At 53.1% G+C, this 141,068-nt stretch overlaps 1 protein-coding gene and 1 long non-coding RNA gene across 4 annotated transcripts; one reads left to right on the top strand and one right to left on the bottom strand.

Annotated features, from left to right (window-relative positions):
* Positions 1-44,159: 44,159 nt before the first annotated feature.
* Positions 44,160-57,891, bottom strand: LOC142062248 (uncharacterized). Its single transcript, XR_012662411.1, has 4 exons — positions 57,654-57,891; positions 47,408-47,612; positions 46,737-47,009; positions 44,160-45,887 (listed from the first exon to the last, which is right to left on the bottom strand). It is a non-coding gene; the product is annotated as an uncharacterized LOC142062248 (long non-coding RNA).
* Positions 56,022-114,663, top strand: LRFN5 (leucine rich repeat and fibronectin type III domain containing 5). Of its 3 annotated transcripts, XM_075104420.1 has the most exons (4): positions 56,023-56,937; positions 104,708-106,115; positions 106,860-107,572; positions 114,243-114,663. In XM_075104420.1, the coding sequence occupies exons 2-4, from the start codon at positions 104,728-104,730 to the stop codon at positions 114,350-114,352; spliced, it is 2,211 nt and encodes a 736-aa protein (XP_074960521.1). In that variant the 5' UTR covers positions 56,023-56,937; positions 104,708-104,727; the 3' UTR covers positions 114,353-114,663. The 3 variants fall into 3 exon arrangements, with proteins under 3 accessions (XP_074960520.1, XP_074960519.1, XP_074960521.1); XM_075104419.1 differs by lacking the exon at positions 114,243-114,663 and having other exon boundaries at positions 56,022-56,532; positions 106,860-108,067; XM_075104418.1 differs by lacking the exon at positions 114,243-114,663 and having other exon boundaries at positions 56,022-56,937; positions 106,860-108,067.
* The last annotated feature ends 26,405 nt before the right edge of the window (positions 114,664-141,068 follow it).

Genomic DNA, 141,068 nt, shown 5'->3' with positions numbered 1-141,068 from the left:
GCCATATGGCATAGTTCTTATGTAATTTCATTTTGAAATGCATGGTGGTTTTTTTTAAATTATAGTGCTTTAGCTCATGTTTTTGTTCCCCTCTATGTGCACCTCTGTGGAGCACCAGCGCATTCCGGGCATTGGCCTCCACGACGCAGGAGGCCCCTTCCAGCTCTGCGCGCTTTGTGCCAGGGAAGTTAATACTGGTGAAAGGCGTGTGTTGCTGTAGGAAGAAGGCCTGGATAAATCTTTCTTGTGTCACACCCACTCGTTAGGCTAATACCATATCTGAAGATAATGTGTAGTGTTTAAAAACAGAAAAATCCCAGCAGAAAGATAAGGCTGGGTTAGGCTCTTGGTGTGGGAGGCTGCATGTCCAGGGAATCTCCTACAACAGTACTGGAGATGTAGCAAACCCTCACAGGCAAGTTTTGCGTAACAATCATCACTGCAAGGGCAGCAGGAGCCAAGCGAGAGAACAACTCATCTACCCTGCTACTTGGTGTGAAATGAGGAAGCTGACTCGGGGGCAGGTGTCTTAAAGTGCACGAAGAGAGCCCCAGGAGAGCTCAGAGAATTGCTCTGGGGATCTCCATCCCACCAGCCTCCAGAACAAAGCTTGAGTCCAACCCGCGGGGAGCAGCTGGTGTGGCTGGGCAAGGCAAACACATACCGCTTGTCGATGAGAAAAACCACTGAGACCATCTCATACCAGACACAAGTACTGGTGAGCCAAAACCCAGGGTGTTCCTACCTTCAGTGGTAAGAGAGCCAAATAACATGACGCACCAAGGCAGAGCAGGGAACTTACAACCCAAGACCTCCTTTGGAGAACTCAAAGGCTGGTCGTTGCCTCTGGGACCTGCAGAGATTGCTGGGCTTTGTGAAGGACTTTTATTCAGGAGCTACTGACGAGGTAATCAAAAGACAGAAAGGCGTATCATGGCTCTGGGCACACCCCCAAGCTTCCACAATGTTCCTAGGTAAAATGAATTTCCAGACTAAGGGTGCACAAACTCTCTGGCACCCAGTTCTGCACCCCAGAGAAGAGTCCAAAACTTGGAAACAGTGTGGAATTAAAATGCTTCAACAACCGTTACAGAGGTGTGAACACACTGCTGTAATTACACAGCTGTTTGTTCCTTAAAGGAGGAATTTAATGCAATTATAATATTTACAATTCTGCACACTAAAAACCAAAACAAAATTAGAGTTTTTAGGAGTGATACAAACAGTCCTGTCTCCTCTCCAAATTGGCCTTTAGATATCAGAGCTTACGCAAAACTTTTACAAGAGGCAATGTACTTGGGGCATTACCAGAATTTTCCCCATTCAAAAGGTTGAATCCAGAACTGAGAACAGGGCTTGAGACTGAATAGTCCCTAATGACTTTTCCAATGGCAAATTTATCCCAGCAGTGCAGTGCAAAATTCTTGGGATAAGAAATCAGAGGAGAAAGGACTCTGTGAGAGAGTTCTGCGAAATGGACACTCGAGTCTGCATGAGCCTGCTCTGCCTAAATCCTCTCCCAGAGGGGCACAGGGCTGCATGGGATCCAGGATTTGTGCCGCTCAAGCTCTTGTCCTCCTGCCTGAGCCCAGAGAGTAATTTCACTCCCTTCCTCCTGTGACATGAGCAGAACAGTCCCCAAGACCATCTCCCACCAGGAGGTTAGAGCAAGGGTGCCAAGTGCAGGCACAGAACAGGAACGCAGGTTGTGAGCAGCACATTTGGGGTCCAGCTGCAAAGAGAATAGAGGGGCACTTCAGGTGTCATACCCCAAATGCAGCTGAAATTCTGCTGAAGGCATGAGCTGTTTGAAGTAGGTTCTGCTGCCCCCTCTTCTAATTCATGCAAGGTCTCACTTCAGTACCGTCCAGTTTACAGATGACAACACACTTCATTGCCTGAAAATGACAGTGAAGTAGAAGAGCAACGATCCCAAGCAAGTAAATGGGAGAAGGGCATATGATGCAAAAGCTCGCCTGTGCAGAAGGGAGACTGAAGGGCGCCGTTGCCCATCTGGTGGAACGAACGCTTTGGGCAGTCACCAGTCAAGTGTGCGACTGCTTGCAGAGCCCAGACTTGGAGGAGCCCTCTCTGGACTCAGAGCTGCTCACAGTCCATCAGGTACTTAAGGGGCAGCTACAGAGAAGATGGAGGCTCCCTTTTTACATAGAGTCCCATGGAGAGGACAAGGGGGATGGACACAAGTTGTTCTTGGGGAGATTCCGATTGGACACCAGAGGGAAATTTTTCACAGTGAGGACAGTCACCACTGGAATAATCTCCCCAGGGAAGGGGTTGGCTCGGCCACGTTGGACACTTTCAAGGTTTGGCTGGACAGGGTGCTGGGCCATCTTGTCTAGACTGTGCTCTTCCCAGAAAGGTTGGACTATATGATCCCTGAGGTCCCTTCCAGCCTGGGATTCTGTGAATGGCTCTGTTGGGTCTCAGCCTTTCAGCACAGCCACCCTCAGGGCTAACAGGAGATAAAAGTACACTTAATATCCTGAAAGTGCTGGAGCCTGCACCTCAGAAACAAGTGTGTGCTACCGCCATATCGCTGCACACGGGCTGTCGGGAGCAGCGCTCTATCCCCTCAGCCAGCATGGGATTTGGGCAGAAACTTGAGCAAACAGCCTCCGGCCAGAGCCCGGAGAGTAACTACCGCACCAGGGCTAGAGCTGTGGGGTAATGCTTTTCTTCTTTTTCAGCTTGCAGGCCCCAGACTGGGCCCTTTTTCCATCTATAAAACTCAGTCTTAGAACCTTGTCTTTAAGCAAATATTGGACCTTTTTCAACTCCCTAAGGAAATGTATAATGTTTTACACTTTTTGCTATTTTTAGAAGCAAACTCGCTGCTGTACTTCATCTGGATTTACATGCAATTCCACTGCACCTGAATTTGTATTTCTGCAATTAATGAATTATTTCATTTTAAAAATGCAGGTCAGATATTGCCAGGAGGTGTAGGAATGGTTAAAAAAAAAATCACTTTTTATAGAGTGCCATTGATTAAATCTTTGCGCCTGCTGCTGAGTTACAGGATTTTGTGGAGGTGGAGCAGAGAAGTTCTCCACACAGAATGGAAACTATCTGGTGTTCATGCATCATCAGGGTTATTTATTTTGTACCTCAGCTGAGGGTAAGAATCATGACTGTGATCTATCAGCAACACAGATATCAGACACTGCTCAGCATTGTCACTGTAGTGCAAGAGCTAGGCATAGCAGGGAGCTGGTCCTACACCACCAGGTAAGTCCTTCTGACAGAGGGAAGATAATGAAGACTCCAGCAGGGTCAATGGTATTTATTAAAGATGTTCCTGTTTAACATCTAAAACCTTTTTTTGCTTCAGTTGGCTGAACCACTCCATATTTGCCAACCTGGCTTAAAGGCAAGAGAGAGGAAAAGGGGTTTCCTGGACATTTCTAATCCTGCTTGCACAGTGAAAGACATCTAAAACTGCACTCCATCCTTCCCTGTCTTCTAACCTCAGGAATCTTTCAGGAGATGCAAACAATAAGAAGCATTGCTCAGATGGTGAGCTTTATTAAACACAATTGGCAAAGATGAAGGGACGAAGAAATATGAATAAATCATCAGGATTTAACACCAGTATTTTTTTTTTTAAAGGGCATAGCTGGTATAAAATAAACTATTACCTGGAGACTGTATGGTAAACTGAGGAAAAGCTGGAACTATAGCTTGGGGTTGTGGTATTTAACTTTACTCTAATAATAGTTACTAATGAAAAAGTGAAATTAATTGCATGCTAAAGGTTGCACTTGACTTAGATGAAGTGGATGTAGATAAAGTGTCTCAGTACATCACTCAGTCACGAGTACATAGTAACAGGAAACCAATTAATCTCCACCAACATTTGTTCTTTCTAGTGTGAAACAGTTTTAATTAACTTATTGTGAGTGGTCAGCCACAGCTCACTCTAGAAGAGCCTTACAGATTTAATGAAGCACCGTTCTTTCTAAATTTATGCTGGGAAAGTGACAATGACAAATTTTGAAACTGAATTACTTGGCCTGTGTGATCAGTTAATGGAATACCTTCCTCATCCCAGTTATTTAATTCCTGTCCTGTTATTTTTCCCCAGTTAAGCAGTAGTCTTCTGGCTGAGGCCATGAGCCCAGGAGCAAGCACATCATTGTCACTTAGCAATACAACAATTTGTGCACAAGAAAATCACGTTGGTACAGGTCATAGCCATCTAATATTTGTTTGATACTTTCTACAGTCTTTAAAGTGTTTGAAATAAATAAAAGCCATGCACAGTTCCGGCAAGTCCTTCACAGCAGACAAAATAGGGTAACAGAGTGCACCTGGAGTTACCCGACTTGAGCTTAACAGAGAAGCCATGTGACAGGCCTGTGCTGGGGGTCCCTGCCAGCTGCAGGAGACATGCTTATTCTCTTCCAGGAAGCAAAGAGTATAGGGGGCAAAAAACTGAAATGAAATATTTGGACTCCTAATTTTAAAAAGTAATTCATGGGCCCATGTTTGTGGGTCACTGTCTGAGGACTTCATATCAGCCTCAGTAATTGCAGCAGGAGAGGAGTTGAGCAAGGAAGGCAGCTCCCCCGACTGCTCTTGTTTTCTTTTGCGTTTATTTTTCTCAGATCATACCAAACACCAAATTTTGTCATCTCAAACAGACAAGACTTTGGTACATAAGGAGAAGATCAGTCCAATTCCTGCTAGTTGCACTACAGCCCACAAAGAAACAGCTGTAGAAGAGATCTGAGGAGGAGGAGGAAAAGCAAGTAAGCTTGTTTTCTTACCTTTGCAGGTATGAGATGCCAGTGAAGGACCAGTGCTCCACTGGGCAATGGAGCTGCTGAGCATACCAGTGCCAGTAACTGCCTGACAGCCCTCCCCTGGGCTGCAGAGGAATGGCATCACTGGCCAAGGAGCAGAGAGGGTGGGCCTGCTTCGAAACAGGTGTTTATACCTTCCCACCGGTATTCATGATTTTCAAATGCATCACCTGAAGGAGCTGCCTCCTTCCCAACCTGAGCCAAAGTCTCACCACTGTGAAGGTTGGTAGGACTCCAATTAGAAACACATGAACCAAACCCAAAGCTGGTATAATTAGGCGGCATTTTAAGCATGAAGTCAGAAGTTTCATTATTATGGTGATGAAAGTGTGAGTACTGCACTGCTGTTCCAGCTGAGGGAGAGGGAGGCATATCTGAAGCTCCTTTATACCTTTCTAATGGCATTGGGGTTGTTTTTGTTTGTTTGTTTGCTTGTCTTTGTTTGGGGTTTGTGTGGTGGTGGTTGTTGTTGTTGTTGGTTTTTTTTTTAAGTTCCAAGTCTGTATTGAAGAAGTCCTTCAGCTTTATCTCCCATGGGTTATCACTGTTTGGGAGGTCTGTCCTGGAAGACCAACACCATGCTTATGAACAGGAAAGAGACACCCAGCTTCACAGTAGATTAATTTCTACATTTGTGGCAGAAACATTAAACAACATACTAAATAATTCAGCCCCCTACAGTCATGGGCATCCGCTCGCTCCCAGTCTGCCTTCCCCAATGGAAAGCATGTGGTTATTCCTCAGTGTTGCTAGAGAGGAATTGGAGAAATCGATCGGGGTTGCTCATGTGAGAGGAGGCTATCAGAAGAGAGAGGAGAAGCTGCAGCAATACAGGAAAAAACGCATTACCCTTTCCAAGAGAGAGCTTAGCAATGGCAGAAATCACAGATGGTGAAGTGTATTTATGAAGAGTCACCTCCATGGAGATTTCAGCAGCGACTTGTTCTGAAGATGATCTCTGCACATGCTGCAGAGTTAAAGGTTTCATACAAGTGACAGGAGAGAAAGCCAGTAGTTAAACACCTTATAAAGATGGATTAAGATAGGGAGATGAAAGAAGGAATGAATAAACCAAACCTTGTGTAAAGGTTAATTAAAATATTAATATTGCAAGGTTTCAATTATTCATGCATAAATAAAAAGATGTTTAATGATAGACACACACTAAGCATTAGTATGGTGGACATGGCATTGGGATAGAGAAGGAACAAGGGATACCTTTGACTCTCAGCACAGAAGATTACTGCAGAGGGCAGCAAACGCTGGACAAGGCGGTGGGGTGAGAGGGGATCGCAAGTGCTCCGGGAGGGACGGCTGTGAGGCGGGGGCCGCCATCCAGGGGTGCCCCTGCTCTGGTCAGCCTCAGCCCCGGGGGTCTGCGGCAGCTCTCGTGGTCTCCATCCCTCCAACGCCCCCGGGCTCGGAGGCCAAGAGCCGCGCTGGCTCGTGGTCCGGCACAGCCCTGCAAGGGGCGCCGGCAGGGCAGGACCGCACGGGTGCAGGGCCCGCTTCCAGCAGCGTTTCAGAATTGCTTCTAATGTCGTGTCCTGAAGGGCTCAGGACAGCAAATGGAGCCAAACCCCAGCCTCTGCAATGCTGTGGGTCTGCCATGGTGAATGCACACCAAAAATAATGGGGCTTACGCTCCTATTTCATAGAATCATAGATTCTCATTTTCACAGAATCATAGATTTGTCATGTCTCAGGTGTTCTTAATTTCCTGTCATAGACGATTGCATTTGCCAATGTTTATTTGCATGTTGGTTTTAAAAAAGTCAAATTACTAAGAAAAGTGTGCTATAAGGCACCTTAATTTGTTTTGGTAGCCACCACAGTTGATCTTCAAATACAAATTTCTTGCACAGTAACAACTACAAATATCCCATAATATTTTTACATCCTCATTTTCTACAGATCAGACAATTGTAGAATCATGCAGCAGCCCAGGTTGGAAGGGACCTCAAAAGATCATCTTGTCCAGTCTTTCACGGGAAATGCAGCCTAGATGAGATTTTCTAGAACCCTGCCCTGCTGCGTGTTGAAAACCTCCCACACAGGGACTCCACCACGTCCCTGGGGAGGTTGTTCCAGTGACTGATTTTTCCCACTGTAACAAATTTCTTATTTATATTGAGATGAAACCTCTCCCAGTGCGACCCGTACCCACTGTCCCTTGTCTTCTCCATGTGGCTCCTTGTGAAGAGAAGCCTCCGTCCTCTTTGGATCCACCCTTTAAGCTCTGGAATATTGTGATGAGGTCCCCCTGAGCCTTCTCTTCTCCAGGGAGAGGGGACCTAACTCCTTCGGTCTCTCCTCATGGGGCAGTTCTCCAGCCCTTTGGTCATCGTCATGGCCCTCCTTTGGATCCTTCCTGTCTGTCCACTTCTTTCTTGGATTGTTGTGGGGACCAGAACTGCATCTGACAGATGAGGATGGGGGTCAGGCAAGCAATCCTGCTCTCCAACCTGAAGCCCACAATGTCCTTACCACAATGCTGCCAGGTTTGTCATACCGCATCTGTGCTTGCTCTGACCTCCTGGAACATCTGCTCAGAGCGTGACTGATAGCTGGCTGGCCCTGGACCATACCCTGCACTTCTGACATGCCTCTCTCTGTACATGCCCTCACTGCAGCACATCTGTGCAAATACTTTGTTTCTGTGTGGTCATAATTATATTCTCAGTTTCTCTCTTTAAGCTATCTTTGACAAGTCATTTATATTTTGCCTGCTTTCATGAGCTTTTATAGTGAAAGAAAGTTGGCAGGCAATTCTCAACTATCCTACTTGTCTCTTGTCTGTCTGATGATTGATTTCCAGTGGGAGTAAGTTTTGATATTTGAAAAGATTCAGACTATTATTATTGAACATTTGAGTTGTGTAATGGAAGCATCTGTCTGACAAATCCAGAAGGATATCTGAGCAAAAGGCTCAAAGGCTCAAGGAAATTCTGGATCATGTAGAAAAGATTGTCCAGTGCATTGTCTCTAACATCAGACAGAGAATGGAGAGAAGCCACAATACCAGGAGAGTACAGCCAGGTTGTGGAAAAAAGAGGTGCAAACAGAATATTTCAAAAAATCAGAAGAAATATTACGTTCTGTGAAGACTGAAAGATATGACAGACAATGGGATGAAAAGGGCCAATCCTGACCTATATATACGGGCAAAATCCCCACTGACAGAGAGGAAAAAAAGATGCCTCTGATCTGCAATTGATATCAAGACTTTGGGCAGACAGAGTTGGATGAATACTGCTGAAAAGGAAAAAAATCACACAAAAACCAGCAGAGTCTGGGAACTCGCTTCAGACGTATTAGCAGCTCACTTTGTGTTCAGCCTGGGCTCAAACTGCAGTTTGGGGACGGACAAACAAAAACATCCCACCTGGGGACAAGATATTTGTGATTAGCTCAGGGATGGAGCTCTGCGAAGAAAAGCACTGAGTGTGGGAGCTGGTCACGCAGCAGCCGGCGAGGGCTGCAGAAGGCTGATTACAGGAGCACGCCCCGGGGTGCTCTGCCGGAGGGTTCGCCTGCCGCTCTGGAGCTGGGCTCCCAAGTCTTACACGCACAGGCATGTTTTTCCTGAAAATCAAACAAAAGTTGCTGTCTCGGCCATAGAAGCTTCCCTTCATGCCTCATAGCCTAACCCCAGTAAGCAACTGGCCTGATGCACCTCTCACTTTACCGAACATGTATCGTTAACAGTAAAGCACAGGCCCAGTTTTGAGTTGATGCTGTGCGTTCCTGCACACTGAAAGCCAGCTGCAAGTTCTTGAGAGATCCCTCCATTTTAGAGCCAGATGGGCAAAGACATTTCCCCTCTCCCCTGGAGCTGAGGAAAGGACCCCATCCTTGTCTCATGGCAGCAAAAGCATGGGAAAGCACCACCACACATGCAAGGAGACATCGTTGGAGGCAAACTGTGCTCCTGTATGTAAAATTAATCCTGAGGCCTCCATTTCTCCTGCAACACCAGTGCTCTCCGCAATCTTGTCACCGAGCTGGCCAGACAGTATCAGTGGGGATGTGACTGCATGTGAGTGACCTAGAGAGCAGTGCACTAAAAAGAAGATGACAGCAATTCCAGAAACCACCTTGTTTCACAGCTTTGAAGGAGAGAGGGGCGGCATGTGCTTTACCCCTGGAGTGGTGTTCCTAGGCTGTGCCGGGTATGGTTTCCTGCGCTGCAGAGCATTTCTCCCACCTCTTGTAAGGCAACAGGGAACTGTGACAACTTCAGGAGCAGTCTGCACAAGCTCAGTCGGTTCCCGTCCACACTGTACTGTAAAAATAGCATTGCCCCATCGCTGCCTAATGAAGCTGTTCTGTGGTCTGCGTTCATCGCGCCTGCTCCTGCTGGCTTTCACCCAGAAAGGAAAAGGTTGGTCACATCTGCTGTGCTTAATGATGTGTGCAGCGTGTACCACTGAGCCTTACAGGCTGCAGGGTATGGCTTGCTGCCAGGAGAGGGTAATCGGTGTCTACAAGGCTGTGGGGAGGAGGGGAGAGCAGCTCAGGGAAGCACCGCACTCCTTCACTGCCAGGTGAGTCTGCGAAGCACGGCCTCCGTGTCGCAGGTACTGAGTGATGGGGATGGGCACTGGCAGTGCTCCTTGGGAAGGCACAGCCCTGCTGCGCGGCACAGCCCGGCTCTCTCCTCTTGTCACACGTCCAGATAGGAAATCCCATCTCCAGTGCTGGAGGCTGGTGTTTCCCATCTTAGCACTTACAGCTGCTGCCCACACTACCAGGAAAAAAAAACGTTTGATAAAGCCCAAGAAAATCCAGATTGTACCCATTGCTTCTAAAAGGCTGGTCTATAGATTTTTATCCTTGCTGCTTCTGGTCACAACTTTTCCTTCTCCCCCCAGCTGTTAGTTTTAATTCACCCTTCCTAGCAGCAGGGGGGATGCCCCCCACTCTCCTTCCCACCCGGGCTCTGCTGCCAGGGAGGATGTTAGGGCAGAGGCTGCCTTGGGGGGGAGCCTGGGGCATCTCACCCTCACTCCCAGAGGCAGTATGTGCTCTTATGGCTGCAGAGGCAGCCGCCAGCCCTGCCACCCCGCTCACGTGTCTCCCAAAGCACTGAGTGGATGGATCAGCTTCCTGAGACGCTGTGTACATAGTCTTAAATCAGCATCACATGGGAAAGAATCCGTATGTCCGGGATTATATCCACCTTCTCTGCATTAAACGAAGAATAACATCAGTCCATGGCAATGCCTGATATTAATGAGCGGCTGACGTTAATAGCCCTTAGCATGAGCTGGGGACCATTAACTCCTCCAAATGAGGTATTTATTCCACAGGAAACGCACTGTGCTAAGGCTGCTATTACTTAAGCATGGCAACACACTGAAAGCAGGGCTGCTGCTGGCCAGGGGTGCTGCAGGGCACATCTCCGTGCTCCTGTGAGAGGGGCTCCCTGGCAAGGGGTGTCCCAGGTCCTGCAGGGGCAGCGGCTGCCTCTGGCCGTGGGAGCTGACCCTCGGCGTCCAGGGCTGTTGCCAGGGCCCACCGGTTGTAGGGGGTCAGGCCAGGGGCTGGAGGCTCTTTGCAAGGCTTTGCGGGCTGTAAGGCTCTGAACAAGGGACACCTGATTTGTAAGGACATCTGGTTAACAGCTTCCCATCTAAAAACAGAGGGGGCAAAAGAGGCAATAAACCACAGCTGGATACACAATCCCACAGGAGACTGTGGTGGCCAGAGCTGGGGGTCACCAACAGATGGGCTGTGTGGGGACACCCAGTGCCACCCTGGGGAGGGTGGGCCCCACCTTGGTGCCCCACAGGAAGGGGAGCAGGGTGGTCCTGGGGCTCATGGGAGAACACAGACTCATTAGGGCATGCTGGAGGGGGCTGTGGGGCTGTGTGAACTTGCCATGGGCCGCGTGGCCCTCTGATGGGATGCTCAGAGCAGGGCTGAAGCAGGGCGGGGGTCTGCAGGAATTAAGGAGGGGAAGGGCAGGAATTTTCCCCCAATTCTTGCAAGAGTATTTGTCTACCTATAATACCAGTGTGATCTGTTATTCACCTGCAAAGGGAGAGATTAGTTTCTTTTGCAGCAGCCAGCAAGACAGGAAACTGGCAGTCCAACAGGGTGGCAGTGTGACACCTCCCTTCCCAATCGCTCTCCCATTTGAAGGTGCCCTGGTGGTAAGAGGCATGCTTACAGAGACGTCCTGGACCTCATGCATCTCCTGTGCATTTTGTCATTGCCAGGGGAGCACAGGACTGGCTTGCTCATGCCTGCAGGCAGCCCCTCTGCAAAGGCGGTCTCAGAGCTCAGATACCTGATGACATTTATTCCACACCTGTGCCCGACACTTCTGCCACGTGCAGGCACTGCCGGGCTGGTGAGCTGTGCCCTCCTGCGCCTCTGCCCCACGCGCAGCAGCGGCGGGAGGAGGTGCCCACCAGCGAGGACACCCCAGCCCGCTGCCCGCTGCTCCCCTCGCCCTGCCTGTGCCAGGGGCTTCGGGCACTCGTGAGATCACACCCTGCGGCGTGCGAAGCCATGCCATCTGCCGCATTCTCATTTACACATCTCCAGACTGACCCAAATCCACCCTGGTAAAGTACCATAAAGCAGAAGAACCGTTTTTTTCCACTAAGCCAGTCTGCATTTTGATCAAATTCACACAATAGAAGACTTCTGAAGTGTTTGTAAGATCTTTCCACTGTTCTTCGGCCATAAATGAGACTCAGAGTCTATTTTTTCACCTTTTTTTTTTTACATAACAGATTCATTAACATCAGACCTTTCCACTGTTCTCCATTATCTTGCTTTTTCATTTGGAAGAGATTTCAGGAAAGCTCCTTACCACATGGCTGCTCTCTCTTTTTGCTAATAATTAGTCTTAGGGAACTGTCAATCTGTTCTTACTTTGTGCTTGGTCACAAAATCAACTCTGCTGCCCATAGGGTTTCTATTAATTTACTTTTTCCTGCTGCTTTTCATCTCACTGCTTATGCAAGCTTTGAGCCTGCTCAGTCTATCTGTGAATGTTGATACATTTTTAAATGCTAACTTTTCTTTAGCAAGCTGGGCTGTGACCTGACCCATACCCCTGCAGAGGTCCCGGCAGGCTCTGCTCTCCACGGCTGTGGGTCTGCCTTCCTCGCTGCTGTTGGCAGATGCTGGTGACAGGGCTGGAAGGAATGTCCTGTGGGGAGCGGCTGAGGACTTTGGGCTTGTCTAGTTTGGAGAACAGGAGGCTGAGGGGTGACCTCATTGCCCTCCACGGCTTCCTGAGGAGGGGACATGAAGATGGAGGTGCTGATCTCTTCACCCTGGGATCAAGCGACAGGACATGTGGGAACGGTTCAAAGCTGCATCAGGGGAGGTTCAGACTTGGCCTCAGGAAGCATTTCTGTACTGAGAGAGCGGCCAAACCCTGGAACAGGCTTCCTATAGAGGTGGTCGATGGCCCAAGCCTGTCAGTGTTGAAGGACAATGCCCTTAATAATATGCTTTAACTTTTGGTCAGCCCTGAATGGGTCATGGATTTGGACTAGATGATCATTGTAGGTCCCTTCCAACTGAAAACGTCTATTCTATTCTATTCTATTCTATTCTATTCTATTCTATTCTATTCTATTCTATTCTATTATATTATATTATATTATATTCTAAAATACCACACTGAATATATCTCAGTGCTGAGTTTGCCTTCACTGTAGCTACCTCACAGTGATGGCATGCACTGATGCTGATAGATTAATGCATCACTGCTTCAGCAGTGTTGCTGCCCTTTCCCACCACTTTAGAGATCTGTACTGTCCTGCTCGTACAAACTACACTCGCTTGTACAAGGCAGTTTGAAATGCTTGGGTGTATGCTTGTCCTAGAGGTGAGTTAATGTATTTCCACTTAATTTTGATGCACCATCTTCACAAACCTTACCTGGCTTTCCTCTCCCTTGATGAGCTCATGAACAATTATTTTAACTGCTGACATTTAAAATATTTCTCAGATTTTAACAAACTGTTAAATCAAAGCTACCCATCTGGTAGATCACTGTCTAGATGTGCTGTCCATCTGGTAGGTTATTGGTTCTTGGTTCTACTTAAGGACACTAACTTTTTCTCCTTTTTAATCCTGAGCAGAATTTGTGAAATGGTCTCTGCCTCCTCAGGGGCACAGTGCCACTCAGGACCTGGCCACCACCAGGTGCTCCGTGGGAGGTATTTTACCCTCCTGGCAATAGTGCATGTGGTCAAAATAGTTTGTTACTTTCAAACTTGCTGTCTTTGCGCTTGTAGCCTGCACAGTCTTAGTTCAAAAGCCCTCACACCTATTCCTGTTCAGTCACCTCTGACTTCTGGTGGTGTCTGGTGCTGCTGAGTGTGTGCGCTTGTCCACGAGTATGCATGTAGGTACATGCATGCATGAGGGAAGAGAGGCGTAATCTGCCAACATAGCATATTTGTTGCTGTCAGTTACCAGCAACTAAAAAGGAACAAGGGAAAGAGTTATGCTGTAGTATCATAATTGCTCCACAATCTGAAGTAACAGTGTAATTGCTGACTCCGTAATTGCTCCTGACTTGTGAGTGCACGAGGTGAAGCAGGGACTTTGCAAAAGAGGCAGTAGAACAACTGTCAAAACTAAGATGGGAGATCTGGGGAAACCATTATCGCAGCAAACTAGGCATGGAGCTGGCGGACTGTGTTGCAATTGGTCTTTTTAAATATTGCACATTGGGTCCAAAAATGCCATTTTTACTCATAGCAGTACTATTGCTTTTGGAAGAAGATTTGGATTTTAGGTTACAACTTGCACTTGCTGTGGTTCCATGTGCTTAAAACACTCCCAAAGCGTAATCCCACTGTATTTATAATGCCAGGATTTTTGAAGAGCCCTTTGCTCAGAGCATGAGTGGCGGTCAGAGGGAGTGTGCAGAAGGCATGCAGCAAGGGGAGCAGGGCAGTTCCTACAGGGACCTGGGCACAGTCTGTGTGTGGATGCCGTCAGGCAGCGTGGGTAAGGGCTGGGGCAGACAGAGGCACCGGGGCACTTCTCTCCTGCCCAGCCATGCACTGGGCACTGCAGGGAGGAGCCGACACTGCACGCTCCTACCTTCCCCTTCTGACGGAGCAGCTCATTGAATCACATCTCCCCTTCCATAACCAGCAATGCAGAGCATTCCCAGTGCCCTGTGCAGTCCTTCCTCTTTATATCTGTGTACAAAAGAGCAAAATACATCCCCTTCAGAACTTATGTTTCCCCTTGTTTCTAGAAAAGAACAGATTAAGATCCTGACATGGAAATTAAGGTATCACCTCTTGATTGCTCTGATGTCCCCAGCGTCTGGGGCAGAAATGACACCAGGGACGGGGAGTTGATATCCATTAACATGTTGAGTCTATTGACACGTTGCACAGCTAATGCAGGCAGGACAAAGTGACAAAGAAACTGGGGTGGGGGAATTGAGTGCGCCCTCAGCAAGTCTGCAATGACGCCGAGCTGTGTGGTGAGGTCGACACGCTGGAGGGTAGTGATGCCATCCAGAGGGACCTTGACAGGCTTGAGAGGTGGGCCCATGTGAACCTCATGCAGTTCAGCCAGGGCAAGTGCAAGGTCCTGCACGTGGGTCAGGGCAATCCCAAGCGCAACTACAGGCTGGGTAGAGAATGGATTGAGAGGAGCCTGAGGAGAAGCATTTGGGGGTGTTGGTCAATGAGAAGCTCAGCATGACCCCTCAATGTGTTCTCGCAGCCCAAAAGGCCAACCGTGTCATGGGCTGCATCAACTAAAGCGTGACCAGCAGGTCAAGGGAGGTGATTCTCCCTGTCCACCCCACTCTCATGAGACCTTACCTGGAGTACTGAGTTCAGCTCTGGGGCCCCCAGCATAAGAAGGACATGGATGTGTTGGAGCGAGTCCAGAGGAGGCCACAAAGATGATCAGAGGGCTGGAGTGCGTCTCCTATGAAGAAAGGCTGAGCGAGCTGGGGTTGTGCAGCCTGGAGAAGGGAAAGCTCTGGGGAGACCTGACAGCAACCTTCCAGGACCTGAAGAGGGGGCTGCAAGAAAGCTGGAGAGGGACTTTTTACAAGGGCGTGTAGCCATAAGACAAGGGGTGACGGCTTTAAACTGAAAGAGGGTAGATTTAAGTCAGATATAAGGAAGAAATTCTGCACTCTGGGGGCAGTGAGGCACCGGCACAGGTTTCCCAGAGAAGGTGCGGAGGCCCCATTCCTGGAAGTGTTCAAGGCCAGGTTGGACGGGGCTTTGAGCAACCTGGTCTAGTGGAAGGTGTCCCTGCCCAGGGCAGGGGGTTGGACTAGAAAATCTTTAAGGTCCCTTCCAGCTCAAACCGTTCTATGATTCTATGAAAAAAGGAAAACAAAACTGAGGAACAACTGCATTCTACATCTCTAAACCTGCCAGAGGTGAGGCACGTCCTGGCTCAAGTTGCCTGCAAATTATACAGCACATGCTGTTATTTTTGTCTTATTGTCACCCTGAATAATGCAGCACTAAAGCCACAGGGAACTCTTTAGAAGTGTTCATGCTGTGTTTGCGAGGCAGAAAATGCTTTTCTCTCCAGAATGTGTTGAGCTAGACTGTCTATCCCCCTCTTCATCGCAGGTGTCTCTGAGACTGGTGCCCTCACTTCTCTGTTGCCTCCCCCACTCCCTCTCCATCCCCTCCCAGCTCCCACCTCCATAGCACACACAGCTCTATAGCTGCACACATTCACATGCAACTCCAGGCAAATGAATTCCCTGGAAATCTGGAGAAGAGAGCATGGCCGGCTGGAAGGGTGGCTGCTCTCACTGCTGCTAGCACCAGCTTTTCTTGCTTTTGGGGGATTTGATCACGTGCAGTGGAGTCCATTTGTTCTGTAGAGCAGCTTGAGGGCATCCCCTGCCCCGCAGCTGCCTGCGGCAGTAGGCAGACCCAGCTGTGGAGGCCGCCGGTCACAGTCTCCAGGAGCTATTTCCAAACACATCTCGGAATAGCTTATTTAGGGCCGGGTTTCATTGAAGCCAAGCTGTGGCTGGCACTTGTGCCCAGTGCTGCTGGGAGGAGAGGATGGGCATTTCTCCCTGGCTGGAGCTCAGGTGAGAGGCTCAAAGCAAAGCCCTGGGAATGGAGCTGCCAGGGACAGGACTTCCGAGGCAGAGGCTGCAGGTATCCCAAGCAACCCAAACTGCTGCCTTTGGTTAATTATAAATTGCAAATCAATCTCCCACTGGTGCTGGCAAGGTGCAGCCCCAAGCCTGGACACGATCAGAGACCAAACGGTGGGTGGGCGGCCAAGCGGGGCTGCTGTGGGTGACGTATGGCTGCTTGCCAGGGACCTGGCACTGGCTCATCTCCCAGCACCTCCATCACTGCATTTCTGAATGGCTGCTGCGCCACGGGGTGTGGGAGAAGACTTGTTGCCAAACAACCCCTACTGACAGAATTCAAGCCTTTAAATGGGCTGAAAAGAAACCCTGGGGGGAGCTCCAGGGGGTTGCAGGACCCCACGCAGCCCGTTGGCTCTGCAGCCTGTCCTCCTCCAGACAGCCAGGTCTCCTGCCGTGGGAACTCTGCTGGCTACCGTCGCCGCTCCTGTGTCCATTTCAGGTATCTCCGTGGTAGGGACTCAAGACTATAAGAACAGCCACATTTTTATTTTACCAAGGTAACTTCTGTCAAATACCACACCCAACCAGTGACTTTGGCCCCCCCAAGATTAGCCTCTCACAAAGGCCCAGCCTCTTGTGGTGTGTCACTCTAGTTAGTATATAAAATATTAACTACTGTAAAAAACTGAAGTCTCTGCTCAGCAAGACCGTTCTGTTCCCTCTCATCATTTTCCCCTCTGCAATAACTTGTTTTGTTCTTGCTTTTAAGAGGGAGAGTGACAGATCCACTACTATAACCAATATTAATTTTAAAACACAGTGGAAATAGAAGTGCTTTCCTTCCAGGATCCTGCAACCCCAAATTCTCCTTGGTGCATATAAAATGCAAACACAGTGCTGCACATGCACTGGCAACTACGGCTCTAAGGGACCGATAGTCAACTCAGGCAAAAGCAAAGCATCAAAACATGGGATTTATTATTAATTTTATTTATTAGAAAATATCATACCTCTGGAAAAGTAAAACTTGAGGAAAAGTTTTATTAAGAAGGATGTTTCAAACCTGGCCATCTGGGCTATTTCATGTTCTAGCAACTGGCTTACAAGGCAGCTGTGTGCCTCCTTGTATAAATTCAAACGGACAAGCTGACAAAGCAGTGAGAAGAGTGACACTGTATCAGGTTTCTCTTTTAATTAGTCATTTTAATCACTGCCATTTACCATGCAGACTGCAAAGGATTTTCTGATCTCCTGATGACAGGTTTTTAATCCCTGAGGCATTTTGTAGGGATGCTTGAGGAGATAAACCTGGACTGAACACATGGCTGGAGTTGTCCCTTCTTTTGTTCGCGGCTCACGCTGCTGTTGTGGCAACATCTGTTAAGTGTTTACCTGCCTTGTGGTTCAGATAACAGCCCTGATAGCAGCAGTGTTTCCAGCGCACCCAGGGGGGCTTGAGTCCTGTGGGGGGTTTGTGCTTCAAGGGCTGTGTTTCCCTCAGTGTTTCATAGTGACTTGAAATTCCCATTCAATAATTACTTGCATCTCCAGGCGCTGAAAAACCTTTAAAAATCCAGGGGCTTGGCGGCTTATGGGGCCAACTAACACAGACTCATAGAATGGTTTGGGTTGGAAGGGACCTTTAGAGGCCACCCAGTCCAACCCCCTGCAGTGAGCAGGGACATCTTCAGCTAGAGCAGGCTGCTCAGAGCCCCGGCCAACCTGACCTTGGATGTGTCCAGGGTTGGGCATCGACCACCTCTCTGGGCAGCCAGGGCCAGGGTTTCACCACCATCAGTGTAAAAAATTTTTTCCTTATATCCAGTCTAAATCTACCCTCCCTTAGTTTAAAACCATCACCCCTTGTCCTGTCACAACAGGCCATGCTAAAGAGATGGGGGCCTGACCATGGCATTGTTATTTTTCCAGTTACAATTACATATATGCCATCATTAAACACTATGGTATATAGAAGGCATTTTAAAAATGTTGTTATCAGCAAATCCTCAACAAATGAATCTGCTTTTAAGGAAAGCCTATGGGCACACACACTCCTCCAAGGACATTTGACTTTTGCACCAGTTTCTAAGAAAAAAAAGAGGAGGAAGGAGCCGAGAGGATGCTCTGCAAGCACAAGCACGCCTTGGGGCAGGCAGGAGACTGCCAGCTGAGATACACTGTAAGGACTGAAATACACAGCAGGAGTTTCAAAGTGAATTGCAGAATTATGAAGCCAGGGTTTTCAGAGTTAATTTCATAGGAGAGGTGTGGAAAACACCTGCTGTATGGGAAACCACAGGCAAGAAATCTATTGAGAATGAGGGAACACCATGAAGTAACCATTCACTGACGACCGCTGCAGCTACAGGGCCTCTCTCTGTATCACGTTTTGTCTCGTTAAAGTGCTGTCTCCTGACAAAGGAGAAGCGGCGGTGCTGGTGCGGGGCGCCGCTTCGCCCGCGACCGGCTGGCTGCGCACGGCTGGCCACCGCTGCGAAACCGCGGCAGCTGGAGCACGGCCACCAGCGACGGGGCCTTCCCCAGCGGACGCGGGCCATCACCTTCGCGGCAAGACGAAGGGCCAGGGGTTCATTCAAAATGCTCCCTATTGGCTTGGCAAAACCAGCACCATAGACGTCTCCGTGCTTTCTAAACAAGCTGGGCTGCAGGTCCAATTCCTTTTATCGGCTAGACAGAGTAAAATAAAGCAAATGAAGCCAATTGCAAAGTCTTAGCAGGGTTTCGGTTTCAGCAGTGCTGAGGATGATCCGCTTATCTATGTATAGAAAGGTTTTTATAATGGTAATTAGGCATTACTTTGCCATTGTGGCCTCCAACAAAAAAGGGTTTCCCTGCTGTTTTCAAACCTTGATCAAGCTTCCCTTTGGATTGCTGTGTCAGTGGCTGTGAAAATGGCAGGGAATTCACATTATTTATCTGATTTGTAGCCATCATTTCTGCTTTCAAACAACTGCTAGATAGTTCACAGCCAGCATGCGTTTAACTGGTGGGGTGAGAGGATTGTGGCAATTCAGCATGGTCTCTGCTTCTCGCTTACAGACCTGCTAAGGACAAACTGACGCCGCAGGGCTTGCTACCGCAGTGTAATGTGGTGAAAACTTGAATAATTGTCTTCTTTTTTAAGGACTTGCCATTTTAATTGTATAGATGCTTTTATTTCGCTGCCCAGAGCTATCAAGGAGGCTGGTAACTTACTACAGCTCAAAATGCAGATTAGGTATTTATGCACACAGCAGGATAGCTGCTATTGAGCTGAATGAGCCCAGAGCTGATAAAGGCAATCACCTTTTCTGCCCCTGGGAGGATGGGGAGGCTCCTGGTGCCTCCGAGAGGGCTGTGTGTGCACCTCAGCGGAGCACGGCCCGATCCTGCCTGGAAATCACGGGCTCCTATGAGGAGTGGGTGTGCTGAAAGCCTGAGGGCTCCTGCTCGCTCCGGGCTGCAGGGCTGACATCCCTGTGCAACCCAAGCCCTGCAGTGGAGGGGCGGCGGGAGAGCTGTGCTCATCCCTGCCGTGGTGGAGGGTGGAAGGATGCTAGAGGCATCAGTTCGCCCCGGGACACCATTCGTCTCTGGCCCCTCGGAGCCCTGCTCCCGCAGGCTCGCAGCCTGCAGCTCGCTCTGTCCCCACAGGCGTCCCCGCAAGCCCGTGGAGCTCGCTCCAGCAGTGAGCTCAGGCAGAGATGTCCAGCCAGGAGCACGGGTGGAAGTGCTCTGCTGAGCCATCCAGGGGGTCCAGCTGCGACTGCCTGCCCAGACCTGGGTCACCCCACCATCGCTCACCCGGTCCCCTGAGCACAACCTCACTCCTGCCTTTTGGTCTGGGAGGGAAAATCTTGGACGTTTTACCGTGGCTGCAGTCCTGCAGTCCCCCACTGCTGCAAAGGCTCAGAGCAGCGCAGCCCACTCACAGCCACACCACAACAAAGCTGCCGTGGCCTTCGCATTCTTGCCCACCAGTGGTCCCCTAAACCAGGACTGGGGACCTGATGAGCCCAAGCGAGGCGAGGGAGCCTCCTCAGCAGGGAGGGCAGCTCTGCACAGCCGGGACGCGGCAGCATTCTGGCCACGGCCCTGGAGAGGAGGAACCCCAAAATACACTCATCTTCCAGAAACCAGCAAATTTTGAGAGAATAGGAAGGAGGGGGTTGTTTTCCCACAACTGATGAATCCATGCTCAGAAGTGTGTAGAGAGCTACAGTGTCATATTCAAACACAGAGAAAGATGCTGTATGATATCTCATTAGCATAGTCCTTTTACTAATCAAGTCAGTGTGAATAATTTTGCTCATGATTGTGTTTGATTGTATTAGTGAATTATAGATTTGAAAAGTCCTTGTTTTTAAGTCTGCAGAAAGCAGAAGCATTATTACTGATCTATTTTTAGAGAATTTCGTAGATAACATACTCTGTTCTTCTACACTTTCATTATGATAGGATTTTACATACAGACCTCCAAGGAAAAGTAAATGTGCCCTACACAGGTGGCTATTAGATAGGTTTGTATGATGAGCAGGTACATTTTCTAAGTCATCAGTCATTTCACACTCTTGTACTGCCTGATAAACAGCAACGGTGTTTCCGTGCCAAAAGATATTGCCCCCGCTGACATTGCTACTATTCCTGGGGTTGGGGCAGGCACAAAGCCAGACCTGTGGCTGGCATGCAAGCCCAGGGCCAGTGCTGGCAGCTTTAGAGGACGCTCTGGTCTGTGGCTGCACCTTTTGCTAGGCTGGAATAGGTGCTCAGTTAGAAATCTGCTTTGTGCAATCAGGTTTATGATCCAGGCCCAGGGTGACTGATACCCTGATTGCCATATTTATGCACCCTGGAGATCTTTTAAACTATGTGTCTGAAAACAGTTTTGACAAAGCCTGATGCTCCATTGCTTCAACCAAACATACGAACCATGAGCGTGCCCCACGTTGAACGCCTCTTCCATTGAAAAGTGCTGCACATGACAAACGTTAAGGCAAAAATACAGTGTGTTACTTCAGACGTGTAATTAACAGAGCCTGCTGTTAATTAGGGTCTGTTAATCAGCAGCGCCCTGTATCAGCACAGAAGCCGTGGGCAGGGTGAGGCTGGTGCTGTGCCTTCCAGCAGTCCTGGTGGGAAAGGAGACCCGTGCAGTTTGAATTCACAGTCCCTCTTCCAGGGATTGCTCAGGCCACGTCAGTAACGCAAGAAAAAAGGCAAAAACAAAATTTCATTATTTCTGGTGTGATTTCCACTTCCAACAGTTTCATTAAACCCAAACCTTTCGAGACAATTTCAAAGTTAGAAGAAGGACATATGAGTTCATGTGCTGCCACCCCCTACATCCACAAGGAAGGTTATGAGAAGCTCCTCTTGGTCCAGCCTTGCCAGGTATTGTCACCAATCACTGAGAAATACTGCCAGTAACGGGACAAAGAGTAACCCCGCTCTTGTTTTCAGATCACCACCATATGCAACTGCATTTTTGGTTTTGTATTTTGGAACCCTAAAATAAAACTCAGCAGGATTAAAAGGGAGGTAGTCTACGTGCTTACTGATGAAGGAAAAGATAACTGCTACCTCCATTCTGACTGCAGTGCTGCTAAATAAAACCCAGTGGTGCCACTATAGTTTAAAGCTCATAGACAAAAATTACATTTTTAAAATCACACATAACTTGCCTGCACCTACAATATACCAAAATGAACAGGAGATGTTTTCTGCTCCAGTGATAAAGAGTGATTTATCTGTCAAGCCTGATGTTATAATTACAGGTGAAAACTGAGTGAACATGTAAAGTAGATTTCCTTGTAACATTAAACCTCAGCGACAGTCCTTTCAAGCCACAGAGGTTTAAAGGCCATTGCACAGCACAGATTCAGCCGTTAGTAAGATTTATGGGTAGCTGCTCTCTTCCCACGTAATTTTGCAGAAGGGAAGCAATCCGGGCTGGCCTCGCAGCCCACCCAGACCGCTGGCACACAGCGAGAGCCCCACGAGCTGCCAGGGTGGCCAGGCCAGCCCTGAACCCGCAGGGTGGGGGGCTGCAGACCCCCGGCATGGTCTGGTGGCTGGCCATCCCCCGCCAGCGGGGAGCATCACTACTCTCAGGGAGCGTCGCTCCTGGTGCGAGGAGTGCTGGTGCTGAGCGGTGGGGAGCGGGTGCTGGCGCAGTGCTGTAGCTAGAGGCATGGCTGTAGCCTCCAGCGTGCCAGGGGAGCAGTGGGAACAGGCAGGAGGCAATTCTCCTCTTGTAAGACTGATACTGGACTACTGCACAGTGTTCTGCTGCCTCTGTTTGAAAGAAAAATGTTCCAAATGGATCACCATAACAATTTGAGGGGTGGGGAAAAAAATCCTTATCTGGCAAGAATTAAAGAGCTCCACCTGCTTATCCTGCCTCAAATACAATAAAATGCTGACTTAAGTACAAGGTTTCAGGGAGATATGGTCTGGTACTAAGATATTTTTTAATCTAGGTGAGAAAACAGAAGAAGAGCCTGACTGGGAGATAAAGCAAGATTAATTGGATTGGCAGCAAGGCACGAGTGTTGGGAGTGCTGGAGGCTAACCTCGGGTCACACAGCCAAGGCGACGGATACCTGCTCCAGCTCCTGCAATGGATCCACTAAGGCTGGTTAGGACCTTGCCTAGAAGATAGATGACAGGAAGACACGGCTGTTGCTTCTGCGCTGGGGGGACGAGGGAGGTCCCTCCTGCAGCGCTGTGATCTGGCCAGCTGGGCTGGAGAGGCTTTGCCTCCAGGGACCACGCCGGAGCCTTGCACCAGCCACTGCAGTGGCTTATGAAACGTGGGAGTGATGGCTCCCCCGGGCATCACGAACTTGCGGCTTCCTGCCATCCCAGCTCACATTTATCCCCCACAGCAGCTACCTGTGACTTCGCAAATGCCTTCAGGACTTCTGTATCAGCTGGTTACAGAAAGGGCTCTGGGGCTGCCTGCCCATCCCTGTGGCCCAAGGTCGGCTGAGCTCCCCTGTCAGCACTACCTCCTGGTTTACGTGCTGTTGTTTTTAACAGAAAAGCGCTTTTTTTTTTTTTAAACAAAAGCATGGGTATATTTCTTCTGTCATCCCTCTGAGACTCATGGCTTCCTTGGAAATTACCCATCCCTTTTCTGCTACAAACCCTGACAAGCCGCACCACTTCCTCAGTGTGCTGCTTTAATCACGAGTTACAGTGGGCTTATCCTTGCTGAGTGCACGCCTGCGGCCTGTCAGTGCGGGCGCAGGCTCTGGGCAAGCCGCGCTCCAGCCTGGCAGCCCCGCAGGGCTCCCGGCCACAGGCTCCTGCACCGCCCGACCCGGACCTGCCCACAGGGCTCATCTGCGCGAGAGTGAGAGCCACGCTGGCTGAGAAACAGCCACGGACAGAAGGGATTACTGCTTCAGCTGGAAACAAAGGTAACTCTCTGAAGGCAGTCAAGGAACATCTCTGCCTGAGGTGCTTCCCTTTAGTAGCGCTGTTCAGCTTTGTGGATTAAGAATAAACTTGTGAACAAGTGAAACATTACCTAGCTCTTCAGCTGAGAGCACATACACACCTGCACACATATACAGAAAACTTGTATTTTCCTCCAGTGATTCCTAAAGAAGAGATTACAATAAGGTTTTGAGCATACGCTGTTGTTATGCATGTTGACATCAACACTTCCAAGGCACATGGGAAGAATGAAAGGAGACAGGATGCAAAGTCGTTCAATAAGGTGTGCTGAGGATTTTCTGGGGAAGAGAATTGTTTTTATTTTGTTTGCTAAGTTTTCAAAAATAACATTGACATTTATCTAATCAGGAGGGTTTTATTCTCCCTTGGAGGTTAAAAGCCTGCAGTCTCCTGTAGTGGATTATCGTGTGGGCACTTGCCAGCACAGGTAGAAGCATTGCTTCTAGTCATTCCATTAGCACCCAGCAAGACACAAATATTCTAGGCCTAATTATGGATTTAATAACAAGCAATTAGCAACAATTGCATCATCTTCACTCTGTTTCATGAACTGCAACTTTGCCCGTTTGCTGTGTTGGTGTGGGGGGGAGACCGCCTGCCCCGCAGCACCCCCGCGGCGGCACTGGCAGCCAGCGCACCGTGCTGGTACGTGTTTTGTACGTTGCCCAAAAGTTGTGTCAACTGACACCAGCCCAGCAGGGTCAGCAGGCAATTGCCTGTGTCTTGGGCCCGGAATCAGGCAAACAGACAGCCTGGGCCACCTAAATATGCCTGCCGGCACCTGTGACAAGTTCCGTTTGGCAACCGGCATCTGAAGGGAAGAGGAAACAGAGGGACTGTGAGACTGAGGGTTGGCCTCCGTTTTGAGAAAGGTGGCAGAGACAAGACCAGGGCATTAAGGCCCTATATTGAGTAACGGTGCTGTCTTCATTCAGTCCTCAGGCAGCTGAAACGTTGGCTCTTGCACCAGTGACAGACCGAGGAATTAGTAATTTCATTTCCACAGCCCGTCAAAGAGCTAACAGGACAAGCAACCATTGAAATGGGGTGATGTATTAAAAAAGTGTGCAAGCCTGGATTAACTGCTGCTGGCAAAAATGACCCCAGACCATGTTCATGCAGTGTCCTGACTTAATGTGAATTATGCATCACATTAAGACTTCCCTGGGGTTGCCCTGGGGCTGGGACCCACAACTGTGTCTAATGACAACCACAGTCAAAGGACAAACAGCCTGAGTGTTTGCCAGCCTGCTTGCAAGCTCCAGCTGATGCTTTTGTGCTGAGTGAATTAATAAGTTTTACTCTGGTTACCCCACAGAAGGCCAATGAGAGCCAAAAAACAAATAAGCAGCACAGCCAGAACAGTAAACATGTTTGCTTTAAGGAGTGGGAGCCATGGTTAAGTTTTTAGGCTGTGAAGCTACATGCTTCCTCAAACTAAATTAATTTAATGGTTTATACATTTCCTCCAAAGAGATGTGGGTACTGAAATGTGCATCTCCAGACGAGTGCCGGAAGATCTGGCAGACACTCCTGCCACCCCGCAGCAAGGCACAGATGCCACGTCTGCATCAGGGACAGCTGGGAGAGGGGTGGCCGCTCCGGGCAGCGCCCAGTGCCAGCAGCCTCCAGCTCTGGCCCCGCCGGCGCCAGCAGCACCCCTTCCCGGCAGACCTGGCCAAGCCAGTGCTGTGAGGAGGTGGGGAGCCCTCCCGAGGAGAGCCCTCCATGGGGAGCCGGCGCTGCACCCAGCCGGCACGGCAGCAGCGGCGCTGCAGACAGCCCTGCCAAGCCCGAGAGCCTGCCCTCACTCCACTTCCAGCTCTAGCTCCTGCCAAGGGCTCTCCATCGTATCTTCGCCAAAAAGGTTCTGTATTCCCATTCTCAAAATTACTTTTTCTCATTTGACCAAGCCCTAATTCATCTCCTGTCAAATATTTTCTCCTCGTGTCAAAAGCGCAGTTCCTATTACCCTGTTCCTCACATCCACTTTAGCCTAATGGCGTCTGTAAATAATGAATTTGCATAATGAACAGTATTTATGAAAACCAATTGCACTCTGTGTAGGTGACCTTGTGACTTCAAACAAGCTAATAACCTTTGAAGTACCGGCAAGATAATATAGCGATACATCACCCCTCCTTCAGATGGGGGGGGAGCCGATCATCTACGGCACAGGTTCGCAGACCAGCCACTGTGGCAGCAGTGGGTTTAACAAGCTGCTAATTGGATATGTGAGCTACGTGCCCAAGCTTGCCTAATTTATTGGCTGAGTACATAAGCCCAAAACATCGGAAATAGGAATTCGCTGGGCTCCCTACAAAAGTAAAGACGATAGAGGCTGGATATTGCCCATCACGGCCCAGCAGCGGTGCCACCTGCCCGCGCTGGGGAAGCTCCTGGCACAGCCCAGCCAAGCCCCGGCCCGTGCCGGGACACCCTGCAAAGCCCCAGGCAGTGCAGGCACCTGGGGACCCCCAGGCTGTTGATCTGTCCCCCCTTGCTCCGCTGCCTGCGGGCTGCCAGGCTCGCCGCTCCCGGTTCCCAGCGCAGAGGCAGCGGTCGCAGGGGATGCTGGCAGGCCCAGGAGGCCACGAGCTGAGCACTCGTAACCTGCGGGCCTCCTGTTACACGTGTTGCCACGTTGAACAGAGCACAGTGCTGCTGAAAATGATGAAACAAAGCCAAATGACCCATTTCTTATGTTACAGGAAGTTTCTTGCACTGTTACCAGTTTAAAAGCTGTATTGCTAGATGATGCTTTGGTTTAGATTTTTGTAACATCTAAGTATTAGTGATGTTGCACAAACAAAACACATCCAATTTTGCCTCTCTTTTTCAGGAAAACTGAATTTGTTTGCACAATAGCTCATTTCAGGCCTGAGACTTTCTTCATGTAGTCTCAAATTTAATTTCTTTCACTGTTTGTTAAATCACAAGCCCTTTCTATTCACATGTTCCTATTTCCACCTGTAAGCTACACTTCCTTTTCTTTCTTTGTTACAGAAGTCTCCAGTCATCTTTATGAGATCTCTAAAATGGAAAAATACTGAATGGGATACTTCAGCTGTTACAAAATCTCCAGGGAGGTGACACTAAGCTGGAGAGACCCGTAAGAAACTTGAAAAGACTCACTGGGGCCCAGTGGGAGACAAAGGCTGGGGGGACTGGAGCCCCAAAGCAGCATCTGTGGCTGTAACGTCCCGCTGGTCAGGAGGCAACTGCGGGGGAAAATGCCAAGCCAGGGTCCAGCGTTTGCAGCAGCACAGCGAGAATGGTGTGGGAGACAAAAAAGGGCTAAAGAAGTAGTAATAGCAGGTGTCGGTTCCCATGAACCGGTTAAATGTTCATCTGCTGGAGCAACGTGCGCCCGCTTCGCTGAAGGCTGCTGCTCCCCCCAAGGACCGGGAAAGCCTTGGCGGCGGCAGCTGGACCGCATGGGACAGGAGCGGGGTGGGGGGCTCCCAGCCTGGCCCCGGTGCCCACGTCAGCAGAACTGTGAGGCGTCAGGAGCAGGGGAAATCCGCAGGGACCACGCAAAGCAACGCGATGGGCGTCACCGTGGCAGCTGCCAGCCTGCCTCGGTGAAGGCAGAGCTGACCCTGTGAGGGGCAGAAACCATTCCTGGTGCCCCTTTTCTGTCTCTAAGCATCAAATCAAGACAACCGGTGAGATGCCTTTCTTATTCTCTCATTAAAGATCACTGTGCAACTGCACTCCAGGAAGAGATTAGATTTTGGGGATGTGTACAATGTAGGGCAATAATTAACATCAATATTATATAAATCAATGGTCTGGCCTTACCTGCAGAGCCCTGTGCAGTGCTACCACCTCTCCCTCCATGCAGGCATACACGACACCTGTAGGGATATAGCAAACACAGAGGGGGGAAAATGGGAGCATTTACCATCGCAAGAAACAGCAGTGTGAACGTGTGCAACATGAATATATAAAATATTGAGAGAGAAGACAGCTAGTTCCCTTTTCTTTCTTTCATAACGTGAGAGTTTGACGTGATCACATAAGTTAGAAGCTAGAAATAGCTGAATATAACAATAAATAAAAGGAAACTCTCACACTGCAGAGCTCACTGCTGCAGATGCTCTGGTCAAGAACTTCAGGTTAGAAAGGAGCTGGGCGCTGCTGTGCACAAGGTCCCCAGCCCAGACGGTGCTGGGTTTCTGTCCAGGCAAGGCTGCACCATGATCCACCACCTGGGAGGAGCCAGTCTGGCAATCTCCGAGTTGTATAACCCCTGCAAAACAGATTAATAACTGGAGCTAATCAGAAATTGTGCTTTGTCCATGAAAATGTCCTGTAGAAAAAACCCATGAAAGTAATTTCCAATAAAACCTTCTGTAAAATCTAAAAGTGACTTTTTTTCAGAGGGGAGGAGCTGCTAAATTCCCAGATTTCCACCTATTCTCAAATAAGCTGCCTCTAGGGGAGTGTTTTCAAACTAGAGGTCGCAATTCCATGCAGAGCTGCAAGACTTTTAAGCGGAGCCACAAGACTGGTGGAATTCAGTCTAATCCAATATTCACACGAAAATCCATTGTTGCACTAAATTATCAGCACACGTGTGGGTTTGTGACCAGGAAACGCCTTGGAGCTTCTGTAGCAGGGAAATCCCAGGCCTGTGCTGCTCCTCGGAGGCTGCTTCAAGCCACGGTTTTTGCCGACTCCCCCATTCCGACTCGTGCCCATGCTGCCCAGCTCAGCCTTGCTCTGCTCTGCCCCGTCTGACATTGCTGCTGGTGCCTTATAAAGGATATCCTTTGATCAGTTCACAATATGATTTTAATCGCATTTTGCAGATCTTTAAGGGAACAACGCAGAAGGCGTTCGGACAGCTGCAGCAGCGGGACGCAACGCAGCTCATGGTATTAACCGGGCGGGATGAGGCAGCCCGAGCAGGCTCAGTCAGCAGCGAGCGTGGTCCATCAGGTGCAGGGAACCACGTGGACAACCAGCTCCCGCTGCTGCTTGCTGTCCTGCACAAAGGTATGTTTGCTTTTCATGGACTTGATTGCAGATGACACCAAGCTGAGTGGGGAAGTAGACACTCCAGAAGGGAGAGCTGCTCTGCAGGGAGATCTGGATAGGCTGGAGGAGTGGGCCAGCAAGAATCTTATGAAGTTCAACAAGGACAAGTGTAAAATCATGCACCTGGGAAAACATAATCCGGGAGTGCAGCACAGACTGGGATCCACCTGGCTGGAGAGCAGCTCTGTGGAAAGGGACCTGGGGGTCCTGGTGGGGGGAACCTCAATGTGAGCGAACAGTGGCTGCTGCGGCCAAGAAGGCCAACAGGATGCTGGGTTGCATCAAAAAGGGCATCACCAGCAGAGAGAAAGAAGTCATCATCCCGCTCTACTCAGCGCTGGTCAGGCCACACCTGGAGCTCTGTGTGCAGTTCTGGTCCCCGCTGTACAAACAGGATGTGGCCAGGCTGGAAGGGGTCCAGAGAAGGGCCACCAGGATGATCAGAGGACTGGGAAGCTGCCATAAGAGGATGGGCTGGGAGAGCTGGGTTTGTTCAGCCTTGAGAAAAGGAGGCTCAGAGGGGATCTCATCACCATGTACCAGGACTTAAGGGGCAGCTACAGAGAAGATGGAGACTCCCTTTTTACACGGAGTCCCATGGAGAGGGCAAGGGGGATGGACACAAGTTGCTCTTGGGGAGATTCCAGTTGGACACGAGAGGGAAATTTTTCACAGTGAGGACAGTCTTGGGAATTCATTGGAATAATCTCCCCAGGGAAGTGGTTGACTTGGCCATGTTGGACACCTTCAAGAGCCATCTGGACAGGGTGCTGGGCCATCTTGTCTAGACTGTGCTCTTCCTAGAAAGGTTGGACTATATGATCCCTGAGGTCCCTTCCCACCTGTGATTCTGTGATTCTGTGACTTAAATGTGTGCTTGAAATCAGCATGGAATAAACAGCCATGGGTACACCTCTTTAACGCATGCAATCAGCATCCACCAGCCATCTCTTCGCAGGGATGGAGCTTACACTCCCACCTGTGACCCACAGAGAGCACTGCCGCTTTATTTGTTTTGTGTGGTAAGTGCCAGAGATCAGAACTTAAATTGGGGGTTTCCAAACCCAGCACGGGGCCGTGATGGAGTGGCTCCCACGCTGCGTTCGTGACCCTGTGCCCCCGTGCCCCCGTGCTCCCTGCCCTCTGGGACCAGCGGCTGCATGGTGCACAGCTGGCTCGAGAAAACACCGTTGGCTCTGGGGTGAAGATGCATGAGCTTCAGGGCATCTCAGGCAAACCGACAAGGCAAACCCCTCAGACATCCCCTGCGTGCCGTGGGGGCAGGTGGTCTGTGCCTTCCTCTCGCGGGGGACCTGCTGTCTCCACAAAACTTTCAGAGGTTCACTCTCCTCTTGGGTGCCCCACCCGAGGCTTCCTGGTATACCAGTGGGCTTCAGGAGACTGTGGGCTTCTGTCAGCCCATAACAATGGGATGTGCTTGAGCAAAAAGTCTTAAATGTGCCGCTTCTTAACAGTCCCTCCATTTTAAATGCAATCAACAAATTGCTCCTTCCAGTGAAGCAAGATGGAAGTACTGAGGAAACAGTAAGTGTGCATTACTCATGATACATAATTCACTGAACAATCCTGCAATTATTATTATTTCTGACAAGTCATAAATAATGTAGCAGAAGAAACAGTCCGGATGAGAGGAGAGGGATCCATGTCACTTTTGTTTATCAGCTCTGCCCGAAATGGGAGAAAGAGGGGCGTGTTTGAGCTCACTGGCCTGAGCTGCTCTGGTCCCCCCACTCAGGGCTTCACCAGGGCTGGGCAGGGGCTCAGGGACCCTTATTGATGTCCAGCACCCAAACACGATTGATTGATGCCCTGCGAACTGCTAGCACCAACACCTGAAGGAGAGCACCTGGCCAGGCAGTCCTCGCTCTGTTTTAGGACCCGCAGCTCTTCTCTGGGACCATTTATCGAGGGAAATTATTTCATAAGTCTCATGATTTTCCAGGTTTTACAGGAACGGTTTCCAAGCAGCTGCCTCAGCCCTGAACCAGTCTGAAAAAGGCCTTCCTGGGGGCAGGCGGGCATCTGTGCTGGGCACCAGGGGGAACAGAAGAGCCCAAGGCTCTTACAGTTTTGCAATGCCCAGAAATGGACTAAAATTCGCTCCTCAGGATCAGTAGAGTTCTGCCAAGGAACCTAAAACATTAAGAAATATAAGAAATAAACCAAAGTACCCATCACAGTGACCAAAGAAGTCCTTTTCGAGGAGGGGGCGCGGGGGCCAGGCCTGTGGGTGAGCTGTCTCCAGCCCTCGCACCAACAGCAGGCTGTCACTGGCTGTCACACGTACCCTGGCCCACACACCCAAACTGCGACACAAAGTTTGTTTCCGTGTGAGGAAAATGCCCCAAATTCCCTGAACAATGGAGCAAGCCAACACGCTCGGTTTTGGTTTTCTTTTTTTGAAGAATTAGGACAAAAATTTGAATGAATGAGATGAAAGGTGAAGGCAGCTATCTGGTAGAAAAAGTTCAGGTTTTCAAACCAGTGGCTCATTTTGGCTTGCAATAAGAGGAAATATTTGCCTTTCTCATTTTTTTTCCAGCAGATCTAGTTGAATGAATTTCCATAACGAGCTCGCCTCATTATTTTTAAATTATTCCACAGTGTAAGACTGATGTGGACAACTTCAAACCCTATTATGTATAAAATGTCCTTCCCAACATCTATGACATTTCACTGAGATGATAAAAATTCGGCTGAAAGCTTTAGCCACTGGGCAAATATAAAGTATCTCTGAGCTTTGCCGAAAATACAGAGCTGGCAGTAAATTACAGCCTTGCCCTTACAGGTTACCTAGAGCAGCTTAGTCAGTTCACCAGTGAGAATCTCAAATATTTTGCAAAATATCAGGCTTTGCCAAAATTCACTGTAAAACTTCTCGCTTAATTTTATAACATCAAATCCTGCCCTCATTTTTCCCTCCTCAATTTTCCATTTGCTCATGAGAGCGTGGAGTCCCCCGCTGATAGCAAGCTGTGGTAAATTAAGTTATCACTTAAAAAAATATATGTTTAAGATATAACTGTTAACTCCAGCTGAAATAATTCTATAGATTCCTCCTGCATGCAAAGAAATTCAATCAGGAGATTATATCTCCGTAACTATGTCGTTTATATATATAAATATTAAAGGCTGATCAGAAGCCTTTCAGAAAGCCGGGGGGCCGAGCGTGGCTGTGTGCCAGCACCCAGCGCACCCCACCCGAGCGCGCACGCAGTGGGAAGGCGGGACGTCCGCCTCGGACTAAGATCACCCCCTTTGACAGCGCACCCTGAAGCCCACCTCGAGGGGCGGCCACCGCGGCTGCACGCTGCGCCAGCCGCCCGGGGCTGCTCTGATCGCGGGGGGGTCGCAGGAACGGTGCCCTCGGCCAGAGCAGCAGCCTGCGGGCGCCGGCCTCGTTTTGCGGGACCGATGCTTCGCTGCGGAAGGTTTGTCTGGAGAACACAGGTGTAATTTTTCCTGGACCTGTCAGCCTTTTACTGCCTGAAGAAACGTGCTTTGGGGAGTCTGCGGCTGCATGGGGGATCTGTGGTTGGATGCGGACTAGGTTTCCAGGCCGGGATAGCGGGGGTTACAACATTTCCAGGCAGCGTCGGGTGTCTAAAGGCGCGCTGACCGTGTTACAGAAACCCGCTGGGCTCCGCAGCGCCGGCGTGATACCGGCAAAGCGCCGCGGGCAGGGGTCGCCGCCCCGCGGGTGGAACCCGGAGGCGCCCAGCCCCGCACCCTGCGCACCCAGCGGGCGGCTGCCGCCGGCGGCGACGGGCATCCCCCGCGTCCGGCCGCTGCTGCCGGAGCCGCCGAGCACGCCGGGCAGCGGAGAGCCTTGCGGGAGTGACTGATATCCCTAAGGAAACGGAACTTTTGGAACCGTCCGCTAAAGACATGAACTATGCGAGCCTGGCAAAACAGAATCTGACAACCAGAGACAGAAGCTGAGAGACAGGGAAGCACTTGTTTTATGAGTGTATCCTTGAGGAGAGCTGAGGGACTGATCACAGCAAACATCCTGCCTCAAAAGCTGCTGAGAACGGGGTGATAAAGTGTGTAGTTAAGGACAAAAATTAATTGGGATGTAGATAAGAACTAAACCAAAGTGCCCAGTAGGGGAACTATCCCATTATAATACTAATGCTAATGCTAATGCTAATACTAATAGTAGCCCATAGGCCAGGCACCACCCCCGCTCCACTAAGCCCCTCACTCCCTGAGCATGCGTGGTAAATTAAGTGAGCTGTACCATTACATCCAAGCGAGAAAGAAATGAGCCAAATATTAGCTGAGGCGTGTGAATATTGGCTGTGACTGACACATTTAACTGTGTAAATGCCTTGGAGTTTCTCGGTGCGGGGTGCAGCTTTGTGGGTTACCACCCAGCACCCATCTTTGTGCAAAAATGAATCCAATAAAATACCTCCGTGTGTAGTTTGGCATTTTGCACAGCGGGCGAATGAACCCGCTTTTGGGATAACAACTACACCTTCGGCCATGGCCCCCCGTTAAAGGTCAGTCACCCCCAGGCCACCCCGGAGGCTTCACCCTCCCCTCTGTATGCCGAGAGTCGCCGTTAGTGCCCAGCACCACGTGAAAGCAAAGTCTTTCCTGACACACGTTCTCATTCAATGTGTATGGGAAGGCAGCAACCCACGGTTCATCCCTGGCCGCTGCTGCTCCCTGCTCCAGCCTAAGGATGGCTGTGGTGCCTGTGACTGGGTGGGACGAGGTGACCGACGCTGGAAGCTGCAGCTGCTCTGCATGACCTTCTCTAAATCACTTATCTGCCAACCCAGCTGAACGCCAAACTTGACAGAGATGAGACAGAAAAGTGTTCAAAATCAAATCATACAATATTATTCCATAAAAAAATAAAAAAGCAGGAAGGTATCTGAGTCCTTACTGCACCCACACCTCTAACAGCCACGGCAAGAGACTGCTTTGAGGGGTGACACTTTTCTGTCCGTTAAATTTGCTGTATGCTCTGGGTGAGCTGCCTAGTTCACGTATTGTGAGAAACAGTAGATAATAATTCCTCATGCATCTTCTTCATCCCGTTGCTGGATATCGTCACATCTTTCACGCAGACAGCTCTTCCTTGTGCTGCAGGGTTTCAGCGTGTGTAGTTACATCTTACATGAAAGCCTTACAGCGGCCACTTCACATGTCCCGCTCTGCACATTTCCTAACCCCCAGACGCCCTCTCCGTGAGGGGGGACCACAGCTGCACGAAGCCCACCATGGGCTACATGGAGAGCAGCAAACAACGCTGTCAGATTTGGCATCTGCCCTCGTTCAAATAGACTCTTTGCCTTTTGCTGTCCCCAAGAGCTGAACTGGTGCCAGGTATTCACAGCGACTACATTTTCCTTTATTCCTAAGCAGAAATAGGCAATTCCTAGTTATGCACAGTGAACAGTTCCTTTCACCCCTGCCTTGCCTTCCAGCAGTATTGAACTTAACCAGCTCATTTATTGCCTGCTTGTTTAAATCTGAAGCTGACTACAAAGACCTGAAGAAAGATCTCAAATAATTGAGTAACTAAAGACTCAAGTGATGAATGAAAGCCAGTAAGCAATGTTGTTACTGACACGGCACCTTAGAGCTGTGTAGCCCAGTGGCAGAGCATCGCCATGGCTAGTCACCAGCCATGAGCTCTGCACTGAGTTTGCCAGGCCTCAGCACCGGGGCTTGGCATGCCTGCTCTGCCTGAACTCGTCGTCCCCTGCCTGCAGCTCCCCTTTACCCAACTGAGCCACGACAGAAATTTCTCCCGTTGACCAGGTGTCTGAACTGCTTCGCTTCTGCTTTCCCCTGTGTGTTGCAGCAACAGCTTTGCACCGGCGGCAGCAGCCGCCAGCAGTTACTCCAGGCAGGATGGGACATCTGGGGCTGACACACCAAGGTCGTGCAGGGCAGCACAGACTGGTGCCAGAGCAGGGGCTTGGGAAGCAGAGACACGGGGTATGGCACAGAGAGTAGGTGTGGGGTGATGAGACATGGCCACGGGAGACCCCACGGCTGTGCACAACCCACCCACGGGCCACTAAAGCAAGGCAGAGCTGGAGCTGGAGCTGGACACAACTGTCTTCAGGGTAACAAAGAGAACAAGAAATGGCATCTACCACGTGTCAAGGCACCGCACGTAGTGCAGTTGGAGGCAGCCTGGAGCTGTGGAGCACTAAAGAAGGAGAAAATATGTAAAGCACATTAGCAAACACACAGAAAAGACCCCAAGTGGGTTCTGGGGTGAGGAAGAAGAAACCATCCGCATGGGTATCACGTTCCTCCTGGTGAAGGACCCCTGATGCCGACACGTCATGACACCCCCAGGGCCAGCCCCAGAGCCCGATCGCAGCACCCGTGGGAGAGGGGGAGCAGGAGGCTGCGAATGGGGTAGAAGCTCCGTGTGAGTGTGACAGCTCCGGCTGCAGTACTCTGTGTGTGGAGCTCCTCTGTCTGCGCTAACACGGGTAAGGCCCTGGGGATTTCAGGCATGCCGGTAGCACAGCCTGGGATCTCCCCATGCCCACAGCAGGACCAGCAGTGTGGGCAGCCGTGGGGCTGGGTCAGGGTCTCCTGGGAGCCCCTGGGTGGAGGGGGGACAGCCCCTTGTGCGGCCCTTCATCCTGGCAGGGGAGCAGGGATGCAGGTAATGCCTGTCCCCATCTTCCCCCCCGGGTTCTCACTTGGAGCAAGTGGCTGAGTCATGGGCCACCTTGGGGGACCTTTTCAGAGACTTGCTGAAAATCTGAAGAGAGAAGGTAAGGCCTTGAGCTGGTGAAACCCAGAGGTGCCCAGCTGTGTGTGGCTGCCAGAAGGTTCCGGATGACACATCCTTTGGGGAGCCCATCGCGTTTCTTGCACAAGCTCAAGAACCAGGTGCTGCTGTTGCCAGGCTAAAGGTTCACTTGAACTCAAAAGTGACGAGGTAAATTTATAACAGAAAAAACAATCGTGATTTTTTTTTTTTTTAAGCAAAACTATTTGAGCCACAAATCCCTGGAAACTGGAAGAATATTCTTGGATTGCATGCTGTAACCTCTTTTCTGGTTAAGTGCTGTCAGCCAGCGTGCAAGTCTGCCATCTTTGCTTTTAGGTCCTTCTCATTCTTGCATTCTCCATATTTTGCATTAATTTCGGTGCATTTTCTGCATTTATAAACCAGACTGCCAGGTTTTCTGGCATCAGGATTTCGTCTGCAAAGTCAGCACGCGTTTCCAGACCTATGTTCTGTTATTCCCAGCATTAGGTTTTAGTTCTTTTCATGATAGAGTACACAGATCAGTACAGATTTTTAGGATCTGGGATTTGGAAGTACATTGCTTTCTGACACAGCTCATGCTGGATCAACTGTTATATGGACTTTTGGTTGGACCTAGTGGCTGTTTCTGTCTTCTGCTGTATCTCTCACAGTGGAAAATGTGATTATCTTTCCATGTTGCAGAAATAATAAACTTATAGCCCTGATAATCTAAATATATAAGTAAGGTAAAATCTGCAGAGAGAGGTTACATTTTTAAATAGAACCACAGATACGGTAGGTGAAACTTCAGAACTAAAGAGCTTTTGTTTCTGAAATATTGCCTGTTTTCTTCCACCTATATCAGGTAGTAGAGATAAAAGAATCTGTCTCTGCTATAAATCTCCCTTGCTTATATCCTTAGAGCATCATGGCTACGACAGCCCTACTGCTGTACCATGTGAGACAAGCAACGTCATTTCTGTCCTCTGAGGAAAAGCATGGCAGGTTTGGAATCCCAATCAATGGTTTTAAAAATAGTCTCACGACGCTGCTTATGTACATGTTAATTTGATAAAAAAAATCGCCTATAAGACAGAAATGTTTGTATTCTCTTCCTTTAGATTTACATAACAATGCCTCCAGGAAGAAGCCGCTTTTACATTTGGTATTGCCCTAAGCTGTTGATAATGCATGTAAGCCCTACACATATTAAGGATTACTCTGGCTAACTATATGCTTCAAGCTCTTTTTAATTGCAAACAAGGATAAAAAGTTGAAATACCATAAACATAAAACGTTTCAGGGCTTTTCTTAGCATACGCCGAAGCAATGCCTTGTTCTGCTCTAACACAGGATGCGCCGAATACGAACGCGGTTCGTTCTGTTGACCGTGTAGCTCTGCAGAACTGGTGCCGAGGAAAGGCGCGCAGCTCCTGCAGCTCCCGCAGCAGCGCGGGACCCCTCACCGTGCCGCTGACTCCTGGCAGAAGGCTCTGCTCTCCCTCAGAGGTGTGAGACACCGCAGAAGTCGCGGGAACGGGGAGGGCTGGGCACAGCCGTGCCCGCGGATCTGCGGGGAGGTGCGGGTTAGTGCTCCAGCAGATCAGCTTCAGCCCCCCACCTCGCATCTGCAGAGGAGCGCTTCCACACCTGGGTATGAAAAGTGTGAGAGCAGCAGCTTGAGCCTGCTGAAGGCGGCAGGCGGGAAGGGAAAGCCTGTGGGACTCATCGGTGGGCACCCGCCCGGGCAGTGCCGGGGCCGTGGCCGCCGTGGGCCCCACGGGGCGTCGCAGGGAGAGGAATCTGGCGGTGGGCAGCAGCGTGGGCAGTGCCTGGGGCGCGTCCCGTGGGACCTCCCCGCGGCGCATCGCCCTGGCTGGGCACAGGCAACCCTCCTGGGGCGTAGGGCAGGGCTGTGTGGCTCTGCAGCAGTACCTGGCAAGGAACTACACTCAGGGAAGGCTGGGAACGCATGAGTGCCTGAGACCTTAGCGGCACCAGCAACACCATCCTCCTCCCCTTGAGGGATGGCAGGTTGTCCTGCCCGGGCACCAGTCGCCGAAGGTGAACCACGGGCAGCCTTGCAGGGGAGCCTCGCCTTCCAGAAACTAGCATTTATCATGATACAAATGTTATTTTAAGCTTTCAGTTGCTGACATAATTAATGGAATACAAAGCAGACCTTGTATCATACAATACATCAAATGAGATCTGATATATTGCACACATCAGAGGAACTATTACTTATTGCAGGCTTGTCCTCCACATTTTTCTAAACTTCACAGTCCAGTTTATGAGCCGCAATGTTGTGCTGTTTTGCCTGTTCAGGTGTCCTTTTCATGATTTATTTATTTTTCCTGATTTTTATGCATTTATTCAGTCTATGCTGAATAGTGGTGATTATTTATCACTGGACCACATGGCAGTGAACCCTGCTTGGCTGGTATTCGGCTGTCTGGCGGTACCTCATTTGTCTTGTGTTTGCCTTGAACATAAGTCATAAGCCACCATGGCTGCTCAGAAATACACCCTATTCTTCTGCAAAATAAATACATAATTCTGCAAAACAAACACACAAATAGGGTGTAAATATATACTTTGGTATTTTTTTCTGCACTTTTGTTTAAATAAGCATCAACCATTTGGGAAGATATTCCTTTTTTCCGGAAACTGTTTCTAGTTCCAAGCCCTTTCCACCTGCAGTTTCAGGTCTCCCTTCCCTGTGCCTCCCAGTTGATTTCCAGCTTTCTCCACTGGAAAAGAGACATTAAAAAAAGAAGAAAGGGAATGGAAAATGAAACAAAAATATTGAAGATTTGAGCTTTCAGTAGAAGTGAAAAGTCGTTGAAGAACAACTCCCCCACACTTTTCACAAGAATGTTCCCCCCTGCCCCAGAAGTATTTTTTCATTGAACATAATGGTCTGATCAGAACTTTTTCAAGCTGATTCTGCCACCCCCCACCCCTGAATAACCTCCCCTGGGTGCTGGGTCACCACTTCCATCACACATACGTCCCATGAGATCTCCCTGGGTCTGGGTAGGAACAACCGCCCATTTTCTCTCTCGCTAATCACGGAGCGAGTGCCATCCCCCTTCCACTTTCAACATTTCTATGCCTTGTGGGATGGAAGTTAGGAACTGGCCCAGAGACAGGGCTAGTGTCAGTTTTACTGCGTAACTGCCCTGAATAAAATAGAAATTAGGTATTTTCCATTCCCTACACGAACTGTTGCAATGTACCATGAGTATGGCCCCAAACTGTCCTATGGGAATGACCAGGTGCTGCCTTTCATTGTCAGAGCACTTTCTTAGAGCTGTCATGACGACAGTCTAGGCAGACGAATCATTAGACAGAAATTGCTGGCAACCTGTCCTCCGTTAGCTTTACAAGAAAGGTAATAGCTCTGTGTCCCATCAAAGTTAAGGCACAATCTGGACTGAGACATTATCTACAATTACCAAAATGGACAGACTGTCCCTTGGAATGGGAATAGGATTATTCCAAGTAGCTCCCTGCCTCAGGAACAAACCTGTTAGTTAAAGTGATTGATATTAATGAACCACGAGGATGAAGTGATTTGCACCCACCAGTTCTGTGGGATCCAGGTATGATGTTGCCAAATGACTAACTGTAGCCCACTGCTTACACTCCTCTTCCGAAGGGGCTCCAGGGGTCACGCAAGACGTGGAGGGCCAGTGGGCATTATGCCCAAAGTGTTTCCTCTGGGCACACTTTCTGTGTAAGTAAAGCCAAGACGTTACTGTGGGTGTCGCTGAAATCTGATCATTACTAGTCCAGATCTAACTGTTGCAGAAAAAGCAGTAGTTAAAATTGTTACATGCACGCTTAGTGTCACAGCTCGGCCGGGTAAAGGGGGGCTGCGGGCAGGGGATGGCAGGTGCAGGCAGAGCAAGTATGGCACGAGTCGGTGCTGAGACCTGGCAAACTCAGTGCAGAGCTCATGGCCAGTGGCTGGCCACAGCAGAGCCGCGACACGGCGCTACACACAACCCCACAACGGCAGCTATCCTTCCCTTTCCTGGCAGTCCGTCGGGAACGGACAAACAAGCAATGGTTTGCTTCGCTTCTGCGACTCAGAGTCCACCCAGCTTTTGGGTTTGATCCTTTTGCTACCCTCGTTCTGGTGCTAATGAATTTAATGATATCTCCTGTATTCCCAAACTTAGTACTGAGCAGCGGCAACAAGCATTTTTTAGGGAAGAAATTAACATGTGGGTTGTGAAAAAATGAAGGGAGAAAGCAAAAAGGAGAGAAGAGAGAAGTACAATTTCATGGCTGGATTTCTTCTGTTTGTTAGTACTGGGTTTTGGGAAAGTGGAATGGGAAAAAAAAAACCTAGTAAGTTTTATTCAATGTCAACCTTGTCACCATCAAAGAACTGCAATAATGCATGTGGGTTATTTGAATAAACCACAAAATGCCCACAAAATCTACTCTGCAGAGCTAACAGGAAATGCTGTTGCTCCAAGCCGCTGCTTAAGAAAAATATAAGGCCAGGCTGTAATAGTGTTTTGAGTACCATTTGCTCCAGGAACGTTGCCTTATTCGTCTCCACAGGATTCTCTCAGACTTGTTTCCATCCTTGAAGATAGAAAAGACCACAAAACAACAGCGGGTGCCCCGGCATCCGTGTGTCCCGCGGCACCCTCTCAACGGCCGGGCAACGCAGCCCCGGTGCTGCGCTGGTGAGCGGTGGTGGGTCTGCCTGGGAATGGATGCTAGAAGGTTGTGGAAAGTGGCACAGCCCTTTCATCTGGGGCTGGCTGGAAGGGAGGAAGGGAAAAAAACACGCAGACTGTTTGATTGCCTTGGGAGCTTTCCCAGTGTTCCCTCCCCTGGCGCAAGGGCTCCCCGCTGCCTTGCTGGGTATCAGTGCTACTGCCTCCTCACACCTTTCCTGTGAGTCTTCTTCATCACAGTTATAGCTCTGAACTGCTGTTTCCCCACTAATGACGAGGTCCTGGTTATTGAGTTGGACTTTACTGTTGAAATGCCAGCCCTTTTCAGGCCCAGACAAAGTTAGTATCTGGCTGGCCAGTCTATAAACTCTGTTTTATAATGCAAATGTGATCCTTCCAGGAGGAATGGAAGCCCTTGAGAGTTGTTACACAAGTCTTAAATTCATTATTAACAATGTAGAACTGCTAATTGTGGAATTGTAATGTAGAATTTGGTAATTGCTTACTATACAAACACTTCAACGATTTAAAGAATGCATCTAATTACTGGCTTTTGACAGAAAGCAGGCTCGAAATAAATCCAGGGCTGGTAAAGTGAGTGGCTCAGCATCCTCACAGAGTATTTGCAGGTGAAGTTACAAGCCGAGGCTATGTGGGTCCACAGGCAGGTTGTCACTGAAAGGGGAAATCTTGCTCACCCAACTCTTCCTCATCGTGCTTCCATTTCTGGGTGTGCTGTATTTCTTCTGTAGCAAAGGGCTGGAGGAGATGCCAGGAGGCATTAGTTGGTACCATTTTCTGGCCTTAGTGGGAGTGTAACTTCAACATTAATCCAAGAATAGCCTATGTTTTTTACTAATCCCACGGAAGCAGTGTTGAAGATTATGGGGTAGCTGCATGTGAATTAGCCATTGTTCTGGGTTTGGCTGGGATAGAGTTGATTCTCTTCACAGTAGCTTGCATGGTGCTCCGGATCTGTGCTGATGAGTATTGATACACAGGGATGTTTTAGTTACAGCTGAGCAGCGCTTGCACAGCATCAAGGGCTGTTCTGCCTCTCACCCTTCCCTGCCAGCGAGTGGGCGGGGGTGCACAAGGAGCTGGGAGGGGGCACAGCCAGGACAGTGACCCCAACTGACCAAAGGGGTATTCCAGGCCATAGGATGCTATACCCAGCCATAAAACCTGGGGGAGGAGGAGGAAGGGAGGATGTCGGGAGTGATGGTGCTTGCCTTCCCCAGTCATCATTACGCATGAAGGAGCCCTGCTGTCCTGGGGACGGCTCAGCACCCGCCCTCCGATGGGAAGGGGTGAATGAATTCCTTGTTTTGCTTCGCTTACACGTGCAGCTTTCGCTTTACCTGTTAAAATGCCTTCATCTCAACCTACCAGTTTTTGCACTTTCACCCTCCTGACTCCCTCTGCATCCCACTGGCGGGAGTGAGCGAGCGGCTGGGTGGGCTGAGCCGCCCAATGGGGGGAAACCACAACAGCTGGACACACCGCGGCTGCCCGCCTGCATGTGCCCCGGCGCTGAGCTGGGGGCTGGAGGTGTACTGCACCGCAGCACGAGCTGATTACGGCTATTTTCAACACACTGATCTTGTCACTGCCCGAGACCCCCTCGCCCAGCTCTCCGCAGCCGTGACGCAGCCTGCGGGCACAGCCTGCGGGCACAGATTGCAGGTGCCGCGTCCCCCTGGCCCCAAGCACAGCCCCTGGCCTGGATGGCTCCCCTGCCCGAGCCGGCAGCAGCTCGTCCCCACCGGTGGGGGTTAGCAGGAGGGGGCTCGGGGCACGCTGAGCCCTCAGCCTGGCTGGGGTCTGGGCTGGGAGCTCCCGCTGCCTTGCCATGAGCATATGGCCTCCGGAGATGCCTGCCTCGAAGCACGTGGAAGAAGCAGCAAAGCCAGATTTGGCCAGCAGGGTAGTTTTACACATTTTTCATTAAACCTATGTTAAATATGGAAATACTGCAGAAATGAGGCTTGGTATTTCATGTGTGAGCTCTTTTGCACATTTTGGTGTTTCTCATGTTTGGAGATAAAAACAGGATTGACAAAACTGTCTTCTGGAAATGTACTTAGGTTTACTGAATTGCCATGGTAAATTTCTTTAAAAACTAATCTAAAATCAGATAGAGTTAATAAAATCTCCAGAAATGCTTTTCCAGTCAGATGAGCAAGGTAAAAGATTATTTCTTTTTTTCTTCTTATGTGTTTTTGAGAAAGAAAATTAATTCATTGTTCTTGTTTCAGAGTCAGAGCTCTATTGAAATGCAGGTCTCTTGGATGTGACCAGCAACAAAATCCCGCCCTGGACTGAGCCAGTGGTTCAACAAGCTTGTCTCAGAAATGAAGAGATTTTTGGTGGTCATACATGGAGCAGATTTTTGGTTCTACCGATTGAGAACATCTTATCCATGAGTTTTCCAGAAGGTAGAAAGCTTTCCTGGCAGCAGCTCCTTTTGCTATGTAGTTCAAAATCGGAGAGGGGAGTGATGAGAGAGAAAGCTAAATGGAGACAACAGTACCTATTTCTTTATTGCATATGAGATCTTTCCACTGGAGTGAATAAAGATAAAAATCCCACTTGAATATCAAAAAATGCCTTTCTGAAATCTAGCTGAGCACTGCTTTATTTAGGTTCCTCCACAAAAGGGAAAATTTGACTGAAGCTGCCCCAAATGGATGAACAGTTTTAAAGAGAACATAAGGAGTGAGAAAACTTGCAAAGAGTGTGTGCGTGGGGAAAATTATCCACCAAAGGGAACTACATCTTGGAGACAGTGAAAATCTTGAAGAAAGCAAAGGTTTCCAGAAGAAAAGTGAAAAGAGCAAAGCACGTGGAATACCATGCAAAAGGTCGATCAGCAACACAGAGGAGAGGAGGGCAGCTACTCTGCATTATGGTGGGGGAGAAGACTAAAGGCAGCCTGGGCAAGAAACGCAAACCGAGTGGCTATTTCACTTTATGGTTATGGCTTTGGTAAGGCTGTAGTGTTGAACACTGGTGCAGACAGGTGATGGGGAAAGAAAGCAAGCTGATGGAGACAGAATCTGTGGAAACGGATGAGGATGAGGAGTGGCTCAGACCACTAAGTTCCCCACACATGGAGACCAGGTCTTCATCCAAGGTACTGTTGTGACAGACCAGAAACGAGGATTTTAATAACCATCAAACTGGGAATGGTATCATCAGGCGGGGAAAAAAGCTGCAATTGTTCCTGTATTTTAAGAGAGGGGGCTGAACTGAGACGGGAAAACATGAATCTTTAGGTTAGTCCTCAGCAGTGTGCAAAGTTGCAGGAGAAACTGAGAATAGCTAGCAGCTGAAGACAAGTGGATGTGGCAATTTCGGGTTCAAACAAGCCGCGTTTCAGAGGTGCAAATTGCAGCAGAGTTCCCCAGCCAGTAACATTTTCTTAATGACTGACTCCCCAGGCAGAATCATCATGGGCTTAACAACGCGCAAACCTGACGTGCATGGGCTTCGGAGGGGAAAAATGCTGATTTAACGTTGGCAGGATGGAGACACATCTGGTAACTGCTGGGCAGGCGAGGAGCTGGCTGCGCTGGAGGGGCTGGCTGGCTTGGGGAAGGGCTAGTGGGGAGCTCCCCGGAGGGGAGCGCAGGGCCACCACAGTCTGTGCCAGGGGAGCCCTCGTGAAGAAGTGAAGTGCACGATCAGTGCTTGGAGAGGACAGCAGCAGGGAGTGAGCCACAAGAGAGACAAAGGTCCTAACACAGAAAAATGGTCTCAGTTTCCACCAGGGAATAATAGTGTAAGCAGATGTGAGCCTTACTGTGAATGCAGCTTCCAGTCTTGGTACTTTTCTGCTCCCTGCCAGCCCTGTCTGGGACTGGGAGTTAAACTGGGTGACACGCTTCTCCGCCGTGCCCACCCAGAGCCGGACGTGGGGATGTGGGCTCTCAGTGGCACCTCCATGCCCTGCTGCAGTGCGGACAGGAACGTGTAACACTGACACAGAAAAAAGCACCTGCAGATTTTATTGCTGAGCGATCAAACGGGTGAGCACCAGAGGAGTCTCTTGGTGGGTATATATAGAAAAGTGCTACAACAGGAAAAGAGAGGCTGCCTCAGATGCTCCTGTGCCATCTCTCTGTGGTACCTGGAAACCTGAGCACAGTGAGCACCTTTGGGGCTTTATTTAGAAGAGAAATCTAGGGGAAATCCAAGAATGCACCTTCTCAAAGCAGAAGCAGCAAGAATGCCCCCCTGGATGCACCCCCCGCTCCACTGCCGCCCCCCACCAGCAGTCTGAAACGTGGGCAAACCTCCGCCTGCTCCCAGCACCTCGACGGCCGATCCGCCTGGGGCTGCACAAGGGTAGCAAGGCATTAAGCTGAGCAGAGGTTTTTTGTGCTGAGTGTTCGCGTTTCAGACGCCAGCAGCCCTGAGCTCCCTCCTACCCAGAAATCAGGTAAGCAGATTTTCAGGTCAGCGCCAAGCGACAGCTCCGGTGCGGGCTAATCAGGAGGACTGCTGAGAGCAGGCTGGAGCTGCTGCTGATGGGATGATGCTTTTCATTAAGGTGTCTGCTATTGCCAATGCAGAATTCACACTGAGCTGCAGAAACTCATAGAGACCTCTGCAAGTGGAGAGGCTGAGTGGGGAGACTCTGCGATGGCAGGGCAGTGTCTCAGTAATGGGAGAGGCATTTCTGAAGGGCATTATCTCTGATGCAGAGGGGAGTGTTTCCAGAACTGCCTTTTACTCGGCCCATAGGGACAACTGCTGTTCCACACAGCTATCTGAAGTGCTTGGTCATTGCCATGTAAAGGACATTTTCTGGAGATATAGTTCCCATTTCCTGTATAATTTCGTGTTCCTATACACACTGAATGCATATTCACACTCCATATTCATATTGCTCACTGATTTCATAAGAGCACCACATCTTTGCAGTCTTGCCTTCTGAGTTTGTAAAGTAACAGTGGTGGAGGTTTTTTTTTTAGCGTCTGATTAATTGCTCAGTATTCACGCACCTCCTTCCAGAGAGCAGAGCTGGGTCCAACAGATGCTTTGCTGGGCAGGCAGGGTAAGAGGTGTGTGAGCGGAGGAGGGTGATGCTCAGGAGTGGGGGGTGTGGTGGTGGCTCTGGACCTTGCCGAGAGCTGTGCTCAGGCCAGTGTGGGCACCTGGCTGCAGGGACCAGACCCCCCCTGCCCAGGGGTGCAGGAGGTGCCTGACTCCATAGCGGCATGCTATTGGGAGGGAGTTCCCGGGGGGCTCCTGGCTTTTCAGCTCTGTGCCTGCATACCAGGCACCCCAGGACACCCCAGAGCCCCCACCCTCCAGAGCAGCAGCCAGAACGGGGGGCCGTGGCCAGGCCGGTGTGGGGCGGCAGCTGGCTGTGGGGCCAGGTGCTCACCCTGCCCTGCGAGGCTCATTCATCGCAGAGAGGCAAAGCCTGGAAACCCCTGGCTTCTCCCCACGCTGGGACAGCAGTTCCTAAGAAGCCTCTTCCAAGAAGCTGCAGTGACTGAGCCCCTGTCACCCCTCAGGAGGGCTGGGGTGACCCTCTGGGCAGGGGACACCGTTCCTTTCGGAGAGGCTGAAGTGCGCCAGAGCAGGGTCTTGCCATACAAAGGAAATCCATTTCTCTGAGGGGATGACGGTGGGACCCCAGCACAGTCTGGCAACACTGACACAAGGGGAAAAACATCTAATAACTAATCTCCTCTGATTTGCAGTGTTTCCCAACCTTTTCAGATGATCAGCCCCTTTTTTGCAGCCACATTTGCTCAAGCCTGTGTGGTAGTATCAGCAACGCCTTCATTCTCCAGCTTCCCTGGTGTGACTTTCAAGCGTTGGCAGATTGGTGACCTTGCAGGGCAGGATGGCTTGTCAGTGGGAAGAGAGGGGGTTCTGGCTGGAGATGGCAGTACAGTTCTTAGCATCTCCTGACCCCTTCCTGTTACCCACGGCCATTCACAGCGTACTAGCAAATGTCAGCCAGTACCTGCAAAACATTCCTCTTAGGGGCTAGACATTAGAAAGAGGAAAAAAAAAAAACCCAAGTCTGGAAGCTACAGTAGGAAACTTAGAAGTAGAAGTATGATGCACATTTTTAACAATAAGGATAGTAAGTCATTGGAGCAACTTACCCAAGAGGCCATTCAAGTTTTGCCTATTGAAGTTGTTTTTCTTTAACGCAGCCTGGTTTCTTCTCCAGAGGAACTTCAAACAACAGCAAAACCCATGAGCGTGTGGCTCTTGGCCTGCGCTCTGTGGCAGTTCAGACTGCGGATTATATACCTGCCTCTTTTCCTCAAGAAATAAAAATCTGTGTTTGCCACCTTGGAAGGGAACCTGGGATGCAGCCCTTGAACTCGCTTGTGCAGGGCGCGGTGCTCGGGACCGTGCAGGACTGAGCCTCCGCTCCCTGAAAGGTCAACACCAGCAGAAGCAGCGGAGAAGCTTGCGTTAGCAACGGGAGGAGTAAAAGGGTAATTAACAGCGACAGTTCTTGACCCAAGCGTCCCTGATCTCCCTGACTCTTGTAAAGGGAGTTATTAGTCAAATACAGTGACTGTGTGTGAAACAATTATCACTAATTACCATCAAGTCATGGCATTCTGAGATTTTTAAACACAGCATGGAAGTCTTGTGTGATTAGAGATACCAGCAGGGCTAGGAGCTTTCTAAGGCAACTAAGTGTTTTCCATGCAGCATATTCCTAAGAATACGAGACGATTCAGTGCCAAACAGGTGACTTTCAATGACATAATATTAAAAATAAAGCAGGCTGAGACCAAGAACAGGCACAGCTATGCAGCAGGTAGCCCTAGCCCTCCCCTCACGCCCTCTCATAGAAAAGAAACGATGGGAATACCTGGCACCTTGTGACTGTTCACGCGACGACTCCTCAGGTTTTGGCTTACACAGCTCGTGCCAAGGGAGGCCCGATGGGAGCTGGGAGCAGAGCCATTGGGTCAGAGCGAGAGCACCACGTGGGCAGGAGAGCTGACCAGAAAGAGCTACAGGGCCACGATGCAGCCGCTGTCCCCGGCAGCCGGTGTCTCCACATATCGAGCCTCGGGCAGTCGCATCAGAATCTGCCAGCTCGTGGAAACGGTATAGACCACACGTCCAAGCTGGAAGGTATAAACCATCAGTTTACCCAAAAAGCTTTTGAAACGGACCCAAGAGCAGCAGGACTGCTGAGGCTTTCCTGCCTGCCGGTGTGGTGCAGGGGACACCCGCACTGTGGTAGAGGAGGAAGGATGGGCACCCTCACCCTCGGCTAAGGAGCTGTTTCGTTCACAGGTGCACGAGTTCAGAGTTAGAAGTTACAAAACCTCGTGACTTGAGTGGTGTAAGTGAATTCACGTGAAAGACTAGTCTGGGCAAAGGGGATTGAGCCCTTGTTTGTCATGTTTGTTTGTTATATTTCTTAATGAGCTCATAAAATAAAGGTTAGTTTACAGAGTACGTTGTCCTGTAAATGTGAGAGGTCCAAACAGACCATGACACACCTGTTAGGTCTCCTTACCAGCTGTAATATAGTATGTCCTTGGCCATGCAGGGCAAAAGCTAGGAAGGCCAAAGCAGAGATGTACTCCATAGGGCAGCAGTGGCTGCACCGGGGTCCGGACACCTCGGGCCGGTTGCCTCCTGTCCCACGCTGCGGAGCCGAGCAGAACAGCGAGGAGGTACGGATCCCATATGCCCGGAGAGGTGCTGCATCAACGCAGTGCCTGCAAAAAGGAAAAGAGGGTGGGTGCCAGGGAGCGAGGAAGTGAGTTTTAGCACCTCTAAATCCCTGGAAAGGGTTAAATCCAAGTCTGAGTCAGGACCTTTAACCCATTTTGTGTTGTGAACATAAACGAGACCCAGTTGGCGAATGTAAACTCCTGCAACCCACCCGCAGACGAGCCTGTACCAAACCAGCGACCCCAGCAGCCTCAGGGAGAGACACGTGGAGAGGGTCCCGCTCCGCGTGCGGCCCCTCGGCATCGCTGCCTGCGAGGGCAGCAGCGACGCGGCCGCGTGCTGCAGGACGGAGCCACGCTCTGTCTGCCCAAAGGCAGCGAGCAGGGCAGGAGGTGGCAGGAAGGGGGGGGCGTGGGGGGCAATGCATGGTCCCGAACGCTCAGCACAGCCCCAGCACGCAGTGCCGAAGACCCTGCCATCCCCAAAGCGCATCTCGGAGCCCCAGCAGACCAGCTGGGGACTCCCCTGCCTCGGTGGCACTGTGGTGGCAGGAGAAACTGCATGGGAGGGACACAAGTGCTCCCCACAGACTGCCCCACAGCAGCCGTGTATAGGAAGACAGGCCTGAAAGGCTGTAACAACGTGCTCGCTGCCCTGACCAGGCAGAAGAGTAAGTCCTAGACTGGAAATACTGTGTCATGGTTAAAGCAAGTAATTCAATAGCGCTTGAAAATTGCTTAGTCTCTTTCTTATTAGATTTATCTCACAGCCCTTCCTTCCTCCTCTGTAGGGTTCTTTATTCAGAATTTGCTCAAATATTTTCCTTCAGAAGATTTGATATCTCAAAGTGCAAATATCCAAACCCTGTATCATTTTGTAATTTCATACTCCATGGTTCTTTCATATGCATATCACTCATTTGCTATCCCTTTGAAGAATGCAGCTTGAGTAATGGAAGTGAAAGAAAACCCATTCAGTGTTGATTTTAATTGAACAAGCTCAGAAGCTGTGGGGATCCACGCCAGACTCCAGCTCACTCTCTTTTGAAGAGTTATTACTAGACTTTTTTTGCCTGTGTGTCTCTGTATTTTTTTTCCAATTAGCAACTTCCCCAAAATATTAGTTACTTTATTATTTTCTGAGTTCTGCTTGTTTGGGATGCTTATGCCTAATAATCATTAAATCTGCTTTCTCCTCCTGTTCAATGGAATATTGCATTCCTTGTCTGGGGAGCAAAACATCAGGCAAAATTAGACCTTGCCTGCACTCAGGAGTAAAATTCTGCAGTAACAATTGGCTCGTTCTTGATGTAGCTGTGTCACTTCAGTGAGGTTATGGCAGTGGTGAGCTTCTGCAGGCTTTAAACTGTGACAGTAAAGACTGTAAATGAATGACTGTAAAGGCTGTAAATGAAATAATTTTTTTCTTTTTTTTTTCTTGTGTGCATGCATGAGGTCTCTGGTCGTTCTTCATTCTCCCAATCCCGGTCAGCTGAACGTGAACCCTCAGTTTGTTGCTGGGTGTAAGAGAGGAGATGGGACACGCAGAAGAAGGAAGGCAGTGCCAATTATTAGAGACTCTCTCCCAGGCAAGATTTGGTTTAAGGAAAACACATCAGCAACTGGTAGAAGAGCAAACAATTTTTCAGGCTATTACGGAAACGAGCTCTCCACATGGCTCTTACAGAGCAGCAAGCATGCTAAGGGAATTCAAGCAGGCTGGTCATGTTGATTTTGCTATTTTCTACTGAGAAGTCACCTCAGCAAAGAAGCAATAAATTGCATAAGAAAGAAATGTGAATAAGAAGAATTTTAAACGACCAAACCCCAAAAACCCACTATGAAAAGAATGCAAGTGTTACGGGATATTAAAATATTGATATTATAATATCAAGGGCACACCCAGATACTGCTAGACGGAGGAGACAGGCGGCAGAGTGCATCCTTAGCTCAGCCGCTCCGTTCTGTTAAACAGGCAAGGCAGGGGATGCTGCGCCCTGGTGAAGCAGGACAAGGTGCCTGTGCGATCTGCCAGGTGAAGCACATGCCATCCACACGGCCCCCAGCGCTTCTGTCTGCTTAAATGCAGCAGCAGCCCGCTCAGCTGATGGTGCGTGGACTTGAACGGTTGCCAGCTCAGATCGAAGGAATCTCGACTGGTGGTCTGCCATTTCTCCATCATCCTCCCCATCCCTTCGTGCCTGTCTTGGCTTGAGAGAATCGGCAAGCTCCCTGACGCCAGGTGAGGCGTTCCTGCTGCTAGCAAACAGCGGCGTCAGGTCGAACATCGAGGGGGGGCCCCGCAGGCACCTGCCGCACGCCCATCGGAAGCCTCCGTTCTGTGGTGGGTGATCGAAGTCCTCCTTCAGCGATGGGCAATCGCTGCCCTTGGATCCGGTGGGATTAATCTCCCTCTGAGGAAGAGCATTAGAGCAGTTTTTCCCCAAACCAGCTCACCAGATAGCAGCATTCCAATGCAGCAGTGAGTCCCTTCCTGGGGCCACTGGTCCGCTTTGGCCTCCGCCTCCTGTGGTTAGCGGAGTTGGGAAAGTAAAAGGCACTCCTATGTCAGGAAAAGGGCTTCGTGGACTGAAGGTGAGGTCTGTCCCCTCAGAAACACCGGTACCTGTATGTCTGGTTACAGCCGGAAAATGGGGTTGCTCACAGTGTCGGGAGCCCCCTCCTTCTCATCTAACCTCTGCCCCAGCTCCAAAGCTGCCCTCCGGCCGCAGGGGACCCGTGGCAGTTCCCCTGCTGCTTTGGTCCCTACCTGCCCCGTGAGCACTTGTCCCATGGCCTGGGGGTGACAATGAAACCAGGCAGAAGGAAACAGCCTTTTGCAGGTAACAGGTTTTTTGGGGTAGGCTGTTTATTTAAATTACAACTGGTCTTATTCTCCGTTTTTGATTTACAGCCCTGCAACAAATCTCTATCTTCCCATTTCATGTGCAGGGTCTCCACCTGCTGTATTTCCTCCCACTCCTATATCCATGCACGTCGAATTACACAAGCCGTGTTTTGACGTGTTTTCCCAGCCACGAAGCAGCCTGACGGCCGCTGGGCTGGACATGGCCAGACAGCCATGGGGGTGAGCAGAGCAAGCGTGTGGAGCGTGAAGCCCTCGGGAGACAGATGCGGCACTTTGGCTGGATGCTGCCCCCGTGCCCTGAGCTCGCACACTGGCTCAGGGGGTGGGCAGAGCCCTGCCCACAAGGTTTGGGGCTGGCGGGGGGAAAGGCTCTTAGATGGCATGGCAAACTTCTCTCAGTTGTGCCTCAAGGACTTTCCCAGACAAAAATGTGCTTATGCAATGCAAAATCGTTGCACGTGCTGGATCACTACTGGACATCCAGCACTAATTTGTGTTAGTCCTCCAGCTTATATCTACAGATTAAAAGGGACTGAAGGATATAAACCACTCTCTGGTTTATATCCTGGTAGAAATCTTCATGTAAACATGCAGATTTCAAAAAAATCCAAAGTATATCAGTGCTTTATTTTATGTCTCAAAAAGCAAATCTGTTAAAAGAGCAAGGAAAGAGACAGTGCAATTACTGCAATGATGAATTTAAATCTAATTTGAACTGTTTTTTAAAAATAGATTTTAAAATGTAAAAAAAGGATACACTTCAGTCTTAAGTATCTCTTTACTTGGTTTGGTTTCAATGGATGAACTGAGTCCACCTAAGGACAACCCTGGCACCAGCCCCCCTCCTCCCTGTCACCAGCAGTGCCAGCCACAGGGACGGACAGAGCGGGGCTGCTGGGAGGCGCCCGACGAGCACTGAGCATCTGCGCTGCTGCTTCACCACTCGCCAGCATACCCCGGAGAGAAACACAACACCAGTTCACCTAAAATAAAATCAGAAGTAATGATGAGGAAGGGGCCTCTCCAGAACCTGTTGCCTGGGCCAGGTTCACGCACAGCTCGCCCCATGCCTCCCTGGCTGGCGAGAGGGATAACTGGGTGCTCCGTGGCTCTGGGAAGCGCTGGTGCTTGCTGCAGCTTTGCGTGGCAGCTGGGGAGGCTCCCACCTCCTGCCTGCTGCAGCCCGGTTAAAAGGAGACGTAATGCCTACGAACTGGTAGGAACGGTCTTTGCCATTTTTTTGTACAATGCAACAGCTCCCCCATCTTACAGACTAAAGAACTTAAAATGGAAAAAAAATCCCGGGGAAATGAGTACTGGGGTAACGTAACACGCTTCACTGCTTCTTCGGGAGGGAGAGGCTGGCGCTACGCTCGTGCCTGCAGCGTTTCCCATTTCCCAGGTGCTCTGGAGGAGGGGGATCCACTCCACACAGTGCAGCACTTGACATTTCAGTGATTAAGGCTCTGAATTTTCTTCTTGTAAGGATGAGTAAACACTGCAGTTTCCAAATACTTTTTGATGAGGTACAACAGTCTATCTTAAAGAGCAACATTTACTGCCTCTTGCCTTAGAGTTTTTTTAGCTTGGATGCTACAACTCGCAGCCACCCGTCTGTTGCTCTCACTGCTACGCTGCACTGCTCTTGGTCTCCTTTAGGGTGTACACGCAGCACGCTGTGATAATGCTTGGAGGCACCTACTGAGAAAGGGCCAACGTAAAGCACTGTGCTTGGTGTGGAGTGATGTATGCCCAAATAGTCGCTCCTTCAGACCTCTGCACAGGCATCACCACCTCAGAAAAGAGGCACTTCTCCTTTCTTGCCCCAATGACAGTGCTCAGTTTTGCTTGCCCAGCAGTTTGGCAGGGACTCCTGAGGATGCTGCCTGCTTCAGCTGCAGCTTGAAGGATGGCTCTGGTTTATGACGTGGGGCCAGGGAGGACGTCTGAAGAGATGAGGGACAAGCAGCCCCCTGTGAGCGCTGTGGAAGGCATACGCACGGGTTTGGAAGGTGTGGGGAGCCAGCTTGGAGGGCACAGCACCCCATACCCAGCCAGCTGCAGTGAGGTGGCACGGTGCCCAGGCCTGCGCTCCCTCCTTCATGAGGTGGTCAAGGGTTAGAAAGAGTGCATAAAAGCAGGTCTACGTATTATTTGTATAAAGTACTTTCTTCACGAAGCTCTCGTATTTCAGCCAAAAAAAGAAATTATTAAATCATTTTAAGATGATACCTATGGGGCAGGAATGATTTTAGGTTAAGGAGTTACTGGCTCTACCAGGAAAAAGGCATTAACACTATGCTTGGAGGCTGGAGTGAGACAAAACTCACAGCAAGCACTTACTAGAAAGGGTAATGGGTGGGGTACATGGTGGTTGAGCGCCGGTGGGAGCGGGGGCGTCCCCAAGGCAGTGCAAATCCTAAGCAGAGCTATGCAGGAGCTCAGCTGAGTAACACCAAGCATCCCCAGCCCTGGGGGCCATGCAGGCCCACACCATCTATGGGGCTACGCTGCCAGGTACGCGAGGGCATGTGCCTGATGGCTCCTCTGGCCACACACCTGCTCCCTCCTAGGCCACTGAGGTCTTTCCCAAAACAGTCCACTGCTGGGCACCAACAGGAGCGTGCAGGCACAGACCCCCCCGCCCGGTGTCACCCTGGGCAGCTGGGAGCACCCCACAGAGAGACCATGGCAGAAGGGCCAACCAGAGAGAGGGCAATGGTTTCAGGGTAAGACCTGCAACAGCACAACAGTCGCACACTGTCAGTTCGGGCTGGGTCCAGGATTCACTTGCTTTGCTCTGACATGGAATAAAATGCACTGTTGACCACTCCTGTTTGAAAGCTGCTGGGGTTTCACTCCGCTTCTAACTAGCCATGGAGCTATACTTGGTGGTGGTAGGTCCCCAGTTATGCCAGCACAAAGAGCCTCTAGGAGAGGGGCAGCTGGGCAGAGCCATGCTTCCCAGCAGCATCACCCACTGAGCAGCTGAGCCAAAGGCAAGTCACACACAACCCCTGGTCCTTCAGATCCAGGTCCATGCTTGTCACTGACACTGCACTCCCCGGAGGGGACATGCATGATCTCTTGCAGCTGGAGTGGCTGGCTTTCTGCAAGAACATCACAGCCAAGAGCAGCCTTCGGGGCTGCCCTGCTTTCACACAAAGACCCCAACATCAGCCCCGTTGCTGCTGTGGGACAGCACCCACACGGCAGCCTGACGACAAGGCCCAGGGACCCGGAGGTGGCTGGAGGAGACGTGCTGTGAGTACACAAAGTCAGAGCCATCACTGCAGACACATCCAGTGGCCTGGACATTGGCCATGTCATGGGTGACAGATTGGCTGTCCACCTCACCCAGCAAACCTCCCCAGCACATCCACAGCTCCCCACGCTTCCAGACACTCCAGGGAGGAGCAGTTTTTCCACTGGGTATATTAAGAAGGCAGCGGTGCCATTTCAGTCCCACATGCAACATAGATTTCAGGCTGGCAAAGAGGCCACAGCAGCCCTTGCTCAGACTGCTGAGGCCAGAGGGTGCAGGATGTTATCGTAGCTGCCTGCAAGGAGGCAGTTTCTGGACTGTGCTGTAATGGTACCAATTCAGGGTGGTCCTGAAGCAGTCCTCATGGTGTTTTTGTGCAGAGTGGTAGCAAACCGATATACCCTCCAGTATACACAAGGCTCTGAGCACAAGCTTCCACTGAGTTCCCACTGGGCTTTTTCATTTCCCTTTCCCCAGCAAAGCTGTACCCAGGCACCTGCCTCCTTTCCCGACACCAGCCGCACAGCTGGCATCGCCGTCACTCCAGCATTCTGCTCCTGGGGCAGCAGAGAACTGACAGAGCAGCAAATGCCTGACCGCGAAGCCCAAGATGACTGTCTGATCTGGTAGACATCAGCCAAGGTAACAGACGCTTCACCACGGAGCATCTTCTTGTCTCTCTGTTCTCTTCAGAGGAGAGCATGCTGTGGAAGCTGAATCAGGGCCAAGCATGAGATTGTCTCCAGCTCCGAAGGACAACCGTGCTAGAACCGAGTGTTAGGGAGAGCAACCGCAGAGCCAACCCTAGCAACATCAGTGTATTGACATGAGCTTTCCCTCAAGGGAGTAGCATCATTCCCTCCTGCCAGCATTTTAGCCTCCCTGCCCCTATAACAACTCCAACCAGCTCCATGAAATAGCAGCTGGGACGTGGAGATAAACACTAACTTATGAGACCCAGCCTGGCTGCCAGGCCCTGGGCAGCTCCAGAGGCTGCTGGAAGGGCAGAGGATGGCTGCTGCTCTGGCAGGTGCATTCCTCCCTGGACCAGGGTCACACGCTGCTGCGGAGACCACAAAACCAAGCTCCCTTTCCACCACAGAGTTTGCAAAGGAGAGCAATTTTCTCAGGTCACATGGACAAACCTGAGCCTGAGCGCACTGCTGCGCTCCCTTTCCTCACCCGCACTGACGCTAGGCACTGCATCCCAGGGCACGAACATCTTTTACACAGTGTCAGCAGAGGGGCGTGAGGACTGTCACTTCCTGGGATGGGGCTCCCCCCATGTGCATCCCCAGCAAAATGTCAACATGTCCCTGCAGCGTTGCTTCTGTTGCCTCTGAGCGCACAGAGCGGTCTCCCCTGCACCCTGCGGCAGCGACTGCCCTCCGTGCTGGTCGAGCTGCAGACCTCATCCCAAACGCTCAGGCTGGAGAAGCCGAGCAGACCTGGGCAGCCCCAGTAGAGCCGGCAGCTGCCTGCCATCCCGAGAGGAGGGTGTTGGAGGAGACAGGGCCCACTGTGCAGGGGGTGTGCGGCATGTGCCTTCTTCCAGGTGCGGGTTGCTGGCAGCTGGCGAGGTTCTTCAGCTCCTCTTCACTGTTCTACGGGCAGTGCTCCTCTTACTGCTCTGCTTCGGGTCCTGCAACATCACCGGCATTTTCTCACAAAAGAGCATTAAAGAAAGGTGTCACTATTTTGTAGCGTGAAATGCACTTTTCTCCCCGTTAAGAGATCCCCGGAGATAGAGAAATCCCTAAAAGCTCCCAAATTTATTGACCCCCAAGATAAGCCAACCTTTCTATTCCCTGCCAGGACCATCCCCTCCTAAAAGTCAGGTGTTACGGCCCATGACCTCAGACCAGGCGCCCGGAGGTCGGTCCGCCGGGCGGGCTGCCGCACCGGCCTCCCGGGGGTGCGCAGAGGCCACGCCACCGTGCAGGTCCGCGCCGAGCCGAGCCGCCGCCGCTCACCCTCGCGTGTCCGCTCCCGGCGCCGCGGGCTGATCCTGCGAGCGCCTGTGCCGGATAAACCCCCACGTCAAACCCCGAGCGCACCACGCAGGACCGCGACACCCCGCCCGCCCCGGCGCCCCGGGGCTCTCGGCCCCTTGCGGCGTGGGGCTGGGCGGGGGCGGCGGCCGCGCTCGGTCCCCGCCGCCGCAGCCGGGCCCGGCGGAGGCGTGTCCGTGTCCGTGGCGGTGCCCGCTCGCCGCTCCCGCCCGGCGGAGCGCAGCCCGGCCCCGTGCCCGGCGCGGCGGGGGGCGGCCCGGCGGCACGTCTGCGCGGCGGCCGGGCGGCTGCGGCTCAGCCGTGCGTGCGGCGGGGCGGGGAGGCGCCCGGCTCCTCCAGCCCGCCCCGGCGCGGCGCGGCACGGCGCGGGGGAGGCGGCGGCTGCCTCCATGCTGCAGCGAGCGGCACGGCTGCCCGGGGCCGGGGGGCAGCCGGCGGCGCGGAGGATGGGAGCGGCAGCCACCGCGGAGGGGCGAGCCGTGGGCGCCGAGCACCCCGCCCTGCCCCGCTGCAGCGCCCGGCGCCGCGGCTGCTCCGCCTGAGAGCGCCCGGCGCGGAGGGGCGCGGAGCCGCATGGCCCTGCCGCCCGCCGCCCCTGCGCGCTGCGCGGCCGCTCCGCTCTAGCTGCACCCCCCCACCCCCACCCCCGTCCGCCCCCCGCCCCGGGAGGCGCCGTCCCGGCGGCGGGGCTGACCGTGGCCGCGCTCCTCGCCCCGTCCCCGTCCGTCTGTCCGCCCGCCCCTCCGTCCGTCCGTCCGTCCAGCGGCAGCGCCCCGGCGCGCAGGATTACGCAGCGGGGCGAGGATTAACCTGGCGCAGGTACACGGCAAGGTCATCGGCCGGCGGGCGCGGAGCTGGCCGCCCGCGGCGGGGCGATGCGAGCGGGCTCGGCGGGCTGCGCCGCTGCGTGCCCCGCGCCGTCCCCCCGCCTCCCGCCCGCCGCCGCCGCCGCCCGTGCGTGTGTGCATGTGCGCTGCCTGCCGCCGCCCGCCGCCGGAGCCGCGCCGCCGCGCCGCATGGGGCCGTCCGCGCCGGCTGCCCTGCCCGCCCCGGCCGCGGGCCGCCGCCGCCGCCGCGAAGCCGCTCTAGGATGCGGCTGGTGAGCGCCGGCACAGGGCGGAGAGGCGGCCAGCCTGCCCGCCGCCAGAGCCCGGAGCCCGCCGGAGCCCGGCCGCACCTGCAGGGGAAGCGCTCCGGACGCCGTCCTTCCCCGGGAGGCGCCAGGTAATCGCGGAGGGCTGCCGTGCCCGGCTCCATCTGCATTGCAGCCCGCGGTACTTATTCACGGGGGACCGGGCGCGGGGGGGGGGGGAGGGGGCGGCCGCGGCGGGGTCCCGAGCCGGCCGGGGCAGGGGGAGCCCCGCAGCGCGGCGGGCGGCGCCGGGACGGGGCCGGGGATGGGACCGGGGGCGGCGGCGGCGGCGGGACGCCCCTCCCGGGAGGGCGGCGGCCGCGGGGCGCGGAGGCTGCGCGGCGCGGCGGGGGGGGTGCCCCGCGGACGGGCCGGGCCGGGCCGGGTCGCGCTGCCGCCGCTGCCCGCGGGACGGCGCCGGCGGCCGCCCGCGGCCGGGGGTGCTGCAGGGCCGTGTGGGCCGCGGCGGCGGCCGCCGCCCCCTCCGCGCCGCGGCGCGCTGCTGCCGCCGCCCGGGGAGCGCCGGCACGGCCGGGCCGGGCCGGGAGCGCGGCGGGGCCGCCCGCAGCCGCGCAGCCTCCGCCCGCGCCGGGTCGCGGCGATGCGGCGGGCGCTGCCCGTGCCCGGGCGGAGGAGCCAGCCCGGGGCGCTCCCGCGGGGTCCGCGGGCGGCTCGGCTCCGCCGGCGGCGGGCGCGGAGCTCCTCCGAGCGGAGAGGGGGAAATCCGCGGCTGCCCGCCTGCCTCCTCTCGCCGGCCCCTGCCCTCCTGGCGGCCGCCCCGTCCTGCAGCCCTTGCCCGGCCACACACCTCTCTGCCGGCTCCTCTGTCCTGGAGGGCTGCCGCTGGTCTCCAGCGTCCCAGGATACGAATGCGCTGCTCTCCCTTCCCCTCCCCTCCGTCCTCCGTGCCGTGAACACTCCTCATCTGCAGGCAAGCAAATGTAGGGCAAGATAAACCTTTTTTTCCTGCTGGAAGGTTCCCGTAAGGGGAGCTGGTAGAGCGGTTGTAGAGGAGCCAGTGGAGACCTCACAGCCATGTTGGTGCCAGGAGCGCACGAACGTCCCGGTTCGTGGGAGCAGCGGGAGCCGAGGAGAGGCCCGCGGAGGGGGAGCGTGCGCAGGCACGGGCCGGGCTTGGGGCCGTCGCGCCTAGGGAGGCACGGGCACAGCGGGGCTAGAAGCACCTATGAAAGCCCCTTCCTGTGCTTACCAGCACAGGTCTGCCATGAGAGTTAACGTGAGCGCTGCCCTCTCGCATTTCCATCTGTGGCGCTGGGCAGCAGCGTTTCCTCTCCTGCACCTTTGCCTTCTCCCTCTCGCCTGGCCCATCGTGTCTCTGGGGCAGGGACTGTTTCTCATTGTGTTGAGTGTCTAGAGCAGAAGGATGTGTTAGTCTCGGTTCTGGATGTGAACACAACCTCACCAATCCCCCAGACTGGGGGTGGGAGAGCTGGGTGCCTCCAGCTAAGCCCAGCCCCATACAGCCTCCAGCTGACTGTCACGGAGCTGGACAGGCCAGGAGTCCCGGCGCCTCGGTGACTGTGCTGCCGTGATGGTGGTCTTTCCCACCATGCTTGCGTTTCCCATGTTCCCAAAGCAGCGTGGTGCCGGTTCATGTCTTCCGAGCATCCCCGGGCAAGTGCTGTGTGCCCAGGCCTGTTCCAAGCCAGCGCGGCCAGGCAGCAAACCAGTGAGATGAGATGGATCCATCCCTGGTCTTCAGAGCCTGTTTGGTTACCGCTGCGGGTCTGCGGGCGCTGCCCGCGTGGCAGGGCCCTGGCTGGCCCTGGCAGTACCGCTCCTGGCCGCAGCCGTGCCCAGCAGCGCGGTGCGGAAATGCCAGCCTGGCCGCGCGTGCTGGCGCTGGTTCTGCCGCGGTACGGCCTGCCTCGTGGCAGGCCCGGGCTGCCCTGGGCCTGGGTACTCGGGGCTGTGTGCTGCCTCGGGGGCTCTGGCTGGGCTCACCGCTAGCTTAGAGACGTTCCCCAGACACTGTGGGCTGTGCAGGGGCTTCGCCTTGGTGTCAGCCCCCGGGCTCCGCGGTGCTGCTGCGGCCTGCCGTGGCAGGCGGAGGTGCCCCGTGGGCCCCAGGACGAGGCCTGGTGATTTCTCTGCTGATCCATTAGTCGGGTTCGGTTCTGCACAAAGAGCCCTACCAGAGCTGGAGTGTTCTCAGTGCCCAAACACCTTCCCGATCTACGTTTCTAAATATATACTGTACTCAAGGGATTATGCATTTGTTTAAATGCATAATAAATGCATTTAAATGCGTAAAACTGTATCAAAATGCATACCGGAGCTTGCCAGTTAGGCCTCGAGTCACAAGCCCTCACTAAGAACCTTCTCCTGGCATATTAGCTCGCCTTTCTGCTTTCAGAAAGAGCAATTACTGGTTTCATCATGGCAGCCCAGTCAGTGGAAGTAAGCCCTGCATATTTCAGGTGCCTGGTACGAGTTCAAAGGCGAACTGATTCACCTGTTTGCCAGAACACACGCAGCTGCAGGAGCGGGCTCCCCACCGTGCTGTCCAGCGAGGGCCGGTGGGCTGAGCGCTCCTGTCTCCTGTTGCGACCAGGAGAAGGGCTGGGCTCTGGTGCGGCACTGTCCAGGATGCTTTCCCTAGGGGCTTGGGTTGAAATTTTCATACAACTTTGCTCATCTGGAGAGGCTCCTGTTTGCCATTGTAGGTATGAACGGTGACAGGGTGAGGTTTAAGACAAGGGCAGAAGGGTAAGGGTTGCCTGCCCAACCCAGGAACTGGGCTGACTGGGTGGAACAGAGGACAGGACAGGTGGAACCCAAGAAGAAATGTGGCAGAGCAGCGTGTCAAGGAGGAACCAGATCTTCCCCAAGCAGATCTCCTGCGGCTGCCATCACTGTGGTGGCTGAGTGTGTGGGTTCTCCCCCAGAGTCGAGGAGACGCAAAGGCAGGTGTGCCAGGAGGGACGGGCTTGGCAAGCAAGGGTGCCTGCAAGCTGCAAGTGCCTTGGAACGATGGAGCACCCCGAGGTGCCTGGAGGGCTTGTCATCCACTGGGGCACATGGAGATATTTCAGAAGCTGGAGAGCTAATGGCTTTCCATTGCTGATCAATATTGCCTATGCTTTCAGATGTGGTAACAGGTTCAGTTTTATAGAGCAATCTTTTGAATATTCTCTGAGCAAGCAACCGGTCCAGAAAATCATTCTAATAGCTTTGCTATTAACGGGCCTGCAGAACTTGAGCCAAAGAGAAAAGGCTTGTCTAAGTGCTATTGAAGCGTTTTGGACCAGGCGTATTCCATGCATTAGGGAAGATTTGTGCTCCTTTGACCAGACATCACTGAGTGTTGTCTATTTATACACATCTAAATATAACCTCTGCAGTCTTCAGACTTTTCTAGCTAGTAGTAAAATTACTTTTCGATATCCTGCTATTAAAATGTGCTTGCTGACACTATTTGATGAGTTCTGTGCTGAGAGAGGTGTGTGTGTGTGTTTTAAATAAAAACTGTTCTTGAGCTAGTTACTTAAAATGCTTTGGAAATGAAAGCTTATTGTCCATCCATGTTGGTGGATAGCAGGAAGAAATGTGGTTGAACAGAAGCAATACTGGAGACATGCTCCAGTCTGGAAAGCCAAGTCCAAACCAGTAAAGGTTTTGTTGCTTAAGAGTGAACCATTCTTTCTGGAAATATATATCAAATAATCCTGTGCTTTGCAATGAAATAGAAACATTTGCTTCTAATTAGTCAGATATACCTTCTGGTACCGTGAAGTTTGAGACATCGTTTTGAAAACAAAATGACAAATCTTGAAGAAGAAGTAACTTCTCATTTGCTCGGGGCGTGTGGCGGGGTATTGGTGCTCCTGCTGGGCAGCCCGTCTGGTCCCGTAGGAGCTCTGAGATGGGACCCAGCCCGTGTTGGAAAGAGGGAGGAGTTCAGGGAGGAGGGAGCAGGATTCTCCTTCACGATGAACCCAACGGTGCGTTCTGGTAGATCTGCGGGTCTTGGTGTGCGGCAGCTGCCGTGGCTGGAGCCCAGAGCCCGCAGTGCCGGGCAGCCTGCTGCCCGCTGCACGCGCTCCACGGCGGCACGGCGGGGAGCTGCCGGCGTGGGAGCTGATCCGAGCCGTGGTGTCACTGTGTGCCAGGGTGGAGAGGGATGGCAATGGCTGTCTGGGTTGTGTTTTGGAAACGGTGTACAGAGCCAGGGGTGAAAGACAGTGCCCTAATTCCAGGCTATCATAAGTATTCCCACATACCCCTGCTGCGGGGGGACAAGTCTGTGTTCATGTATGCATTTCTCTGGAGCTAGTGAAGGTCTTGTGGGCTCCTGAGGAGGGATGGAGAGCTCTGATCTGCTCCCAAACAACAAACAGGATCGCTCGTTGGTTGTGGTGTGATAGTAATGGCTGTCTGACTGGCCTGCAGCCCTCATGAAATAGTAATGACAATCACTTTATTTTCTGTGGCAGCTCTCGCTGACAGTTCTTGGAGAACTAAGAGAGGCTACAGAGGGAGGGAGAGGGATTGGTATGCATGAGGGAGGAGATGGGGCAAGGGGAGGGTGAGGACAGGACCTCGGAGGTCCCTGAGCAGGGTTGCTGCATGCGCAGGATAACGGAGGACAGTTGCTGTGCCCCCCGGGATAGCTCTGGCCCCTCGGTCCAGGCTCCATTAGCCAGAGGTGTGTCGTGCACAGGAGCCATGCCCTGCTGAGGACCCATGGGCATGGATTTACATGGCAACTGCTGTAACTTTAGATGGGTCTAAGGGGGTCTGTGGTGTCCGAAGGCTCTGTGCCTGCGTGCCCCTGTCCTGGCTGGCTGGCCTCCCCCTGCCTTGGTGCTGCTGGCTGGGGCGCTGTGCCTGTGGCCTGAGCCAGGCGGCAGCTCTTGTGTTCCCGTGGAATAAATCACTCTACAAATAATATTTGCCCCGAGCAGGCTAAATAATGCAAAAGGTGATTTGTCAAATGGCTAATTCAAGCGATAATGGGAACCTCGGTGAATGCCTCTCTAATTGCGTAGCATGTGGCCAGCAGTAACTCTGAGTGCTTGAAGCTGGTTCGGGATGCTGCAAAACCTGTGTCCGACACCTTGGTTTTGAGGTTGCTCTTCTAGATGAAGTTTCTCACCAGGAACTGTCTCTTAGCAAAACATTTTTGTGAAAACACTATTAGCTAGCTTTACTTTAAAGCAGAATATCTTTTTTTTCCCCCATAAAGTTTTTGTTTAGGCTTCTCTGTCAGGATCATGTTGGAGTTCTTTTGGATTGGAGACAGATATAACTCCCTAGTTTTCATTGCCTCAGCATTGTTACGTCGCCAGATAGCTGATACTCCCTGGGTATTTATTTCTAATTCTTTGTACTACCTGGCCTCTGTGCTTGGCCAAAGGGGACAGAGGCGCAGGAGGCCTGGCCTTGACAGAAGAGGCCACAGCAGTGAGGTGTGACAGTGGTGTGCCTCCTGTAGCAGAAGGACTGACCACCGGCTGTATTACAGCAGATATTCAAGGAAAACACAAGCAAGGAAGGAAAAGCATGGTAGAAAAAGTCACACCGAAAGGAAGCTCCAAAATGCGTTTTTTGTACCCTGGTGACAGTGCTGCTGGTCCTAGGATTTGGGATGGGATTTCTTTAACAATGCTGAGAAGTAACGCAGAGGTGATTTGCTGCTCGTGGGTGAGGTGTGGGTTAAACTCCTCTGGGTTTTAGCCAGAGTTACAAGTTTACCCTTTACGTGAAGTCTCTGCCCCAGCGAAAAAAGGCACACACAGCGGGCAGCACTGCCAGTGCTCTGGTAGCTGCATTGTTTTTGGTTTCATGAGCGCACTTTTAAAATACTTGATGTAAAGACCCCCTGACACGGCTCTGTGGGAGCAGGTCTGAGTAAGGCGAGCAGGATTTGTCGCCTTGTCAGCTGTGACTCAGTGGTTCTGCTGGGTATGTGGTGTTTCACAAGACAGCCTTCTATTCGGGACCATGATTCAGCTATGCTGTGCTGTACAAAGCTGTTTTTGCTGTGCTGTGGGCAGATTTGCTGTGCTCGGGGCTCCTCCTGACACGTCAGCGTTGCATCTCATCTCCGTCGGAGCCTGGCTGCAGCGATGCTGCTCTCGTGGGTTGGGGCCGGGCTCCAAACTGCAGCTCCAGAGCGGTGACCGCCGCTCTCCTGCCAGCCGAGCCTGAGCCCTGGGAGCGGTCTCTGGAGACCGGTGGCACCTGGTCGGGCGAGCGGCACTGCCCTGGATGCGACCAGCGAGCCCATGCAGGCTGGCACAGGAAACTGGGCATCTTCCACCGCTGCAGTGTAAGGAAACGAGATGAGGGCAGTACAAGCCCCAGTTCAGGCTCCAGTGGTGTTCACCGATGCACAGCGGCAGTGTCCTGACAGGTGCTGTGCGGGGGCACAGCCTGTGGTGGGGCTGGGATGTGCTGTGGGTAGGTCTGGATGAGGACCTTTCCTCGTAGTGTCACTCGTGGGTCTGGCAGCACTCGGGCCCTCTAGGCTTTGGATCCTAGGGAGGTTTTTGTGCACATCTCAGCTCCGTGCTGCACCTCTGTGACTTCTCTGTTTGAGCTGTGTGTGCATGCCCTGCTGCTGGGGGAAATAGTGGGAAGGGAGCCGGTGCACAGGCTGGGAAGAGCTGTGCTGGGGGCTGGGACTATGGGGTGTATGTGGAAAGGACCGGCTCTCCAGGTGACCTGTTGCTGCAGAGGCACTTCCAAGCACAGCACCTGCACAGGGGACCCCTCCTTGGGCTGCTCATCACTTGGTGCCATGGCCTTAGCTGAGATGGACTAGGCCACTCCAAACAGATGTGTCCTTGTCCCCGAGCATGTGGCAAGGAGTACACTTAGTGACCAGTTTTGAGGGTGTGGTCTCCTTTCCAGTTGCTCCTTGTTCTCTTGCATGGAGCCCCCGTCTCACTGCAGGTGGGCACCGCAGGTGCCCCACTTACGCCTCCCTTCTCTGCATCCCCATGTTGGCAAGCAGCGAGAAGCCCTCCTGTCGGAGTCTAGAGCATGTTGGAAATACCCAAGGGGACATGGTTAGTGCCCTACCGCAGCTGGTTGTCCCAGACAAGGCGGTTTGCTCGAGTTCCAGACAGAAGATGTTTCAGCTCATGGTTTAGTAAACAGAAGGACGTGCATAGCCATGTACGTGTGCGGCGATGGGTGAATACTGTGCTCCCACAGCGAGCAACTTGCTGTGATGTCTGTTCCGCCCAGCTGTTGCCCTCACAACTGCTCTTGCAATTAAAAGTTGCAGAGCAACACTTTTGTCTTACCCTGCTGGTATAAAACAGTCTTTTTGGTTTTTTTAATAGTTTCTTCAGAAAACTTCAGCACCCCAGGGTGTAATTCTTGTACCTCCAGCATCATTAGAGCGGATGCTTCCACCAGAGCCATTTCGAAGATCTGCTCGTGCAGGACCTGAGCGTGGCTTCTTGTCTCGCGGCATCCTTGGTGAGGGCCCGGTGCACCGGTGGTGTAGTCCTTCTTCCAGAGTGGCCCTTAACGTACTTACGTAGGCTTAACTGTACGCGAGTAATCCTTCTGCAGTCAGTAGGACTGTCCACGCGCCTCGGGGCGTTCCTGGCTCTGGGCCCTCTCAGCTGTGCCATTGCCCTTGTTACTGCAGGCGCGGAGGGTCAGGCCATGCTAACACATGCCCGAGCTGCGCACCTGCTTTTGTGGCTGTGTCCCTGCTGAGGCACGGTGCTGCCCGGGGCGGGGGTCTGCAGGGCGCTCTTGGAAACCCCTGGGCGTGGAGAAGCTCCTGGAAGGAGTAGAGAATGCATGCTGTAAAGCACTAGCTTTTAAAAATCTCCTGGAAAGCCATAAAAAAATCACAGTGCCTTGGTGTGGGTGGGAGGTTTACAGTGAAATACGTCTCACCAGCTTAGGGGGAGGTTTGTATTTCTTTGCGTGACATATGGTGGTCTTCAGTGAGTGTTGGCCGTTAGCGTTGAGTCTTGAGGAGTCATGACGGGCTCCCCTGACAGGGTGGCGTTTGACCGAGCAGAGCGGTGCGATGTGCCGGCACGTACCCTGAGCGCTGGCTTGCAGGCGGGGTGCCGGGCTGGCTGCTCGTCATGGGTGCTGCTTGCAGTGGGACCCCGCCGGGCTCTGCCCAGTGCCACGGTCCTGGGGGTGTGAAGATAGACCTGGGGCGTGAGCGTTGGAGGGGGAACAGGCAGGAGTGCTGAGAGCAGAGCTGGTCGCTGCCCGCCTCCTGCTTCTCCCCTTCCCGGAGTGCTTCCAGACCCGGCTGCGGGATGTTGGGCCGCCTGGAGCTGAGGGTCGCCTCCGGGATTCGCCCCCCACCTTGCTGTGGTGCAGGGTCTTGGGGCTCCCCTCTGACCCACAGCAAAGCGCTGGGCACCGGGGAGCCCCCCGGGGACGGGGATGCCCTGGCTGACGCCATCCTGCCGTGCAGGCGCGGGACGGCGGCGTGTCACGGGCGCTCTCCCAGCTGTCCTGCGCAGACGCTCTGTTTGCTCGGCTCTGAGTAAGCAAGCAGAGCACACTCGGGCTTGCTGCTTGTGTTCCAGCAGCCTGACCTATAGACATTTTGATGCAGTGGTTGAAACAGGAGGTTACTTCCCCCAGGTCTCACATTTCCGTTGTATTCATTATTGCCTATTACTGCCCTGGGTCAGGCATTCTGTTTCTAACTTGTTTTATTTAAGAAGCATTCTGCAAACAAACGCCTTCTGTGGATTGAAGTAATCCCCATGTTCTTCCCTGTTCATAGAAGGAAAACATGATAAATATCATGGAAAAAGACACAGTAGGTCAGGATGGATAGTTACAGCTGCCTGCTAGTTCCAGATGAAGATTGCATTAATTTCGAAGGGAACAAATTAGGAAAATAGTTTTTAAATGAGCTTTACTAGCATAGCATTGTGCAGTATATAAAAATGAGTAAAAGATAAACTGCTTAGGTAAATGCCCTTTGATTGCTTGCATTGCTCAGCCATGTGATCCGCGGTAGCTCTCCTTGAGCATCGCAGCCCCTTGCTGCTCACGTAGGGGCTGCGTTATTGTCTTCTGTGGTTTCACTGAAGGGTACAAAGAGCTGAACTGAATAAGCTTAATTTCTTCTAAGAAGCATTAAGGAAGCCTATGTACAGACCGTGCGACTGTACTTAAATTGCATCTGGAAAGTTAAAATAATAACAAATAACAATAATGAGGAGTGAAATTGTGGCCAGCAGTATGCAAGACCCGGAATGCCATGGAGAGGCCAGACTTGCTCATCGCCCGCTGAAATTCAGGCCATATGTGAAACCAGATACCCAAATGGTTCCCTAATGGTCAGTAATTCTTCCTTGATTTATGTTGAGAATGTGAAGAGAGGTGAAGGATAAAAGGGGAGAGTGAAAGGCAAGAGCATTGCAATTGCCACACGAATCAGAAGGATCACTCATACTCTGAGGACGCAGTGTGTTTCTCCTGTAATGCTGGACACGGCGGATCTAAAGCAAACATCTCTGTGGAGCAGGGCACACGTCCCGCGAGCGGCCGGCACCCCGTGCAGCACAGGGCAGCGGGAGTTTCGTGGACACAGTCGTGTTTACATCTGTGTTAGCACGTTGTGTGGTGCAACAGCAGAGGATTTCTAGGGTGAGATGATGGGTGGTGAGGACCCGATGTCCCCACTGTGTGTGTTTGGGTAGTTAGGTGGGACTTGGTGTTGGCAAGGTCTGATGGACTGAGTGCAGATTAGGGGCTGGAGTGCCCCGAGGAGGTTGCAGTGATCTTCCCCTTGCATTCTGCCTGGAAAGGGGACCATCTGCCAGCTTGGGACAGCTCTGCGGTGCACACCGCAGTGGTGGCGTCACCCCCGGCATGCTGGGGTGGGCAGACGGCCTGCGATGGAGGGTATCTCTGCAGGCAGGGCCGCTGTGCTGGGGGGATGGGGTCTGACTGGCCTCTCCTGCCAGCAGTGGTGGCTCCACCACCCGCAGGAGCGGTGCTGGTGCTGGGCGGTGCGGTGTGGAGCAGAGCAGAGTGCTGGCTTGGCTCCCTTGCAGGCTCAACCCAGAGCCAAACGCCGGCGTATGACACTCCTTATCTCTCCAGCTCAGAAATGCAGTGCTCAGGGCATCCTGATGGATTTGTGACACTCCCCGTGGGACTCTGCGCTCATAAACCAATTAAAGGATTACATCGTTATAATGTGGAGAGTATTCTTTGTTTATTAAGTAATGCAGGTATAATTCAATTAGTGACAGGCTGACCTGCTGATGTCAAGATGTGGATGCCAGCCAGGTCAGAGTCTTGAGCTCTGCTTCCCAGCACGGCGCTTGCGCGTCTACCCTCTGCACCCGCGTGGCAATAGCCGGAGGGAGCCACCACCCCCCGGTAGCTTTCCCTGCCCTGCACAGGGCTGGGGGGAAGCCAGGGGAGGGGGGACTCTGCAAGATGCCCACTCTGCTGCACCTTCTCCCAAATGTCTGCCCCCGACTGCTCTGGCGCCTAGCAGGAGGTGAGCCCGGGTGAAGCTTTGGTCTGATCCTGTGCGGCGTGTCCTCGTCCCCCGCACGGGTGCTTGCCCACCGCCTCCCCAGGGGAGGCCCCGGCCGCAGGGCGCTGAGGCAGCAGAGGTACCCACCGTGACCATGCCTCATCCCACCACGTCAACCTGCCGCAGCCTCCGGTGCTGCCTGCTGGGGAGGTGAGACCCAGGTGCTGCCCTGCTGCCTTCCCTGGGGGCTCCTCCAGGCACGGGGTGAGGGTGCGCGAATGGGCGGGGGGAGCACGACCTGGCTCGCCGGGGCTTTCGGAGCACAGATGTCCAGCCCCTGCACCTGCGCGGCTTCGCTGGAATAGCTGCCCTGGGTCACGTCTGAGCACTAGTTAAACCGGGATTTTCTTAAGGCTTTTACTACTGTGATGCTTTGTGAGATGGTTTCAATCTAGGCTGGGTCTGTAATATTCAGCATGGCTCAGAAAGCACTGTTTCACCAAATAGTGTCCAACATGTGGTCTGTCTGACGGCATGGTGTGTACCCTCCGTACCCCCTATGTGGGTGACCGTGGGTGACCACGCTCCCCTCCCCGTCCCCAGCTCAGGCTCTGCTGTTGGTGCTCTACCGCATTTCCAGCTGCCCGTGGCACCGTGACGTGGGCTTGGGAATGACTGAGTGCCATGATGTGGATGGAGATGTAAATGGGGGCTAAAACATCTGTTCCCTTTGGTGGGGTCCTAAATGCTGAGAGTCCTGTACACAGGGAAATCCTTCAGGTCTGTGCTGTGGGATTACACCGCAGAAGTGCAGGGAAGGCAGAGGACACGGATGTTTTCCATAGCGATTGCATGGCCCCGCTCTGAAAATACCTGCTCAGAGGTGTTTGTGACTTGTGGTGCCTCGGCATCAGAGCAGCGCACAGGCTGGGCACTCCTCTGCCAGCAAAGAGGGGCGAGGAAATGTAAAATCTCCGTTACCTCAGTGAGACTGTGCATGAGTAACTCAAGTGTCGAATATGGCTAACTCGGTGGGTTTGGAGATAAAAAAGTTTAAGTCTCAGTGAGAGGCGATTTTCCCTCAAGCAACAGGCATACCATAAAACTCGGCCAGCGTGTAGCTGGGACTGGGTGGGTACAAAAGGCGTTTGCAGACTGCCAGAACTTTCCAGCAGGACCAGGAGGTTTCGCTGGCCTAGATAATGAATACTGGTCAGAAGCATGCTCTGGTTTTCCATGCAGTCTCATGACAAAATTATGCTTAGTTTGCACACAGATCAGGGAATGCCTCCCTCCCTACATGTTGAATGCAAATATAATGCGAAAAAAGGGGGTATCTACACACGTGTGTGCAAATATAGACACGAAGCAGCTCATGTAGCCTGGCAGTGTGGGAGCAATATAACCACCTGACAGCAGAAGAGAATTATCTCTGAGGACCAAAGACTGACTTGTAAACCCTGGAATAAATTGCTCTTATTTTGTAGCACTTACTTTCTCGGCTGCACTTTGCAGGGAGTTTGCTTGTCTGCCCGTTACTGTTCATCAGAAGGAAAACCCCAAACTGCCAGTAGTCTGGCAGCTGTCTTTACAGTAAACTAGGCACAGAAGGTAAAATAAATAAGGCCCCGGCAGTAAACTGTTCCCCCGCCAAAAAACGTAAAAGACAGAGGAGGGTGGGAGGGTGGTCCCGGTTTGCAGGCGCGGAGGGGAGCGGCTGGGGATGCTGCAGAGGAGGAGCTGCCCTCGCCCCCCGCTGCCCTCGCCACCCAGGGCAGGGGAAAGCCCAAGCCCTCAGCAGACCGATTCCTGCCTTATGGGGGAATAAAGCCTTTATTTCCGTCCTGACAGTTTGTGAGATATTAGATCATAAAATCCTGATTCTCCTTATAGAAAAACCCATCACAGGAGAAAAGCATGTACTTTTTTGGGTGCAGGGGAAATTAATGCTGATTTCCCAGTTGCTGCGAGGCCATGCTGTGGTAACCATGGCAACCGGGCTTCAAAGACAAGGGTTAAAATACAGGTTTCCCAACTTTGGTACCAGCAGAGGAGCCGTCCTTGGAAGATGCAGGTTTGGGAGAGCGGGAGGGATGCATGGCTCAGCCCCCTCCCCGGGGAGGGCACTGCTGGCCGGACCGGTGGCACCCTTCACAGCAGCCTTGTTTTCCTGGGACTGATGCCTTCCGCTACCGTATTTGTGATGGTTTAAATCTGCCAGAGAAGCCTTCAAGCTTCTTTCCGCGAAGCTCAAGCAACTTCTTCATATCTTTCCCAAAATGACAAGATTTGAGCCTGTTTCCTTGGAGGACAAAAGTGGAAGCTTGGGATCTCCGTGGTCAGTCACAGCCTCGCAGCTCTCCCGTGATGCTTGGTGTGAGTTTCCACGTGCTGGCAGTGATGAGCTTCTTGATGGTTTTCCTTTTCCTGTCCTTGTGCGATGCAGTATCGTGTTTTCTTTTCACCTGTGCCCTGCTGCTTCCTTTAAAGCATGGAGCTGCGTAAGGCGGTAGCTTTGGCATGGCATTCATTCCCATAAAGAAGTTTGTACACTAACGTGGTACAATCATGTTGCAGTAGGACAGAATCTAAATACTTCTAAATGTCAGTTCGTGTGGATGCACGAACACTGTTTCATTGTGAAATTGATTGCAAATACACCAGCTCTGTCCGGGAACGGCAGTCTCCACAGTGCTCCCAGTTACCAGCCAACACCTCCGCAGCCAAGATAATGGCGTAAGAATGAGTTAATGGTGGTTGGAGGGGCTGGGGTGGCGAGGGTACCTGTTACCGGTTATCGAAGGGGAAAGAGCCGATGGAGGGAAGTCAGTTCCCCAGCAGATGAGGACAGGGATGGAAACTGCAACCTGCCTTCATCCCTGACTTGATTTGAAGTTGATGTTATCCTTGCTAATGTTGGCTTCCTCTCTGCATTGCCAGAGCAGTGGTTCCAGCTGTGCCAGTCAGTTCCAGCTGTGCTGGTTGGTCCCAGCTGTGCCAGTTGGTGGCAGCTCCTTGTGCCTGGCCGCGTGTGCTCAGTCCCTGTGCCCCAGCCCCCAGCCCCTCACTCCCCATGCTCACCGCACCAAGCCCAACCTTCAGGGCTGAGGGGCTTCTGCGTGGCCACACGTTTTGGGTTGGTGGGCTGACCCTGGCTTTGGCTCCCCGCCTGCCACCAGCGAGCTCCTGTGCCCAGGAGCTGCCGGGGAGCGTTGCCCTGCGGGGCAAGAGCTGTGCGCCTCCCACGCTGCACCCATCACCCTTGGGGACCCCAAAGCTGGGGCTGATTGCTGGGGCAGGGCAGTCCCGCTGGGCACCCGGAGGGCAGCGCCGTGCCTGTGCTTGGGGTGCGGCCAGCAGCATGCGGTGCAGCCCTCCCGAAGGGTCGACGAGGCCGGGGCTTTGGGTGAGGAGAGGCCACGTGGGATCCCGGCGGGCGAGTGGGATCCCACCTGGGGTGGCCAAGGCTCGGGCTGCCTCCTGCACGAGTCACGCTGGCGGGGACTTGCACGGTCACGCCTGAGCACAGTGGGGCTCTCCCACTCTGCTGGGCCCTGGGGGACGGCTCACACAAGCTCTTTGTGGCAGTCGCGGACCGGCTTTACTTGTGTTAGCGATGCTGAGCACGGCAGCTGGCCAGCACCGCGTACGGAGCACGCGCTGGGCAGGGAACTGCTGCGGATCCGGGGCTGGGCAGCCTGGGAGGCTGACGTGGCTTCTCGAGTGGCAGCTACGTGCACTTGGAGCAGAGCCCAGAACTCCGGAAACCCTGCTCTGTGCCATGTTTCGCTCGGTGCTGCGGGCTGAGACCACCTGTGCCTCGCCAGCTCCGTATCATCAAGTGATGATGGATGTTCTCATTGACCCATGGGCCAGGTGGGTTAGCTGTGTCAGGCTCTGTGAGTGGGAAGGAGGGCAGGATCCCAGTGCTCCAGGAGCTGTTTTGGAGCAGGGCTGGAGCGGCAGGTAGGGCTGATCAGCATGTCTCAGAGGTAGCCTAAACATGTGCCGATACGTGGTACAGGCTCCCGGGGCGAGAGGGAAGGATGGGGTGCTGTGTAGCCCTCCTTGTGTGCAGTGTTGTTGGGCTTCCTTCTAAACCTGGTGAGGCTGATGGTGTGGGGAGGAGGAGGATGAGTGCAGTGGGAGTGCCCCGGTGCGTGGCAGTGCCTGTCGGGGCGATGCGCTGCCATGCCCCTGCCCTGCCAGCGCAGGCGGCTGGGTGGAGGGGTGCGTCCTGCTGCAGGAAACCTCCCCTTTGTCCGGTCGTGACATCTCACCGCTTCTGTGGAGGTGATGATGCTTATGTCCCGTGCAGCGCCCATTTTTCTCCTTGTAGCAATGTATTCCAGGTGTTATCACGGAGGACAGAGCTGACGGCTGAGTCCTTCCGCTCTGAGTGTGGACTGCTCTGCTATTTCATTACACTCGGTTACTGAGGGGCACCAGGCTTCAAAATGGAATCACTTTGCTCTGCGAAAAGTCTTTTCCAATACATTTCCAGCTGTGCCGTGGTAGGTGCATGTGCTGAGCGTCAATATGTCGGAAGGAAATCGCACATGAAGACAGCTCTTTACAACTAGAAGATGCAGAAAGGACAGTCAGATCTCATTCAGAGATTGTGTGAAAGAAAGGCTCCTGTGGTATCACTCGGAGATATTGCTCAGTGCTTTGGGGATTTGTTTGTTTGTTTTTCTGTGTGCATATGTAAATGAGAGTTTAACTGATTGCAAATAGCAAAGTAGCACATTCCCCTAATTTAAATGGGAAAGCAGAGTGAAGCATTGCAATATTCCTTTCTAGTGGTGTGAGCTGTCTAATGCCGTGGCTCTGCTGCACTGCTGGCTAGGAAACCCGTTTCCCCCATGTCATCTCTAAATGCCGGGGCCTGGCAGACAAGACCGCGCTTGTGCTGCTTGGTACCAACCCACACCTCCTGCAGTGAATTTTCCCGTTCTGCAGCTGGGGGGTACCGGGCAGCCCGTGGCTGCTTCTTCAGGGCTGGGGTGGCACCTAATGGCAGTCTGGTTGTGGGAGCCTCAGCTGGAGCCGGGGCAGCCTCCCTGGGCAAGGGTGGCTTGGGGTCCCCAGGGGTGGCTCGGGCACCTGAGGCAGATTGCTGGAGCAGGCGATTTTGCGTCCTTCCTCTCCAGCTCAAAGAATAATTTCATGCCTTAAGGGCATTGCTCCTGGGAACAAAAGGGTTCATATTTTCCTGGGCAATGTTCCTGGCAGCTCTCCTGCCTGCTGTTTCTAACACAGCCTGTTTGTGGCTGCTCTTCTCCCAGCACCTCCTGGGTGGTACTGGTGGTGTTTGGGCAGTGAGGCACTTGTCGCTGATGCCTCCAGGTGCTTCCCCTGGTCACGGCTGATCTGAGAGCGGCAGGGTGATGCTGGGCTGCTGCTGTTCAGTGCTGGTTCTCGGCCCATCACTGTCGCAGCTGAGCAGGTCCTGGTGCTGGTGCAGGGACACACCTGCTGCTGTGGTGTCCAGGCATCACCTCAGGGGCTGGCCAGGCTGTCACTGCTGCCTCTGAGAGGGTCCTAGGAGCACAGTGGCTCCTCTTGGTGATGCTAGAGAGGTGCTGCTCTGCCGCTACGGGGTATTTACAAGTCCCCATAAAGTTTCATGATGTTTTTCAGTGACTAGATAAAAGCAAACCCAAGGGTCAGCTCCTGCCCTGTTGCGTTTCCGAGCCATTGTTGCTCAGCCCGGGCAGTTCTGTCCTTACAGCAGATCTCAGCTGGGGGGAAGCTCAGCACCCGTCTCTGCACAGGACGAGGAGTCGCCTCCGTGGGGGTGGTGGGTCGTCAGCACTGAGAGACGGGGGCTCTGCCTGCGGGCTCGGATCCTGCGCACAGGCTCTGGCTGCCCCACAGCTCTGCTTGGCTATGGAGCATTTATTTATTGCTTCCTTCTCCCCATACACAGCTACCCCTTCTTTTTTTGTCTTTGTCTCTCCATGCTGCTTGGCCCTGGTTGTGAAAAGTGGGGAGCAAGAGGATGGAGGTTACTGCCTCTGTCTGCCAGAGCAACAGCACTGTGGCTTTCTTTCAAAAATAATAATAGTTATTGTTACCAGCGTTATTGTTTTTATTTTTTTTTTCTCAAAAACTTCAAGGAAGTTTATTCTGGCAAGCTTATAATTAGCAGGTGCTGCTGGAGGCTGGGGGAGACGTGCTGAGAGGTTCCTTGCAGCAGGGGAGTGCGGGCTCTGGAGGAGGCGAGGTGCTGGTTCGGCATCCCAGTCGGGAAGGGCTTGGACATGGGTATGAGAAGGGGCGGGCGGCTGGGCTCCTGAGGGCGGAGAGGCATTTTGGGGGTCTGCTGCTGGTGAGCTAGGTGCATGTCAGGGGGATGCACCAAGATGTCGTGGCATGGAGGTGCCCGAATGCAGCAGAGAGCTGCTGCTGGTGGGGGCAGCCACGCTGCAGGAGCCGGGGGGTGCCCAGGCGAGGGGGGGGGTGTGTGTCCTGGCACCCAGGTGAGTGTGGCATGCAGTGCTCCAGGCGAGCACAGCCATGGGCTTCACCCCGCTTGAGGCGCTGGGCGTACAGGCTGCGCCTCTGCCCAAAGCGGGTGCAGGCTGCCGGTGATCAGCGAGGAACGTGCAGGTAGGTGTCGGAGCAGGGGGGTGGAGCTGGTGTGCCCCCGAGCTTTCCTAGGTCACTGGCTCGTTCATTCGCAGCAGGGGTCTGTGCGGGAACGGGGTGGGCACGGCAAGAGTTCTTTTCCAGCAGTCACCTGCAGCGGGTATGCGTGTTGTTCCAGCTCCTCTGCGGTGCTGCTGCCCGTTATTGTCTCCAGCCAGTTCCTGTATTAACTTGCAGCCCATGGCCACGCACCTCTTAATGCACCCCAGGACACTGCTGGCCTTCTTGGCCCCAAGGGCACGATGCTGGCTCAGGGTCACCTCGCTGCCCCCCAGCACCCCCAGGGCCTCTCAGCAGAGCCGCTCCCCAGCAGGTCCCCCCCAGCCTGTGCTGGTGCGGGGGGTTGTTCCTCCCCAGGGGCAGGACCCTGCACTGGATTTTGCTGAATTACATCAGGTTCCCCTCGGCCCAGCTCTGCAGCCTGAAGAGAAGGCTGAGGGGGGATCTCATCAATCCCTATAAATACCTGAAGGGCGGGTGTCAGGAGGATGGGGCCGGGCTCTTTTCAGTGGTGCCCAGCGCCAGGCCAAGGGGCAACGGGCACAAGCTGGAACACGGGAAGTTCCACCTGAACATGAGGACAAACCCCTTCCCTGTGCGGGTGCCAGAGCAGGGGCACAGGCTGCCCAGAGAGGCTGTGGGGTCCCTTCCCTGGAGACATTCACCCCCCGCCTGGACGCGGCCCTGTGCCCCTGCTCTGGGTGTGCCTGCTCAAGCAGGGGGTGGGACGGGATGGTCTCCAGGGGTCCCTGCCAGCCCCCGCCAGTCTGGGATCCTGTGATTCTGTCTCTGTGCATTAGTGGGGTCGAGGCACAGCTCTTGTGGTGCTGTGGGGCAGAGAAAGTGTGGCGCTGCTGGAGAAGGGGCGGAGGAGGGATGGCTTTCCCGTTGCCCTCAAGCCAGTGCTTGGCAGCTCCTTGGGTGGTGAAGTGTAAAGGAGCACATGCTTCATCTGAGGGGCAGAAGCAGTGCAGCACGGGGGCTGTGCGAGAGAAGCCCTCTTCCACACCGAGTGCGATGGAGGGGGAGGTGGAGTGCAGAGCAGCAGCCTGGCATGGATGCGGCAGCCCCTGAAGACAGACAGACCTCCCCAGGCGATGGTGTTCCCGGCTTGTGACTGGAGTAATTTGGGATCTGCATTTGCCCGATCTGTACCGGCAGCAGGGGACGGACGCTCACTGCGTGGCACCGTGTGTGTGCTGCATACGCAAGTGCTGCTCTGAAGAGCTTGAAGCCAGACAGGTAAAACTGGCAGAAGAGGGATTTTTAAGTAGGAACTGAGCTCTGAAGCAGTTCAGTGACTTGCAAAGCATTTCAGAGGCATCCCTGGCAGCCAGGGATGAAGCACTGGCTGAAAAGGCTCATCCCAGCCAGGGAAGGAGCTGCCCTTCCTCCCGTGCTGCAACACCTGGCTGGTACGTGTGAAACAAACGTAGTACAATTATTACCACAAAAAAGTCTCTTTGATGAGTAAAATGTGCAATCCTGACAATAAAGCAGAAGTGCAATATATAGAAATCGTGTCTTTCAAAAGACTTAAAAGTCCTGGTTCTGGGAGAGATGTAACACCACCGTGTTCACAAAATCAGTGGTACTTGAACTGCTGAGTGCCAAACTAACTTGAAAACGGTTGTGAGTCCTGTGAGCGCTGAAAGCGCAGCCTGCAGCATTGCTCTGCTCTTATCTGTCCCCATGCTGAAAAACGGAATGCTTTTCTCCATCTCCTCCACCCTGTTTTTAGTTACAAAATGAAACGAGAGCAGAAAGCAGGAGAGATAGGAAAGGGAGAACTTTGATATCAAAGCTGAAAATTGAAAAACGAAAAGTTTTGGATTCCTTAAGATAAAATTTTATTTTCAGTAAAAGGCTTTCTTAATGAAAGAAATTCAATTAGCATCAGTTCTTTGCAGCAGAAATAAAGCGCATGAAATAGTATTTGCATATCTCAGAGCCTTCAGTGCAACGGGAGGGGTAAATTGCTTTGCTTTTCTGTTGCTTTCTTTAGTACAAAAAAACTGAAAGAAAAAACAATCAGCAACAGAAGTTGTGATGTTGGCAACTGATGGTGGTACATTCATGGTAGGCATGGAAAGTGCTGCATTGGCAGCACGATTTCCAAAGGCAGTGGTTTGCGTTTGGGACCTGCCCCACCATCCCCTCCCCCGCACGGGGACCTGCACCACGATCCCCTTCCCCGCACCAGCACCTGCCCCATGATCCCCTCCCCCGCACCGGGACCTGCCCCACGATCCCCTCACCCGCACCGGGTCCTGCCCCACCGTCCCCTCCCCCGCACCGGGACCTGCCCCACCATCCCCTCCCCTGCACCGGGACCTGCCCCACCGTCCCCTCCTCCGCACCGGGACCTGCCCCACCATCCCCTCCCCCGCACCGGGACCTGCCCCACGATCCCCTCCCCCGCACCGGGACCTGCCCCACCGTCCCCTCCCCCGCACCGGGACCTGCCCCACGATCCCCTCCCCTGCACCGGGACCTGCCCCACCGTCCCCTCCCCCGCACCGGGACCTGCCCCACCGTCCCCTCCCCCGCACCGGGACCTGCCCCACGATCCCCTCCCCTGCACCGGGACCTGCCCCACCGTCCCCTCCTCCGCACTGGGACCTGCCCCACCATCCCCTCCCCCGCACCGGGACCTGCCCCACGATCCCCTCCCCCGCACCGGGACCTGCCCCACGATCCCCTCCCCTGCACCGGGTCCTGCCCCACCATCCCTTCCCCCGCACCAGGACCTGCCCCACGATCCCCTCCCCTGCACCGGGTCCTGCCCCACGATCCCCTCCCCTGCACCGGGACCTGCCCCACCGTCCCCTCCTCCGCACTGGGACCTGCCCCACGATCCCCTCCCCCGCACCGGGACCTGCCCCACCGTCCCCTCCCCCGCACCAGCACCGGGACCTGCTTGGCTGTCCCCATCCCTGGGGGCACAGGATACACGTTTTAGCTGGGCTTGAGCCTCTGGGTGTTCCCTGCAAGCGTAACTAGCAGTCAGCCTCTGTATCAGGAAATACCTTGGAAGTTTTCTGAGTAAACTTTTCTGCTAAAAAACGCGATTGTTGGGAATACAAAATGCTCTGCTCAAAACGTTTCAGGTTTGATGGCTTTTTGTTACGCTGTTTTCTTGCACTGCTCCGTTGCTGCCATTGGTGCTGTGGGGACTGCTGGTGATACTGTCCCCCTGGCAGTCTGAGGTGTTCGGGCTCCCCAGTAATAATATTGAAGGAAAATGATTGATTCTTGTTCAGTTCAGAGCGAAACAAGATAAACAACTCCCGGGAAAACCCGTTGTCATCACCTCTGATTCAGCTGTGCTGGTTTGCAGGTGGGGGCATACAAACAGGTGAAGAACTATGAAAAACCTGCCAGATCTCCACGCACGGACTGCCCTCGCACCCCTCCCGATCCCCTGCAAGAGCGAAGGATGAGAAGGGCTCATACCCCGTCAAACCCCTGCAGAGGGTCCCTCCGGGAGGGGGAGCTCCCCCCTGCCCGCTGCAGCCCCTTAGCGTTGCTGTTTAGCGGAGGAGCAGGGTGCTGCCGGTGTTGCCCAGGGAGGAGCAGCCCCGGCTGAGTTTGTCTCCCTGTCTCGCACTTCCCCGCGTAAATACAAGGGCACCTGAGCGGCGGGAGCAATGCGTGGGCGACCTGGTGTAAATGGGAGCTGTGGCTGGGGACACCTGGGGACGCATCCAGCCTGCTCGGGCGGTGGGCTCTCCCGCGCACCCTCCCCTTCCTTCCTCTGGCCAAGCGCCTCTCTGACGAGCTTGCTGGGGTCGGTGAGTAGGATGTGACGTGCACCACATCACAGACAGATGCATTCCTGTGCCTAGAAGCCTAGAAATGAGGAAAAGTAATGCATTTTTAAAGAGGACGTTCTGGGGAGAGCAAAGTACCTCCTTTGATTTCTGTGCATAATTTAAGGATAACTCAATTAGCTTCAGTAAAGTCATGCTAATTTACCTGAGGTAAAAGTTTGAGGTTTCTTGTTTCTACAAGCATTTCCCCACATAATGCTGCTCTTTCTCCTTTTGTGAAAAGGGAACTGTGTAATTTTCCTGATACTAATTAAGATAAGAGGGAATTATACCTAAGTGTGTTCAATGGAAAATAAATAAGTTTGAAACAGGCCTGAGCTCCAGATTAAAATCAGCGGCCTGGTCACTGGCTGAGCCCAGGCACCCTGCTCAGCGGGGGTTCTGTGGTTTGCTGATACGGCAAAGTCGCCGGGTGCGGGATGCAGAGCCACGTGGGTCTGCAAGGGCTTCGCTTTCGTTTGTCTTTGAAAGCTGAGGAGAGCGAGGAAGGCTCATGCAGGGAAGAGATGCAACACAGAGCGACCGTGTTGTGGCCGCTGGGAGTTGAATGACGTCTGAGCTGGAGCTGGTGGCTTCCCGCTGCGCTGGTCCCCGGCGCCGCCGAGCTCTGCGTGGGTGACCCGCTGTCCTGACGTGGGTGCACATTGCCACGGCCGGCAGAGCTGCAGACCTGCACGGCCGTGTTTGTCCCCTCCCGCCATTGCAGGGGAGCAGAGCTGGGGGCTCCCAGCACTGCCCCTGCAGCGCTCCGGGGAGCGCGTGCCCCCGTCTGCGGGCGCCGGCGTGCGAGGAGGTGCAGCGGTGCTGGTGGGGTGCGTGTGGTGCGTGTGCCGGGGCCGGTCTGCACCTGCTGCCCGCCGGGAGCTGGCGTGCGATGCTCGGGAGTGGGGGCTCACGCCTGGCCATGTCGGTGCCGCGCTGGTGGGCGCGGAGGGCCTGCCTGGCAAGGGGCGAAGGCACTGGCCCCGTGGGGAGGCAGCAGCCAGCTCTGCTCCCTGTGGGCTGGGAAGTCTCGGGGAGCCTGTGCAGCGGAGTGGGCAGCGCCCAGGGTCATGCTGCACTTGCTGAATTCCCTTTTGCAAATTAGCAAAATATTTTATTCTTCTGAGCTGGCAAACTGCAGATTGCAGTGCAATTCCAGCTAGTTTTGCTCACACCTGAGGTAACACAAGAGTTGCCTTTTGCCATTGGTGTGGAGCGCATTGCGCTGCTCCTGCAAGCACTGGAAATACGGTCTGGGTGGGAAAAGGTCATTGAGATCTTCTCCAAGCCATTATCAAAAGTGGTGGTGGGATGCGAGCTGGAGAAGCCCACTGCATGGCGGCAGGGTGTGCAGTGTGACGGTCAGAGCCTGGCGTGGTCCTCGGCAGCTGCCACGCAGGCTCCTGCACAGCTGGCCCACAGCTGGGGGCGGCTGAATTACAGCATAAAAATAGTGCTTCCAGGTGCGCAGCCCTCGCGAAGCATTGCTGATGGCTGCAGCCAGGGTTAGTGTCAACACGCTGCACAGGTGGATTTGGGGAGGGGGTTGTGTGCCCATCTATCAAGCATCCATTTCAGGAGTTCAACAGAAATCCTGCAAGAGCAGCACAGTTGATCAATTTTTGAAGCAGCAATTAAAATCTAAACTTCTGTGCCAAAGCCTTAAGTATGTCTCTTATCTAAAATGCTCAGACACATTGCTGAGTTAAGAACATTAGGACCAAGAGACCCATTAAATTATCTGGCACAGAAGAGATAACTATAAAACCTGCAAACTGAGTGGATCTCACGCTGCAGATTTGATGGTATCTTCTTTATACACCAAGATGTAGAAAAGGAGGGAAAAGACCTTTCAGAATAATTCCTCTGGGCTAGAAGTTTTGAAAGCGGCTAAGGATTTATTTGTCTTTTTCCAAAAATCTGTGTAAAGCATTTTTGAACTTGTCCAGCTGAAGGGAAACCTGCTTTGTTTGCATATTTTTACTTTTCCTGTCATACAACATGTTTGATCTGTCTTTTGGAAAAAGACAAAAAAGATACAGCACTGTTCTGTCAGCCCTTCCCCGATTAATTAAAATGATCTGTGATAATTAGATTCAGAAACTGTTCAAAACTGTATCTCAGAGATGAGGTAAGGTCATAAAAATAATCACCATACAGCTTCTCAATGTTTCGGCGGCGCTGTTCATCAGCAGCCCGGTGTCTTCGCGAGTTCTGGGTTGCGGGTTATTAAGAGAAATAGCCTCACATTCCATTGTAGAGTGTATTTATTAGTCATAGCTCAGGGCTTATTGACCAGTAAACACTTGCGTCGACACTACCCCGAGTAGCCTGAACAAGCAGTTTATTAATGTAAAGCAACAGAGGGTGGAGAGGTGGCCAATTAACACGTGAAATAACGATGCACTTGCTTAGGTGACCGTGTGTTTAAAACTGTGGGCCCAGAGCAGCTGTCGGGGAGCTGGCATGCTTTTGGGGTGCCGGGGGAGCTGGTGTGCTTTTGGGGTGCTGGGAGAGTTGGTGTGCTTTTGGGGTGCTGGGGGAGCTGGTGTGCTTTTGGGGTACTGGGGGACCCCAGTGCCCCGTCCCTCGGAGGCGCGCAGGGCTGGCTGGCGTAGGCTGTCCCCCGGGGCGAAGGGCAGCGGGTGCTGCCGGAGCTGCCCTCGTGCCACCCTTTCATGAGCCGCGTTCTGCCACGCCATGGCTTCAGTTCTTGGCCCTGCTCCCCAGAAAGATTTCTGCACGCTGAGGGCTATTTTTGCACTTGCAGGTCTGTCTTCCGAGGTCAGTGGAAGTTTTGTAAGTGAAATGTTAAATATCCTTGGGTCAGGTACCAGGTGCAGAAGGAGAATTGTATTTTTGGACACAAATAAAAGCATGTCATAGGACTGGACCTAACAGTAGGCAAAGAGAGAAGTACTGTCGGGGGCGATGCAGACGAGAAGGAAGATTTCAGTCATTATTTCTGGTTGCCATTTGCAAAGAAGCAGAGAAATGCAAACTCATGAAGACAGTGAGATATTTTCAGCTTCTACAGGAACTAAGGAATAGGTTAAAAAGTGACAGTTCAAGTAAGGCGTTTTAAAAGTGGCAGGACTGGATAACAGGTACCCAGGAGTATTAAAATAATTGGCCAAGGAGCTCCACGAGACAGTAATGTTTTCATTTTGACTTGTCCTGGAACACTGTGGATGAACCAGAGGAATGGGAAAATGCTAATGAAAATTGATAGAGAAATTAAATATGATTGGGTTTGGGGGGAATTGTGCTGTCAGCTCCTTACAGGCCAGATCCCTCTCCTCTCCCTGCCAGCCTCCCACTGGCTTTGCTCTCACACACCCTCACGATTTCCACCCCAGGCTCTTCCTGCAGACCTGGCGATGGGAGGCAGCGGGATCTCCTGCCCTTCCTGCGCCTGGAGAGCTGGCCATGGGGATGCGCTGCCAGGCTGGCACCGGCTGCGCTCAGCCCGTCTCCCGCGCCCTGTCCCAGCAGCAGTTCCCACCTGGACACTCTGCCTTCCCTGGCTCCTCTGCCTCTCTGCCCCTGCCCTCCCCTGCTGATGGCTCGGTGGTGGGCATGGAATTTCTGGGCTTCTCCAATGCTTGCTTTCCCCAAGGCAACCTCGGGGCAGCCGGAGCCTGCGGAGCCATCTGGGATGCGAGCCCACCCCTGGAGAGCGGTTCCCGCTGGCCCTGCTCGCTGTGCCGGCGCAGCGAGCCACCGCGGACCGGCAGCCCCTCCTCGGCAGCGCCGGCACGAGGCACCCCTGCCCCGGCACGCCCTTTCCCTGTGGGTCACTGCGCTGACCGCGGCCGCCGCTGGCTGGGGCACGGGGTGCCGCAAGCGGGATGGGTAGCAGATGGTGTGTAAGGTGCCCGGTGCTCGGGATGGGCAGTCGCCAGCCGGCCCCACGGCCCAGGACCCGCTCTCGGCCTCGGCAGCTCACACTGGCCTGTTCTGCGGGAGCGTGGCTTGCCCAGCGTGGAGTGCCTGCTCCTGGCACGGACACCATCGGCACTGAGAGGTGCTCTCGGGGTGCTCCGTGAGCAGGTTTTGCCATGCTGTGTCAGGAGTGTTCTCAGGGTGTCTTGCCGTCAAGCCCAGATCCCGATTCCTCTCTGGATCTATCCCTGAGACTTCAGTCTCACAGCTCCCCTTTCCACATCAGAAATAGGGATTTAATTGTCTCCTCTCCCATCTCTTTCCAAAGCCTGTGTCTCGGCAGTCTGTGCTTCCCAGGGGTGGTGATCGCCCCTCTGGTACCCTTACTGTCCTGAGCTGTGCTCTCTGGGCTCGGGGCTTTAACTGGCACGCATCTCCTGCTGTTCCTCCTTGTCTTTGTTAGGTACAGTTAGATTTTACCGTGTCTTGAAAAATGTAGGAAGGATGATTCCCAGCTGTCCCACCTGGCGGCAGGGCCCCCCCGATCTCGGGGTCAGCAGCAGCAGGAGCGGCTCCAGACCTGGTAGCCTGCACAGCAAGCTCCTCGCTGCTGTGGCTGTTGGGAGAGTTTCACGTTTGATTGATTGGCCGTTGTTTAGCTGATGATGTCAGAGGCTGTGTGACGATGCTGAGTCCATAATCCCCGAATGCTGGTCCCACTGCAGCCCCGCAGACGGCTGCCGCGCCGAACCTCTGGCGTCCCGAGCCTAGTAAGCGCCGACCGGACGTCGGTTTGACGGTGCAATCGCAGTGCTAACCCAGCGTAACGAGTCCCTCAGATACGTGCATCCGAGGCCTGTCGATGGCTCTTGCGTGTCCTGATCTCTGCTCGTGGACCTTTGTTCGAGGGCAAAGCTTCACGTTTCACAGCCTTCTGCAGGTTCTCCTGTCTCCATCCTGCCCCAGGCAGCTTTCCTTACACACTTCCCTGTACCCAGGGACCTCATTCAGTCTCCAGTGCATACCAGGTTTGTAAGCCCTTTGACATCATTATTCTCCTGCCTCTAAACAGTAAGCCAGCAACTATGGAGAGAACCGATATGAACCGATAGTGCGGGCTTGGCGTGTAATTTCCTGACTGCACTACAGAGAAAAGCTTAATGACCTTCTGCAGTGTGTTACCTTCTGCTGCGTCCTCTGCAAATTCACTTTTCTCTGTTTCTGGGAAGCTCGGCTCCCTGCCGTTTGAGTCCAGCGGAGGCGCAGGGGGTTGTGGTGTGTGTCACCGGAGGGAGCGGCTCGCTGGGTGCTGCCAGGATGGGGCCGCTGGCAGCGGCCGTCGGTCGTCGCAGCCTGTCTCCCGGCCAGACGCGGCCCAGCACCCTCGTAGCTGAGCGTGCCGGCAGCTGGCCGGGCCTGCCGCTGGCAGGCAGCGCAGGGCAGCGCCTGGGGCTCGCTGCCTCTGCCTGAGCAACCCTTCGGTTCCTGTCTTCCCCCTGACTCTGCCACTGATCCCCAATTTGCTGTCTGCCCTGTCTGCAGAGCTCTGCTAGCATTTTGTGCAGCATATCGTTACTTTCTTCTGTTGTTTTTCCCTATATCAGGAAACCATAAATATGTATTTTAGAGCTGTCAGTTTTTCTCAAGTGTGCAGAGCACTACTTCCTGAAAAAAACCCAGCAGCAGATTTCGAGTCAAAGGGAAGATTGCAAGAATAGTTTCTCCCTTATGGCACATTAAAAGTTTCTCTTTTAGGTGAAATTGCCCAACCCTGACAGATGTATCTGAAGTTTTAAAAAATATGGATCCCAGTATTTCACTGAAACTGTCATCCTTGGTAGATAAAGGAAAATACTGCTTTTAGTATGCCCCTTGATTTCCTTTGGATCTAAATATGGACCAAGATCCGTCTGTTTGCTGTGGCAGCTGTGGTCAGTAAGCTCGTGTTCCTGGTTTGAGTAGTGCCGTCCCAGGCCTGCCCCATGGTCGAGCTCCGCTTTGAGTTTCCGTGTGCAGGCAGAGGGATTGCCGAGAGCTGCGTCCCCTCGCCAGCTGCGTGCGCCTGCGCAGAGATCGGGCATCGGCCGCCCATGCCGTCGCCCTCAGCCTTCAGTGCGCGCCCTTGGTCAGCGTGGAGAAAGGCAGGGCTTTCTGCTCCGTGCTGGCTTTTTGCTGGGGGCTAAATCAGCTCCATTTCTTCCCTGACCTTCAGCTGAGAGGAGGCAGTCGCGGCTCCCAGCCTCACCCTGCGTCCCCAGGGTTCCTGCCAAGCGGGGGTGCCGGGAACCTGCCATGGGGGCTGCCCCGGCATCCCCCCTGTCCTGGCACTGCCCTGTTGCTGCTGAACCAAAGTGTGCGCGGTGGTGGTGCCAGAGCAGGGGCACAGGCTGCCCAGAGAGGCTGTGGGGTCCCTTCCCTGGGGACATTGACACCCCGCCTGGACGCGGTCCTATGCCCCTGCTCTGGGTGTGCCTGCTCCAGCAGGGGGTGGGATGGGGTGACCTCCAGGGGTCCCTGCCAGCCCCCACCAGTTTGGGATTCTGTGATTCTGTGGTGCCATTCGTGGCTGTCACGGGGTTTGCAGATGCTGCGTGTTTGCCGAGTCGTGGGGTGCTCCCACATCCCAGCAGTTTCCCATCTCCTGGAGGTGCTCAGGGTTTACTCTGGGGTTGGCCAGAGCCTCTGCCAAGGACTTGCCTCCTGGGGCAGCGTCACCTCAGACGTGTCTTTGGGGAGTTTCCTTCCCTGGCCACGGTCTGACTGCAGCATCGTGGCGTGGGGCAATCAGTGGCTGAGGAAGCGGCAGCTTCGGGGTCGGCACTTCCTGGGGAAGCAGGGCTCTGCTGGGGCTCTCGGTCCTGCCGAAGCCCGGGAGTGGGACCCTCCCCACCAGTGCTCCGGCTCCTGTCCCCGCCATCTCCTTGCTCGGGCTTCGTTTCTCTGATCGCGCAGTTCCTCCCGACTCCTGGTACCGGCTTGCCCGTTGCTCCCCGGGACGGCTCCCTGGGCTGGGACCCTAACCACACGCTCAGAGTGTCTGAGGGTGCGCTGGGCTCCGCGGGGGAGGTTGGGGGCGGCTGTGGCGGGGTGTCCGGCCAAGCACCATGGCACCCGTGCACCGCTGGCCCAGTACCGAGGGCTGCGCCGGGAGCTGAGCCGTGGCCGTGGCCGTCTGTCCCCTTCCCACGAAGGAGGATTGGTTGGACTTCCAGGCAAGATAACATGGTGGATTAATTAGATAGTTAAGTGCTAATAGCAATTGAGAAGAGATGTACTTGCTATATGCCCCTAAGTTTGAATTTATTAAACCTCCTTTCTGTATGGCCTATTAATTTTTGATGACTTTAGATAAATTGCACTCAGCCTGAAATAAATTAAAATAAGTGCATATAAATCATTTACTATTCTTGGCTTCTGCAAAACAAATTTCCATTTCAGCTCTTGTTGTCCTTCTTTTATTACATGTATTCTGCCTGAGCACATAATTCGTTATTGTGATGAAAATGTTTTATCTCCTTGAGATTCCCTGGTTTTGTCTTTGAAGTGTCAAGGCTGCTGTAGACATGGCACATCTTATATCATTTCAGTAGCTAATTTGGCCACATCCGTTTTGATTTACCAGTTAACAGGCCAGACCTAAATACTAAATGGGTATTCTTTCACGAGACAGATCTATGGTTTGTACCCGGCATTTCTTGAAGTTAAATTGAACTTTAGAACTTAAAATCCAGCTTATGTTTCATGACTCACATCCACAAGTGATGTTGAGGCAAGTGTAGAGGCAACCCTAATAAATGCCCGTCTGGTTTTAGATCGTTTAATTTACTATATGTTTATGTAAGAGTACAGTCACTGAGAAAAGAATTGGCCTCGGTTAATGCTGCAACGATTGCAAGATATTATTGCTAGGATAATAAATGTCCGTCTGGAGTAAATCATTGTTGGTTTTCTTTTCATTGCATTGCATTTGTAGACCGTGCAGTGGAAGAAACGGGTTATTTTTACAGCGCTTGACAAAACATACAACCTGTTTAGGCTTGGAAATCTACTTATGATTAACCCCCCAATTTCATTCTGATGTGCCCCCCTCCACCTGAGCTGTCTCCTCTGCTGTCTATCGAACCGTGCGCGTTTGGCGGGTGGGCAGCGTGGCTTGGCTGAAACATGTCCCCGGGTCCCTGTTCGCGCCTCCCCCCTCTGGGTCTCCGGGCTGGTGCCCGTCGGGGAGCGCAGGTGTCGGTGCATTGAAAACCTTGGTGTTTGTCGGTAAAGGAAACCTTGGGAATAATTTTATGCCATTTTTATCACAGCAATAAGTTAGAAATTGCCGACGTTGGGCATCCTGTACTGATGAACGATAGTGGTCAGGAATGGATCATTTCAGGGACTTCAAGGGTGTGCGGCAGGCTCTGTCAGGCAGGTTGTACATCCACCTGTCTGTCCTGGTGTCCATTTGGTCACTGTTACTGGACTAACTGGTGGTTGTACATCCACCTGTCTGTCCTGGTGTCCATTTGGTCACCGTTACTGGACTAACTGGAGGTTATACATCCACCTGTCTGTCCTGGTGTCCATTTGGTCACCGTTCCTGGAGTAACTCAGCACCCCACTTTCTTGTGCGTGCCCTCATTGCTCCCCTCTGCAGCACAGCAGAGTTACTGCCCTGGGGAGGCGGGGAGCAGCGAGGCCCCGCTGGTGAAGGGTTGTACCACACAGATGGGTCCAAACAGAGGCAATTAGCTGTTTTGAAAATCTCCTTGGATCGGTGTCTTCCTCTCTTCTGCAATAACCAGTCACGCTTGCAAAGCAGATGTAGAGTTTGTGCCAGACCTGGGGTTTGAATCTGCGGCTCGCTGCCTTCGTGCACGCTCCTGCCTTCACCGCAGGGCACACCATGGTTGCAGGGTCGGGCATTCACAGGTGCTGGGATGGGGCTGTTGGCGTCCCCCTGCCTCCCCCCGGGTGCTGCAGCCTGGTGCCCTCCTTGGGTACGTGCCACGGCATCGTTTCCCATTCACTGCCAGCCCAGGCCCCTGCCCCGTTTCGCAGGCAGGGCAGCTCATGCCACCGGAATGGAAGGAATATTTTTATTTCTTTTCACTGTTTGCTGTGAGGCTCCAGGCCGCGCTGCACGCTATTCAGACCTTCTTCTTGAGGTGTAAGTACTCACTTTCTCGCGGGTCCTTCTGAGAGACCCAGCAATGTAGCATTTTATGCTTCAGAAACAGTATTTTTCCGCTTTCCTATTGTAGGATGAGTAGAATTGAAGTTAGCAGGGTTTGTTTCACTTAGCGAGTGCTTTCGTCCCTGCAGAATGCATTTTGATTAATCAAAATTGGTTGTTAATGCTGGCCAAATTTTTCAGAAGAGCAGCTGGAGAGGAGCAGATGGAGGAGTCCTTGGCGTCACCAGCCCATGTGAGACCCAGCCCCGTGCTTTCTGGGGCTGCTGCCCCCTGCCTGCAGCCCCCTGCCCGGGGCTCAGCTCCTGAGCGGAGGGCACCGGGCTGCGGAGGAGCGTGCCGGGGTGGGGGGCAAGGTCTTTACCAGCCACAGCCCATCAGAGCGCGTTGCCCCTGCACCTTCAGCTGCGCACCCAACCAGGGCGAATGCCGGAGTTTGATTCAGGGTTAGGTGTGGTGGGTAGAGCTCCCCGACCTGTGCGATGATGAAGGCCACCTTGCCGACAGCGTTTTGCCCTCGAGCGTTGAGGCCCGTGGAAGCAGAGTGTGCTCAAGGCAGAGGCTGCCCAGAGGTGCCTGGGGAGCCGTGCCGGTGCGGAGCTGCTCTGGCTGCAGGTCCACACCGGGTCTGCGCCTCTCACTGCAGGGCAGCGCTGCACGGTTCCCTATCACCTCCTGTTCCTGCTTCCTAGATTTCATAGCAAAGCCTGGCTCCGTGTGTTTCTTTGCCTTCATGCGTAGTCGTGAAAGCATTTCACCAGAAGAGCACTCTGTGGTTGCAGATGAGTAGCGCTGGGGGGAAGCCCCTCTCGCGCAGAGCGCAGGGGGCCCGGCTGCCCGCCTGGAGGGGTGCACAGTGCACCAGCGCTCCCGAGCGAGACCCGCTGCCTGCAGAGCGCTTGAAGAGCCAGCACCCCCAGAACACGTAGCTGCAGGAGGCAGCGTGGTCGCTGGGAATGGGGTTGGTGGCCCACTGCTAGCTGTGGCAGAGAGCAGTCCGCTCCATCGTGCCCCTGACCGGCCCCGGCTCGCAGCTTTCAGGTGGCCCCAGCACGCGCCTCCAAGCGCGGGGCCCTGCGGCCCCAGTGGCTGCTCTCCCCGGGGAAGGTGGCTGTGCCAGGGGTGTGCGGTGAGTGCCAGAGCTGGGTCCCTTCCCGGGCATGCCTGCTGCGATAGTCCTCAGGGGAAGGATGAAGGACTGGACCTGGAGGCAAAGATGAGGCTCCTACTCATCCTGGATGAAATATTGCGTTTAAACTCAGGAGTATGCAGACATTTTTGAAAATACAATCTTTTTATTAAAGAGCAATCCCCTGAATTTGAGGGAAGGGCACAGAGTCTTTGTGGGCCTGTACTGGGAAAGCAGGCTGGGAGTTTTCCAGCGTTGTGTTTATCTGTGTGCAGGGACAGCCAGAGCCGTTCCTGTTGGTGATGCTGCCATTCAGCAGTGGGAAATACCCTGATTAGTGTCCAAACAGGCTGAAACAAAGTGTCTTGTTTTGGTTTTCTGAATAGCAAATCAGATTTTTTGATACAAATAATGAGATTTTCCTTGTGGGAAAATTGGGTTTGGGAAACTCCGTTTGCTGTCAAAACCTGTCGAGGTGGAAGCCGCCTGGCCAGCCACGGGGCACGGGAAAGCCACCGTGCCGCCTGCAGCCGTGGTGGTGGCCGGGGGGCTCCCCGTGGGGCTCCCTCCGGGGCTTCATAAAAGGCTGCTTGTGAAAAAAGAAAATCAGAGTAATCTCTTTTGAGGTTTTTTTTTGTTGAGTCTTCTATGCAACTTTGCGATCTGAGATTAAAACTCTAGCAAAGCAGATCTGCAGCTTTGGCAAAACTCCGCTCTCTCAAGAATATTTCTAACTTTTTGATTTCAGAAACTCCTTGTGTTGAGGAAAAACCTCGTGACTGTGCTTATTAGTAGGGCTGTTGGACTTTTGCAAATCCTACCCATATATTCACTAGTTTATAACAATGTTATACATCGAGCCCAGTCTTGATCAAAGGATCAAGCACAGGCTGCGTTTGGGCTGAAGCACTGGGTATCGATTGCCTGCCTGCAGCTAAGGTCTGTCTTATTGGGTACGCAGAGTCACGGAATGGTTTGGCTTGGAAGGGGCCTTTGAAGATCACCTAATAATCTGGTACAGTGCATTTCAGCAGTTTCTGGGGTGACTTTCATTTATTTTTAAGTAGAAAACAAATTGGTGACCTATTCTGGGGAGGGCTTGGCCATCTTCCTTGCTTGATACCCGTTAAACATCCGCAGCAGGACTTTGGCAGCGGGAGGAGCATCGCCGGTGTCACGCACACTGTGAACCTCGCTGTCCCGCCTGGCCGGGGCTGTGTCGTGGGCGATGGGTGCCCTTTGGGGGACCGGCCTCGCCTTCTCCTACACCACCAGAAGGTCCCCGTGCCTCTCCTCCCAGCCGCAGTGACACAGGGGACCGGGGCAGGTGTCCGTGGGGAGGCCAGGGGCAGAAGCAGGGGCAGTGCTACGTCTCTGTGATTCCAGATCCTCTGTGTGAAACAAGGACGGCATTGCCTTCCCTCTCAGGGGAGCTGAGAAAATAGGCAAGTGGTGTTGGGCATCATTCAGGAAAGCCGAAGGAGAAGATAATAACTCTTCAGAGCAAGGCTTGAACAGTAAATAAATCCTGATGCCACAAGTGAAGAATCCAGATAAAAGAACATATTTAATGGCTAATTATCAGGCAGGCACCGTCCATCCCGATTCCTCGACAGGACAGGGTCCTTTGGCAAGTGCGGAGCGAGCATGTGCAGGTGCGTCGTCAGGAGGGAGCCGAGCGGCGCCAGCTCCGGCTGGGCGCTCCCGGGCTCGGTGTGTCGGGTCCCTGCACCCGTGCTCCAACCCGTGCTTTCTGGGCTTCCGCGCTGGGGCAGATGTTTCTGAAACAACCACTTTGTGCTGAGTTTTCAAACCTGCGTTTTCTTTAAACAAGAAGTAAAAAGAAAGAGGGGAGGCTGGAAGTGCATGTTCTGGGATGGTCCTAGGGTTTGCGCCGTGAGGCGGTGTCAGGGGAGCCCGTGGCTAGCCCAGCCGCGGCAATGCCAGTCCTGCTGCGGCTCAGGGCTGCCAGGGCAGAGGAGACGTGTCTGCGCGAGCGGCATGTTCTGGTCGGGGAGCGGCAGCTGCTGGGCCAGCACTCCTAGGCTGTGGCAGTCTCCCTTCGCCTCGGCTGCCTGCCATTCGGGAACGCTCTGTGCTTCAGACGAACCTCTTGACTCTCTGCATCCTCTCACAGCAGTTCGCCAGTGGTTTGGGGATGCTCCCAGCGAACAGGTACCCAGGACAGACGTGGGCGTACCTGACTGCGCCCGCGGCGGGCGCCTGGCCACCCCAGCCGCACCGGGTGCCTCTGCCCAGGGAGGCTCTGTGCTGGGGAGGGGTCCAGGGTGGTGGTGGTGGCCCCGAGGAGCCTCTTCCCTGGCGTCGGGGCTCGGCGCTCTCCCCTCTGCTGGGCCTGCTGTGAGCGGCCGCGGGGAGCGCAGGGCGCGTTTTGCAGGGGCGAGCGCGGCAGCCTCGCCTCCCCGCGCCGCCTGGGAATGCGCTGCTTTGGCAAACTTGGTGACAGAGAAGTGTCAAAGCAAATCCCTTCACGTTTGTGTTGTGTTTTTATGTTGCAAAAACACTTAGTTTTGAAAATGCCACAATATTCCATTTCAATACAAATGTTTTGATAAGTTTAAAGCTGTTTTGTTTAAGCAATTATTCACTTTATTCACTTAGGCTTGCTTGCAGTTTTAAGCTGCGCAATTAATGACGATGTTACAGTCAGCACCTGGGATATTTGTGTAGTATTTTGTATGGTAATACCTCAGTGGTTGGAAAATGCAATGGTTTGGTGTTTCTGACTTTAAGACCCAAGACCGGTTTGCTGATGTACCTGAGAAGGTTTTTGTGAGAGCCGGGTCCTGTCCCGTCTGCGCTGCGGGGCTGTGCGAGCTGATGGAGCGAGGCAACAGGAGGTCACCAAGTGCTTGTGCTGCCCATCCTGCACTGCCTACAGAACAGAAAGGGAAGGAATTCGTAATGCACATTTTATGGGGGAGGGCGGGCCTGGGGAGACAAGCATTCTGAGTCCAGCTGTGCTTGCGGAGCCCTGCCAGCCAGGACACCAAGCTGGCAGCCCTGGCTGCTCCCGTTTTGTTAGTTGGCACATTCTTTCAGCAGGTGCCAAAGGAAAATCGTGTGTAGCAGTGACGGGCAGTTCGGGTGGTGAGTCTGTTGCTTGCCGGTAATTACTGATGTACGCTGGTTTAGAGTGGCCGTGCAAAGTTGGTGTTTCATTGGGAGGGAGCACCGCTCCTGGATCAAGAGGGGGTATTGATGAGACTTTCTATTTCAAGGACAAGGAGAAGACACAATGAAAAAAGTCAAAGTAGGCTCTCAGCTGCGCCTACTTGAGCCCAGGATAATTATACAGCTAGAAACATAGAGCATTGGGTTTTACCCGGGACAGGTGGGAGCGCGGTTATCTCCCTTACTTTTTATTAGTATAAATGAAGCCAGGAGGTGATTTCCTTTACTGGTTAAATACCTAAAACCAGAGCTGAACGCTCAGAAACACTGACGCAGGAGGGGCCGGGGCGTGCATGGCTGGGCGCTTTCCCAGCTGGCCGTGCTTCAGTAGCAGAGTGTCACGGTCAGTCCTTACAGGACAGGGGGCCGGGTACCAAACAGTGTGTTGCTGTGAAGCCCCTCCATGGGATGTGGCAGTGGCTGCTGCTGGTGCTGGGGGCTTGTGTGGGAGCACCCACGGGGCTGGGAGGCGAGGGCCCTGAGCCCACCGCCCGCCCCAGGGTGGGTGCCCCCCCCCGGAAGTCCCACAGCCTGCCTGCCAGCACGGGACGTTGCTTACCCTCCTCCTCAGTGTGCATTTTTATCACAACGTTTTGACCAGGGTCTTTTTCAGAAGCCACTCTGGTTTGCGCTTGTCTAAGCATCCATCTCCCCAAGCCACGGCAGGCCCGGGGAGAGTTGCTCCCCTGAGCCCCGCGTATCGGGCCCGTTCTTCTCACAGTGCAGCTATTAATAAGTTACAGAGCGGCAGTCGTGTTCCTGCGCTGCCGCGTTGAGTCATCCCATGTATCACTCTCGGCTCCTCATCTATGATACAAATGCCTAATGAGCTGCCTTCGCCGCAGCCCCGCGTGTTGGAGTTCTCCTTCCTCTAGGACTTGTTCGGCATTTAATTCCTTGCATTTCAAATGCGTTCATTTTAGCCGGCGATGGCGGTAGCTGAGCAGCGTTGTGCGTAGCTCTCGCGCGTGGCCGTGGGCTCGGGGCCACGGCAGCAGCAGGCGTGCGGGAAGCGTGCGGGAAGCGTGCGGGAAGCGTGCTGCCGCCTTGTCTGCCCGGTGCAGGGCACTCGCCATGACAGCCCCACCGTCGGTACACGTGGCAGGCAGCCGGTGGTGAGAGCACCGGTCCCCGTCTGTTCAGAGCACCGTGCTGGGACACGTGTGTGTGACAGAGAGGCAGGCACCGGGGGGAGTAGAATAAAAAGGGAAAACAAACCAAATTCCTGGAAATCCCCGCGTCCCTGCCGCGTTAGCTGCGCTCAACCAGGTGTCAGCAGGGCGTACGCTGCCGCTGTGGCACGTGTCCCAGGTGAGCCTGCTGCAAGCCAGCAGTGAGCTGCTGCTGGGGGCTCTGGGGCTCCCTGGCTAAGCCTCCCTCTGCACGGGGCTGTCTTCAGGCTTGGGACCCTGAACCTCCCCTCGCCTCCCAGGCAGGCTCTGGCACTCCTGTGGACACGCAGGACACAGAGCTGTGTCAGCAGGAGTGGAGGAACCGAGTGCCTGGGAAGTGTCCATGTTCCCTGGCTCCTGCTGGAAACTCTGCAGCCATGACTCGGAAGCCATGCTCCATTTGCAGGGAAGCCAGTATTATTTTTACCTTTTTGAGTACTTGGTATTTTTGAACACTGTCTGCTCCAGACAGTATGAAATGATTCTAAAATAAAGTGCTTTAAAGGTAAATAGAGGATAATTACCCTATTTTCCTCCTGAATTTCTGAGCTTTACAGGCATGTTTATAAGCTATACTCTGCAAGAACAAGAGCTGAAGCATTTTGTTGTTTAGAAGACAGATGAGGAACAGCACAGATCCAGAAACAGAGCTTTTGAGGAGGAAACGTACGTTGTGCCAGGAGGTGCAGCATCCCTGTGTAAACCAGCAGTGCCGCCCCGGGGCCCTCGCTCTGAGCATGGGTGTCACCTTGCACCCGCTTTAGCAAGGTTTGTGGCGCTGGGAGGTACCTGACGTCCGAGGGACACGGCCCTGGCCGCTTGCTTTAGCCCATCTTGCCTGAGCAGGGGTGGGATGGATGAGGCAGACTCTGGGGGTCCTGCCAACCTCGGCGGTTCTGTCTCTGCAGAGGGATCTGCCTTCATGTGATGGGCTTTCCTTTACATCCTTTCCTATTATTTCCTGAATAAGCTGGACAGCTGTGATGACGCAAGGGAGGTTTTTTACCCGGGATGCAGGACTGTGATACAATATATGTGAAGGTCCTTTGAGTCAGTGACCAAACAAGGGATGGGAATTGAGGAGGGATGAGTAATTTTAAAATCATTAGTAGCGTGCAGAGATAATCGCACCCCATGTAGCTGGGCATGCACAGGAAAGTCAAAAACAGGCAGCAGGTTCGGTCTGTCCCTGAGAGGGGCGGGTTTCTTCATGGTCACGTGTGCTCTGGGCTGCCTTCTGAACGTGGGTGAGGATCAGCCACTTCCAGCAGCAAGGTGCGGGATGAGGTGTCCCAGTGATCTGATTTTGTGTAGCAAATCCCCTGTTAGCCATACCGGCGCTCACCAGGTGACTTTGCAGCAATTGAACCCTAACACTGCAAGCCACCGGTGTCCCTGCCCCTCCTGGGGGCCCTGCTGCCTTGCTGTGCGCCCCGTGCCGAGACTGGGGTCAGCAACTTACATCCTGGATTAAAGCTGAAACAGAGGTCCGCTTACCTTCCCCGCTGCTCTGAAGGGTTGCTGTGCGCTGGGCAGTTGCGGGAGGACGTGGGCAGCTGGTTTCCCAGGGAGCTGCAGGCGCAGCGGATGCAGGCCGGGGCACCGGCCCCAGGGCGTTTGCAATGAAGTTGGTGCCCTTAATGCATCGTCGGTCTGCGTTACGCTGATGAGATTTTGAAACAAAGTGTTATATCAAAACACTAATTTTATGGGTTATAATAAAATTAGCAGGCAAAATAAGTGCAAGTAACAACTTGTGAATTATGCTGAAGATTACAGGCAACTGAAGGCAATAGAGTTGCTCTCAAAACAGATGAACTGTGGGGAATAAAAAGCCAAACCGCTGCAACACCTCGATTCTCTTCTGGCATGTGAAAGCTCCTTGCTGCTTGGCTGTCTCCAGGGCAGACAGACAGCTGAGGAATGTGTGAAATTAACACTAATACTGAGTTTAGTACCCTTTTAATACAGTCCAAGACACAGCCTGTCTTCTGCAGCAAACCCCCAAGGTTGCTTCGGGGTGTTTTTCTGAGTGGGTGAGAAGCTGCACACCTGAAATAGCCAGTGCTTCCCATCGTGTCCACGCTGGCCTCCTTGTCTGCACGGGTGTTCCTGGGCCACTTCTGGTCATCCTTCAGCAGAGACTCCACACTCCTCAGTGAAAGGATCAGGCGCTGGAGCCAGGGCAAACGCTGCTGGCTGTTAAAAGTCACAGGAAAAGAAACTGGGGAGGCTCAGGTCATGAGGACTCGTAACTAATTATGGTTCTGTGTGCACGTTTATAAATGCAAACATCTGAAGCGGTTAACTGACTTGGTGTGAAAGTTTTGTTGCACATGCACTTGAAATCCCCTAGCAACCTTCCGAACTACATGTAATCGGAAACTTCAAAACTAAAATGTGGTATGATACGTCATGCCACACGCCGGACCCAGGCGTTAGGAATTGGGATACCCCCAGCCGTCCCGTCTCACCTGCGTGCCGGAACACCAGCGGGATGGGTCAAAGGGTGCAGGGAGGGGTGGGTCACACCCCGCTGTGCTGGTGCCCGTCACAGCACAGCAGGGGAAAATTCAGCTGCATCCCGAAATCAGACCTCGCTGAAGACAAGGTGCTGTGTCTGTTCATCCCACATGAGCTGTGGGTTTGGTCCCTGGTTGCTGGTAGCACCCCTGGCTTTAGGAGACGTGTCCGTGTTGCCCAGTGTTAGCTGGCTCCTGCCTGGAGGTGCTCGCGTCCCTCCCCAGGCTCCTTGTTCTGGTCTGCGTGCATTTGCCTCTGTTTGCTCATGTCACTTCCCCTGGGAGCACTGTTTTCCTGCGTTACAGCTTGGTCTGGTTGTGGTTCCCCCTGTGCCAAATGGTCTCAGTGCCCTCGTGCTGTGTCACCAGATGTCCAGCAGCTTGACGTGCCACAGCCGCGGGTGCAGCCAGCACTGCCGGTCCCTAGTCATACCCAGGCAATATTCTCAAGATACAGGTTTTTTTTACAGTGTCTTTAGGACGTTGGTACGTGCTTGAGTGAAGGACTCGCTGATAGTTTGCATAATCACTCCTTCCTTCAGGGAAAGGCTTACTGTGTGCATGAGAATACAAAAACCAGAAGTGCCGTGTTTGTGAATCAAAGCATTAATCACTTGGAGATAGTTGGTGTTCCACGGGTTTGTTTCTGGGCATGCTGCATGTAGTGGTTTCATGCTACTCGCTTATACTCTAGCGTCGTGCCTAACACTTCCTAGTGAAACCCCTTTGGCCGGGTAGCTGCTGGCAGGGCGTGCCCAGGGGCAGGGGAGATGGGGGGTCCTGCCCCCCCTGCACCAGGGCTCCCTGTATCGCAGGGGTCTCTCCATGCAGGGCCCGGGGAAGCAGACATGCCACAACATACTATCGTCGTTATTATGCAGCAGCCAATATTTTTTTCTAGCAGATTAATATTTGCACTCTTCCTCAGAAATTTAGCTGTGCCAATTAATTAAATGGTTAATTGATTAATAAAGCAATTAAGAAGTTAATATACTGACAGGGCAGGCATTTTGTCCTGTTACAAAGCAATGCCTGTTCCATTATCACAGCTGTGTGGCTGACGCAGTCCCAGACTGAAGCTGAAGGTGGCCGGAGTTGGGGTACCCGAGCCGGGCTCTGGCTGCCAGCGCTGCTTTTCGACGTGCTGGACCCCCAGCCCGCGGGTGCCCGGTGCCACACGGTGTCGGGAGCTCCCATGGCTGTGCTGGGAGATGCTCAGGCAGGGGGACAAACCGCACTGGGCTCGGGTTTGGGAGACCTGCTGCTGGCTCTGGTGCGAGCATGGCTGTGTCTCGGCGTGCTGCTCCTGTGCAGGGTTCCTGTGCAGTGCTGCCGCGCTCCGTGGGCCATGGTGGGCTGGGACCCTGCCACAGGGGGCCGGTGGGAGATCCGCCCGTCATCCGCCCCTCCGCAGCCCTGGGCAGGGCGAAAGGGCCTGGCACCGAAAGGCAGAAGTGTCCCCTGTCCTGGCCCTCGGCTTCTGTTCTGCCTTGCCCTCCTTGCTGCCATTACTTGCCGATTGAAGCATCCTCCACCTCCTGGACGCTCTAGTTGGCAGTTTTGCTGTCCACACCGCAGCACTGTGCTCATCTTATTTCTTTCTGGAGAAAACCAGTTGAATTTCTGCCTCAGATGGAACTGGAGAGGGACTTTGTGGCTCTGATGACAGGTCAGTCTAACCGTGTTTCCAGCCCTGTGGCTGCTTACAGAAAGCCCCGGTGGGTGGGATGTGCTGACGCAGTCCTTCCTCGGGAGCACCTTCCCAGCCCCGCACGGGCGGCAGGCGAAGGATGCCCAGCACTGCTTCCAGCCACCGCGCCAGCGCCACGTGCCGACCCCCGTCCCTCCCAGGGGCAGCTTTTACTCCCCAGCGCCGTTGCTCCCTCAGCCACCTCCTGGTGAGGAGCCGCTTCCAGCCCTGACGCTGCCAGGTCTGCTGCTGTGCCCTGCTGCCGGCGTGCCCCCAGCTGCTGCCACCTTCTGCGCCCGTCCTGCCCTGGGCCTCTGCCCGCCGCGGCGGGCGGCATGCTCGGGAAGGGGTGCAGAGCCCTGCGAGCTCTCGGGCAAGGACCACCTTGACCTTTGTTTTCGGCCGTGTGCCCTGACGCCAGCTGTGAAAACAGCCGAAGCTTTGCTGCCAGACGTCAGCCAGGCACAGTGCGGTCTAGGGCTTACTGATACCGGTTCTGCTTTCTCTAGAAATCTCTTTAATTAAAATAATTGTTATTGTTCACTTTAATCTTGCCAGTTTAGACCTCATTACGGGGAGAAAAATTGCCTCCCAGAATGCATTGCCTTGGTGCGTATCGTTTGCGGCTTAAGGCTGGAGGAAAACGACAGCAGCTACGTGAAACAGCTCATTAGCCAGCCTAACTCCAGTGCTGGGCTGTCCTTCGTTATTTACAGGGGGACGTAACCTCTGGGGCACACCTGGCCACCTCTGTGGCGGCATCAGGCGCACCAGATGCAGCCCTGGAGCAAGCACAGTCTGATGTCCCTGTAGCTTTTTAAAATTCCCAGAGCCTAGAGGGGGTGCAGCTGTATTTGTTGCAGTGTTCGAAGCCCTTCAACAGACTGGGTCACAGTATTTCCTCCGTAGCATGCCTCCCCGTGGTGATGAACCTGTTCAGTCCTACAGCAAGTATTACAAGCATCAAAGAACCAAAGCAGCAAATCCTCCCCACAAAGCAGATAGGCCGGGTATCGGAAGGAGCAGCCTTGCAGCTGAGGGCTCCTTGCTGCCCGTATCGGGAGGTGTTGCTCATCAGGGGTGTGAGAGGGCTTTGCGGCTGGTGGGGAACGCGGTGCACTCCACTGGGGCGACGGTGCTCCTGGCCCCCAGTCCTGGCCCCCGCAGCGGCTGGGCAGCCAGCAGAGCCCCCAGGGAAACACCTTGGTGAGGTTCTGTGATCCGAGTGTTTCTGTTTTCTCAGGTGCTTTGTTTCTGATTCAGCAAGATGCTCAGGAGTGTTTACAAATCATTGACCTTTGTGAAATTGAAGCTCCTTGTTCTCTGCTTAAGTAGTTTTAGCAGCTCTTATGCCGTGTATCACAGCATATTCATTTATATGCGCCCATTTTAGCATGGCTGCAGGATGCCTTTGGTGACTGGTGCCAGCTATTTCCCCATCCTTCATCCCCAGCAGGTGAATATCATCAACTTCTAGACTTTTTTTTCCCACCGCGAAATTGCATTTGCAAAGACCTTGAAAATCACAACTTCTGCTGAGGCCTGGAGGGGTAGGAAAGGCAGTCGATAGCTTCTGTCATGACCTTAGCGATGACAGATTATGTCTGAGCCAGGCACCGTATTAGCAGCTGGCTCTGAATAGCTACCGGTGTGCCGCATTTGGGTTTCCCTGGCATGCTGGCTTTGTGTAGCACCTACCATCTGAGCAGAATCGGATGCAGTGGAAATCGTTTGCTAATTAATTACTGTATCCTGGATCCCGCTGCTTCTGTGTGTTACGCAATTCACAGTATGCCACTGACCCTTTGTAGCACTGGATGCATCGGCAGATTGTAAAATCTATTGCTCCCAAAGAAGATGGGGGCAAAAAAACCCCAGCAAGCCACACATCAGGAAAAAGAAATCTCAGCCTGGCATATATGGCATTTCATTCCCACGTCCCTTGGATCAATTCCAGGTAGAAATTTCAAATTCATTAGCTCTTCACGTGACCTCAATTTGTTGCTAGAACCGGTGGGTGGTCATTTATTTTCACAGCCGGCTGCCGATGGGGGCCGTCTGAGGCGTGTGCAGGTGCTGCTGCTCGCCCCGCAGGTGCAGTGTGCCGGCCGTGCTGGGCGGGAGGCTTTGGTGCGGCGGTGCCCTGTGCGGGCTGGGGTCACTCCGGCCATGCCCCCGCGCTAGACGTTGCCGGGCAAAACCCTGCAGAGGTTTCCAGTTCAGGTCTGCCTCCTTGGGAAATCCTGGGTGGCTGGCTCCGCATATGCCCAGGGGAGTGCGGGGGCTGCTGGAGCCTCCCGTCCTTGGAGGAGAGGTGGCTCCTGACTGTGCGGTGTGGATTTGCTCAGAAGGGTGGGAGAGAGGTGCCCATGAGCCGTCCCCCTCCGGCAGGTCCTGCTGTGCAGCGTGCGGGGCCGGGGGGCTGGAGGGCCTGCGCGGCTCTCCCTGCACCCTGCCTGTGCACGGGCTTCCTCCAAGCTGAGCGCAAGGGTGCTTCCTCCGTGCTGCTTTACAGCTCCCAGGACTGGGGCAGCCGGAGCCTGAAGTCCACGCTAGGAGTGCAGCTGTGCTGGAGCCAGAATCTGCATAAGAAACACCCAGCAGGGGAAGAAATGCTGAATTGTCACCCATTGCATCGGCATGCCCCACCTGAGAGCTGCCAGGGCAGAGGTGGGAAGGGGGTGACAGGGTGACAGGGTGGCCCCTGTCCCCACGAGCCCAGGATGTGCCGAACCGCTGTCGGACCTGCTCTGTAGCTGGGAAGAGTGAATACACAGGAGGACTTCCTCTGCCCTGAGACAGGAACAGCACTCTGGGGACATTGCCCTGGGTCAGTCATTTCTGGGTGACAGGGGAGCAGCAGGCAGGTCTGCCCCAGCCCCGAGGGCGGCCTGCGCTGGGGGATGTGGGGGCTGTTTGCACTTGGGAGACACAATTTTCGCATCTGCAAGGCAGGGAGCCGTGCAGCCCGCTGTAATCTGTAGTTAGTTTTTATAGACAGTTTGAATAACTCAAATTATCAAATGTAGCAACAAAATTGATTTAAAAAATTGTGTTTGAGAGCCCATTTTTGCATGAATCACAAATGTCACATGAGGAGCTTGACTATCCCTATCTTTTTGTAGACACCAAGTAGCAAGTGAAAGCAATGAGCACCTTCCTAGGTAACTACCATTTCTCTGTTTGTTTTATGGTATAATGTGTTTACTTTTTCTTTTTTATTTTTTAAGCAAGTAATGAGAATCAGATAGCGTTTTGCGTAGTCAAAAGCACGTTTTCTGCAGCGAGCTGTGAGCTGTGTCAGTGCTGCCATCGCTGCGAGTTATCTGTGTGTAGGACGAGGTGTGCTGGGAGAGGAGAGGGTGTTCGGCCTGACTGTCTTTCGAGGGACATGTCTTCTTATAGCGCCTGTTCTTCTAAGCTACCAGATCCTGCGGTTCCTGCCGACTCCTGGAGTATCTCAGCTGTGGGCCGTAGCCATGAGACGGCACACGATGCCGAGCACCCCACGAGGGAGAAAATGCTCTGCATTCTTCCAGCAAGGCAGCGAAACATTTTTGCTGCGCCTGTGGCGAGGGGGTGACATCCAGCTTGGGGAGGGCGGGATGCCCCTGTCACTGGCCATGGGGGCACGCAGGCTGGGGCACTGGCCTGCTTATTTAGATGCAAGTGTGGGTTTGCTGTTTCTATCAGTTGAAGTGTCCAGGACTGTTCTTTAGTTGCAAATGCAGTACATCTTTGGATGACACACAGATCTTAGAGCACTTGCCAGCGTTTGTGCAAACACCAGCTTTTTTAAAGCTTTGCTCATGTTTCTATTACAACTTACGTGACACTTCAAAAGAACCTGATGAGGGTGGATAAGGAACTGTTGACCAGGAACAGCTGGATGCTGGGCAGCGGTGGGAGCCTGTGGCACCTCTGGCTTTCATTGAGGCAGCTCAGTGTGGAGACAGGCTCCTGTGCAGGGCTCGGACACGGTCCGAGAGAAACGGTGTGCCTGCTTTTCTCTGCCCTCCTGGTTTCTCCCTCAGCAGTTTCCCAAGCCGCAGTGTGAGAGAGCCGATGGACTGGAAGGGATTTTACAACAGTCGTGCTGGTGCTGGCAGGGCTGGAGCCGGGAAGAGCTGCACGGACACAGAGGGCCCCCAGGCCAGGTGCTGAGGAGCCTGGTGCCGTGCCGGGAGCCGTTCACAGGCGTGCGCCGCCATGGCGTGCTCTGCCTTTGGGGCCCAGAGCTGGCCCTGACCTGGTCCCCGCTGGGGCTGACACAGGCACCTCCAGGAGCCCCTGCTCCAGGCCCAGGCTGGGGGCTGCCTTCTCAGGGGGCTGCTCTTGGCAGCAGGGGCTCAGAGCGTGACTGTCCCAGAGCAACGGCTCACGTCCTGGGCCCCGTCCCGCATTGCTGCACGCTCTCCCACACCTCGCTGGGCACGCCACCGTTATTGCACTGTGCTGCAAGTGCCCGGGGCTGGGGCTGGCAGAGCTGCTCCCCACCACAGGCACTGCCCTCCCGGTCACTGTAGCCCAGGAAAACAAGAAGCAACCCAGGGTGCTCCTCCATGGTCCATTTTCTCTCCTCTGGGGAAGCAGAGCCGTGGGCAAGTTGGCAGGCTGCGATCGCCGCCCTCAGCCAGTGCCGGCGCTGCCGGGCAGTGCCGGGGCAGCCCAGGCCGCGGCGGGGTGCTTGGCGCCGCGGCGCTCTGCCTGCGGGGCCGGAGCGGGGCAGCACGGTGGGGCCAGGTAGCCAGGTGTCACCGACATCGGGAATAAACCTCGTAACACCAATGTGGCGTTAAAAGGCAGGCATTCTTTATTCACAGCGCTGGATGCACGGGGGATCGCTCCTCCTAACGTGCATGCCTTACACACCTTTCCCATGTGATTTATGTAAACCAAAAATATATGTATATAGACCAAAAATATACGTATTCATTTTATCCATACATATTCAATATTATTCTCTTTTGTGATTGGAACAAACTTGCTCGCTTTACATGTAAATTATTGCACAGGCTCAGTTGTCCTTTCTCATTGTCCTCTTCTGAGTCGGTGGTGTTACTTGGGTCGGTGGTGGTCCGTGAGTCGGTGGTCGCGATCTCCCCCTGCCGGAATTACCTTTTACCTTCTTGGCTCTTAATCTGGGCGGTCTTGGCTAGTTTTCTCAGTCCGCTACACGAAACCGCGTTTTGTCATCCTTTTCTGACAGCAGCACATTGTCTATGGTTTCGTTCACATTAATGATTACCTAGGGACTAAAATACAGATCAAGGAGTACACCGATTTGCATACTCCATGTCCCCAGACTTAATGTCCAGTTGGATAGGGCTGTACAAGGAGTATAGCAACATCCATGGTTGGTTAATTCCATCACCCTGGTCACACAGGGGCCTGCTGTTTGGTGTGAGGGCACCCTCCACTCCTCCCCGGCTCTGACTGCCAGGGACACCCCGCGCTTAGGTGCAGCCTGCGGGCACAGCCTCCTTCTCCCTCCTGCTGCCCTTGCCTGCGGGCAGCTGCCCGCCCTGCCCGGAGCTGACCTTGCCTGGGGCTGTGAAGCTGTTGCCATGGAGGGCTGGGGTGTGCTCGAGGAGGACGGACAGACAGATCCAGTCCCAAGCACTGAATGCGACAGGGAGGTGACTGCCAAGCGCTTTGATCCACCAAGACCTCTCCATAAGCCCCCTCGGCCCTCAAGGGAGACTTGGTGCCTCCTAATTCAGTGTCACTGGCAGGCGAATGTGGTGTGTGCTGACTCCCTGTCCAGGTCACTGGTGGAAACACTGGAGAGGACCTGAGCCCTGGGGGACAGTCGCTGGCCACCAGCTGGGTATTCCCCATTTGCTACAACCCTTTGAGCCTGGCTCCTCAGCCCGGTGTTTGTCCATCATATTGTGTCCGGCTCTTGCTGCGTGCTGCGCGTTCTGTCTAGAGGATGCTGTCAGAGACAGTATCAAAAGCTCTGTTTAACATCCAAAAAACCCCACGTCCACTGGTGGGTAACCTCTTCATAACCTTGTCATTCCTGCTCTGGTTTAAGTTTACGTCTCCTTATGTCGCCGTTTCATCTTGTAACAGTATTTCCAAACTTGTAAATGCAACTTGCTGATTTGGCTTTAATCTTATACAGCTCTTCAAATGAACTTGGCTGAATCCAAGCACATTACTTTAATCACAGCTACAAATCTAAATTAGTAGTATTAAGTTAGCAAATCTAAATGAGTGTGGTGTCCCCAGCCAAGGCTGCCTGGGGACCCTGGCAGTTGTGCTGCGGACACCCTGAGCCGCTGAGTCCATATGTGCCAGTTCTAGGTTAAAAGAGTCCCTCCTGGGAAAGGTGGGTGAGGGCCCATGTCTGTGACCACGGCTGCCGTGTTGGTGGTGGCCAGCGGGGCGTCACCAGTGGGGTCTGGACGTTGGAGCATGCGGTTCGCCCTGCTGTGTTCCTTCCTCCCTCCTCGGCGTCACCATTCTCCAAGTCATCTTCATCTGCAGGACCGCCCCGACCTGCAGTGCTGGCACGGCCGGCCGGAACTGGACCTACAAAATCTATTTGAAGTTTGCTTCTGCTGCAGTTAGTGGTAGCGGTGGTGGCAATGGTTGTGGCAGCGGTCCCCAGCACTACAGCAGTGACAGGCCATGCCCACAGCAGCGTGCGCAGCTGAGGACCTCTTTTTCTTTTATTCCAATGGGGACTTAAGAGTTGGAATCAGGAGTTGTGAAAACCTACAGCCCCCAGTATGAGGAAAAAAAAAAAAATGGGTGGTGCTGAAGAGCAGCGTTTAGAGGCTGGTATTTTCACTCATCCTTTTTGCAACTTGTTGGCCCCTCTTAGTTTGCATGGCACCGTGGGTGGATTATGGACAGACCGGATAATAGGAGCATAATTACTCTTCTGATGTTAAATGTCTTCATCCATGACAATTCAAGACTCCTGCTTATGGCTAGCTGTGAAACTTTATTTTATTTTAGATGAGCTTCATCAGGTCATTTCTGGGATGGTAATGGGTCTGAGCAATCTGAGCTGTACACGCATCGTTTTATCAGTCCCAAAGGGCGCCAACCACTTCATTTCGACGCGGAGTTCCGCTGAGGTCCGTCGCTTACAGCTGCACAAGTTCCCCCTGAGACACGTAAGTGCTTCTCCGCAGGGCTGAGCTCCGAGGAGCGCCCACCTTCCCGCCCGCCTGCCCGCGCCCTGGGGCGACACTGACGCAGGGATGCGCAGAAAGCAGCGCCGCGGCTCTCGCGGACCTTCTGGCGTAGTCACTGATAGATGATTTCATTTAGCTGGTGTGGGCACTGTTGTTATCTTCCTTGTTTCCATACTCTGTGAGGATCCTGGATCTGGCAGTGTAAGAGATAAGGCTAATTGAACTGTCAGGCTTTCTGGGAGAAGAGTGCAGTGCTGCTGGTTGTGGCAGCCAGGAAAACAGCGATGATCTAAAATTAGCCATGTTCCCTTTTTATTTAGATCCCTGTTAATGTGGGGGCTTTTCTTTTTTGTTGTTGTTGTTGTTTGTTTTATTTGCATTTTTGGGTTGTAAATGACATCAAATTAGCCCCTTCTAACTTTATTCTGCGAACAGCATTAAGAGCTTAAATCTTAGGTGGAGATGGCTGTAAACCCATTGAATTGCCGTGATTTAGAGGCATCTGAGAGTTTCAGCTTAGCAAGTAGAGCACACAGGAAACATTGCTCATTTTCAGTGCATAAATGGCATCACAGCAAAGTAACTCCAGATCGTGGGGTCAGGAGCATCTGTCTGGAAGCCGAGTGCTGGAGTGGAGGCGCGTTGCGTAGCGGGGATGAGCTCTAGCAGGAGAGGCACAAAAGGCGCTGCTGGTGCCATGTGCGGTGCCACCAAGTGCTTCCAAATTGCCTTGTCCTTTATATATAGGTGTCTGGGTGTCTGCATGTATGTATTTTGTGTGCAAACATATATATCTCTCAATTGTTCTTCTGGAAGGTGGTATAGAAGTGCTTATGTCAGGATACGGAGAATGATAAAGACATCAGGTACGAAGATGAGGATGACACACTGTTGCATGAACCTTAGTTTTATGATCTAACCACAGATGGTCTGTCTTTGCTTTTTTTATGATGTGATTTGCTTATCTTGCAGAGACTAACAGACATTTGCTCTCCCTTACAGGCTCTTGAACCTGATCTACAATGGAAAAACTGCTTTTGTTTCTGCTGTTCATTGGCATAGTGGTGAGAGCTCAGATCTGCCCAAAGCGCTGTGTCTGTCAGATTTTGTCTCCGAACCTTGCCACCCTTTGTGCCAAGAAAGGGCTCTTATTTGTTCCTCCCAACATTGACAGGAGGACCGTGGAGTTACGGCTGGCAGACAACTTTGTTACAAACATTAAAAGGAAAGACTTTGCTAATATGACCAGCCTGGTGGACCTGACGCTGTCCAGGAATACAATCAGTTTTATTACACCTCACGCATTTGCTGATTTGCGCAATTTGCGGGCTTTGCATTTGAACAGCAACCGATTGACTAAGATCACCAATGACATGTTCAGTGGGCTCTCCAATCTTCACCACTTGATACTTAACAACAACCAGCTGACTTTAATTTCTTCCACAGCTTTCGATGATGTTTTAGCTCTTGAGGAATTGGATTTGTCTTACAACAATCTGGAAACCATCCCCTGGGATGCAGTGGAGAAGATGGTTAGTTTGCACACTCTCAGCCTAGACCACAACATGATCGACCATATTCCTAAGGGGACCTTCTCCCACCTCCACAAGATGACCAGGTTGGATGTCACGTCTAACAAACTGCAGAAGCTACCACCTGATCCTCTCTTCCAGCGAGCTCAGGTACTAGCAACCTCAGGAATTATCAGCCCCTCGACTTTTGCGTTGAGCTTTGGTGGGAACCCTTTGCATTGCAACTGTGAGCTTTTGTGGCTGAGGCGTCTTTCGAGGGAAGATGACCTGGAGACCTGTGCTTCTCCCATGCTCTTGTCTGGCCGGTACTTCTGGTCGATCCCCGAGGAGGAGTTCCTGTGCGAGCCTCCTCTCATAACCCGGCACACCCATGAGCTGCGGGTGCTCGAGGGCCAGCGGGCAGCGCTGCGGTGTAAGGCCCGGGGGGACCCCGAACCAGCAATTCATTGGATTTCACCTGAGGGCAAGCTGATTTCCAACGCAACGAGGTCTGTGGTATACGACAACGGGACGCTCGACATCCTTATAACGACAGTGAAGGATACAGGCTCCTTCACCTGCATTGCTTCCAATCCGGCTGGGGAGGCCACGCAGACGGTGGACCTGCACATAATCAAACTCCCCCACTTGCTGAACAGCACCAACCACATCCACGAGCCTGACCCTGGCTCCTCGGATATCTCCACTTCCACCAAGTCGGGCTCCAACGCAAGCAGTAGCAATGGGGATACTAAAGTCAGCCAAGACAAGAAGGTGGTTGTTGCGGAAGCAACATCCTCTACCGCTCTGCTGAAATTCAATTTTCAGAGGAACATACCTGGGATACGTATGTTCCAAATCCAGTACAACGGTACTTACGATGACTCCCTTGTTTACAGGTAAGGCAGCCCCAGCCCGCCTGTGCGGGGCCCTGCCGGGCTGCTCGGGGCTGACGTGCTGCCCCCGGCTCTGGGCAGCCCCGGCTCCGGGCGGCCCCCTCCGCCGGAGCAGCAGGTTCGCGTGCCGCGCCGGCCGAGCAGAACCCTGCCTCTGGCAACAGATGGTGGGAGTCTTGGAAAAGACTCATGCAATTTTCTACCTGCAAATAGCGAAATTACCTTGAACGGTGTTATTTTTAGATAATCCAAATGGACCTCTAATCCTCTCAGCTAATCTGATTGGCAGAAAGGTTATAAAGTTAGATGAGTTAAATGGATCTTAACACTCGCAGCTTTATGAAAACGCAGGGCGAAAGGTGTCCATAAACACATTCCTCGTAGCGCTTTCTGGCAGTGCCCTTGCTGGCGTGCTGGCGGCGTGCAGAGAGGCTCTGTGCTGCTCCTCTAACAGTCACGCTGTTCAAAACTGCCTTTGCGTGGTAATTTCTTTTGTGTGTTTGATGTGGTCACTCCCACAGGGGGCTCTGCCGTGCTGAGCCGTGCTGGGTGGCTTGGCGGCGACTGCTGCCCCACCAAATGTGGGGCAGCAGCTGCTGCGGGGACGGCGAGCAGCCCTGCGGGCTGGCGCGGGAGCCCAGGAGCCGAGCCCTGGCGGTGGTCGCCACGGCCAGGGGCTGGAGCACATGGCGGGGAGGTGCCTGCGGGTCTGCCGGGTTGATTCACGATGGTTTCCTTCTCCCCCAGAATGATACCTCCCACAAGCAAAACCTTCCTGGTCAACAACCTGGCCGCTGGGACTGTGTACGACCTGTGTGTCCTGGCCATCTACGACGACGGGATCACCTCGCTCACTGCCACCAGGGTGGTGGGCTGCACACAGTTCACCACCGAGCAGGATTACGTGCGCTGCCACTTCATGCAGTCCCAGTTCCTGGGTGGGACCATGATTATCATCATTGGTGGGATCATCGTGGCCTCCGTGCTTGTGTTCATCATCATCCTCATGATCCGCTACAAGGTGTGTAATAACAACGGGCAGCAGAAGGCCACCAAGGTCAGCAACGTGTACTCGCAGACGAACGGGGCTCAGATCCAGGGCTGCAGCGGGGTGCTGTCGCAGTCGATGTCCAAGCAGGCTGTCGGGCACGAAGAGGGCATCCAGTGCTGCAAGGCTGCCGGTGACGGCGTGACGCAGTCACCGGAGACCGGCTCCAGCCAGGACTCGGCCATCACTACCTCTGCTTTGCCTCCCGCCTGGACTTCCAGCACTTCTGTCTCCCAGAAGCAGAAGCGAAAGCCGGGGCCAAAGCCAAGCAGCGAGCCGCAGAGTGAAGCTGTCAGCAGCATCGAGTCCCAGAACACTAACAGAAATAACTCCACTGCCCTGCAGTTAGCTAGCCGTCCCCCCGACTCTGTCAAAGGGGCCCCCACATACAAAAGAGCACAATCAAAGCCAAGTAAGTTCCTCACTTTGCCAGCTGACGCATCCCGAGCCAAGCGCCGGCTCTCCCTGGGCGGTGAGCTGATGGAGTTCCAGGGCTCCGGCAGCGCCCGGGGCGCCGGTGGATTGCGGTCCAAACGGAGCATGTCCATGAACGGGATGCTAGTCCAGTCAGACAGCTCTGATGTGGATAGCGGAAAAGCAACTTTCTCCAGTTCTGAGTGGATATTGGAAAGCACTGTGTGACCTGCTTTTTTTTTTTCTTTTTTTTTTTTTTAATTTTAATTTTTATTTTAATGAAAAACAAAACACCATACGTTGTGCGAAACTCCCTCTTCTGGGGAATTGGATTTGGAAGTCCGCTGTTGTCTCGCTGATTAATGGCTTGTTCATGCGGGGTTCTGTATAAGCCACCCAGTGCACACAGGGTTTTATTTAGTTTTCATTTGATTTAATTTAATATCAAAACCGAAGGCAACATTCAGAGATTAAAAAAAAAAAAAAAAAAAAAGGAAAAAAAAAGATTAAGGGGTGAAAAAAAGCATGAAACAGCACCAGTGCCTTCCCTACTCTAGCTCTAGGACTGGCTTCCTGGTTCTGCAGTAGCAGAAAACAAAAGAGAGAGTTTTCACAGAAAAAGCCTTTTATAAAGGAAATGAGATTTCCTCCAAGCTAACAAATAACCACTTCTGGATCAATCAGTAAAATGATATTTTTTAAAACGGTCAGACTGTATATTTCTTTTCCGTGACAATGGTGTTGCCTTTGTTTTTAGGCAGATGCTGTACAGAAGCAACAACGCTGTGTTGTTATGTTGTGTAAAATAAAATATTCACTCCGTACACCAGCCCGCCTCGCGGTAACTGCCCGCCCAGGAGCCGTGCCCGGGGCCCGGGGGCACCGCTCCGCCCGGCGGGTCCCACCGCGGGGCCAGGAGGAGGAGGAGGAGGAGGAGGGTCCCGCCGTGAGGGGCCCCTCTGCCCCCGACGGGGTCCAGCTCGCTGGGGCTGGGCACCTGCGCAGCAGCCGGGTCTCCCTGAGAGGGTGCCTGACCTGCGGTCCCTGAGCACCCTCATCCCGCAGCAATGGCTTTGCCTCGTGCCAACGCCTGAAAATAGCGTTGCCTTTCGGCACTAGCGATCAGGGCAGGTGTCTGCCCGTTGCTCCCAACCCACGCAATGTGTGGGGCTTCAGTTTCAGGGCTGCCCCCCACAGCAGTCAGTGCAGCCAAGGCCGTCCCCTCCCCGTCAGCGCAGGCGCACGGAGGTTCAGAACGCAGGTTCGCCTGAACCGCGGGCGAGGGGAGCCCGTGGGAAACGTGGGCGCAGCCCAGCGCCCCAGCCACCACGGCAGGCATCGCCGCCACCCTGCAGACCTCCGCTGGGGCCGGGAGATGCGACCCGGTCGAGCTGCAGGCCGGGCGCCGGCGCCCGAGGGTCGGGGCAGCGTGCAGGGCCCCGGCACTGCAGGCAGGGCTGCAGCAGATGGGTGCGCGGCCGTTCAGCGGCTCGTAGTGACGGTTGCTCAGGATGACGATGGTCATCTTGGGCCGTATTTCCTCTAAACTCTAAGGTTTGTTTCAGTTCTGTTTGATCCCTGCGCACGAGGAAGGGACTGGAAGATGGTCCCCTCTTTAGCCTGTTGTTTGTGGTGCGTGTGGGATAGAATAATTTCAGGCCACTATGGAAGGATGTAAACATATGGCAATAGGTGATGGCAATTGCGAACGCCACGTTGTGAGGATGGCAGACGTGCTTCTGCTCTGCTCATTCGAAAGAAAAGGCTACAATTAATATTATTTGGACTCGTATGGTCATGTTAAAATTAGAGACAGCTGTAGCACTAGTGCATTCTCAGATGCCAAACGAAAGGTTTTGTATGGGCTTTGCAGACATTAAACTGATAGAAGAGCTAAATTTTACACCCTGTGTGCTTGTTCTTGAGGGCCGTGTAAGCCAAGCAGATGCCTGAAGACACCCTGGCTCTAACCAGGGCGGCAGGCTGGCCCAAGAGCAGTCGTGGCTGGGGATGTCTCCCGGCAGGGGACGTCTCCCAGCAGCCCCCCGGGTCTCTGCCACCAAGGCTCCGCGGCTCGGGGCTGGCACGCACCAGGTGAGCCCTGTTGCCCTCAGCCATTGCGGGTTGCTCTCGGCGGTTTTACTGCCGGTCGTGGAAAGACAGAGTCTGGTGGGAGTGGTGTGAAGGACATAAAAAGAAGAGGCTGTTTCTTTTTTAGAAAGCCCTTTTTTTCCTTTGGGAAGTGCGGAGACCAAAAAGGAAACCAAGCCTCAAAATTAGAATATCCGCTTCCTACTGGAAAAGTTTAAAAAAGTAAAAAAAAAAAGAAATCCCTCCTTAGATCTCTCTCGGAGTCCACGTTCTTCTCGAGGGGCTGTATGCACGGCAACTAGCTATTAAAATAGCGCACTGTCAGGCAGTGATGTGTTTGTCCAAGTTCTGGTAGTCTGACAGCAAAGGCGTTGCCAAGTACGGGAAAAACGAGTGCGTCCGTGTCCCAGCGAGGAGCTGCTCTTGCCTTCGCGCGGCGCTTCGGTACGGAGATAGCTTTAAGGTTTCTGCTGAGGTATTTGTTTTAATCGTGCATTTTAAAAACATCAAATGAAAATGCTTTATGTGTTTTCTAAAATTGGACGTAAATGTGTCTAATGTTTTGTGAAAGTGCTGAAATATTAATAGCTTTTGGGGATTTAAGGAGTCTTATTTTTATATTTTTAATTTTGTACTCAAAGGAACCATTTTCTAAACACAGAAGCTGAGTGTTTTGTCCACAGTGCATCTGTATAAGCAGCTTCAAAGGACCATATGTCCCTGTGTTTGATTTAATTCTCTGCTAATAGTGTAGGAATGGTTAGACGCGGATAGCTGCTGGTTCCTCTCGTGCAGCTTCCTCTCCCGGGCGGAGAGGGCTGTCCCGTGGGAATGCACCGGGCATGAAAGCCGCCATTTCCACTGGAGTGACGGCAGCAGGACAGTCCATTTCATGCAGGCTTGCGTTAGCCAAAGTGTGCAAAGCCTTACAAAGGAGGAAATTCACTGTCCTTTCTGTTCTGCAAAACCAGAGGTTGCCAACAGCGTGAGGCAGGAAGTGCTGCGATCCTCCCCGATCGGAATAACGTCGGTTCGCCTTTGTTCAGAGCGCAGTACTGCAACGCTTCCTAATGCTTCAGAAAGGAGAATACGAGTTCGATACACCCGAGCAGCGCGTTCCCTGTTGTGGGCAATGGGAGCACGTAGGGCAGTCCCGGGGGGGTCGGGAGGACGCGGGGTGCGCTGTGTCTGCAGCTGGCCTGGCGCTGCGGTCCTGGCTTCACCCCACGCTGCAGGCGGGAGGTTGCAGGGACTTGAAGCAGCAAGTGCAAACCTGCCCCTCAGGGCATCGCTCAGCCTGCAGGTCTGATCCTCGTGATGCTTCTCGAAAATAGATTAGCCGAGGTTTTAGCCATGAGATGGTGTCTTTTTTCACAAGCACCGGAGGCGGAGGAACTACAGAAATTTGTTTACTCTTATTAAACTTGCTGGCACATGCTTCCTCTTACACATTTTCCTCATCCTTTTCTCAGAGCATACGTATTGTGTTAAAGAGGGCCAGTACCAACAGTATTTGGATGGAGAAGCCGGGCTTTGTTGGGTGAAACGTTTGTTGTGTTAGTTGTTGTCTGTGCTGCCTTTCCGCTTGTGTTCTGGGCATGTTCTTTACAGTGAATACATGGTACTGCTCCGCTCTGGGTGCCAACGTGGCTTTATTTCTGCCAGCGCGCTCTGCTGTGTTTGACAGCCCTCCCAAGCACCCGGGCAGCCCCACAGTAACGAAGAGCGAACTGGAAGGCGATGGCCCTGTGCCCCATGCCTGGAGAGGGGCACGGCTGTCGGCACACGCCACTCTGGCTGGGAAGGGCCCGGCGGCCCCCGGTGCCTGCACTGCCGCGGGGTGGCTGCTGCCGGGGCGCGCTGCCTGCCTGAGGGGGTCCTGCCGAGGTGCTGCCGCGAGGTTGGCTTGTCCCCGCCGGCCGCAAGGCTGCTGGAGGCTCGAGGCTTGCTGCCAGCAGTACGGGATGCTCCTGCCTCCTGGGGACCACGACAGCGCTGCTGGTCAACGCTTCGGAACTGCACAGAGCGTCTCCTAATAACTCCTTAGGCACCCGAGTGCGGTTGCTGAGCCAGGCAGGCACCTGGCACTGAGCATCCCGGGCTGGTAGAGGGACGCCGAGCCGTGATGGCCGACAGTCCTCCCGCAGCCGGCGCTCGCGGCGCGCGTGCCCTCGAGAAGGTGCAGCGTAGCCCGGCCTGTGCCGCTGTGGAACCGTACCCAGCACCGCAGCAGGCACTCTGCACGGAGAGGGAGCGCGTTTCTTCCCCCAGTAATTGATTCAACCGGCAGAAGTAATGGTCATAGCTGTTATCACTTACTATCGCTTCTCTTCCTATTAACTGAGAGGAACTAGAGTCTCGGAGGTACCGCTCACAGAGCGGCAACATCTGTCAGCATTGCAATAGCTCAAGAACATTTGCTGTCCTGCTCTAGGGTGCTGCTTGCAACCAGGGGTACGTTACCGCTCTCCTAAAGCAGCAGTGACAAAAGCCACACGATCACAGTGCTTTTTCCCTGGTAACTTAGCAAGTAATCCTAATGTTGGTCAAAATTCTGGTTTAAAAGAAGCAAACCATGGCAAAGGCAATAGGGTCCTGCTTACAGAGAACATGTACCCCGTGTTTTCCCTTTGCAAATGTGTTTCTGCACGCCTTGCTGCATGTCAGGGTGTCTGGACCTGGTGCCAGAGCCTGCGCTGCCGGGTCCGGCCCGTGCTGGGTAAGTAGCCCACCAGAGCACCTCTGTCCAGCCGGGGCGTCCAGGCAGCAAAGCACCCGTTCCTTCTGCAAGTCGTTCTGTAGCGCTTCACCCCCCGCTGCCTTGGAGCTGAATCATCCCTCTGGGCACCAGACACCCACCGAGGGCTCCGGCTGGCGCCAGCCCACCCCGCGCCGGCGGCGGTGTTGTCTTTCCTTCCGTGCAGGCTGCGGGCAGGTGCATCGCATTAGGCATTGAATGTCAGATTAAATCCACTCGGTAAACAAGAATACGCGTGCCCTGTACTGACTTTTGCTGTTTGAATGTGGCTGCGGTCTTGCTTTCACAACAGAACGAAACAAAAGTGCGCAGGTTAGTGGGGCTGAAGTGGTATGGGTTAAAGCACCTACACCCCGGCATCAGTAATATGAGACCAGCCAAAGGCAAATCCTACTGGTCTTGCTGAGCGTAGGCTTTTAATATGATTGATTTATTCACAAGAGCCAGGCATGAAGGGTGCTGCTGTAGAAAGAAGGAAGCTTAGCTTGGAAGGAGGGAAACTAAAAAGGGAAAAAAGCAAATGTGGCACATCGCTGGCTGCAAAGAGACCCCACATCAGAGACTTTGTATGAAAATGAACAGAACAGCTCCTGTTCTTGTTGTGCTGGAACCAGCTGTGTCACCTCAGGTCGTTTCAAGCACAGCTCTTTAGAAAGCATTGCTGTCGTAAATCTGGAAGTTGAGACCAAGTTGGTGTGCCTAGCTTGGTGCCAAGCTGGTTTTCCCCCCGGACTGCCAGTTTTACTTGTGAATGCCAGATTGCTTCTCTAGAGGCACCCACTGTGTTTTGTGTGCAAGCCGTGCAATCTCTTCTGCAGGGGGAATCTCCACTGAGAGGGAAATGAGGAGATCCAGTAAGGGTTGTGGCCCTCGCCCCCTTGGTTTCCCCGGGAGTGGGTGGGTAAGGCAGTGCCGGTGGCGTGGGCACGCAGGACCTTGGCATCACACGGCGAGTTTGTAGGCAGCTGGGAGCTGTAGCCCACAGCCGACCAAGGATGAATTTAAAACATGGTGTCTAGTTTGTATTTACATACTGCAACTGCAGCTTTGCATTCCCTGAGGTAAGTGAAGCCGTGCCGGGGTGGCAGGGAGAGAAGCCAGGCACGGAGGGACCACAGGCGAGGCTCCTCCGGGTGAAATACAGCTGCCCCCGGGCTGACTGCTACCCGTGGAGCCCTTTGGAGAAAATGATGTGGGAGCTCAGGGCAGGACAATTAAACATTCGACATTCTGTCTAAAGTGACTTTCTCTTGTATGCGAACCTCATGGAGGCAAGTGCCGGGCTCGTGCCCATCTGCTGCTCCGTCCCGGTCTTTTCAGTTCTGTGCAAACTTCTGAAACTATGCAAAGAGTTGAAATCCTTGCCGTGGAAAAAGGCTTGGCCTCAGTGAGGGCAGAAGCGAATCTGGAAGCCGGAAAAGCCTGATTCTGGAACAATGAGCTTTACTGGTTCCGGTTTGGGTTTTGGGGAGGTTTTTTTTTGTTACTTTGATTTGCCCTTTAGCAGAAGCTCTGCTGGGGCTGAAGCTGGCTGGTGGTGGCTCACTGAGCCCCGAGCTGGGGATGCCAGGTGCCGTTAACCCCTTTTCCCGTTAGCCGCCGCGCTCTGCCGGGGTGCTGGCGCCGAAGGCAGGCTCTGCTGCCCGCTCCCTGCCCAGGGCAGCTCCATCGCACCTCCCAGGGCTGTTGGTGTGGTGCTGTGCTCGGGCTGGTGCTGCCGAGCACCTCCCAGCGGTGCCTGCCCCAGCTGGGGTTGGCAGGGAAGGGCCCGATCCTGCTCCTTGTCCCCTCACTGTCCCTTTTTTGTCTCTTTGCACAGAAGCCGGGGCTGATCCGCAGGACGCCTGCCCGCCTCCGCTCCCTGAAAACGTTGCCACCGACGTTCTTACTCGGCAGAAAACAATACGATTCCAAGTCACCGAAGATTAACGTGTCGTACCATGCTCACCCCGCCGAAACCTTTACTTGAAGCTGCAGCCCAAGCCAAGAGGCCATTGAGGTTGGCTGCATCAGATAAACTTTCTTCCCCTGTTCACAGATTGGCCATCTCCCATCTGCCACATTAAGTCTAAATTCCTTTTTTTCTGGTGTCCAAGGTTTTTATAAAACTAAAAATTATGATGAAAAAATCTGGTGGCAACAGCTGCAGTCCCAAGTCATGTTAAATGTCGCCAGTGGTGAGTTCACAAACTGTAAACATGGTAGCTTATATCACCTGAACAAATAAATGTTTTACTATGATGGCGTGGGCATGTCGGTTGATCCGGGGGCTGCACCTGGCAGCAGGCATGCCCTTCCGTGCATGGTGCTGCTTCTCCGCACCCAAGGGCCCCGCGCCGCTGGTGGTCCCTGCACCGGGCAGGCGATGGCGGGCGTCACCCGTGTCCCTGCAGCGTGGGGCGGGCAAGCGCCTCCACGGTGCCTGCACATGGCCAGGGGCTCTGCTGAGCGAGCGGCAGCGAGCTGTGCCCGGCCCCGGCCCCAGCCTGCGGCCGCCGGTGCTGCCTGCCCAGGACAACGGCCGGAGCAGGCTCTGCTGGGGCAGGAGTGTCGTGTGGCTTTGCTCCTTGGGGCTGGGCACGGGCCTGGGCTTTGAGCAGAGATGGAGCACCCTGTCTGCCCCTGCCCACTGTGGGGAAAGCCCTGGGGCACCAGAAGCCCCCTCCCTTGCAGCCCAGCAGGGAACTGGGGACGTGGTGAGTTGCAGCACCGCGGGCTCCTGCAGCGCTGTGCACCGGCAGCGCCGTGCAACCAGGCTTGCTGCTAGCTCGTGTGCCGTGCTAGCCGTAACACGGGAAAGCCCGGGGCGGGGGCACAGCTGGGGGCCGGCCTGGGGCTGCACCCCTCCCAGGGCTGTGCAACCCCCCCCTTGGCCATGCTGCAAGCCCAGCATGACAGCAGGTCTCCCCGTCACGCCTTGCTTCACAAACAGGACCAAGGGGTTTTTTTTGTTTTTTCTTTTTTTCTTCGTCAAGAATCCCATATGGCTCACAGATATAATTATAGCTTCTACAAAAACCACAGTGAATCAAACAGCTTTAATATAACTTCTGAAGAACAGATTACAGCTAGTATAAATATTTATTGTTGGGGGGGACTGGCTTCACATCGGCTGTGTGAAGGGCAGGAGATGGAGCTGCCCAGACGTGGCTCCCCCAGGCCAGCTGCTCCCCGTGGGGAGGACTGGTCCCACGGGTGGCGGTGCCATGCTGTGCAGGTGGTGGACCTCAGCCTGGGCAGCCGGCTGAGCAACTCGCCCACGCTTTGCCCCTGCCGGCAGGGACACCAGCTTCTCCCCAGGACAAAGCAGCCGATGGGAGGGGAGTCCGAGCTAAGTCAGGAGCCTCACCTTCCAGGTTTCCTCTTATGCTTTCTCCTCTGATGGCTGCAGAGCTCAGGGCGGCAGCCAGGGTTCACCCCAAGGGGTCAGCGATGGGGACCCCAAGCTTGCCAGTGGGGCCCAGCACCCAAAGGCTTGTGCAAGTGCAGAAAACTCAGTGCTGGTCCAGCCCCGCAGACCCCAGGGATAAAGGGTCCACGTTTCATCCAGTGCACAAGAACGCCATGCCAGATGGAGACTTCAAGGGGAGAATAACATTGATTTTGATCAGGAGTTGGACTCATCGTTCCTACTCTCACAAAGCATGACCGGGGATCTTTCTGGCGCTGCACTTAGCCTGGATTTTTTGTGGATTATAATAGTAGCATGTGTTGCTCTTTCCTTTCCTTACTGCATAGTGCAATTAGGGATTGAATTCCAGAAGATGAGCCCAAACTAAACTACTTTTCAATAAAATGTTCAGTGAAAATTGAGTCCACAAACTCATCGCCTCTCTTATTGCAGACCAAAGTGGCTTCCCTGGTGAAACTGCAGGACAACTGACCCTTCTCAGAGCAAGCAGACGACACTCGGGTGTGCAAAATAGCTGGGCAGAGTGAATCCGTGACTCAAAGTGGGAGTTACAAGAAGAACGGAGAGGCTGCTGCTTGCTTTTGACATCCCGCATTAGGCTGTGCAGCTGCTGAAACCTTTATTAAACCAACAATCTCCAGACTCCTGCTGCACAGACCATATCAGCTCTCAGGATTTCATTTCACATTAATATCATGTTATTACCCTCATTCAGTGGCTCCAATTTCAAGCTTTCGTGCATATAGCAGAGCTGTTTTTCCCTTGCTGATTCCTTTCTATATCCTTTTAATTAATTGTCAAGGTAAGTTCCACCTGTCAGCTCAATGTTAGTTAAAAATCTGACTTCCACTGTGGCAAGATTTGCTGAAGTTTTGAATCAAATTTTTGAAAAAAACCCCTGGAAGGTCTGTGGAGTAGAGTTTGCCAGCTGTCATTAACAGTCCTGTTGGGAGCCAGCAATAGGGGCTGCTTTGCCACGGATGGCTTTAGTAGCATTTTATCGATGCATTCAGCGATCAGAGGAATATCATCATATCGACAAGCAGAAATGGCCTCTTATAGAGACCCAGAACTTGGATACTTACTGAAGAATCATGCAAATAATCTCAGTTGATAATGCTGAAGGAAATTCTGGGGCAAGAACAGCATTTTCTTATTGCTGGTGGGCACTGCAGCAGCCAGCACTTGCGTGCATCGGCATCCTCTGCTCAGCCTGGGACCCAGGGCGGGTTCTCTCCAGGCGGGCGGCTGCAACGCTATGAAGGCTTTCTCTATGAGTGCCTGCACGGGCCTGACACACTCAGTGGTCAACGTCTCAGTGTTGCCGCTGGTGCTCACCAAAGTACAGGGATGGATGAATATTGGAAAGTGCTTTTCTGAACAGGTTGAGAAAGGCCAGGAGAAACATGTCAGTAGGCACTGAAGAGCTGGTGATGAGTCGGTGGTCCAGGAAAGGCAGATGGGGATGCAGCAGCCCCCACCCCAGCAGCCTCCAGGGGAGCCTCAGGCTCCCAGGCAGCCCGTCACGCTGCTCATGGGATGAAGCCCAGAGGATGCTGGTGTGATGGATTATGTCTTAGTGCTATTCCAGGGCATCTTCAGTGAGAAAAGGCCAGCTGTTACAGCCTGCCAGCATTCGTTACTGCAGCGTGCACTCAGCTCTTGCAGTCCTGCAACTCACAAGGGAGAGCTGGTCAGGAATTCTCTGATTAAACCTTGTTTTCACAGAAATACACAGATTTATCGTGGTCTTGTTCTGGTTTTGCTGTTTCTTGGGTTTGTTCTTTTTTCAGTGGGGGAAAAATTAATTGAAGAAACAATTTCTGTTCAGAGACAAATTAAACCCTAGAGCACCCTGTAGAGGATCAGTTCCTGGGAAGCGGGAAACCAGATTTGGCTGATTTGCAGTGGGGAGTTCAAGCTCCATTTTCCATGTCTGATGCAAGTGGCATTCACTATTGGCCTCGAACTGTAACCCCAAAGCAGCGCTGGCATTTTCGCTCCTCCTCTCTGCTCCTGGCAGGAAGCAATTGCCTTATCACGTCCTTACGTGCGAGGATGCGGGAGTGCCCTGGCACGGCGCTTCGGAGAGCCCTGGCCGTGTCCTGGCTGCAGGACGGCCTTACAGCATGTCCCTAACCTCGCTGCGCTGGGAGGGCGGCAAGGTGCCCTGCATAACCGTGTCTTTAACCGGTATAAACTCGGGCTCAGGCTGTCCCAGCAGACCGGCGTCACCCCAGCCCCGAGAAGCAGCTCCCTGTAAGTCTCTGTGTCCTGTGAGCGGAGACGTTCGCTTTCCACGCCGATGGCAGAGTGCTGTTTTCACAAGCCTGTGTACCAGGCAGACAAGCCTGACGTCTGAGGAGGCACGGACCCAGGGCCCGGCCGTGGGTGCTGAGGATGCATCCTTAGGATTAAACAACACCACGCTAATAGTCACTGCTAATAAGTTACTTGGTCTTTTTTAGTTTTTTTTTGTTTGGTTTTGGGGTTTTTTTTGTTGTTTGCTTTTAATCTTCTGGAAACTTTATACAACTGCAGAAGCACTTCCAGGCTGTCCATCTGCTCTAGGATGGCTGGGTCCTGGAACAGCATGGAGTTGGCTCCTCTGGGATGTTTCCATCTGAGCAGGGGATATGCACCATGCCAGAGTTGTGTGCATCGCAAGCCAGCCTCCTGATTGCTACCGCAGGTGTGGGATTTCCACAGGCACCTTCACAGAAATCTGAAAAACTGTCCATTTTGTTCACACATCCAGTGCCAGTGTCCATTGTTTAGCGTGTGTGGAAAGAAAATAGCTGAAGAACCTGCTGAGCCATACTCACTGCAATGCTGGTAAATGTCCTCCTGCCCTTACTGATTCAGAGAGTTCATTTTACAAGACCTGCACGCTGGTTGCTCCCTACACACCTCTGCAGACCACCTACTGCTGCCGTGCGCCAAGGTGCGTGACGGTGCCCCTGTGCATCTCCTGCTTCGGTGTGGGACTAGCTCACCTCCTGAGATCCCCCAGCCCCGGGAACCGGGACACTTCAGCACCACCCAGCTTGCCACTAGGAAGTCGTTGCCGTGGGCTGGCTTGTGTGGCAGCCCTGCCCATCGTCCCTGCACATGATGAGGTTCTACCCCACTTGATTTCCTGAAGCATCATCACCGGCCATTTCTGGAAGAGGATTTCCTTTGCGGTTACTAGTAATTTCCCCTAGATTGGCCTAAGACCATGTTTAACGGGCTCCCTGGACACATGCAAGCACAGTCCCCTCTCAGTGCTCCTCCAGCTGGGGGCTGCCGACAGGCTTGTCCTCAGTGCAAGGTGGAATGTCTGCTGATGGGCTGGTGGAAGCTTACATGGGACACAAACGGGCTTCCCTGGCTCCGTTTCTTGCTGCCTCTCCTATTTCCTCCATCCTAGCAGAGCCCACCGCAGACTCGGAGCCCGCTGCTGGAGTTTGGTGGTGAAGGTTGAGTGGCATGTTCCTGCTTACACCCCAGTCCAGGGCTGCTCTCCAGTGTCAGCTCTGAAAGCTCATCAGCAAAAGCCAGTGGGGGAGAAGATGAGGTGGTAACATGTGGTCCAGGAAGCCCCCAGGACAGCCACTGCTGCCAGAGCAGCTGGTGCTCCTTACTCACGGGGCCACCCAGGAAGACCCCAGGAGAGCACACGTTGTCTGTGGACCACAGAAGGACACCAGGCAGCTGATGAACATGCTGTCAGCTGCCCGGCACCCTTTCAACACCTTGGATGGGGTCTGCATGTGCCAGACTGCTGCTGCTGAGAGCCAACTGCAGGATCAGCGTCTGTACAGGGTGACGACACCTTCCCCAGCGGCGCAAGGTGGGCACGGTGACAGAGCAGAATTTTGTCTTCATCCAAAGAGCCTCATGGAAATTAAAAGGATGGGAATTGAATACAGAAACAGTCAGACGGTGGGAGCGAGGAGGACTGGAAACGGTGGCTGTAGATATTCAGTCCCCTCCTTTCCAGTTGCAGGGAACAGCATCATGTAATCTTGCCCCTAAATGAATCAGGCCCTGCTCAAAGCCTAGTTAGATCTCTTCTCTCTGCAGAGCCTCCTGAGGGATCTTTCTAAGATGTCCAACAAACATTTCTGTTTGCTGCCTGCTCATGGAATTTCTTTTATGCTGATATTGCCTCATGACACATAACTTTTTTCACCCCTAGGTGTTTTTCTTACTAGTATACCTGTAGAGTGTGCCATACCTGCTCTCGTTCAGCTGGTGTGCCTTACTCCTGCCATCCCCCTTGTAATTATTCCTGTTCAATCTCCTCCCTCCCCAACTCCTCTTTCTTCACCCTGATAGTCGGGGTATTGCACACCAGGGAAAAATGTGCATGGTGTCACTGCGACCACAGTGACGGCTCAGTGGGAGGGTTTGTGTGGGCTGTGGTTGCCTGTTGCTCCATGCCCGTTCCTCCAAGGCTGCCCCTGCCAAAGGGGAGGGCACCCAGCATGCCTTCGGGCTCACTGGGCACTGCGACTCACCCCTCGCCTGGGGCAATTTTTTCCTACAACTTCTATTACATTATGTATTCATGTCTCAGAAAATCTTTAGGACTCTGCCCTAGGATACCAGGCTCTGTCAGGTGTGGGAAGGGAACACATTAGACTGTCCCGGGACAAGAGGTGACCAGTCACAACCATGCCCATGTCCCAGAACAACCTATGCAGCAACAGGTTTGGGGGACAGGACTGATAGTAATGAAGGTGTAGCATGTGCAGTATCAGCCTTCCTTGCCAGTGAAAATGTGTCCAACTGTTATCTGTCAGCAAAGATACAGTAGGAATGACTGAGTATGTGGGGAAACCAAAGCCTTCAGTCCCTCTACCGAAATAGCAGCCGCCTGCTGCCATTTCCCTTGGAATGCACCCATTGCTCTCGGTCCTGCCTGCAGGGAGCGAGCAGCAGTCTGCATCTCCAGAACCCAACCAAGGTAAGGGGAAGGGAAGGAAAGGGAAACTGCCTCTGACCCTTAGTGATGAGTACAAGTCTCAAAACATTCAGAAAATGTTATTTGACCAAGTGGGTGAACAGTATGGGAACGTGGAAATGATTCCCAGTAGCCTGACTGGTGTGTTCCCAACGCTGTAATCTCATCGGAAGTGGTGCTTCAAACAAAAACTGTTGCAGCAAAACCATAGCTATAGCTGAGTGACACCAGCCACGAGTCACTCCTATACCTGTTCTGATGAAGGTTGAAATCAAGAGGTCAAAACAGTTTTAATCTAGTAAAGAAGTATTTCAGTGATTCTATGGCCAAAACAAAACAACAAAAAACAAACAAACAAACAAAAACCAGAAAATACTTGCCAGAATTGGGGGTAAAGCCGAGAAAACATCGGTCTGGCATCCCAGAGGAGCCTGCTGGCCCCTGAGTGGGGTCTCTGGGAGGCCGGGGTGCTGTGCCTCTGCCAGGCACGGGGTCCTGGTGCCGTGGGGGCTGCGCCAGCCCTGGCCCACGGCCACGGCTCCGCGCAAGCCCTCGCTGTGCCACACGTGGGGATGCGCTGCAGCGGGGCCCGCACCCGAGGCACACGGTAGCATGTTCATCGCAGCTGCTGCCCATGAATTAAGACACCTCCCTGTGCACTCGTTCGGCCCTGGAGGGAAGTGTGAGCGGTGAAGCTTTGGTCACCAAGGCGCAGAAGGTCCAGCCACGCTTTCCTGTGTCACACGGTTGGCGCTGCTCAGAGCCCTGCCTGGCAGGGCACCCCCCCGCTCACCCTGCTGACAGCCCCTTTCTGGTGTCTGCTTCCCCAGCTGGTCCCTGCCAAGTCTCACATACCACAAGTGCAACCAGAAAAGCCGGGGTGAGTTCGAGCCTCCAGAAGGAGGATGCAAGAGATTGTCACTCTCTGTTCGTCTGCTGGAGCGGAACGTGTCCCCGTGCCTCTGCACCCGTGATGCAGGCATACTACCCAGGAAAGGCTGCACCAGAAACTCCAGCAAAGGACAAGCTCCCTTCAGGGGCACCAAGGTGAGGGCTCGGGGCTCGAAAAGCTTCCCTGTCGGGCTCATCCTCCTCAGCCTGCGACAGCACGTTGTAGGAGAGGTGGTACTGACCTTCCCAAAAGCACAAGGAAGCGGCAAACACCCTTGGAGGAGCCCCCCTCGGAGGAGTCCCACCACCTGGCCGCAGTTCCACCTGCGTACCTTGGGCTCGGGGTCCATGGCGAGAGCTCTCAGCTACCAGTGTGCCTGGGGGCTGCAAGGGGACCTGCACAAACAGAGGTGGTGAGTGCACCCTCCAGTTCTCACCCATCCGAGATACACTGTGAGTTCTAAGGACAGTGGGAAAAAACTTTACTCTTTGAATTGTAGGTCACCTTTTAAGTTACCACATGTTTTCCAGTAGCTTTCCCCATAAATTCTTTTGCACACAATGAAATCCAAGGTGGACCGGTTCAGCGTTGACACGAGCCATTGGATGACAGTTGTCAAACAGGCTCCGCAGAGACCTTCCCTGGCTGTGAGACAGTAAAAAATGTCTGCGATAAGGAGGATGTCAACATGCTGCTGTCGTCTGCCTTGATGTAGACATTTCACTGTTGATTAATGACGTGGCAACCCCTTTCTCCAGTTATGTTGGAAATAACATGGTCCTTTGGAATTATTTCAGGTTGCAATATCCACTGACGCATCTGTGTTCATGCTTCTGAATGGCAGTAATTATACAGCTCTTAAATATTCGTTCTTTTCTAAGTGGTCTAATATTCATCATCATTATTTAGGAGTATTCATCCCTAAAAAATTGTCTGACCTTTAAAGTCCTAAAACCCTACTGAATTTTAAAATACATGGAATCTAATCTCTGTCTGGACTGATCTCCTGTTGCTGTCTCAGAGGACAAACTTGGTGGCAGTGGGTAATTCGCTGCCGGAACCGAACCTTTCCTGAACGTTAGTGCGATAAACAGGTTTTTGTGTGTTAGCGTTTTGTGCCTGGCCTTTGGGGCAAAGGCAGATATGGTGTGAGGCTGGGTCTGAATCGGTGGTAAAGCGGATGCAGCATCACCAGCAGCGCCTGCGGCAGCGGGGCTCTCCCCCTCCCATTGCTGTTTGCCTTTTGTGGCCCATCTTGTATGGGAAGGTGGGTCCGTTACGTTCCAGCTAGCCGACAGCCAGCTTTCCTGGGACATCTGCCACCAGGCCAGTCACCCCGTGCCTTGGCACATAACTCACTGTCTCGGTTAATTCAGTCTGCAGGAGGAACGGGTGCCCCGTGTGCCCGGCCTGCTCCCCTGCCGTCACACTGAGTCTCCGCAGCCCCGGCGGATCTTGGCGGGGATGGTGACGTCCCCTCCCAGAGCAGGCATGAGCTGCTAACTAACCCATCGTGAGGGGAAGCGCACGCGACATCGAAAGTGCCTCCAAAACGCCGAATGTGTGCTTGTGTTTTCTCCCAGGGCTGTGACTGACTGTGCCTTGTCCTAGGCAATGAAGCCCAGAGCCAGCCAACGAGCAGTGCCTGCTGCAGCTGGTGGGATGAGGGTGACAGCAACCAGCTGTCTGCCCTCCCAGCCTGCAGACCAGCCCACCAGTGACCTGCTATAAAAGTGGCCCAGGTGGGCCTGGGGAGGGCAATAAGGAAGAGGGGTGGGCTGAAGGGGTTGTGTTTCATTTGGTTTGTGAAGCTGGGCTGGGAGCAGCGCTAGGGTTAACCTACAGAGGCTTCCCAGGAGCAGCTGAATGCATGAGGGATGTTTGTCTGCTTTGCTGGGATGAAAGGACAAGTTATAAAAAGGAAGAGATGCCACCCCAGAGTGTGTCCTGGACAGCCTCTCCCTCAGGGGAAGGTGATGAGAGCCCTGTACAAGTGCTGCCCGTGCTGGAGGAAGGAAAGCAGCCCCAAAGTCTGAGAGCGACTCTGAGCTGTGCTGTGCAGCGTGGGCAGTCAGGAAAGCATGCACAGGTTGGTACTTTGGGTGGGTTTGTGTGAACAGCTTCTTTCCAGCTGCTCTGTAACCCCCCAGGCCCATGGCTAGCACAGCTCTCCCTGGTCCTGCTTGCACGTGTGCCCAGGAGTGGGCTCTACAACTGCGTATTGCCTGGGGGAGGGCAGCAGCTTCTTGCTTCCCTGTGTTTTGGTGCTGGCAGAGCCCTGACCCTGCAGGTGCTTTGGGGCTGTGCCCTGGCTTACGGGGTCCCTGGTGTGTTGGTGCCTCCTTGTGTCACACAGCTTAGCAAAGCTGAGCCCTTCTAGGAGGTGGCTTGTGCGGCCCTGCAAGACTCAGAGCTCTGCTCCCAGGGCAATGTTCATAAGCTGGTCTCCTGTCAATAGCTTAGGTTTTCTATGCAGAAGCTCACAAAACTTCTGAACTTTTGGATGTTAATAGAATGCGGGAAGCTGAAGATCCAAGACAGTGTGGCTTCTTGCGCAGGCATCTGTGGCCCTGGCTCTGTTAAGTGGCTGTTTCTGGTGCTTCACAGAAAAAGTGAGCAGTGCAAGAACAGCAGCTCTGTCTGTCTGGGCTTTACCCTCAGGCTAGGTGGGCTCAGTTCCCTGGTCTAAGGCTGTTGAGCTTTTGTTCCTGGGTGGTATTTATTTCTAGGAATGCAGGACTCCTGATGCCTAGTGCTTGCCTCAGTTAGGCAAAAAGCCTGCTGAGCTTTTGTTTCCTTGGCTGTAAAAGAGGGGGATTGGTCTTCTGTGTCTTTGTTTTTTCAGTTTCTCTGATCTCTTACTGCTTTTGCATTTGGGAGGGTGTGGAGGGTTGCAGTGCTGAGGGTCTGTGGGCACTGGGCTCACTGGGATGGTGTAAGAAGGGGCCCAGTCTGGGCAAGTACGTCTCTGGGCACTGGTCTGGAGGCATCACCTCCTGTGTCAGATCACTCCTCTCACACCCTGAACGTTGGCTCATCTAACTGTAACTGCAAAACCAAGTGCAGCCCATGGCTTGCTTCTCAGAATTGTTTTGGCCCCAAGGCAGGCTGCCCGCCCAGCTTGTCTGGGTGTGCAGTGCTCTGTGCTTACAGCTGATGTGCTGCCCTCTGAAACCTGCCGCCCTCACAACCCCTTTAGAGGAAAAATTTCCTTCCCTGTCTATGTTGTTTGTTGTGCAGTTCACCAAAATCAGAGACAATTTAAAACAAATATGTGTGTCTAGTATTTTTGTCAGATTTAAACCAGTTATAACAGGTAGGTGGAACGCAAACACTAAAAAGAACACTGAGTTGGTAATTGTATTAAAAATATTATTGAGGTAAAAGAAAAATAGCTGTAGCTTTCTGAGAACTTCTTTCTTTATAAAATCTAACCTGGGGTTCAGATTGATGTGACAGTCCTTGCACAGCAGTTCATAAAATATATTCAAAAAAAAGTGAGAGCAGGCTGTGGCTCTCAGTGTGGTGACAGTCAGTCCCTGGGTGCTCTCAGATTGGTGCTCGTATGCTCCACAGAGCTTTGCCAGCTGTGTGCTGTGAAGGTTTTGAAGTCATTAAATAGTCAATATATCTGACACCACAATTAGAGTAATCTCTGAAGACTGCTATTATTATAGAATCATAGAATTGGTTGGCAAAGACCTCTAAGATCATCAAGTCCAACCACCAACCCAGCCCCCCAGGCCTTCTAATCCATGCCCTCAAGCGCCACGTCTACATGTTTTTTGAACACCCCCAGGGATGGTGACTCCCCCACCTCTCCAGGCAGCCTGTGCCAGTGCCTGACCACTCTGCAGTAAAGAAATTCTTCCTAATATCCAATCTAAACCTCCCCTGATGCAGCTTGAGGACACTTCCTCACATGGGCAACCCTCCAGTCGTCTGGGACCCCCCCTGTTAACCAGCACTGCTGGTAAATGCTGGAGAGTGGCTCATCGATCTCCTCCGCCAGCTCCCTCAGTGGTCTCGGGTGGATCCCATCTGGCCCCAGAGACTTGTGAGTGTCCAGGTGGAGCAGCAGGTCGTAAACTGCTTCCTCCTGGATGATGTGGGGTTTGTTCTGCTTCCAGCTCAGGGGGCTAAATACCCAGGGGATAACTTATCTGACTGTTAAAGACTGAGGCAAAGAAGGCATCAAGTACCTCAGCCTTCTCCTCCTCCTCGGTGGCAATGTTCCCCTTCATGTCCAACAGAGGATGGAGATTCTCCTTGGCTCTGTTTTTGTTGTTAATGTATTTGTAAGAACAATTTTTGATACCCCTTACAGCAGTAGCCAGGCTGAGTTCTAGTTGGGCTTTTGCTTTTCTAATTTTCTCTCCACATGACCTAACGAGGTCTCTGTACTCTTCTTGAGTTGCCTGCCCCTTCTTCCAAATGTGGTTAACTCTCCTTTTTTTCCTGAGTGCCAGCAAAAGCTCCCCATTCCGCCAGGCCGGTCGTCTTCCCTGCTGGTTCATCTTGCGGCGCTTGGGGAGAGCCTGCTCCTGCGCCTTCGAGACTTCCTTCCTGAAGAAAGCCCAGCCTTCCTGGACCCCTTTGCCCTTCGGGAGTGTCTCCCAAGGGACTCTCCCAACCAGTGCCTTGAACAGGCCCAAGTCTGCCCTCCACAAGTCCATGGCAGTGGTTTTGCTGACCCCCTCCTTACTTTGTCAAGAATTGAGAACTCTGTTTCATGGTCACTAAGCCCAAGACAGCCTCCGACTGCCACATCTCCCACCAGTCATTCTCTGTTTGTGAACAGCAGGTCAAGCGAGGCCCCTCCGCTGGGAGGCTTACTGACCAGCTGTGTCAGGAAGGTCTCTTTTGCACACTCCTTGAACCTCCTAGCCTGTTTCCTCTCTGCTGCGTTGTATTTCCAGCAGACATTCGGTAAGTTGAAGTCCCCCACGAGAACAAGGGATAATGATTGTGAGGCTTCTGCCAGCTGCTTGTAGAATGCTTCATCTACCTCTTCATCCTAGTGAGGTGGTCTGTAACAGACTCCCGGCAGAGTATCTGCCTTGGTGGCCTTCCCCCTCATCCTCACCCATAAGCACTCCACCTTATCATCACAATCGCTAAGCTCTATGCAATCAAAGCGCTCCCTAACATTCAGAGCCACCCCACCGCCTCTCCTTCCTTGCCTATCCCTTCTGAAGAGCTTATAGCCATCCATTGCAGCATCCAGCCGTAAGAGTCATCCCACCATGTCTCTGTGATGGTGACTAAGTCATAGCATTTTAGAATATGCTGCGTTGTAGTTCCTGCTACTTGTGCTGGATAAACTTTTGTCTGCAACTGTTGAATAACAATGCTGCTTTTTAAACAGGATTGAAATATATCTGTATATTTTTGCTGATGTCGTAGATAAATGTAGTGCACAAGTATCTTTTCTGTCCCTATTACTTCCTAACATTAGATGAACAAATCACTGGTTTAGCTTGTATGTGGAGACGCAGGTTATACTTCAAAGTGATACAGCAGGGTACAAATTGCAAATAACATTTTTGACAGGCTGCAATAAACTGAACTTAAAAAATCCCTGCAATATGGAAGAGCTGAATCTGTCTCTTGTTTGGAAGTAGAGGCAGCATTATTAATCGTGTGCCGACTTTGCCCAAGGGATGTGGGCGTGCTGGCCTGGTGTGCTCTGGCTCTGCGGAGGTGAGTGCCTGCCCTGCTCTCCGAATTTCCAGCAGTGCTAGGGGTGCTGTCCCACCCCCTTCCCCCCGGCCTACCAGCAATTAGACAAAACGTTGTTTAATGGCACCGTAGAACAACTCGTTACTGAGTGCTTTAGGTGTAGACAACAGGAATTTGACTAATAAATGATGGGTTAAATGCAGCAGTTAGAGGAGATGCAGATAGTGCTGCACCAGCAAAGGTACAGCACCAGCCCCTTGGTTCAGGCTGCCCGCTATAAAAACTGGGACTTTGGCTTGTGGTGCATGAGAGGGTGTTGCGGGAGGCTGCGTGGAGAAATCTGCTCCTGTTTGCTGGTGTTGAACACAGTGCGTGACCTGCTGGGCGTGCGAACCTCAGCACGTGGCTGCTGGGCCGTGGCGGAGGACGTGCCCGTGGCTGCAGTGCAATAATTACCACCGGCCTGTGCATGCTACCCCGAAGGCAAAGGCTGGCTTCAACACTGCCAAGAGGAGGACAGGCAGGGTCTTGGAAAGGACTTCCCGGTTCATCACCAGTTGCTGCTTAGTGGCAAAGGTTGTGTTCCTGTTGCGGTAGTTAATGGCAGCTCATCAGACCCTTTCCAGCCCTAGCTGGTCAGGGATTTGAAATGTAGATGCTAAAATAAGATCTCAGATGGGGTGCAGGTGAAGAGTGGAGGCTTTCCTTCCACAGTAAGGGCGCATGGTTTTGGTGTCGTTCAGCTGTGGGGTCATGCCTGCTAGCTTCGTCCCCAAATGCCTCAGAACACAAGGAAATGCTGTAGAACTCTTATGATCCTAAAAGGGGGGGGGAGCTTGGTAAATGGAAACGTTTGGAAATAACCTCGCAGAAAAATGCAGTTTCCTTAGTGCGAAGGGTCAGCACTAAGCGTCCTGGCAGAGCAGCGAGTGCTGCTGCCCGGTGCAGCCGGGGCGCCAGGGAAAGTGCCGTTGCCTCTGCTGCCGTCCCGCGAGAGCTCCTGACATTAAACTGCCTCCGCTACCTGTTTACATCCAAAATTACATGAGTGCAGCTGTAGGTTAATTGTTCTTCCTGGATTAACAAAGCCACGTGACCTTGTGAAACTAAGATACATGCGTATTTATTCCATGCTTAGGTCTAGAATAAAAACCCCATCTGTTACGAAAACTAGCACGACCTTTAGCTGGCCCTTCCAGACAAGCGTGCTTTTTTGCTTACGACCTACTGACCACAAGGCAGCGGTGCACACTGCGGGTACTTAACCCTGACGGTAGCAGTGGTGTATGAGGAGGGGTGTGTGGCCCAGAAGGAGCATGTGGTAGTGTGGCTTGTTCTAGCTCTGTGAAGTTGTATTTCCATGGTTCCCCTGAAACCAGAGTCCCGAGTGCTGGGCAAGCATGGGCAGAGCCCGAGGGCTCACACCCCATGGCTTGGTCAGGCGGTGCACGGCCAACTGCTCAATGCACGGCTCCTGACGTGCTCTTCATCGCCGCAAGCCCCTCGGCTGCTGGAAGCTGGACAAAAGCCAGTGTTTGATCCTGCCTACTTCTTTTAGTAGCCCTTGTGCCTCCAGTCAGAGGGATGGGTGCTCTCATGCTGGGGCTTTCTGCCCCCAGCTGCAAGCCTGGCTATGGGGGCACCTCCTAGGGGCCTGGTGCTGGGCTGTGGGGCTCCAAACCCTGCCTGGGGGTTGGGGGAGGGCTGCTGGGCTCGCTGTGGTCTGAACAGGTCTGAGACTTGGGTGATGGATGCACCCATGTGCAGGGGCTCATATGCGGATCCTGCCCGTGTGCTCACACCAAGGGGTGCTGTTCGGCCAGGCTACCAGGCATCAGGAGAAGGCAACAGCAATAGCAAATGTGCATGTGGACATCTCCTCTCCAGGGGTGCAGCAGCTGACTTGGGGTTTTATGTAGACACACAGACTCAGATTCCCTTTCCTCTGCCCACACAGAGCAAACCCTGACCTCTGTTGAGTGTGAGATGCGGGCAGGTCCCCTCAGGCTGCCTCTGGCCCTGGCATGCTCTGTGCATCTCACTTGTGCTGGGTAAGTCGCGCGGTTTGTTCTGCTCTGCTCTTTCTGCGTTTGCTCCGTGAAAACCCATCCAGCTGCTAAAAATTTTCTACCTTCACCCCTTTCCTGAACAAACAGCAGAAGCTGCTGTTGTGCGGTGGCAGATGGAGTTTATGAAATGCTTTTTGCTGAACGCTTGCATGGTGTGGAGCAAACACTGCAGGTCTGCTCTTTGGGGGAGGTGTGAGTTCAGGGCAGGGGCAGGCTCTTGCTGCTGCACCTCTGCCAGGAAAGGGCTTGTGCCGCATCTTGCCAGCAAGTGCTGCAGAGGGGTCTGTTGGGGTTATTTTCTGCTCAGTGTTACCAGTACCGAGTTCTGTGATAAGTGTCATGATAAACACTGTGCTGGGGAGTAGCGGGAGATGGAGGAACAGACCCTGGGGAGATGGCAGAAAGGCTCTGGCTGCTCACCCTGGGTTCTCAGCTGCAGGGGAGAGGCGGTTTCAGCCCGAGGGCTGTGTGGGAGCTAGCAGAGGGATTGACGGTACAGCCTGTCCCAGCGGTGACTGGCACTGACCCCTCTGCCCTGGCTGACCTGTGATGGCTGTGCCAGCGGCACTGCTGGCAGCAGCTCCTACCCGCAAGCTGCTTTTCCCCCCTCACGGCCCGTGTGTGTGGCAGCAGCTCCCTGGGATGAGGGAAAATGTGTCTGACTGTATTTGAGCATTGCCCTGAACGCCACGTGGGTCAGAGCAGGATCAGATGGCACAGCAGAGCCTTGCGGAAGGTGCACAGAGGGTTACGTGTGCACACTTAGGTAAAGGGGTTGCCTTCACCTTTTCCTTGCTCCTTTGGACTCTGTCTTGCTGCTGTAGCTCAAACTTGTTTTAGACAGGCTCAGGGTTCAGCCTCTGAACAGACATGTTATGCCAGTTTTGAAGCCTTTCAGAATACAGTTCCCCCGTTTCTATTCTGTTTTGCTTTTTTAGCCAATACCTGGTGCAGTTCAGAGATGAACTGGTTTCCAACGATGGCATTAAACCCTGGTCTTTGTCTCCACACCACCAAGTTGATCTGTGTTGATCAATGCCAAGCAGAGCTCTGTTGCCCGGGGAACGCTGGTTCCCCGCTGCCTGTCCGCAGCCCTGCCTCGATGGAAGCAGAGAATGTGCAGGGTGGGGGCCACGAGCACTGGCGTTTCCTCCCCTGGCAGCGCTGGACCGGCTGCCCGGCCGCCCTGGCACACGTAACCCTCTGGCAGACCGAGCTCTCAGCCTGGAGAGAGGCAGCGGGAGATGGGGAGTGCTATTTTTGTCTCGCCTGCCTGTCGTGACAGTGTGGATGCTGGTGCGGAAGGAGCGTTCGCGCAGCTCAGCCCACGCAGAGGTATTTTTGTGTCGGAGGAATGTGTGGGCTTTGTTGCTGCTGCGTTCCTGGAGTGCCGACAGGCGCGGCTGGCAAAACACAGCCCCCTGCTCGCGGGGTGAAGGCTTCGTCTGCGGCTAGTCTTCCCAGCTTCCGGCAGGACCCGGGTTTGCAGACCTGCCGGATGCTCAGCTGGCTGCCCTGGCTGTGTGCAGGAGTCGGTATCGCGGTTTCACGCCCAGCGTTGGGTGGGCACTCACAGGCAGGGCTGGCTGGAGATGGGAGATGCTCCTTTCTGCATTCTGTCTCCAAAAGAATGACCCCCCGCCCCAATCCAGAGCTGTCACGAGAGCAAGAGTGTGTGCAAAGCTGTGGACTGTGAGCCTGACCGGGCGCCAGGTTTGCTCTGGTAGAGAAAAGGGCTGCCTGATTTCTGGAGTTCCTTGCTGTGGCTGGCGAACACAGCCTGTGTTTTGAGCCAAGATTGAGAGGGCTTTCGCTGATCCCAGCCAGCACGCCTGTGATCCAGAAAACAAGGCTGCAGAACTAAAGCAAGCCGCGCAAGGAGCGGAGCTCGGGCGTGCTGCGGGGGCTGCATTGCGCAGGCTGGGGGGATGAGGGTGTCAAGGGATGCTCAAGGCCTCTGCACACGGCAGCAAGGGCGCAGACCGTGGAGGCTTGGTCTTGCAAGATGGGCAGGCTTGCCTCTGCTCCCCAGAGGAGTGTAGGGACTCCTTCTTGGCTGCAGGTCCAACTTGGCCTCCCTCTATTAGAGGAGGTGGGCAGGTTGGGGGGGTCCAGGGATGGCATGATTAGCCACCTATAAAAATAGTCTCTCAGGACAGAGCAGGTGATTTGATTTTTTGATTAAATATAAACCAAGAAGTGACATTCAGGGACTGAGGGCTATCAAATAATCTGATATTTGTGTTTTCAAATATTTGCATATTCAAATGTGTTTTAAGGAGGAAAGGGGATGGTGATTGAAAGAGGAAAGGAATAATCAGCTCAGTGTCCCTGATGGATGGGGAAACACACCTTGGCTTTGCAGAGCAGGTGGCCTGAGTAGAGAGGAGGGATCTGCCCGGTGGCGGGGCTGGAGTGCCCCGGGGCAGCTCGCTCTGGAGGACTGTCCTGTCTGCAGGGGGCTGCTTCTGGGGCAGACACCTCTGCCGGGAACGGCACAGGCCCTGCTTGGGCAGGGGCTCCTCAGGGACTCTGAGTCCATTCCTGTGGTTCTGACAATCTGTGGTAATAAAAAGTACTTCCCTCTAAACAGAAACCTTCTACTCTTGGAAAGAAATCAAATGAATTGAACCCATTCATGAACCCATTGCATTTGCCTTTGCTGCTTTTAAGCAGCTATTTTTGCCCAGCATGGAAAATGAAGAGCAAGTCAGTGGATGAAGCCTCTTGTCCCACTGTGCCACCTGCGAGGTTTCCTTGAGGTGGACCCAGGGGAAAAGAGTCTTAAATCACACCAGCCACCCCTTTTGAAGGAATGGTGGAAAGGAAGAGTTCAGCTGCTATGAGAATGGTGGTTTTATCTTCAGAAAACAAATGTGCAGAAGTAGGCACTTACGGAACAGTGAAACAAGAGACCCCACAACCAAACAATCCTGTTACTGAGCATGTACAGGGCAGGCATGCAGTGTCCTTTGGTTAAAAAGGCTTTCCTTTGTTGTGTTTCACTGTTCCAGCCACAGCATGTCACCTTGGGCTGGTTTGGAAGATGTTGACGGTGACAGCAAGCATAAGGAAACCACTGCGGGAAGTGTGACAAAGGCCGGGCATGGGTCTTGGGGCCCCTTTGTAAATGTAATTAAACGGTGCTGACAGTGAGGTGATGCTGTGATGCTCTGCTGTTGAACTCTGTGAGAATAATCGTGGTCACCACGCAGCTGGCTTCCAGCTCCTGTGGGTTCTCCAGGCTGAAGGCTCCGGGGTTTATCCCTCTGGACGGAGGGGTTTTCCTCTGGTGCGGCAGAACCGTGCTGGGCTCTGCAAGCCCTGGGTTGCCAGGCATTGGCACAGGCTGCCCAGGGAGGTGGTGGAGTCTCCATCGCTGGAGGTATTTAAAGGAAGGGCAGATGTGGTGCTTGAGGATATGGTTTAGTAGAGGACTTGGCAGTGACAGGTTAGCGGTTGGACTCGATGATCTTAAGGGTCTTTTCCAGCCTTAACGATTCTGTGATTCTAAGCGCGGTAGCTCCGTGGGTCACTCGCCCGGGTGTTTAGGCGCTGACCCAGGACGCTGCCTCCACTCACCGTGCTCTGCCCGTCCTTCCACCGCTGTCGAGCTTGGGATGTGTCTGCTCCGCCGGGGAGGTACTTGCTGCCACTTCAGTCGTTCTTCCCAGTTGGTTCTAATATCAATAGTGACTGCGGAGCAAAATCAAGTGTCCTTAATAGGCTCTTGTGGGGATCTTATCAAAAGACATTTGTAATTCTTCAGGTATTTTCCATCTGCTCTATATAAAGTGTATTTGTGGCATGAAACAACAGTCAGTGACTGTCACTTACAATAAAATACTTATTACCATTCACAGCAGCGCTGGCCCCTGCAAAGCTGAGTGCACGAAGATAGTGGTGCATACTGAGTGGGTGCTCCATCCTGATGGTTTTCTTTTGCTCAACAGATTTCACAATGAAGTTGCCCAGGATTTCTATTTTAACAAGCTCCCTTCTTCTCTCCCCTCAGCCAGTTTAAGAAGAATCCCAGATGGCTCATCGTCTCTCCAGCCTGTGGGAAGCGTGGTCCGGCTCCGGCAGCAGCCTGGCCCTGGTTGGGCACCCCCAGCCCCAGGATCTGAGCCGTTAGTGCCTTCTGTCTACCCGCACGTGCAGCTTGGGTGGCTGGGATGGAGGAGCCTTTCTGAAAACCCAAATCCCTGTGATTCCTTTAAAAAAAAAAAAAGTCATTTAAAAAGAGAATTGAGCTGAGCTGATTAGAGGTTTGTAGACGATTGTATGTTGGTAATTATTTTGTGTGGAGGAACTAGAGATGGAGTAAGAAGGTATTCTGGTAGATTCCATCCTTGCATGGTAAAATAGTAAAATGCAGCCCACCTCTGACCCGGGCAAATGCATTCCAGTTCCCAAGCACATACTGATGCTTTAAAGAAAAGAAAAAAAAGGGCGGAGGGGAATCCGCAACACTTCAGTGGTATGTTTTTACATTAACTCTTCCACCAGGGGCGTGGGGTACTGCTTCACTTGCGTGCTGCTGGGCAGCTAGACGCTTTGGGGCACTGCAAGACACTGAGGGACACGTGATGGCCTGGCAGTGTCCAATGGAGGATGGAGGGCTGTGAGAAGGGAGCTGTCTCAGCTCACTCCCGCTACCCTGCCGAAGCGCAGGGTGCCTTGCTGGGTGCCATGGGCGAGGCGGAGGCCCAGCCGCGCCAGGTGGCTGCCTTTGGGCACAGCAGCTTCCCTTTGCCGAGGGGGGAGGTGACGGGGGGAGCGCCCGGCCACCCACCCGCCGCCATCGTGGAGCAGGAACCCGCTTGCCTGAGGCTGAGCGCTGCCTGGCCCGCGCCGTGCCAACCGCCCACGGGCTTCTCGGTCCCTTCTCGCTGGAGCTGCCGTTGAACAGGCTACGGCTCGTCCTGCGGCTGCTCGCATCGAGCCTCTTTCCCTTCTCCCCCAGCTGCAAGCCTGTGTCTGAAGCAACAAAAATACTTCAGAAATAATAGAGTAAGCAGGAGGAACTGGTGTTTCTTTCTGCTGTTCCAGATTCTGTCTATGGTGATTGTAATTATTTGATGTGAAAAAATAAATATTGTAATTTTTAACAGTTCTTTTTCATCTCATTTTTCTCTTCTTAATCTCTGAAAGGTGGTTTGGTTTTTCCTCTTTGGTGTATCTTCCTTCTGCTTTCAATTTATCTTAGCATTATTCATCTTTACACCCTATTCAGAATCAATGAGCAGTGAAAAAAGGAGCTTTACAGGAGAAGCATTTTACATATTTTTAGCAAGGGTACTTGGAGCCTTGCCCTGACAGTGGTCTCAGTCATTTCAAAAGTGGGATAACCAGCTCTTTTTTTTTTTTTTTTTTGTGTGTATATATACACACGCATATCTTTTATTTTAAAGAACCTTTTTTCCAATCCCTTTGCTGGCTGGAACCTCTTCAGTTCTCTGAACATTTCCTGTTGTTGTTCTCACTGATACCAAAGTCATAGCAAGTATATTTTTCCTATCAAAATGTGTTAAGAAAATAAATCACCACTGAAGTGCTTTTTCATGTGTGGGCTTTTGTCTTCAGTAGCTTCACGAAGCTAAAGTGTAGACGTTCCCCCAGCACCTCTTCTGGTGGTAGGAGAGCCAGACTTGGCAGAAACGGTGATGGATGGGAGAGACAAAACACGCCGGGCGTTGAATTTGTCACCTGTACTTTCGGTGTCCCGTGCAGACTCTGCGGACCCCTAACGTGGGAAGCAGATTGCCGGTGCGTGGGCGTCTGCCTGCGGCGAGCCCTGGGCAGGAGCCAGTGCTGCTGGAGGAGCAGGACTGCAGTGAGCATCCTCCCCTGGGCTGGGCAGGAGGAGGCACCTGCAGGGAGACACATGTGGGGGCAGAGAAGGGTCGAAACCAAACAACTGGGCCTAGAAGGAAGGTGCAATTGCACTTGCCTGGTAATGTTAAACACTTTACCTGCGTAAGCCTCAGCGAGGAATTATGCGGTGACTTACACGGCTTGTTTCCAGTATCACCGTGTCCCCTGAATCCAGCCTGGCTCGAGAAGAGCTGACTTTCAACTAGTTGTTGTTTACTGTTTTTTTTGGGGAAGGTACCAGCTTAATTCTAACGACGGGAATGCGCAAGGTCACCACACTGCTGGACCTGTTATTCTGCACAGGCTTGTTTTTTTCCTGCTGCATTCGACTCCAGGAAATAAATCCTGTGCTGTGAGTTGCCATATGGTCCCAGAGTCAGGCCAGGTGAGCGCGGAGAGAGCAGCTGGTGCCTCCCCTGGATTACGGTATCGCGTGAGAGACAGTGCCTGGCTGCTCTTGGCTGGGCTGTGCAGCCGGCGGGGTTATGGACTGGTCAGAGACCTCGCGTGGGGTTGGATGAAGGGTTAGTCTGGGCTGGAAACAGATCCCGATGGATCACTTCAATATTTTACTTCTGGTTCCTTTCAGAAACTTTTGACAGTCATGATGTTTATTGCAGATATCTTGTTGTAAAATGCTAGAAAAGCTGCGTCTCTGGCTGTTTACGAGTAAGCTTGGACTGAAAATATTTCCTGACCTTGGAGGGGTGAAAAAACAACACAGAGGCAGGCAAATGCATCCATGTGATGTGTGAGAAAGTCACAGATCCAAGCTGGAATGAAAAGTAATTTAGTCATCCTTTTTGGAGTTATTCTGAACAAGAAAATACATATGAATATCAAATTTACATCCAGTTGCTTTGATATCAGTGGCACTAGACTGCATGAATTTCTTAAAAGGCAAAATTTAAATCTGTGCCCTCTGTCTGAGTTTGCGGGTAGCCCGGAGCCGAGCTCTGAACGGGTTCCTCTGGGCAGCTCTGAAGGCTCTGCCTCAGACGCAGCAAGCCAGTTTGCACAGAGTATGTTCTTTGAAATGATGCTGCCAAAATAGTTGGCCCAAAGCTAGAAGTACATTTCATTTAAGATTTCTAAACCAAAGAAAACTCTTAGTGAGTCCAAGAGTTAATCTAGACGTGAGGTATAACACTAGTACCAAGTGCTGGTGTGAGAAGCGTCCTGAACCCTTGCTTACTCAGCACGTGGCGTACCCCCTCCCCGCGGTATCTTCCCGGAATATTTTACAATGGCTCAGCTTCTCTCAATGTTTTTCCTCACCAAATTAACTAGCCAACATCCCATTAACTTTAATTTTGCTAAAAAAGAGCTGCGGGCTCGGTACCGACCGCGTACTCTCGAGCCCCGCGCCGGCTTTGCGTGGGGTGGGTCAGCGTGTCTGCACCGCGGCAGCGGCTGCCGGGGGTCGGGTGCCCATTGCCCGAGTTTGTTTTGGCTGTAGTTTAACTGCTTTTTTGTTAATTACTTGCTAGTGCTAACAAGGAACTCTGCTGGCTGGTGTGAACCATCTGTGACCCCATAATTAATGAAACTGTGACGGGGATGAGCAGAGGCACCGGTGGGTGCCAGCAGCCTGAGGTCCCTGCGGGTCCCGGCGGGAGCAGAGCCCCAGCGCTGGGGAGCTCCCCCTTGCAGAAACACCAGGGAATTTAGCTATGAAGGTTTTCCCTGTATTTTTAATAAATTTAAAAATAATGATTAGATAATTTGGAGTGTGTTAGTGCTGTCGTAACTGGACTAGTAATAACTGCTTCTCATATTTTGATTAGGCTGGTAAAATGTTAATTAGACTAGCAATAAATTCCTGGTACCTCAGATGTGCACTTGCTTTTGCCTGTAACAAGATTTTGAGTATAACAAATGAAGTATATATATTTTTATGGCAAGCCATAACACTTCCTCTGAGGTATCTTAGGTTTCAGTGGATGATTCCAGCTAATTGTCCTTGAATTCATTATAGAGAAAACTCTCTGCTGTTATTTGAACTGACTGAGATTTTTTAGACAGGGAAAGTGACCGTTCAATGGCAATAACCTGCCAGAATTTCTTATTGCAAAGCCCTGTGTTTAATATCTTGGCATTCCTCCTCTGTTTCTGATAACGTAAGGCAATAATTATCATTACCGTGTCATCTGCCTGGAGTGGGGCTTGTCTCCTGAACTCTTCGTAGAACAGTAACTCCATATTTTCTAATTGCTGGATTAATGTTTTGAGCTGGTGAGGCTGAACAGTGGCAGGAGGGGACGAGCCCTGCAGGGCCTGGGCACAAGGACAGAGCTGCAGAGCCCAGCCACGCTGCTCTGCCCAGGGCGGCACCAGCATCCTTGCGAAGGGCGGTTATCTACAGTCCGCAGCAGCTTTGCTTCATAATTTACTAGGACTATTTTGCAAACATGTGAAAGCAATTGCATTTGCATGATTATATACACACACATAAACAGAAAATGAGATTTGCTGAGGTTGGTGTGACAGTCATACTTCCTACCGGGGGCACATCTCTTCTTTGAAATGGCTTTGGTTTTTCCTCTTCTTCTTGGCATTTCAGTGAAGAAAGGATTAAAAATACAGCATATTTTAAGGGTATGAGTAATCATTCTCGCTATCTGATTTATGTTAACTTATGTAAAGATTAAGAACTTAGGAAAGTCATCCTGTCATTTGAGGTTTTCTTTTACCCTGTTTTTGTTGAAGGTTTTTTGATAGCAAAACATGCAAAGCAGGGCACGCGTAGGGAACAGACACAGCCACAGAACGGATGTTTTGCAAATCCTTTAAAACTTTCCACATATATTGATGTAAAACCTGCGATCAGTCTGTACCAAACTGATGTATGGATCTGTGCCATTCGTATCTGTCAAGAGCATGAGAGATGGCACAGTGAGTCAAACATGGTGGGATCTGAGAAACAGGAGAGTTCTGGTCCTAAGAAAAGTGGGAATTAATAGATTTATGGTTCAGCCCGTGGGAATGCGTGCTCCCTCAGCCCCGCTCTGGGGGCTGGCTGGGGGGACTGTTTGCATGGAGTGACTCTGCGGTGATCGGGCAGCGGATAAAGTAAACGGGGGAGAAGATGCAGCTCCCTCTGGGTATGCCGAGACCGTGGTTAACTGTTAGCGTGGGGACTTTTCTGGTGCCACTGGAAGTACCAGCTGCTTCTGTGGAAGGTCTCACCTCCAAACTGAAAAGGAATTTACTTCAACTTCAAGTGCTTCATCCACCTTAGCGCGCTGAGAGAGCAGGACACTCACCCAGCCAAGGCTATGTCCCAGCTTGGGCAAAATGCTCGTTTCTTGCAAATAGCTGCTCCCTGCCTGCAGAGCCGTAACCTTACCCCTCACGCCAGCTTTATCCTGCGCTTCCAGAGCTGCCCTTAGCTGCAGTGAGCCCCTGGCCTCCGTGCTCCCAGAGCACCCCCGCTGGTCTTCAGAAGTTGTCTTTGCCCTGGCATGCAGGACACCTCTTCTGCAGAAATTGAAGCAGAATTTGTGTCTGAATTACTTTGAAATTTTACAGTTTGGTTTAAAGAATAATAAATAACTTGACTGCACTTGATTCAGATGCCTGGCGTTGCCTTTGCACACTTTGCGCCGACGTCCCTTTGCTGTCAGTATGAGGAGCAAGCACCTGTGCTGCAGTGGCTTTGTTAGCTACGTGCATGACTGTAAGGCTCCTGCGCTCCTTGCCGTAGGAGTTGTGCTGCGAGCGGCAGGGTGACCGCACGCGGAGGTCGGGACGGCTGGTGCCCTGGCGTGGCTTAGCTGCAAGTGTTCCTACAGGAATGGATGCTGGCGGCTGCAGGGCTCGCTGCCAGCTGGTTCCTGGCTGTGGCAAGAGGATGGCTGTCCCTGCATGCTGGGGCAGCCGTTGCCGCTCTCCCGGGCGCAGCCTGCGTGCCGCAGGGTCTGGCCCATCCGGCCGGGCACCAGCTGCCTTCAGGTGACTGCCCTGTTCCCAGCAGTGCTCCCAGCTGCTGCTCCAAGCGCTTCCTGGCCAAGGAGCCGAGGGCCACCAGGAGCGGCCACCCCAGCCTGAGCCCCAGCACGCGGTGGCGGGCAGGAGCAGGTCCCGTCCCCGTGCACGTGAGGGCAGGAGCGGGGTGTCCCACTGTGCTCCGTGGGCTGCCTCCTTCTCTGGGGCCTACAGCGACAGAGCAACATCCCTGCTCTGCCTCTCTTAGCACCCCCCCCCCCCTTTTTTCTTCTTTTTTCCTTTCTTCTTTCTTCTTTTTTTCCTCCTCTCCTCTTCTCCTCCTCTCCTCCTCTCCTCCTTTCTTTTTGCCCATTTTCTTTTTTCTTTCTTTGTCACTGAATAGGTAAGCCTAGTCTCAGCTCTGGAGAGTCTCTGGGGCAAGCTGTTTGAGCTGTTCCTATGATGGCAAGGCTGAAGGGACCAGAGCTGCCTGGGAGCGGGGGCAGGAGCAGGGAGTGCGGGGAGAGCTGCAGGGCGCCCTGAGCACGTCTCTGTGTGTGTCGAGCGGCGGATGTGCCTCAGCTGACAGGCGATGAATTCATATTAACTTCCCAACGCCACAGGAGAGGCTCATTAATTGCACTGAGAACTGATAGGCAATGGCTGAGACCCGTTATCATTATCTAGAAATGATGCTGTACGAGCTGACATAGGATTTCAAAGGAAAGCATGATCCCAGCAGTTGTCCTCCTTTAGACACGTATCAACCCCTGCACAGCGCGTACCCTGAGCTGGCCGTGGGGTGCAGCGGCAGCTTGGTGCTTGCTGTCACTGGGACTCTTCTAATGCCGGGGCAATCACCGAGCGCCCCTCCACGGCGAGGCGTGGGGGCTGCCCGTGTTCCTAGCGGGTCTCGCATCCCTGCTTCGGCTGGTTCCACCAGCACAGCCCACCACGGCGGCGGGAGGCTGAGACTAGCGGGTGGGTGAGGGGCAGAGGGCGTCGGGTCCCTGCTGGCGGCAGCGGCCTCGCGCGTGCTGTTGTGGGGTGCCCTCAGGGTGTGGGGCACGGGGCGGTGCGGCCGTGGGGACGGGGAGCTGCATCCCCCACGGAGAGCATCCCCAGGGACGGGCCGATGGTTCGCAGGCACTCCCACCGCTTCTGCACCTGCGGGACTCTGGCCTCTGTGGGGAGAGAAGCTCTGGCGAGTGCCAGAGGGGCTTTGAAGAGGTGTTAGAAACATTCACAGTGAAGTTAAAGTACATGAAAGAGACATTGCCCTGTGGGTGCCTTTGGGGTATGGAAAATAGACCGAGCAAAGATAATTTATTTTCAGTTAGAATTCAGAAGAAACTTCGCTAATTTTCAGAAGTGTATTAGCTAAAGCAGAGGTGAAAGAATAACAAACCACAGCGACTGGAAAGATAACCGTCTGCTTTTGGCGAGACCAGCACTATGACTCGACGCTAAAGCCATTTGGTAGGTTCTTACCAGAATAATGTGGGGAAAATTGTGACTTTAACATTCCTGTAAGTGAAGGAAAGGCTCAATTTCCTTGTTTTTCAGATTAGTAGGAAGAGATAACATGCCAGACTGCCCATTTAAAAAAAAAAAAAAAAGGAAAGGAAAGGAAATAAAATCACCTGTGCCTAATGCAGTGCCATTATAAAGCAGTAGCCTCTGAGCTCAGTGTATCTGTACACAGGGATTTGGTCTCCAACTGGTACTTAAATGAGGCAGTTTCCTCGGTGAATGCATTTTCAGGGAAGTCCAGTGTTGGATGGCTTTTTATATTAACGTTTCAGCGGAGGAGACCCCAGAGTGCTGGCCTGAAG

The sequence above is a fragment of the Phalacrocorax aristotelis genome, chromosome 9 (genome assembly GCF_949628215.1).
Source record: "Phalacrocorax aristotelis chromosome 9, bGulAri2.1, whole genome shotgun sequence".
Classification (NCBI taxonomy): domain Eukaryota; kingdom Metazoa; phylum Chordata; class Aves; order Suliformes; family Phalacrocoracidae; genus Phalacrocorax; species Phalacrocorax aristotelis.
This window is presented reverse-complemented; position numbering and strand designations above follow the sequence as displayed.

Excerpts from the sequence above, each read along its gene's own strand:
- LRFN5 (XM_075104419.1), top strand. The coding sequence starts at position 104,728 with ATGGAAAAACTGCTTTTGTTTCTGCTGTTCATTGGCATAGTGGTGAGA. Across the intron at positions 106,116-106,859 it reads GATGACTCCCTTGTTTACAG|AATGATACCTCCCACAAGCA; the intron begins GTAAGGCAGCCC and ends CTTCTCCCCCAG.